General features: G+C 32.5%; 3 protein-coding genes and 2 long non-coding RNA genes across 6 annotated transcripts in view; 2 read left to right on the forward strand and 3 right to left on the reverse strand.

Moving 5' to 3' along the window:
• Positions 1-27,304: 27,304 nt before the first annotated feature.
• On the reverse strand, positions 27,305-48,642 carry LOC143053830 (scoloptoxin SSD14-like). The gene is made up of 16 exons (XM_076226625.1): positions 48,541-48,642; positions 44,566-44,722; positions 43,676-43,778; positions 42,844-42,995; positions 41,003-41,126; positions 40,056-40,123; positions 39,768-39,841; positions 37,534-37,736; positions 35,477-35,564; positions 34,247-34,377; positions 33,406-33,494; positions 33,026-33,178; positions 31,884-31,995; positions 31,014-31,140; positions 30,596-30,706; positions 27,305-28,998 (listed from the first exon to the last, which is right to left on the reverse strand). Exons 1-16 carry the CDS (start codon positions 48,584-48,586, stop codon positions 28,826-28,828), a joined length of 1,911 nt encoding a protein of 636 aa, XP_076082740.1. The 5' UTR covers positions 48,587-48,642; the 3' UTR covers positions 27,305-28,825.
• A 6,236-nt stretch (positions 48,643-54,878) lies between these two features.
• LOC143053948 (ceramide kinase 1-like) lies at positions 54,879-71,853 on the reverse strand. Of its 2 annotated transcripts, none has more exons than XM_076226770.1 (12): positions 71,698-71,853; positions 68,441-68,641; positions 67,938-68,066; positions 67,411-67,474; positions 64,962-65,107; positions 64,213-64,287; positions 63,201-63,347; positions 61,959-62,028; positions 59,970-60,028; positions 58,466-58,665; positions 57,249-57,388; positions 54,879-55,107 (listed from the first exon to the last, which is right to left on the reverse strand). In XM_076226770.1, exons 1-12 carry the CDS (start codon positions 71,786-71,788, stop codon positions 55,017-55,019), a joined length of 1,413 nt encoding a protein of 470 aa, XP_076082885.1. In that variant the 5' UTR covers positions 71,789-71,853; the 3' UTR covers positions 54,879-55,016. The 2 variants fall into 2 exon arrangements, with proteins under 2 accessions (XP_076082885.1, XP_076082884.1); XM_076226769.1 differs by having other exon boundaries at positions 68,441-68,637; positions 71,694-71,853.
• Positions 71,854-77,319: 5,466 nt separating this feature from the next.
• Positions 77,320-80,173, forward strand: LOC143053949 (uncharacterized). The gene is made up of 2 exons (XR_012971515.1): positions 77,320-77,585; positions 78,672-80,173. It is a non-coding gene; the product is annotated as an uncharacterized LOC143053949 (long non-coding RNA).
• A 3,259-nt stretch (positions 80,174-83,432) lies between these two features.
• Positions 83,433-92,800, forward strand: LOC143053950 (zinc finger protein 706-like). The gene is made up of 4 exons (XM_076226771.1): positions 83,433-83,531; positions 87,062-87,197; positions 90,490-90,609; positions 91,988-92,800. The coding sequence occupies exons 2-3, from the start codon at positions 87,063-87,065 to the stop codon at positions 90,583-90,585; spliced, it is 231 nt and encodes a 76-aa protein (XP_076082886.1). The 5' UTR covers positions 83,433-83,531; position 87,062; the 3' UTR covers positions 90,586-90,609; positions 91,988-92,800.
• Positions 92,801-132,792: 39,992 nt separating this feature from the next.
• LOC143053951 (uncharacterized) overlaps positions 132,793-144,179 on the reverse strand; it is a 71,083-nt gene continuing 59,696 nt past the window's right edge. The window contains exons 3-5 of the long non-coding RNA XR_012971516.1: positions 138,384-138,626; positions 136,365-136,535; positions 132,793-133,111 (exon numbers count right to left, since the gene is read on the reverse strand). This is a non-coding gene — a long non-coding RNA (uncharacterized LOC143053951). The remainder of the gene's footprint in view (positions 133,112-136,364; positions 136,536-138,383; positions 138,627-144,179) is intronic.

Genomic DNA, 144,179 nt, shown 5'->3' on the forward strand with positions numbered 1-144,179 from the left:
AATGGGATTTTCCCCATTTCCCATTTCCCAATTCTTTCAAATAAATCGTTAAAAGCTATAAACGATTAATAAAAATTGCAAAATTTAAGCTGTGTCGAACCTATGTCCCTGGACGGAGTCTATAGCAACATGCACTATTCTTTTTTTTTCGGCAGCAATCATCAACCTCTTTTTCCAAATTTAATAACACGTTTTGTTTTAATCATCATGACCATTTAATTGAAACTTTAGCACATGTAACGTCGGAAATTAGCGTCTTTCAGACGTTTGGACAAATTGGCTACCGTTTTGTAATGTGTGGAAGCATTTTATTCCTTTAAGACCCAATATGTAGTTAATAAGAAAAGAATCTTTGCATATTTTACTCTTTGTGTATCTAACGTTTGTTTTGATCAATTATAAAAAATACACGTTAACTGCTTTGAAAAATGAAATATCAACTTGGACAAAATGGCTACCGTTTGAAAACGACTATGTAGAGAAGATTTTATTGAATCAGCAATAAGTTGAACTCACATGAGGCAAATATTTGTACTTTTGTTAGATATTATTATTGTGTTACTCTTTTTATTCATTTTCTGGTATATCTACTTATAAAATTCACTTTCAGTCGTTGAGTTAACGAAAAACGTCGTTGGACATTTTTCTTATTCCAGTTTAATATGCAGCCACCGAGTCAAATGAAATTTGGCAAAATAACGGCTTTAACGCCACAAAGAACCGACACATGTCGTTTTTCCTGCCAAGAATAAAAAAAAATCTGAGCATAAGAAGTAGGATTACTATACATAAGAGTTACACGACCGGGAACGTATTAATCATAACAAATGGAAGTTTTTAACGACCTTGACTGGCTATACAGCCCTTGCACGGTCGGAATTAATCATAGATGGGATCTATAAAATATATAAGTTTCTCACTGAATGTATCCAAAGAGGGTACCCAAAGATTTTGCGACGATGCAAATATTAAACTTTACAATATAAATAAAAATCTTTAACAAATGAATTCAAATAGCAAAAGCTATGCAACTAACAAATATATACTTATTAAGCTTCATGTAAGTTATTTAACAATGAAATACATTAAATATGAAATTTGGAGTTTTACCAAGGGAGCTAATAATTAATTAATAACACTGTCTGTCACACAGCATTTCGGGGACTCTCCCTCTGGTATCTTTCCTCTCTCTTTTATAGCTGACTATGCGGGGGCTTTTCTGATTATTGGGGGCATTATGATGACCTATAGTTGTTAATTTCTGTGTCATTTAGTCACAGAGTCTTCCTCATCGCTTCCTTCAATCTCATTCTATCACCTATAGTTTCAACACCTAGTCTGATCAAGTCTTGATCAGTAAGGTGCTTAAAAGTGTCATCCTCTTTCCTCTCATCTTTAAACTTTTGAAAGATTTGCAGATTAAGCTCTGCAAGAGCACGTTGTATAGCAGACAGCATGTTGACAGTATGAAAATAAACCCGAAAAAAATGTCCGGCTTCGTATATTTTCGGTTATTTTCGGAAGTCTACCACCACCACATAATGAAAAAAGCACTGAATATAATTGTTTAACCACCTAGTATAATATTTTTTCAACCAAAAATAAAACATTTTGGCCACTGATCATAAAGTTGTTTGTACTGAACATCATATTATTTTTACAGAACATAATGATCAGTGTACAGAACATAATATGTATTTCACTCAACATAATGATAACAGTACTGATTATAAAGTGTGTTTGGCCACTGAATATTTCGGTTTCTGTAGTCAACATAATGAGAAATCTACATAATATAAAAATATGTTGACAGAAGATATTTTCAAAAGTACTGAATATAAAGACAAATCTACTCAATAGAATAATTTACCTACTGAACATAAAGCCAAAACTGCTAAGTATATTGATTAAAGTGCTGAATATAATACCAGATCTGCACAATATAATGATTATTCTACTGATCATTATGATGTTACTGCTCAACATAATTGTTATACTACTGAACATAATGAAAAGGGCACTCATAATCGAGAAAAACCCGTTGAAAATAATTAAATGATCACAGCATATACTAAATATGAACAACGGAAGACAGCTATGGCGTTCCATAGTTATTACGTAATCTAGTTACATACTAACCCTAACCATAGCCTGAATTGAAATCAATACTTTGTCGATTCAACAATAGAAGACTTTGTCACCGTGTAGAACGCCACATGCGGGGTGTCGGCTACATGTATGTTTGACATGGGGTGGCAATTTTGAAGAGACGAAAAAGTAACAAGGTAAGTTCAAGCATCAAAATTTCCTATTTTTAGAAATCTCAGTACCATATAATGTATTGCACGGAAGGAACCGCAACATAATCTATTTCCTGAAACCAGAAGCAGTCGTTTTCAGTGCTCAGTTTTCTCAAACACCTCGCCCTAGTTTTCCGTGATGCAGATTTTGAGCCTTTATATGCAAATTTCGGTATAAAAAACTACTATACACAGCTACCCTCCTTATCATTTATATAGAATTGTATTCCTCTCATTGACTTAAACCAAATACCAGTTTCTTAGTTAAAATTAATTGGTTTTAAAACTGTTATTCATCAAAATATAAAGTGTCGCTCGGGGTGTCAGATTTTGCGTCGCAAGGGGTAGAGGCTTGTTATAAAAAAATTACATATTTGCAAGTAAATTAGACTTCATATGATACATTTTATTTCAAACAATTATACTTTACCATGACAAAACAAGGATTTTTCATTTTGCCTGTTTTTGGTCTTATAAAATATATGCTTTTGATTTCATTCACATCTACTTTACCATGACAAAATAAGGGTTTTTTCATTTTGCCTGTTTTTGGTCTTATAAAACATGTGCTTTTGATTTCATTCATAGTAAAAACTGGCTCAAAATATTTAGTTTTCAAGCTGGTAAACGATTTCTTTTCCTTTTCAGTCACTATATATATCATGGTAAAAAAAGTCAAGGCTATGGCTCAACAAACCAAATTGAAAACATGGTGGAAAATCACAAAATACGTTTATGCATTTACATAATGTCTAAACAACAATTAATCTATTTGGGCGTCGATCAGTTTGTGAAAATAAACTGATACAGTTACTAAATAAAAATTATATAAAATCATTTACGATCTCGAATATTCATTTGCATTTACGAAATTGAAAAAAATATTATGGAAAGATTAAAGATTTATATGTTCATAGCATTTAATTAAGTATATTGCTATTCAACTCAATTTAAATCATTAATGATTTGATAATTAATCGGGTACGCCCTTCTTCATTCATACGTGTAATTTTCATATTCTTACGTCCATTTGTCAATATTTTTGTATTTCAAAGGTATAATATAAAACAAACAACATTACACTTAGACTATTCATGTCCAATTATTTTTCTACTTTGAGGCTTTATTTGCTATGTTTATCAATAAAAATGCACATTACTTAAAAGACTAAAATATGGACCAAATGACATACCTAAGGTTTATGTACCCTTCTGTAGCCATTTTTGTACGAACTTTTCAAACTTCAATTGTATCAAAACAACAGATATAATGAATAATAGAGATAAGCCATTTTGTACATATTCCAAAGGGAAACTTGATGCAAAGCATTAGTTTTTACTGTTCCATTGCATTTAATAGAAAAAGAGGACTTTGTGGCAAATAAATCAAGATTTTTATAGAAAATCCACAGCCTTTATCCTTGTACTCTCATATTTGGCAATTTGATGACTGATAGATATAGGATTATTGCATGCAGTGCTAGCATTGATTTCCTTAAAACAAGTTTATAAATGTAGTTATTGGTTAAGACAAGTATAAATATGGCCAAAATCAAGTACACCTTTTAGGGTGCGCTCGACTTTAGTGACTCAGCACGAGGTGTTTTGGAATTTACAGGTTACTTAGAACTTTTTGTAAAAAATAAACACTAGCACATCATAGAAAATCAAGTGAGTAATTTATGTTTCAAATTTTATAACAAAAATCTCTGTATTAAAGGCTGTGGATTTTCTATAAAAATCTTGATTTATTTGCCACAAAGTCCTCTTTTTCTATCAAATGCAATGAAACAGTAAAAAATAATGCTTTACATCAAGTTTCCCCTTGGAACATGTACTAAATGGCCTATCTCTATTATTTATTATATCTTTAGTTTTGATACAATTGAGGTTTGAAAAATTCGTACAAAAATGGCTACAGAAGGGTTCATAAACCTTAAGTTTGTAATTTGTCATCATAACAGTGTAGGTGTGTTTGAATTAAAAAGTATCAGATAGAGATCGATTTATAAGAAAATTTATTCTTTTTATGACAAGCCTCTACCCCGTGCGACGCAAAATCTGACACCCCGAGCGACACTTTATATTTTGATGAATAACAGTTTTAAAACCAACTGATTTTAACTAAGAAACTGGTATTTGGTATAAGTCAATGAGAGGAAAACAATTCTATATAAATGATACGGAAGGTAGCAGTGTAAAGTAGTTTTTTATACCGAAATTTGCATATAAAGGCTCAAAATCTGCAACACGGAAAACTAGGGCGAGGTGTTTGAGAAAACTGAGCACTTAAGACGACTGCTTCTGGTTTCAGGAAATAGGTTATGTTGCGGTTCCTTCCGTGCAATACATTATATGGTACTGAGAGATCTAAAAATAAGAAATTTTGATGCTTGAACTTACCTTGTTACTTTTTCGTCGCTTCAAAATTGCCACCCCATGTCAAACATAGCCGACACCCCGCATGTGGCGTTCTACACGGTGTTTGTTGTCCTTGGTTTTTAAACAACATCTTATTCAATGCTTATATATATATATTAATAAACATTTAGTTAAAATAACCTAAAATGTTTGCTAGTAAAAGCTGTAAAATTAATATTAACCGAATTAATTCAGCATTTCATTTTGTCGCCATAATGTTCTGCGTCCCGAAACTTAGTACTAGTAAGCTTCTGACTTTCACAAACAAAGTTGTTACGTTTTTTTGTATTGTAATATATGTTAGCTTTAAAATTGACATTCTAAAATTGAATGCTCAGGTTTATAATCTTTTGAAAGTTTGTACCCTTATATGATCTCATATATATCATATGTAAGATTCTCGTTCTAGTTTTTGATACCACACAATTGATTAAAGATCATTTATTAAAAATGTTAAAAATTCTTCTGTCTACCCATCTTCCAGCCATTCCAATCAACTGAAAAATAATAATAAACATTGTAGATACATACATAAACACCATAGATAAGTAAGTAAATAGTAAGTAAGTAGATACTAAGCTCACGATATATATGTTACAGGGAATTTGTAAAAAAGATCTTAATTATTTCAGTGATTTTACAAAATCACTGAAATAATTAAGATCTTTTTTACAGATTCACTGATTAAATTCAGGGAATTTGTAAAATAAATTCCTTCAGTTTTATTAAGAATTTCTGTGAAAAAAATCCTACAACAGTAACACTCAATAAGTTTGAGGTTAATCTAGCCTTTATTTTGATATTAAACGAGCAGTTTGCATGCACTATACAACTAACAAAATCGTTAGTGATCATTTTTAGTCTATCTTTATATTAAGAAAAACACATTTCTAATAACAAGTTATACTTAATTGTAATCAGGGATTTTACAAAATCCCTAGCTCTATTTTCAGTGATTTTGTAAAATCCCTAACAATTTCAGGGATTTTACAAAACCACTGAAACTGTTAGTGATTTTACAAAATCCCTGATTTCACAAATTCCCTGTAACAATAAATGCAATATTAAACAGTTACAAGTGACGTTTGAGCCATATACGTAAATATGTTGCATATTAACCCTAACTCTACCCTTGAAATCATTACTTTGGTCGATTTCAGCAATGAAACACGTTATTGTCCTTTGTTTTTAAACAACATCCAACTCTCATTCTAAAATGTACTCATTTTGAATAGGTGCACACATCAACACATACAATGGTGCCACATGTTGAGCAGGATTTGCGTACACCTCCGGAGTACTTGCGGTCACCCTCGGTTAAGGTCAGATTCGTGTTCCTTCAAAGTATCTAGTGATCTACGTTGTGTTTTGCGGACTTTTGTCTTTTGTTCGTTTTTCGATTTTTTCTCTGCCAGATTTTTTGGGGGGTTTTGCGTTGCCAATTTTTTTTTATGAGTTTGGCTTCCCTTTTGGCATCTCCCACGTCTTTTTTACAATGCTTGTTTTTACAATGTTCCCACACGCTGCACATATACAAACCACAATGATGTTTTAGGACACAGGCTACATGCAGGTATTTTAAAGCTACACAAAATGTTTATACAACCATTATATTAAAGCTACAAAAAGATCTTCTAAAAGCTATATGAATCGAAGTTCTTGTTAAAGCTACACAAGGTGCATATAAAACTACACAAGGTTCTTATGTAAACTAAACGTATCAAAATCAGCAAAGATGTGAGACGGAATGTCAAATAAAAATCGAAGTTAAAAATCATTTAAAATCAGATACCAACAAGTTTTAAAAAGATATATACATGAGCCTTCTCATATGAATTCTGATTATGTGATTACTTGACTGTTTATAGAGTGATTACTTGATTACCAGACCATATAGTTCATGATTATTATATTATTTGATAATCTATGACTTTTTTTAATCATTAATTGATTACCTTGTTCCAAATTGTTTTTAATGATTATGTGATTAAATTGGCAAAACAATTGTGATTATGTGATTACATTGACACCCCCTATGAGGAGCCTCATAAAGTTGGACAAGATATACAGAAAATCACTTCAAGTCAATATAAACCCATACTTGTATCGTAAAAGCCACACAATCCTACACATATAAAGTCCTAAAAGTTCTCATGAACATTTACACAGAGCTCAAAAAGCTACACACACAAACACAAAATAATCTCATAAAATCACACACATAAGCACCTTTAATGCTACTACAATTTTTTAACTAACGTTACATCCCCTTTTTCTTTTACATCTGTTCTAAATACTCACGCGTAATATGTGGCACTGGACCTATAGTTAATACTATTCTTGGATTCATTTATTTTTTTGGACAATAAAATATGTAAATGCTTCGCCTTTCGTCATGTTTATAAAGCTCGTAAAATGCATTATGTTAATTCTTAATTGTACATTTATTATATTTATACTGCAATTAATCTTGTTGCTTTTACTTGTTGTAAATTGTTAACCATTGTCTTTCACAGAAATCAAATGAGCTTAAACGCAGATCCGCGAGGAGGACCCCTCAATGTACTCTTGACATAAACAAAAATTGTGTTCAGAAGACGGTTGAGTGATAAAAAAACTCGTTCAAAACCACTACATACAGTTCCAAGTTAAGAAAGTTAAATGGTCCTGTTTTTGACTTTTTCTTTTATTGTCGTAATCCTCTTATTTAATCCGTGCACTTTCGTTAAATGATTCACCCGCTAACCCCTTATTTCATAATTTATTGACATATAATTAACTGAAAAGATATTTTTCAATATCTTATAAAATGCTTATTTTTTCACAGTTTTTGAATGAAAAAAAGGTACCAATCAGGAATAAATGAACAATCTAGAGAGTTTCGTATCCCGCCAAATTTCAATGGCTTACATCTATAAAAAAACAAGGAAATGAACCTTTATTTTTACTGCTTTTTCAGTTCTCTGAAATCCATATACTACCAATTTATAATTGTCTTTTAAGTGTCAGTCTTTGTTGGAATCAGGCAATATAGAATAATTTCAAAACATGGCAGAAATCAACTAAAACACATCCCAGGGATTTAGTATTTTAACGTTTTGAAGGTACCCTCAACCTGAGTAAGAAATGGCAGGTCCTTAATCCTTTCTACATGTCTGGTAATTCGAGAAATAACTAGAAAAAGGTTTGGTTACAATGATGGCAAATTACGAGATTATCACCCCTCAATTGTTAATTCTATCATTTCAACCAAATTATATCTCAATTACCAGAATAGAAAAAGGAAACGAATGTTCCGTAAAGATCCATTGACCTCTAAACGGATTTTATATTTGTGTTGTTTTGGTTTGCTGTCTCATTCACGTGTACTCAACATTCATTCGAAGTAATAATAAGTATAACTTACGCTGTACTTAATACATGTATCTTCTTTGAACCATCCCCCGAGGTCAGTATAGACCTGCGATTGGTACGATTTGTGAAGTTTTTCACATAGCTTGCAATAATCGGAGACAGATTTCCCAAGTTCATATTTTTTCTTCCATTCAAAATATTGTTGAAAAAGAGTCTCATTAGCACCAACTTTCTCTATATAATTTACAAAATCACTTATGTTTTCGAAGTCAAAGAAATTGATATACGAATTTGGTATTACAGTTGGGTTTATTTGTCCTTTAATCCAGTTAACAATTGGAATAGTATCACTCTCCGCCAAAGTAGACCAGTACTTCTCTGTCACGTAATGCCGACAATGAGAATTTTCAAAAGCTAGTCTAAATTTATATAAATTCAATATTTCTCTTGGATGGCATGGACCACCAAAATTAGTACACTTCCGATCACCACAACGACCAAACAATTCCACATCAATATATTTCATAATCTCTTTTATCAATTTAAATCGTCTACCAGCATCATGACAATTACTTATAGATGCATACATGGTTTTGTTTTTGTTTTTTAAAGACACAAGCGGTGGCGTTGGTGTATTCATGCGTTTAGGCACATAACCTCCATATGCGCCAAGAATAGTAGAATAGTTCCGGTAGGAAATAGTCCAATTGAACATCCCGTTCATCCAATTGTAATTCTTTTTTATCAAGGCAGTAGGTTCAAGAGTATAAAGAATCCATGGCTGTCGACGGATTCTTAGACCCGGCATATCATTTATGTCTATATCAGCGTCATGAAATATAATGGCGTCACTTAGCGGAAGATTGCCTCGGTTATGGGTAGCTGTACAAGCGTAATCACAATTTTTTAAATCATCATTTATTCCTTTAACCCATTTTTTGACTGTTTTGAAAAATGGTGTCCATACTAATATTTTCTTTGTTTTTCTTGTTGTATCGTTAAATATGTCTTCAAATTTATGAACATAATCGTCCTCTTCAACATGTCCTAAATGATACGCCATACGTGGAATCAAAGTAAATTTGAAATCCAAAAAGGCAAACACCATTGTTAGACAAAGTATCGACGAGACAGCAAAGTATAGTGTAAGTCTTGGTCTCTGATATTTCATTTGATAACTGAAGTAACTGCTAGTGTATAGCGTATCGTTGCTAGTGTTAAGCGTATCGTTGCTAGTGTTAAGCGTATCGTTGCTAGTGTTAAGCGTATCGTTGCTAGTGTTTAGCTTATCGTTGCTAGTGTTTAGCGTATCGTTATCTTCTTATGTAATAAATGAAGTAACTGCTGGTATTTAGCTCTTTATACTGATGTCAAGCGCATTGGTATACGTACTGATGTATATGGCGTGTTGATCGTCTACAAAAAATAACAAAATTGTGTTGAATTTGTTTTTCTAAATTAAATAATTTCTGATAAACAGCGTTACGTTAAATATCTGAGAGTAAAAAATAATTTGGGTAACAATTTCGGTATTTTAAAAATATGTACTAAACTGATAGTTCAAGATTTTTCTCTGAGCTTCAAAGATTGACAAGTGCCTCAACTAGAGATCGTTAGTTCATTGTCAAGTATTAAGAAGAGAAATACATATGTGTTACTTTGTACTGATAAAACACCTAATAGTTGTATTGATTTGTGAATGTCCAGTGACAAATATTCCAGGCATATTCAGGACAAGAAAACAATCTGTAAGTTAAGTTCTGACAAATCACTGGCAGCATCGACTTGTATTAAAGTTTATTTCAACTGACAAAAAATACACAAATGAAGATTTTGGTGAAAGAGAAATATATGTACACTTTTTTTTAGCCAAAATTTACTTTCCGTTATTTTGCGTTTATAGCAATTTAGGATTAATTCATTACATATTGAATCTAATTAAAATCCGAGGTATCAGAACATCGGATTTTATAATGAGTTTGTTCCATATTATACTTATTTATGATTTCAGGAGAATTAACGAGGGGTTATTTTGGTACCAAAAAAATCCATGGTTGATTTAACTTGATTGTATAGGGGTCTTCGGTAGCTGGACACCTCTACGAACCAATAATGAACAGTTATATCAGTGTAAACCCCCCCCCCTTAATTCGCTTGCTAGCATTGAATTTTTAAAAGTTATATTATATTAACAAAATTAATTCCTTCAACACATGTGTGGCTTATACTGTTTACAATACCGTGGTGGTAATGTATCAAGTATTATAAAACTCCCAAGGCTTACATTAGGAACTTTTCTTTTCTTTAGTTACCTATTGAGACGGGGAGATGGGTGGGGAACCCCTCCCCTTTTTAAAATGGCTGGATCCACCCCTGATGTGGGTAATAAATAAATCTCTAATTATGAACAAACCTCTTAAATTACAAATTGATCTGATGACACAGAGACATGTCATGCGTGACTTTGTGTAATTTGGATAGCATATAATGCAAATATTATGATTAAAATGACAATACTTTAACATGTAAATTCTGCAAAACATTCAAAGTCAATGAACCATGTCTAAATGTGTTGGGACAACAAATCGCAATGGACATAAGAATTACCAATGCTTATACACGTAAATTGTCTTATTTTTAGTTCCCTTGAAACTTGCTATGGTTCCCTTAATTAACCAGACTTATTATAACATGCCTTAAATCCATCAACAGGTCTCAGCGGGTCATTTAAAACATTGACCATTGAGTTAAGTGCTAAGTCTTTCTTTATATAAATATTAATTGTTATAGTTGTTAGTATTAGTGTTTAACACAAATGTCAGCACACATGACTATGTCATGTCGATAAATTTATTAATGGAGAAAGCCAAAGTACCTGGAGTGACAGGCACGTAGCCAGGAATTTCCGGGGGAGACCTGGAGTGACAGGCCCATAACCAGGAATTTCCGGGGGAGACCTGGAGTGACAGGCCCGTAACCAGGAATTTCCGGAGGAGACCTGGAGTGACAGGCCCGTAGCCAGGAATTTCCGGAGGAGACCTGGAGTGACAGGCCCGTAGCCAGGAATTTCCGGGGGAGACCTGTAGTGACAGGCCCGTAGCCAGGAATTTCCGGAGGAGACCTGGAGTGACAGGCCCGTAGCCAGGAATTTCCGGAGGAGACCTGGAGTGACAGGCCCGTAGCCAGGAATTTCCGGGGGAGACCTGGAGTGACAGGCCCGTAGCCAGGAATTTCCGGAGGAGACCTGGAGTGACAGGCGCGTAGCCAGGAATTTCCGGGGGAGACCTGGAGTGACAGGCCCGTAGCCAGGAATTTCCGGGGGAGACCTGGAGTGACAGGCCCGTAGCCAGGAATTTCCGGGGGAGACCTGGAGTGACAGGCCCGTAGCCAGGAATTTCCGGGGGAGACCTGGAGTGACAGGCCCGTAGCCAGGAATTTCCGGGGGAGACCTGGAGTGACAGGCCCGTAGCCAGGAATTTCCGGGGGAGACCTGGAGTGACAGGCCCGTAGCCAGGAATTTCCGGGGGAGACCTGGAGTGACAGGCCCGTAGCCAGGAATTTCCGGGGGAGGGGCTTCGATACAATCATAATCGACTTTAACGGTTACAATTCAAACAGAAATTCGACTTTAACAGTGATTTTGTATTCAAGGGGGGTTTTGTACGAACTCCTCGACCCCTCCTTTTTTTCCTTTTATTTTTAAAGGTTCAAATCTTTTCAAAAGTATCAACTCCTTCAAAATTTCTAAATAAATGATTTATAATACTAGTGCATGTATAACATGAATGTTTGTTAACTTTAAGTTTTATATGGTTGTAAATATTGTCATGTTTGTATTAGTAACAATCCATGATTAGATTTTTCACCAATAAATAAGTTACTTCGATTTGATTTATAATAAATGAAATCCTTCCTTTATTCAATAAATTGATTTTATTTGTAGTGTTAAAATTTAAACTACTGTAGTGCAGGAAACAGGTAGATATTTCTGAATTTTACGAGTTTGAATTTATAACTTTCAATTTAGAATTTCATTAATTTTATATTTTGAAATATGAATGATCCCCACGACTTTCTTTAACTGGTATCAAGTTGTTTTAATTGTTGATCTATACAGCCTTCAAAGATGAATTGAATCAAATATTTGTGATTTAATCAGCAGTTTTTAAATGATTTTCATCATAATTTGGTAAATCCCTTATATAAGATATTCCAAACTGAAAATAGCCTATTATCGCAGCTCTTCCCTACAAAGAAGGTAGGGAACATCTCCCCCTTTTGAGATATAAAAAGGTTTCGGCCTCCCCTAATAAAAACACAGTCATGTAATCCATAATCTTTTTGGAAGGGTGACCCCATTCTTGAGATTTCAAATGCCATTCCGTACTACGGTATAATTAAAAATACAAATATTTAACATTGACAAATACGTAGTAAAAATATTGTAAAAACTTGTCTTAAAAACAGGAGCCAGAAAAAGGCAAATACGTGTTTACGTTCATCCACGATAACAACTATAATAATATAAAAATGTATAGTTTTAATATATAAATGTATACCATCTTACCTTTATATAAGTAATGGAAATTATATAATGAATTTCAATGTCCACACATGGTTTTAGTTCGATCGATCATTAATTCGTTCTAAATTTTCACCTATTTAAATGCCACTGTTTACAGTAAATCCATTGTGATCGAAAGTTAAATAAAATCATGACCACTGATTATGATTACGTCCCATAGGCGACAGCAATCAAAACAATAACACCAATGAAATTGTAGGATTTGATAACACGAACGCTCGTTCTTAATCTAGAAGAAAGTGATTATCACACTTAATTATATTAATTACATTTACGGTATTTTAATTAGAAAAAAAACTTATGATCTATTTTAAAACCATTAAAGTTTATTTGTGAAATACAATTCTATTTTTCACTTGTATTGTTCAGAAAATATTTTATAGAAAATACTGAATTCTGCGATTAGATTAATAATAATAATCTTGTATTCGTAATCAATATAACTTATAAATATTCAATTCAATCAGTGAAATATTTATAATTTATTCAAACTGGATTTAAGGAAATATGCAATATATATATATATTAAGAAAATATGTGCATGTTTTTGGAAATATCTTATTAGTTTGCAAGGAAAGGGCATTGAATTTGCCCAATACATGTACATTCAACAAAAGATTAAAATTCATACCTTACAATTTAAAAAAAAAGTAAATGAATTATGAAACTTACGAATAAAATAAGGGACATTTACATGTTCTTTAATAGTTATCCCACGATGACGCGGTGTGTCAGTGTAAGATCACTCCGATGGCCGGAGGCCAGAGGGTGATCTAACACTGACACACCAAGTCCGAGTGGGATTACTATTTTACATCCAAGCTGTTTTAGATTCAACATGCCCAACCCAGCACATCTATAAGATCATCAAACTTCGCAAGAAAACCCATACACTAACGGAGGCACAACTAATTATCCAGTATGCAAACCGTCGACCATGCATGCAAAAGACGCCAATAAAGAGTAATAGACACCACACTTCATTTACTGAAAGATGGATACCAACATAGCATTGGCGGATCCAGGGGGTTTCCGGGGGTTGTAATCCCTCTTTTTTTGTGGCCGATCAATGCATTTGAATGGGAACATATAGTTGGAACCCACCCCCTTTTGTTCTGGGTTGGGACCCCTTTTAAAATGACTGGAACCGCCCCTGCATAGGCCCAGCGTATCAGATTCTACATCGTAACTGCAGGATATGGTAAAATACTGTCATTTGTTCATTTGTGTCACAGTGGGAAAATGGACTAAATTTGATTTTAAGACTTTTTGGATACTTTGTATAAGATTTGTAAAATCTCTGTTTTTGTTATATTTGTAATATTTCATTAAGGGAGTGTGTTATTGCAAGTGCAGAGTCAGAGTCGGTGCAGACTTGTTGTTGTACTGTTTATTGTGTGTGTAGTTCCTGGCCAACACATATCACATATACCAGTCACAAGATATACAGTTAATATATGGGTGGTTTGGGAGACAGAGTGTTGTTTGAGATGGTCGTTTCTAAATGATAATCATTAGTGAATCAATCATTACTTCTAATACTCAAGGTTTACTTTCTTCGAATTCCTTTTGATAAGGCCAATAAGAAATTATGTGCACCTTGTTTACCCTGCATTATAATGTGTGAACTATTTATTTCCATTTCCCAAAGAAGAAAATGTTGAAACTTGTAAATATATATCGGTAGCTGATCCAAAATTTCCATAAAAGGGGCACTAACTGTCATTAAAGGTTGCCCGTTTCAGTAATTGATTATTTAAACAACCAAATGTTCCTATAAAAGGGACAGCGGACACTTTCAAGTGACTTTGGGTCCCTGAAGTCGCCAGTTTATATTACTTACGGTTTATTTGTTTTCTCGTTGTTGTTCTGACGTCCGCTGTGTGATTCAGTGTTGTACTTATTTATTTTTACCAGTAAAATTATTGTTGTAGTGACCCAAACATGTGTTATGTCTTGTACTACATGTATTCTTACAAAACATAAACAACAGAAAGTGAACTCAATACATATCACAATGTCAGGTCTACTCGATTATCGCACTCGATTGATTTGGATATCGTTTTATTTGTTCATGAGTGGCTGTTACACCATTTTGAATTTAATTTCAAAGGAATTTAGAAAAACGAAGTTGTTCAAAAGTTCGAATGTTTGTTCACAAGTTCATGCGCCGGAAACACAAACACTTGTTTCTATAAATGTGAGTATACTATCCACACTCCACAGGCACTTGTTTCAGAAAAAATTTATTAATATAACACTTGAAATGTTTTTCTTAGACAAGTGCCTGTGCCACACTCGTACGGAAATTCATATTTACGATTTATTTTTTCTTGGTTTACTTGATATAATACATTGGCAGATCTAAAGGGGATGGGTGTCCGGGGGATTGGACCCCCTTTTTGCCGATCAATGCATTCATTTGAATGGGGATATATAGTTGAAACCTCCCCCTTTGTCCTTGGTTGGGACCCCTTTTTAAAATGGCTGGATCCGCCCCTGATATAATAACAGATTTGTTTCAGTTTCAGTTTCTGACACAGAGTTGTTTGTTTCTGTTTCTGACACAGAGTTGTTTCTGTTTCTGATACAGAGTTCTTTCTGTTTCGGACACAGAGTTGTATAGAGACATGCCTCATCAATTACCAGGAGATAATATCAGATGATGTCTTAGTATGGAGAATTTTCAATTTTCATATAAATGTCTTTTATGTTATGTCTTTATATTGCAATATATTTCCACTTCAATAAATATAGTTTGATTTGCATTTTTTTATTGAGTTAAGGCTTCCAATTGATATTTTATCGTGTGTTTTTCTATGTTGCATCGTTATACTATTGTTTCAGAAAAAGGAGAAGGTTTGGAACCATTGAAACGTTTAATCCAGCTGCAATTGTTTGAACATGTCCTAAGTCAGGAATCTGCATTGGCTGATCCAGGGGGGGGGGGGTTTCCGGGGTTGGAACCCCCTTTTTTGACCGATCAATGCATTTGAATGGGAGCATATAGCTGGAACCCCCTTTACTCTGGGTTGGGAACCCCCTTTTTAAAATGGCTGGATCCGCCCCTGATCTGATGTATAGTGTTTGTCGTCTGTTTATGTTATCGTTTTCGTATAGATTATACCGTTGGTTTTCCTGTTTGAATGGTATTACATTAGTAATTTTTTGGGCCCTTTATAGCTTGCTGTTCGATGTGAGCCAAGGCTCTGTGTTGAAGGCGTACCTTGACCTATAATGGTTTACTTTTGTAAATTGTTACTTGGATGGAGAGTTGTTTCATTGGCACTCATACCACAGCTTCCTACATGTATATCTATTTACTTCTTAAAGTATATCATAAATTATGATTTCGAGTGTAAACAGATATACTTTATTGTTTAGGGCTGAAGCAAGCCTCCGGGTGCGGGAGTTTCTCGCTGCATTGAAAACCCATTGGTGGCCTTCGGCTGCTCTTTGGTCGGGATGTTGTCTTGTTTGACACATTCCCCGTTTCCATTCTCAATTTTATAACACAAAAATAGAAAAGGGGAATACATTTTAATGCTCGTCAACAGCTAATCTTTAGTTATCTCTAGATCTGACTAGAAAATAAATTCTGTTGCTTTAACTCAGTCTAAAGTTACAAAATAACACAAGTGAGTTTTGTTCTTATGTTTTTTTTTCTAAATAAGGGATAGTATGATATATATCTCAATAGTAAAATTGAATTTATTTATTTATATTGATAATTACTGTATCAATCATCCTCCACTAGAAAGGCGGATCCAGGGGACTATAAGGAAACTTTTCTCATTATTGATGGCTGTACATTGACCTATAGTTGTGAATTTCTGTGCCATTTTGGTCTCTTGTGGAGAGTTGTCTCATTGGCAATCATACCACATCTTCTTTTTTTATATATAGATAGAACTATGAAAGACAGAAACACACCAAGATTCCTTAATCATACACATTCTGACAGGCGCCTAGCTACATGTAGCTGGTCGATGGTTCTCACCGGACATTCCGGCTTGCTCGTCAATAAAAACTAGCGGTACAGCCAATGATGTTAAAAGTGGCTTTAATGAGCAATTATTCAATCAACACTAGCCATGCATTGATAAGTGTACTCATACCAAATACAAGGTTTACAAAACGTAGAATAATGTAAAAAAAGGTGCAAAATAAGGGACAAATAGATAAAGAATAGAGATAAAAAGGTCATTTTTTTAAAACAGAATAATGCAGTGGCGGATCCAGAAATTTTCATAAGTGGGACCCACTGACTGACCTAAGAGGGGGCCCGCTCCAGTCACGCTTCAGTGATTCTCTATATAAGCAACCAAATTTTTTCCCAAAAAGGGGGGGGCCCTGCCCCCCCTAAATCCGCCTATGTAATGTGTGTTAAAGAATTAAGAAAAGAGAATGCATATATATACACATTTTTATTAGTGTAAAATAACAAAACCATGAGTTTTACTATCGAAGGTTGGTGGTTTTCTCGGGGCACTCCGGCTTCCTCCACCAATAAAACCGACCGCCCCAAAATAGTCCAAAAATGGCGTATAAAGTGGCGTTAAAACACCAACAATCAACCAATCATGAGATATCAAAGGTATATATCTACAGAGTTTCTTGTGTTAAAGTAATGTATAGAATCAGATATACAAAGGTATACATACATTGATTATCCTAAGTAATAGGGGAAAATAAACATTAAATATCACAAGGTGTACATAAATGTATACTGAGGTTCTTCTGTAATCGATTTCCAAAGAATGAAGTATCCACTGAATTTTCTAAATAAAAGTCTTTACTGAGCTTGATAAACACTTTCTTGTGTAATAGTCTCTATTGAGCATGATATGCACTTTCTTGTGTAATAGTCTCTATTGAGCATGATTAACACTTTCTTGTGTAATAGTCTCTATTGAGCATGATATGCACTTTCTTGTGTAATAGTCTCTATTGAGCATGATATGCACTTTCTTGTGTAATATTGAGCATGATATGCACTTTCTTGTGTAATAGTCTCTATTGAGCATGATATGCACTTTCTTATGTAATAGTCTCTATTGAGCATGATACGTATAACCTCAGTTATAACCTAAGGTATGTCTACACTGAAGTTATTGTAAAATGGTCTACTGAGCATGATACGTATAACCTCAGTTATAACATAAGGTATGTCTACGCTGAAATTATTGTAAAATAGTCTCTATTGAGCATGATACGTATAACCTCAGTTATAACCTAAGGTATGTCTACGTTGAAATTATTGTAAAATAGTCTCTATTGAGCATGATACGTATAACCTCAGTTATAACCTAAGGTATGTCTACACTAAAGTTATTGTGAAATAGTCTACTGAGCATGATACGTATAACCTCAGTTATAACCTAAGGTATGTCTACACTGAATTTATTGTAAAATAGTATCTACTGAGCATGATACGTATAACCTCAGTTATAACCTAAGGTATGTCTACACTGAAGTTATTGTAAAATAGTCTACTGAGCATGATACGTATAACCTCAGTTATAACCTAAGGTATGTCTACACTGAAGTTATTGTAAAATAGTCTCTACTGATCATGATACGTATAACCTCAGTTATAACCTAAGGTATGTCTACACTGAAGTTATTGTAAAATGGTCTACTGAGCATGATACGTATAACCTCAGTTATAACCTAAGGTATGTCTACACTGAAGTTATTGTAGTCTACTGAGCATGATACGTATAACCTCAGTTATAACATAAGGTATGTCTACACTGAAGTTATTGTAAAATAGTCTCTTCTGAGCATGATACGTATAACCTCAGTTATAACCTAAGGTATGTCTACACTGAAGTTATTGTAGTCTACTGAGCATGATACGTATAACCTCAGTTATAACCTAAGGTATGTCTACACTGAAGTTATTGTAAAATAGTCTCTACTGATCATGATACGTATAACCTCAGTTATAACCTAAGGTATGTCTACACTGAAGTTATTGTAAAATAGTCTACTGATCATGATACGTATAACCTCAGTTATAACTTAAGGTATGTCTACACTGAAGTTATTGTAGTCTACTGAGCATGATACGTATAACCTCAGTTATAACATAAGGTATGTCTACACTGAAGTTATTGTAAAATAGTCTCTTCTGAGCATGATACGTATAACCTCAGTTATAGCCTAAAGTATGTCTACACTGAAGTTATTGTAAAATAGTCTCTTCTGAGCATGATACGTATAACCTCAGTTATAACCTAAGGTATGTCTACACTGAAGTTATTGTAGTCTACTGAGCATGGTACGTATAACCTCAGTTATAGCCTAAGGTATGTCTACACTGAAGTTATTGTAAAATAGTCTCTACTGAGCATGATACGTATAACCTCAGTTATAACCTAAGGTATGTCTACACTGAAGTTATTGTAATATAATCTACTCAGCATAATACGTATAACCTCAGTTATAACCTAAGATATGTCTACACTGAAGTTATTGTAGTCTACTGAGCATGATACGTGTAACCTCAGTTATAACCTAAGGTATGTCTACACTGAAGTTATTGTAAAATAGTCTCTACTAAGCATGATACGTATAACCTCAGTTATAACCTTTAAGGTATGTCTACACTGAAGTTATTGTAGTCTACTGAGACTCACTCAGCATGACCTATATCATAGTTTATATGTAGGACTCGATGGAGACGCTAAGTGCAATGGTCAAGCTTGAGTCCGATGGTCCGTTCACATATGTGCTGTAGTCTAGTTGTATGCTTCGTTTGATGACTAGTTTGAAAAATACAGGTTTCACATGTTTTATTTGACCTTGACCTCATTTTCACTGTTTATTGCTCAGTGTAGGTACATTGTATTTGTGGTTTGGTCTAGTTTTCTTAAACTAAAAGCAATAGTCAACTTTATTTGTTGTATGGAAGGATTGTAAGCTGTACATGTCTGTCTGTCATGGTTCATCTGACAGTGACCTCATTTTCAAGCACGAATTCATTGTTTAACACATAACATATTTTCAATAGGATTTCTGTAAATTTGCATATTCGTGGATATTTGATTTCGTGGTTTTGTCAATCTCTGTATGCAAAGCCTATTGAAAATATGTTATGTGTTCAACATTTGAATTCGTGCTTCACCTGTACCCACGAAAATTGGTATCCAACGAATAATAATGAATCCACAGTAATTGAGCATATTAAGATATCCATTGTATTTCCTGATTTATAGTCTTTACTGAACATGAGATATCGACTTTCTTGTGAAATCGTCTACCGAGCCAATATATCTTGAGATACATGTACACTGAAATTCTTGTGAAATAATCCCTACTGATCATGAGATATATTTTACGGTATAACACACCAACTTTCTAGAGCTGTAATAGTATTTACTTGTTTAATTGTTTCATTGTTTAATTCCTCCTTCCGCAATCTTAATTATGTAATGATGGTCATTTTTTATAACAGAATTTTTAGTTTTAAGTAAAGCAAGAGTGCACACACTGAAATTTGTCGCCTTCTTTACTAATCATTGATATTATGTTGTACAGCATACAATATTTCCAAATACCAAATATAGTTGACCTATTGCATATAGTACTTATAAGAATAACAGACCAAAACACTAAAACTTAACTATAACCACTGAACCATGAAAATGAGGTCAAGGCCAGATGATATCTACCACTTTAACATGTACACCTTACAATTTTTCCATCAACCAAATTTACAAGACCTATTACTTATAGTATCTGTGATATGAACTTGACCACCAAAACTTAACGTTGTTCACTGATCAATGAAATGAGGTCATTCAAGGTCAAGTGAAAACTGTCTGACGGGCATGAGGTCTTTGCAAGGTAGGCACATACCAAATACAGTTATCCTATTACTCTCAATAAGTGAGAAATTAACATTACAAAAAAAAAATCCTCAAGTAGTCACTGAACCATGAAAATGAGGTCAAGGAAACTTCGTAACATAAGACATCTATATACAAAGTGCGAAGAACCCAGGTCTTTCACCTTCTAATATATAAAGCTTTTAAGAAGTTAGTTAATGCTGCCACTGGATCACTATCCTTGTGTCGAGCATTCAACTAAAGTCGTAGGCTTGACCAAAACAACTGTGGGAGGAAAACTGGCAATCCTATTTAGTTAAGATCGTAGTCAAAATCACCTTGCAATGAAAAGGTCCAAACTAACAACCTTTGTGGTCACTGTAGATGAAATACTGAAAACACTCTATTACAAGGTCTCCAATATACTTTAAGGCCATACAGTGAATTATAGCTGATAGTTTGTGTGTCATTTGGTCTCTTGGTAATCATACCACATCTTCTTTACATCTATATAACTGTTGGTAATTTGGTATCTTGTAGAGAGTTGTCTCATTGACAATCATACCACATCTTCTTTTTAGTATTGAACTTGTTTTTTTTTTTACAGATTTTCAACAATTGAATTTTCCTTTGTTATACAGATACTTCTTTTAAGTCTGCATTCAAATTTCTCCAAGGTCATTTTATCATGAGCAACATGACAACAATATAATAATGTGAAAAGATACAAAACAAATAACTTGGTAAAGACGTTTATTGACCTAACATATATATGCCTAACATAAAGATAGAGCAATATAAATAATATAAAAGATAAACATAGAATAACAATTTGAGAAATTTAAAATCAGTATAATAATACATCAGAGTGTATAAACTAGTATGATTATACCATTATTTCACCACAGTTTATTGAACAGTTGCAAAGGAATGAACAAAAATTAAATGCCATTTCAAAGTCACAACTGTAAGATGGATATGACAAAATCCATTATGTTAATTGGTAAGACAAGGTCACAACTGTTAATTGGATGTGACAATGTTACAGCTATCAATTGGATATGTCAAGGTCACAACTATCAATAGTATATGACAAGATCACAACAATAAAATGGATATGACAAGGTCAATAATTTTAATTTGGTAGGACAAGGTCACAACTATTAATAGTATATGACAAGGTCACAACTATCAATAGGATGTGACAAGATCACAACTCTTAATTGGATGTTTCAAGGTCACAACTGTAAATCGGATATGACAAGGTCACAAAGGTTTATTTGTATACAAGTTCATAACTTTTAAGTATATATGACAAAGTCACAACTACAAGTTGTAAATTCGCTATGACAAGGTCGGTCATTACTGCTAATTGTTATGACAAGGTCACATGGGTAACAGGGGTTGGACATGAATAAGTCATTACTTTTGATTGGATTGAGAATGTCACAACTATTGAATATGATCAGTACTATATATATACCATGGTTCTTACGAGTTAACATATTTAAACAAACGAATCCGAAGGCACATGGTATATAAAATTTGTAATATAAATTAAATGATTGACAGCTTGAAGACCTTGAACTAATGTTGGAAATTGATTATGTTACAGTTTCATCCAATGAAATAGAAGCTTGCACAAGTAATTTTTGCGCTTCGTGTGTAATCTTCTATGTATTCCATTTATTAGAGTCCCACAATTTTCAGAAAGTAAAACAAATGTCGGATTTTCCTGATTTTTGTTTTGCGCCTCGTGTATGATTGTATTTGCACGTAATTTCATTGTGTCATCAGAAAATAAACAAAAATGTCAGATTCCAGCGAAAAGGATTAAATAATGACGGTATGAATTACGTTTTTTTTTTGTTGGTTTTCAAGATATCAAACAAATACCATATTTTACTTATTGTTCATCTCATTGCAAAATGTATATTTATAAATTTAAAGTTTTCGTTCAAACTGATTTTCTTCCGTTATTTGATTAATTCGATTGTTTATTAAAACACAATTTTGATGATAAATCACTGAACAGATGCGGATCCAGGAATTGTAGATAGTCTACATCCCCTTTTTTATATCGCAAAAAGAATCATTTTTTTTTTACAAATCTTTGTAGCTGATATATATCTATTCCTTTTTCTATAATTAACCCCCCCCCCCTCTTTTTTTTTTGGAATCGTTATTTAATTGAATTTTTGCAAAGAAAATGGTACTACATTGTAATATTGCATTTTATTTTTTTCAGAACTGAAAGAAGAAACTTTTAGTGATTTTTCCAAAATTAAGGGAACTCATAACAATCCTATATAGATTGAAAAAGGTTTCATAAGTTAAGATTTATTGCTTTTTATTATAAAATGAAACAAATGTAGATCTTGACCTTTTACGTTTTTCAGTTTCATAAATATTTCAGTCAATACTTTTCAAAAAAAGGGTGGAGCTTCAGCCATGGAATAACATGAATTTGAATATATTATACCATAGCTAAGGTCCGCCTTCTTTCCTTTGGATTCTAGTTGAGTTGCATATTTAATAAGCAAAGTATGGTACAACATCAAGTTTCAGATAATATACCTTGGTTTTCACTCAACACACTTTTTAAGCAATTTATTTCATTTAAACATCAAAGGAAAAAATCCTATTTATGTTATGGAAGTAGGCCTGATAAAGTCAGTTCATTACAATTTTTTTGAATTGATTTATAACTTAAACATAACAAATACCATTGGTAAACAAGAATGTGTCTCTAGTACATGGATGCCCAATCCGCATTATCATTTTCTATGTTCAGTGGACCGTAAAAATGGGGTAAAATCTCTAATTTGGCATTAAATTAGAAAGATCATATATATAAGAAACATGCGTACTAAGTTTCAACTTCATCAAAAACAACCTCGACCTAAAACTTTAACCTGAAGGGTGACACTCGAACGAATGAACAGACAAACAGATGCACAGACCAGAAAACATAATTCCCATAATGCCCATAAATGGGGCATAAAAATACTTTTCCTTGATTTACCTTCACCTGGAAAGCTCAAAACTAATAAGCTCAATAAATGCAAAATTTTATAGTGAGAAATGAGGAAAGGTATATACTGTAAACTCAGAATTTTAACGCATGAGTTTAATATCTCTAAATCTTTGACACCTAACAATAATGAAAGACTAATAAATATCATGCATATTAATGATTTAGCATAAAATGAAAAGTCAGCAAATATATATAAATGCAAATCATAATAACTGCAATTGTCCCATTTTTCACTTTAATGAATACATCATATTAATTTCTAAATTAAAATCTATTGCACAACATAGGTAATCATCTACTAATATTACAAAATAAACCTTGCAAAAAATTGCCATTTCTTCGCCTCATTTGAGCTATTCAAGTTCAATATCAGGATTTCACACTTGTTGTAAAGTCATTTTTTTTTTACATAAATTCCAATATATAAATGCAATCTTCTCTTTTTCAGCAATTAGGGTCGATTCATGGTACAAAAGAGGGATGAAAGATACCAGAGGAACAGTCAAACTCATATTTCGAAAATAAACTGACAACGCCATGGCTAAAAATGAAAAAGACAACCAGACAAACAATAGTATACATGACACAACATAGAAAACTAAACAATAAGCAACAAGAACCCAACCAAAAACTAGGGGTGATCTCAGGTGCTCTGGAAGGGTACAAATGTATCTATTAAAGAAAATTAAATGATTTATTGCATTATCTATAATGTTTGACAAAGACTAAATATTTGTGTTTTTTAGAATCAATTGATCAAATTAGCCATTTAAGGGGAGATAAATAATTCTTACTGGTCTGATAAGGAAATTGTTTTTTTTAATTGCACCAAGAAAAGAATTTCGTTGAACCAAATTTTTTCTTTTTATTTTCTTAAAACATATAATAAAACCTGTCTTTTCCTAATTTATTTCAAAATTCTATCACTTAGATGTCTTTTTATGCATTAAAATGAGTTTTTTTGTGAACAATCTACAAATGTGGGCATTTTTGAATGACTCTTAGCTTGAAAAATAGTGCGGTGACTTGTACATTTTATTATATTTTTGAAATAAGCATAGTAAAATCATCAATTTGACAAAGTATAAGAAGATTCTATCTGAGGAAATATATAAAAATGATCTACCTTAAGCAAATACAATGCCCATTTTTATTACTGACTATTCAAGGCAAAATTTTACTAGGGAGTGAACAGCACCCCACCACCCGTAATTTTATTTTTCATTTGAAACAGAATTATATTTGCTTCTACCCCTATTACCCACAAATCCTTGTCATTACTTGTACATCCCTCCAATACATTTTCCTAGAATATATAATTATCTTCAGGATGTACTTAGGTGAGGTTAGGTGAAAATTAAGAAATTAAGAAGTTAAAATTGATACTATAAGCTGGTAGAGCATCAATTAAGGATAAAAATAAGCTAAACATATTGAGTTCATGGACCTCCTTTTTGAGATATTTGAGATTTAAAATATGGAGGGAAAAGGCTGATTCGAACTTTTACCTTATATTTGCATTGGTATTATTAGGTCTCAAAACAAAAGAAAGAAAATTAAGAATCTTCTAAAATTTTGGTAAATGACCTTTCATGAGCTATTAAGTCTTATATAAAAAAATAAATGGGTGTTATGGGGCAAAATATTTTACATTGTATTGTATGGAAAAACACCAAGGAGTCCGAATATTTGACACAAATTCCAAAACCTCACCTAAGTACATCTTTAATTATAACAACATATTTCTAGGTTACTGAATCCATTCTATTGCCAGTCTTTTATTAAAATATTACCAATCTCAAGACACTAATTCAAAAAGGGGACTTGTTTAGGAATGATTTAAATACTTGAACTATAAATCTTTTTTTTTTTTATCATCTTCAACTATAAATTTTTTTTTTATCTTTATTATCTTCAACTATAAATCTGATCAGAACATATGATGAAGTTAGGGAGAAATGTGTGTCTTTTGCCATCTTGGATTGTAAAAAAACAGATAATCTAAGGTCCTGATTTTCAAACCAGTTAGCAAAATTTGATGCAGGAATACAGATAGCTAATGTGAATTTACATTAAAAAAACCAAATTTATAAGATTATAACTTATAAATATTAATATTTTAACAAGTGTTGATTATTTCTGCTTGAGTTTTAATATTTTAAAATTGTCATTTTAAGGGGAGGTAACTCTGAAATACCACCTTAAACCATTAAGTTACACACAAAAACATGTCCAAAAGCAGCTGTCTTGGCAGATCAAATATATATGGAATGTTGTCACAAAATAAATATCTATAAATAAATATATATTATACAAATGAGTTAATATCAAAGTATTACAGGTGTGTATAAAATAAAATAATAAATATAAATTACATCACATATTCAAAGAACAAACAAGGGAGATCCATACTTCATTATTCACAGATCTTAAAGATAAATATAATTTTCAAAAAAACTTGAAATCCCCCAAAAGTTTGATTGTGCAATGGAATTGTCAAGTGACCATCCATGACAACAGATCTCAGGGACAGATCATGGATTAGAAAAACGGTGTAACCATCTTTAACGGTATTACACAAAAACATATAATTTTGATTAAGTTTCTTCCATAAAAAATACTTTTTATTCTTTCCAAATTGGACCTTTTATTAAAGGATTGTTATATATTGTAACTTCAGAAATACCTGCATTACAATTGTTGAAGAATGTAGAGTAATGTGAAATTATTTATTGTGATTTCAGAAAAATCTGCTTACATATATATATGCATTAGATACCAGAATGTGAGTTCTCAATCTTGCAATATATGCATTAATAATAATCTTGCTATAATTTCTGAATTTACAATATTTAATTATGAGGAGTTATAAAACTTCTTTTTTTTATTATAAGCAAACCTATTTTTCAATTAAATTATTTTCATATATTACATTACTTTAAGTAATTTAGTAAAAGCCTGGATAAAATACACAAAATTAAAATTGACTAACATATTGCAATGGAATGTAAATCATACACAAATAATTCATGTAAATCTGAAAATCATTTTTAAAAATCTGGCATAAACCTATTTTCTACATCAAATAAATATTTTCATAAATAACCACAATTCAGATCAACAAACATACCACTGTATCCTAGGGTTGACATATGTAAAAGTTAAGCAATTATCCTTATGAAACTAGCAACTGTTTAAAAATCTGTAGAGTCATTTTTATTTAATAACAATTTCATTGATTTCATCGGTAAAAATTCAAAGACAAATTTAAATCTGAATTTCTTTAGGCATGAATGCTATGAAATCAAATATTCCCGAAAAAACACTGTTTTCTCTAATTATTCACAAAAGTATTTAACCACAACAATAAATGAATCTGCATTGTAGATGGTTGTGTTGATTATAAGGTAACTAAATAAACCTCTACAGTACGCTCTTAATACTAAATACTAATTAAACAGAAAATATATCAATAATAGAATAGCGATGCATTAAAAAGTAAAATGATTAAACATACGTCTATCTATGCATAAATAAGTTAAATATTGCACTGTTAATATTAATACCCTTTACCATGTTTACATTGCCATAACTAGGGAATGATCCAGAAATAAATGTGTAAAAATGGTGGCAAGGTCAGTGGTGGATTCAGAACTTTTCATATAAAGGGGGGCCTGCTGATTAACCTAACAGGGGACCCCGCTGCACTAGTCATGCTTCAGTGATTCCCTATATAATCAACAAAATTTTTCCCACGAAATGGGGAGGGGGGGGGGGGGAGCCTGGGCCCCCAGGATCCGCCTATGAATGTGGACATTTGATTTTACTTTATTCTGCCATACATGAGGGTAGGAATGCCCTTTACCATCGATCATCAAACAGTCGTTTTAGGCAACCGTTAGCGTAAAATTGGTTAAAATTTTACAGTGATTAGTCAGATCTCAAATAATTATTGTTACTGTCATTTTTGGAAAAAAATTGACGTGATTTGTCAAATAGTACACATTTGACAAATCACTACCATCAGATTTTATTGTCATGCACCAAAAATTACCATTAATGTAGGTCGGAAAGAATTTTTACCATTATTTGTTTTGAAGGTACCCCCATTACAATCCTCATACATAAAATTCTGGTTTTTTTATGGTGAATCTTTCAAACTAACCACCGTCATTAAGTTGTATACCAAGTGCCCTTTGACTCATTAAAATTATTCATTAGGGCCTGAAATTATATTTGAATTTGAAAGTGACCTTTGACTTCTATAAAATTATTTTTGGAACTTAAATTCCCCTTTGACTTGTATAAAATTATTTCTGGAACACCATTTACATGACTAACAAAAACAAATATATACAAATAATTTACTCATAATTGAGGATAAAATGTTATTAAATTTTTGCTTTAACCAACTTATATATTGATCAAAAATGTAATATTAATGCAACACTAAATTATGTGAAATATAAATATCAAGCCACAGTTGACACGACAAGTTTCACAACATCTATAATGAAATCAGAAATACAGTGCCTGTTCTGATTGTCCATCACAGTTTTCACAATATGTATTACAAAGAACTAATACTGTACACTACAATAAAACCTAGGAGACATGACATCAAATATTTTACAGTACAGTAAAACCTAGGAGACATGACATCAAATATTTTACAGTACAGTAAAACTTTGGAGACTTGACATCAAAATATTTTACAGTACAATAAAACCTAGAGACTAATGCCATCAAATATTTTACAGTACAGTCAAACCTAGGAGACTTGACATTAAATATTTTACAGTACAGTAAAACCTATAAGACTTGACATCAAATATTTTACAGTACAGTAAAACCTAGGAGACATGACATCAGATATTTTACAGTACAGTAAAACCTAGGAGACATGACATCAAATATTTTACAGTACAGTAAAACCTAGGAGACATGACATCAAATATTTTACAGTACAGTAAAACCTAGGAGACTTGACATCAAATATTCTACAGTGCAGTAAAACCTAAGAGACTTGACATCAGATATTTTACAGTTTTACAGTACAGTAAAACCTAAGAGACTTGACATCAAATATTTTACAGTACAGTAAAACCTATAAGACTTGACATCAAATAATTTACAGTACAGTAAAACCTAGGAGACTTGACATCAAATATTTTACAGTACAGTAAAATTTAGGAGACTTGAATATTAACGATTTTACACATCAGTACAGTAAAACCTAGGACACTTGAATACTAAATATTTTACTTTACAGTTAAACCTAAGAGACTTAATTATTATGTATTTGTATTAAAAATAGCTGCTTTCCCTCCTTTTCTGTAGTCTGATACAGCATTAATTCTATTGTTGACTTTCTTTATTCCCTGAACTTCATTTAACCCTTCCGAGGCCTTCACCATCTTATGGCCCATTTTTTCTAACTCGTCTATAACTTTTTGAGGAAATCCCTCTGAAATTATGTCAAAAGTATATCAATTATAGAATGATTGCAAAATAATAGAATAAATTGAAATAATGACAAAGAAAATATAAAATGTAAACCAATTTTTCATTTTGTCATTTTGAAAATTCGATATTGACGGAAATCATTGATAGACTCTATATTTTACAGTTGTTTCTTTTTGCTTGTAAAAGAGCTGTCTACATATTCAATAACATGATTGTTCTATCTGATGGAAATTTGTCTCATTGTATTGTCAATCATACCACATCTTCTTATTTATATAAAGAATTCGGTAAAATATGCAAAAGTATATTTTTATAAATTTGCAATAATTGATCTCAAATTCTTATCCATTCTTCAAAAATTCAATATTAAAAAATGCACACAATAATTTCTGAATTTACAGTATTTTTAAACAATAAAACTACTCATTGTATAGATCATACAAACTTTTAAGTGATGTTTAATTTTACATCTTTTCTTTTTTGCCTATTGACATGAGTGATTATATTTATTTCCTCAGATCTATATTTTTATACGACTGCAAAAATTTAAAAAAAGTTGGTCGTATATTGGTATCACGTTGTTGTCAGCGTCGTCCAAAGACCGATGATTTCCGGATAATAACTTTAGTTTAAGTAAATAGAAATCTATGAAATTTAAACACAAGGCTTATGACCACAAAAGGAAGGTTGGGATTGATTTTGGGAGTTTTGATTCCAGCAATTTAGGAATTAGGGGCCAAAAGGGTCCAGAATTAAACTTTGTTTGATTTCATCAAAAATTAAATTATTGGAGTTCTTTGATATGCCGAATCTAACCATGTATTTAGATTCTTAATTTTTGGTCCTGTTTTAAAATTGGTCTACATTAAGGTCCAAAGGGTCCAAAATTAAAATTAGTTTGATTTTAGCAAACATTGAATAATTGGTGTTCTTTGATATGCTGAATCTGAACATGTACTAAGATTTTTTATTATGGGCCCAGTTTACAAGTTGGTCAAAATCTGGGTTCAAAATTAAACTTTGTTTGATATCAACAAAAATTGAATATATGGGATTCTTTGATATGCTGAATCTAACCATGTATTTAGATTTTTGATATTTGAGCCTCAATATCAAATTGGTCCACATTGAGGTCTAAAGGGTCCTACATTGAACTTCATTTGATTTCATCGAATATTGAATTCTTGGGGTTCTTTGATATACTGAATCTAACCATAGATTTTGTATATTGGACCATAAAAGGTAAATGTCCAATTTAAAAATTTTAAGTTCTAAGATCACATTCATTCTGTGTCAGAAATCTCTATTGTGTCAACTATTTAATAACAATCCAAATTCAGAGCTGTATCAAGCTTGAATGCTGTGTCCATACTTGCCCCAACTGTTCAGGCTTCAACCTCTGCGGTCGTATCAAGCTGCACCCTGCAGAGCATTTTATTGAAAGTTGTGACAAGGTGGTATTATTGAGATTGTTTGTCAAAATATTGCACAATTTTTCCATTATTTACCAACTACTAACTAAGACAAGTATAACACTAAATTACCACAAAACATTTGTCTATGTGAAAACAAGTTCTATTTTCAGTATAAGAACATACCTTCATACTCTACTTCAGAAGGATAAAGCTGAGTGTGGATCCTAGGAGCACTAATAGCATCTGCCATTGTCAATCCAAATGAGACAACATTCAGTAACACCTCTGTGACACCTTTAAATTATTAAAAAAAAACATATATTTATATTTTTCGTAAACTTTTACGTTTTTTTAAAGCTATAATCTTCTTTCCCATCAAATGTTTTGCATAACATAGAAATTAATCGCTTTAGTGATACTATGAACAGTGATTATGCAAGTATTCTGAGGTCATGTTTTTTAATTAATCATTACTATAAAAATATGAATAAAAGTTAAAATATCATATTTACAATATATTAGTACACCTATAATAATAGGAATAACTCTTAGAGACATTTTCGGATATAAATCCTACAAAGAAAGGGGTAGGATAGAATACCTGTTATAATCCTAGATCCATTAGCTCCACCAATCACAAGTCTCATTTTGCAAGGTGAGTCCTGGTTATACAAAATAACTGGTGCCATGTTGGAAAGTGGGCGTTTCCCAGGAGCAATATAATTCAGCTGAAATTAGCAAATGACTTTGTTTTTAATTGTATAAATGGTATGTGTTGTTCAAAAAAATAATATCTACTGTGGATTGATTTATATTTGTTTGTACCATTTTTTGTTGATAGAAGAAACATTGTTTATGGTGGATATTAAATTTCATGGTTTTGCAAAAGTTTGTATTGAACATGTCTGACGGAATCTATATACTACTTTGAATATCTTAATTTGATTTTCCCTGTACCAAGCTTACAGGAATCAATTAACATTGGTACTCCACAAACAATAAGGACTACAAAATACTGTAGAAAATGGACGAATGATAAATATATTAATGAATACATAGATGAGTTACCTTATTGTTGCAAGTATTGAACCAACAATGTTATCAATCAGGTCTATACATAGTTCCAAAAGTACATCCAGACACAAAGGTTAATTACAGGTAACCTAATTCAAATCATTCCTGCTTTCAGCTGATCGTTATTTCCAGTTTTAGCTATTATCACAAAACAAACCTTTCACAGTGACTCTACCAATACAGCCACACTCTCTTTTTTTGTTGTTTTTGTTTTAATTCGACTAGACAAGACCTCTAAATCAAACATGCGAGTCTTTTCCAAAATAAAACATGATATACAAAAAAAAAAATTTATGCAGAATTAAAATATAAGGAAAGTTACAATTAGTCAAAGAAAAATATTATTCAAAATTCATTAGATTTTGAAACAGTAAATTTTCTTCTACACTCCTCCTACCTTATTATTTGCCGTATCAGGATTATCGGGATCAGCAAAATCAGCCATCTGGTTATTCAGTAAAATACCTGTATCTGTCATTATCTTAGATCCAAACCAATAATTCACCGTTCTGTTGAATAAAATATTTCATATTTCCTTACAACAATTAATGGTGTTTCAGTGACTACCAAGTTTTATTAAGGGAGATAACTCTTTTTTTTTTTTTTTACACTGGAATGATATATAGCCATTTTTATTTTTTACTTGTAGCAAGAAAACAAGTTCAGTGATACAATAGTTTCCTTTTATTATCTAAAGCATATAAAAAGTCCTATCTTATCATTGTTATTTCAAAATTCTGTCTCATAGATTTCTTTAATTCACTAAAAATTGTTTTTTCATGAACAATCTATGCCAAATTGTCACTTAAGGATAACTTGCACTTGAAAAATAGCACAGTGACCCATACTTGTTATCATATTTAAAAATTTAGCATGACAGCATATCTTTGCAAGGTATAACAAAATTGTATTTAAGGAAATATATACCCATGAGCCACCTTAAGGTGGATGGGGTGTATTCGACTGTGCATAATTTCATGCATGAATTACAATGCACACAAAAAGTATTTGTGGTAAATTCGATATTATTTTTTTTTTAATATTTTTATTGATTATAGATGTTAAATCATTGTAATTATGTCACTAAAAGAATATTTTCGTTATAATGTGTATCTGTAAACGGCTCAAATGACATTTCATGTATTTTCACAATTTTTCCACCAAAATTTGGGTTTTAAGGCAAAATATTTTTTTTTTCTTTATCGGTGACCTATGTTTTTTATTTGTTAATTCTTTGAAGCTATATTTCAGCTTTTTATTTTACAGTTTTGGACCAATTGTCATAGAACGTTTTTTTTGATATTCTGATAAAAATATGTCAACACCTCTATTTTCCCTATCATTTCATTGAAAAATGGTCCCTTTTACATACCTGTTTAAAAGTAAAATTTTGAGCTTAAATGGTCTGTGACCCCCTATTTTTTTTCGACCAATTTGATTCACTTTATAAAAAGAATAAAATAACAAAAAATACGGCACTTCTGATAGAAACTTTGAATACGCCCGAGCCACCTTAAGTCACATACACCATGAACTTACGTAGTTACAGAGACCATTAACTCTTGAGCATCTATAACTGATATATGTGATGTTCCTTTCTCAGGAGACAAGGCTACCACACCATTGTAATACGAAGGATCAGCATGTGTCTTTTCTGATGTCTTATTCATAATCAATTTAGCCATAGCTTTACTACAAATAAAAAATTGCAATTTGTTACTACACAATTTTTATTCAATGTAGAACTGATGTTTAAGGTTGGATGTGTCATATTGAAGTCTGAATAACATAAAATATACTTTGTGATTTCTACGCTTCATTTATCTCTACATTCAAAACTGCACTAGGTGATTTTGTTGGGAAAGGCCTTTCTTTTTTATTTTCATTTTAGGACAACATTTAATCCATAGTTGACTTACTCTAACATCTTACTAGTGGCATTCAATGCTGATGATTCAAATTTGGGATCAGCAAGTTCTTGTTGTTGAGCAAATCCAAACTTAAATGCCTGCAAAATAAAATTTAATTTCTTAATATATATATAATAAGGAGGTGTGAAAGTATTGTAGAATGATATAATTTATTGAGAAATTAAGTTGTTCAAACTATTAACAAATAGTTTGATTTTTTTATTTTTTTTTTACATGAATCATTGAAATATAATTTTATATAAATTTGAATTGTTAATTTCTTAATTTAGAAGATTAAACTGTTAACGCTGAATAAATAATGCAAAGAAATTCATGGAGTAAATTGTGTTTCTGAAATTTTTTAAATGTTTGCTTACACTTTTTTTGTACAAAACAAAAATAATCATAGGTAAATTTTTTAATTTAATTTAATTTATCAGTTATCAAATATGAAATTCAGTTTCCTTACCAAACTGGATAAATAATAACATATATACTGATTGCAAAATTTATAAAAAATTAGGCAAAGATTAGAAAAGAACATGGTCTATTGTTGAAGACCACATGGTGATTGGTTATATGTCTAAAATAGCGAATATTCAACCAATGATGTGATGTTATTTTCATATACGGGTACAAGCAATAAGATTAGTCATTTTCATTATGAAACGGAAAATTGCCCAACTATCACACAATTTCTGAAATTAATGTGACTAGAATGAAGTTATCCATTATTGAGGGTGGAAACATGGTAAAGGGTTATTTTTGTGCATCGTGTTTTGTTTCGCGTGCAGCCATGAAAAAGGTTTGTTCTTCCATGCAAATACCCCCCTTATTTAAATGTACAAACCTCTAATATTCTGTGTACTGTCTTAGTTTGGTTTTTATCACCTGATTTGAAGTTATACCCCTCCAATATGTTCATAATAGATAATATCACTGGTCCACCCCCTGGAGCTGGTACCGATATCAATGTCTGATCTGTAAAAATCAATTATAAATAGATAAACAGTGCTTTAATTTAGTGTCGAGAGTTATATTGTCAATTTTTGTTTACAATTATTTTTTTTAGGGAATTTCTTTCTTTCTTTCAAAATAAGGAAAAAGACACTTGTGGTGATCTTGCGCTCTTTATCATAGGCAGATTAAGAGTTTCTAATTCATTTAAACTGTAATTTTTCAAATATATAAATAAAAGTTTTCTGGAGGAGTTTCAATTTTTAAGTTATCAATTATTTTGATTACAGCAATTTTTGTTTGTAAATTTCTATTTTTGTTTTGTATAAAATAACATTTTTCTGTGAATCGATTGCCATTTTATGCTCTATAATTTCCTAAAATTCTCAGTTGTTATCATTGCAGTATAAAACTAGAATGGTAAAAGTGACACCACCAAATTTCAATTTGATCTGTGATTTGTGATAATTGACATTCTGGATAAGTTTCATAGCATTTGGTTGAGGCACACTAAAGTAAGAGAACGGAAACTAAAAATTTAGCATTTTTTCAATTTGTAAAGGGGCATAACTCTAGAATGGTAAAAGATGCAGCACCACAATACAACCTTGATCTGTGTTTTGTGGAAATAAAACTTTCTGGATACGTTTTATAACATTTGGAAGAGGCAAACTAAAGTTAGAGAACAGAAACCAATTTTGGGACGTACAGACCAACAAGATGTACAGATGGATAAGGGTATTACATTTGTAAAGGGGTATAATTCTAGAATGATAAAAGTGACGCCACCAAAGTTCAAACTCTATCTGTGTTTAGTGGTAGCAAGCATTGTAAATAAGTTTCACAACATTTGGTTGAGGCAAACTTAAGTGAGAGAACAGAAACCAATTTTTGGACATACAGACGGATGTACAGACAGACAAGGGTAAAACTCAATGTCCCCTCCGCTACGTGAGGGCATAAAAATAACAGCTTGAAAAAGGAATAAAAATGCTTGGTTTTTACAAGTTTTCCTGACAACATCTCTGAACTTTTACCTTTAGATGATTTTACTGAAAATATTGTTTCTGATCTCTTACGTTTAAAAATTGTCCTGACAACATACATATGCCTGACCTCTCACCTTTATACGTTGTCTTGACAACGTCTCTAACAACTACTTCATACTCCTTCAGATCATCTAATGTCAATATGCCTCCTGCATTTGTAACCTAGTGACAGAAACAAAATTAAACACATTAATACCACATGAATACATTTGCATCAAAAAAAATAATCACTAATAGTTTATACAGATCAATGTAACTTTTGAATAGTTACTGTCTTTTAAGTAAAGTAAAACAAGAATGTGTCCAAAGTACATGGATGCCCCACTCGCACTATCATTTTCCATGTTCCATGGACCGTGAAATTGGGTAATAATCTAATTTAGCATTAAAATTAGAAAGATTATACTATAGGGAACATATGTACTAAGTTTCAAGTTGATTGGACTTCAATTTCATCAAAAACTACCTTGACCAAAAACTTTAACCTGAAACTCCCACTTTCATTTTCTATGTTCAGTGGATCGTGAAATTGGGGTCAAAAGTCTAATTTGGCTGTAAAATTAGAAAGATCATATCATAAGCAACAAGTGTACTAAGTTTCAAGTTGATTGGACTTCAGCTTCATCAAAAACTATCTTGACCAAAAACTTTAACCTGAACAGATGCACAGACAAACAGACGGACAAACGAACGGAGCACAGACCAGAAAACATAATGCCCCTCTACTATCATAGGTGGGGCATAAAAATCAGGTTATGATTAGTAAATTATTTCTCTGTCTAGTATTGAGAATTGCTGTTATAAAATAGTTTTAGGAATTGATTTTCAACAGTCAGGGGACTTACTCAAATAAGTGATTTTTAAATCACTTATTTGAGTAGCAAATTCGAGGTTTTGTCACAAATTGGGATTTTGTAGTTTTTTCAAAATTTTAAACACAAAGGTTTAAATAATATCTTTTAATTAGTAAAATTAAAAAAATATGAACTTTTTGCTTCTTTTAAGTAGCAAGGTTTATGCCTTTGATGCTATCATTTAGCTGAAAATTATATTTTAGTTGTAAAAATGCTATAATAATGGCTTAACTTAATGAACTGATACTTTCTTAACAGATTTTTCACAGCAGTGGGAGTATTTTTCCTGTGAAGTTCAAGGTTTCATCTTTCAGATTATGTAATAAAATTCTACTGTTCGCGATAAAAATTTCACTGTTCGGTCGGGTTGAAATTAGTGGGGGTTATTAACAGAATGATACTTAAAGAAGTGATTTTTTGGGAAGGAAATTGACGTCTGATACTTAAACAAGTGATTTTTATGTCATTATCCTAGATTCAGTACAAGGTCATCACCTGAAATGACCTGGTCATCCTAGACAACACAGATGTTGGTTCTGATAAGTTTAGAAACATAATTAGCCCCTGGATCATTAGTATTCTATATTTAAAGCTACAATAAAATTAAATCACTTCTTCTAGTGATTAATTTGTACTACTTAAATAGGTGATTATTAAAGAAAGACAACTCTAACTTCTAACCTTTATTGAAATAATGTTACTTGAATCAGTGATTTAGAAAATCACTTGTTTAAGAAGGTCCCCTGACTGTTCAAGATCAACAGTTACTATATAAATGATTTTTTTTCAAAAAGAATGATTGATTTATTTTTGTGTTTAAAACTCACTCTCAACACTATTCGGTTTTTCGTGTTTGCCAGTTTGATTAAGAGTAAGAGAAAAGCAAAGATCTTAAGAAAGAAAATCTATAAAAAATGAAAATGAGCCACCATTTCATTGCCTGACTCACATATTTTATTCTTAGTTAACAAAAACATGACTTTTGCTGGTCATTTCTGTTCATAATTACAAGTTCATTATGTTCATAATAATTAATTTACTGTAAATTCACATATTATTGTGAGTTTTTATTGTGATTTTGTCATTTCAGACTAAAATGCGATTCTAATTTTTGCAATATTAAAGAAAAATCCTGTTTAATTAGACAACAAAATTTCAAAATGCGAGTTTAAATTATTGTGATTATAACCCTGTTGCATTTTTCCCAATCATAAAAACATTGCAATAATTTCTGAATTTATAGTACAACCCCCAAAAGTTGTAATCTTTTTACTCACAGCATTAACAATACTCTGTACTAGTTCTCCCTCATAGAATGCATCGCTCCCTTTAGCTGCAATGATGTCTAGGGTATCAGCTAACTTAATGTTTTTGATCTCTGTCCCTTCCTTAACAAACTGACCGTCACTTGTCAGGTAGATGTTACCAAGTTGACCTTGGAAATCACTTACTTTGACCTTTCCTGTTTTAAAATCCTTTGCTGAAAACAAATATAAACATAACCAGATGCTCGGCAGGCCCAGCTTTATATGACCGCAGAGGTCAAAACCCTGAACAGTTGGGGCAAGTATGGACACAACATACAAGCTTGATACAGCTCTGAATTTGGATTGTGAGTAAAAAGTTGACACAGCAAAGGTTTCTGACACAGAATGAATGTGGTCTAATGAACTTTAAATATTTGTTTTGCTTTTGAGCAATACACTATGCTGTTGAATATAAATCCCCCTAAAAAAAAAAAAAATATTTCAAGAAAAATTCTTTTAAATTTCTTAAATCTGAAATGAGAAAAATTTTACCCCCCACCCCTCCCCATTTTCTTTCAACTCCCCCAATCCCTTATTCCAAAAATAATCTCAATTCAAATTTCTAATTAAGTTGGCAACAATAACTACTCATTCAAATACATAATAAAGTATTAAAATATAAAATAACTTACAGTCACGGTTAAAATTAATATTAATTAACAGTAACTTCTAAAAATAAATTTACAGCTACACATCTCAAGACAATTATCACTTCCTTTAACATAATGTTCAAGCAGTGTAAGGGAGGTAATCAAGTTATCAAACTAATATATAACAGTATTCTTTAAATTTTAATTGGGAATTGGATAACCTCCCTTACACTGCTTTTAAATTGTCTAAATTGTCTTTTAACCAGAAAACCCCTTGTTTTCCAACCTTTTTTGCCACTAATTGCTTAATGATTTGATGCAATATCCCCTATAACCATCCCTTTGTAGGATGAAAATTTGTGGTCTAATTTTAGAGAGATTTATACACCTAAACACAAGTTATTGACTGAAAACTACAAAACTGCTTATTTGGGCCCCTTTTTTTTTGCCCCTCACTTATTGAAGCCCCCCTTGGAGCAAGAACCCCAAAACTCAAATTCTAGCCTTTCCTTTGTAGTAAGAAACCTTGTAGTATAATTTCAGAGAGAGCCATATACTTAAACACAAATTATTGTCTGTAAACTATAAAAATGCTTCTTTTTGCCCCTTATTCCTAAATGTTCAAGGATATTAACCACAAACTGACACCAAACCTTCCCTTCATTTTATGGAACCTTGTGGTACAATGTCAGACAGATCCATACAGTTAAACATAAGTTATTGTCCTGAAACTTCAAAAATGCTTGTTTTTTGGCCCCTTTGGCCCTTAATTCCTAGCTATATATAGACTGTTTGCCCCATAACCCTTAAAATAAATCCTAACCTTCTACTTCATGGTATGAACCTTAAACAATTTCAGAGAAATTGAAATACTTATACACAACTTATTGTCCTGAAACTTTGGGCCCCTAATTCCTAAACCAATGGGACCATAACTCCCTTAAATCAATCCCAAACTTCCTTTTGTGGTTATAAACATTATGTTTCTATTCACTTATACAAAAGTTATTATTGGGAAACCATCCGTCTTCAGATGACTTTGATGACGATGACAACAACGACGTTGACGACGTGATACCAATATACGACCACAAAAAATTTTGCGGTTGTATTAAAACAAATCTAAATGCTAAAACAACATTTCAGGCAACAACAGCTGTAAATTGGTACAAAACTGATATTTATTATGGTCTACATGTTTTGTCAACAATCATTGTGTCTATAGACAATTAACAGTTTGAAATAAAATATTGAAGTACAAAACATGCTGTTATGTGGTTAGCATATGTTTTCCATTTTGCAAATTAGGTGACTAATAAGTGTGTGTCGTTGTTTGGCTTTACAATTCAGAGTTTATCATACATGTCATAAGGCATGACTAATGATTGACAATTACTTGCTAAATATCCAGTGTCTAATACTTCATGTATGTTCAGGATGGGAATCATCATGATCACTGGGTATGTTGGGTTGAAGAGTGGCCTCTGTTTGCTTGTTTTGTTTTGTTGGGTTGTTGTCTTATCTATATTTCCCATGCATTATGTTTATTCTTATTAATATAATATATTGTTTTACTGTAGATTAGAAAACCGGTATATATAGAATTATAGTTACCCATTGCCATGGTAACCTTATATCCATTTCTTGCTAAATTTGCTGCTGGTTTTACTACAGAACTCCATGGTAACCTAAAAATAATCTATGTTTTGGGTTTACAAAGGATAATCTTATGACTTATCATAGATTAATTTTTATATTCAATACTGATGGTTTTGCTTGTAGATTTTTTTTAAAAACATTTAGGACTTTTTTTGTAGTCATACTGTACTTCTTTATCTTTGCAATTTCTTTACATTCTTAAAAATTTTAATTTGAACTATACTACAAGCTACATGTACATACTTTCCATATTTTTTGTGTGCCATTTCCATTCCTTTAAGCTCTCCAGGCACAGCAACAGACAGACCTCCCTGCAAATAACAAAATAACACCACATTGTGTGTATAGGGTTTTTCCTATCACCAGTCAGCTTAATAAATCATTCAACACATAATGGTAGAAGGGAATTATGAAAAGAGACCAATAAGTAACAGATATATTGCCTGAAGCAGGAATCTAGGAATCTGATGTTCAGTAGTTGTCGTTTGTTGATGTGGTTCATAAGTGTTTCTCCGTTTTTATAAAGATTAGAATGTTGGTTTTCCCTTTTGAATGGTTTTACTCAAGTCATTTTTGGGGCCCTTTAAAGCTTGCTGTTCGGTGCTGAACACTGTACTTTGACCTATAATGGTTTACTTTAATAAACTGTGACTTGGATGGAGAATTGTCTCATTGGCACTCATACCACATCTTTATTTTTTTTACCTATTAATATTCTTTCTACTGTTGATTTACATTTAACAATTAGATTCAGAGAAGAAAATTAAAATCAAAGAAGAATGACACAAAGCCCCTGATCAAGCTTTACACTTTTTCAAGATAAAAAGGGGCACAACTCTAGAACAGTAAATGACTCACTGCTTAAATTCAAACTATTTCTGCATGTTTTGGTTCTTAGTTTTGTGTATGAGTTTCATAAAATTTGCATGAGACAAACTTTAGTAATAGTGCAGAACCAAAAATAGGAAGAACAGAAGGAGGGAAAGACAGAGAGTCAAAGGTATCAATTAATGTCCTATTTGCCAACACCAAGGGCATAAAAATCCATATCGTTTTCTATAAACTGCATGGAGAACTAAATACTCTCCTACCAAACTATGATCAGTGTATTTACATTTCAAGCCATATCATTACAATCCTATTCAATAATTGCACTTTTTAAATTGCTTGTAGAAAGGGTAAACACATACCTTTGATGCTTTGGATGAATCACCACCAAACATTGTCTTTGTGGCACCTTTAGGAGCAACTTCTCTAAAATCATAGACTTTAGCTGCATTTGTTTTATGATCATGAACCATCATGAAACCTCCACTGGAAATACAAGTAAATCTGATTAAAAATACTTCTATACACAATGCAATGTTATAATCAATTACACACAAGGTGATTTATTTAAACAATCACTACAAAATAAAATTAAAAGGTGGGAAATATTCATTTTGATCATGGAAAATGTAAAGAAGCGTAGCCAGATGTCACCACTGTTTCGGAGTTTGTATTTTGACATAACTTTGTAGGGGAAACAGAAATCATACAGAAAGCACAAAAAAGGGGGGACAGTTGATTATTTAAATAAAATATCTGATATGTTGACAGGATTGTAATTGAATACATATATATACTTACAGTTCAAGATGTTATTTGAAAAGATAGATATGATTATTTTAATCTATTATTTTGTTAAATAACAAATCCAATAATATTCAAGAGTTGAAAAAAGGGGGAGGGAATATTAGGTAAACCTAGGCCACAAATAGCTGATTGGTTAACATTGTCCAAACAATCCATTTAATGAAATTAATTTAATATATAATTTTACCTAAGTTTGTTCAGGAAAAAAGAAACATAATATATTACAAGTATCAAGAATTTATTTGTTTAAATCCAAAAGAGAACTGTTGTCTTTTTGTCTGCATTAAATATAATAAAAATAGTACATTTGGAATGTTCGGTAATATATAATAATGATAAAAATATTAACTTTTAATCTAAAAATCACTTAGTCGGTAGTAATGCCGGTAGTAATTAGCCTCCTAGTAGTTAAATAGCTCTTAAATAAGTTGCTTTTTTAAAAGCCTTTATATTTAAAGTGCATTTTTAATTGTTCCTATATCATTAGGGCCACTGACATAATTAATAAGGGGTCTATTAAGACCAACTAAAGAAGGTGCTACTCAGAGTTTTTTTTACATTCCCTTAATCAATAAGTCGATCTGTTATTAGATTGTATAGTTACTGCTCTAATTACAAATATAAGTTAGTACAACTTTTTTAAATTTCATTAAGACTTATAATACAGTATATTATTATAATTTTAATAATTTTTGCTTTAATATCTTGTACACTATATATTGATTATTCATGTGTCACCTTTGTATTGCAATTTTTGGCAGATCTGATAGCATTCCACAGTGGTTATTAGCAATTTATAAAACCATATAAGGATGTAAAACTTAGCAGTTTTCATCAATATTCATTATTGACAGCTGTTGTTATAGCAGTTCTCATGAATATTCATTATTTGATAGCTGTTATTATAGCAGTTCTCATGAATATTCAGATCTCATTTAAATTTTTCGTCAAAAATAACTGCCAAAGAACTGTGAAGGCTAAATAAACAGCTATGGAATGCTATTGGAATGCCTTTATGCAAATTAATTATTGTCTTATATTTGGTAACTGTGAATGCTAATAAACTGCCAAAGAACTGCTGTCAAGTGGGAACTGTGAATGCTAATAAACTGCCAAAGAACTGCTGTCAAGTGGGAACTGTGAATGCTAATAAACTGCCAAAGAACTGCTGTCAAGTGGGAACTGTGAATGCTAATAAACTGCCAAATAACTGCAGTTCACTTTGACTTGGGAATTGATAACAAAAAACATTTGTATGCATTATAATTTGTATTGAATTTCAACAAAAAGCCTTGGTGTAGTTATATTGATAGTGTAATTTTTCATTGAGTACGTATACTCAGACCTTATAACCAGACAAAGGTCAGGAAACCAGTCTAAATGTTTGATAACTCACCCTCCTATCCCAGAACTCTGTGCATTGACCACACCCACACAAAACATGGTTGAAACAGCAGCATCAACAGCATTGCCTCCCTGTTCTAGTATATTCAACCCCATCACAGAACATTCTGGGACATCTGCTGCTACAGCACCTGAGGCCCCAACCTAAATGTAGGAAAAATATGAATCTAATATAAATTCCAATATATTAATGAAATATGAACATGCATAATGGTAACAGTATCAACACTGAAAAAGTATTTTTCTTTAAATGTTTATCCCAAAGTGTACTTTAATAAACATTAACTGCTACTATATTAACAATCTAACTGTATAGTTATCTTGAGAACTGACCTTTTGTCTAAGTTAAAAAGCAATAATTGCTATTCTTTCAAAATCTTTAACATCAGGCATACATTGTATTTCAAATTAAGCTTTTGATGTGAAAAAATAACCTGTTGTAAACATTAGTACAAATGTACTTTTAGGGTAGACAGGTAAACCGAAGCTAGGTACTTAACCTATTTTTATATACATGTGATGTATGTGTACTGAAATGATATCAATTAGTGTCTGGGAACTCCATATCAATATAGAAACACAGACACAGTCTGTTAAACCCTCAAATGCAGTGAGGTAAACTAAAATGGGAAAGATAACTCTATTTGAGACAGGTTGACCTTGAAAATTCAACTTTCAGATATAATGACAAGTTGCATGATCTGTATTACTTTTCTTACCTGTCTATGACCTAGATAGATGGTCATATGATCTGTATTAACTTTTTTATCTTCCCAAGACCAAGATACAATGTATATGGTCAGGATTAGTGTACGATTTCTTACCTGTCCATGACCTAGATAGATGGTCAGGATCAGTGCTATGGTAACCAGTACAGAGAATCCTATTGCTACTCCAACTATAACTTTTAATCCATGTGATGTTTGTCTACAATAATGATACCATTGAAAATTTCTCAATGTTTGCAGGTGATTTTTGTGAAAAAATCAAACTAAAGTAATTTACAACTTATTACAATGCATGTCAATTTTGTGCATACTTATTATGAGAGCATGGATGGTGGCCCTTCATTTCTTTATTAGTTTTTTAGGTAATTTTCTTGACACTTTCTGCCTATTACAAGTGTCTGCTTTTATATTCTTGATATCTAGCACCCAATTATTCTCTCCTTTTTATTTAATTTGTCCATTTTTCTCTCATTTTTTTTTTCTGCCATTATTCTCTAATCTGTAAACCCCAATATACTATACTTTTCAATTGCAAAGTTGAAATTATTTCCAGAACTACAAATGTATGATTCAGCTCACCCTCAGCATTTTAAAATTACAAAAAGAAATCATGTGTAAACAATCAAGTAAAGATGACCATAATTCCTGCTTTTCTGACACTTCATTGTTGTTTTACATGTTTTATAATTAGAGTTTAAAAGTGTGTGTGACAGTGAGCTAGGAATATCGAACAAAAATTAATATTGTTTTTCACTAATTATTAGTCATAATATTGATTATTGTAAGGATTATTTCTCTTCATCATGTTCATTGTTTTTATTTTTTTTATTTTTTTGTGGCTACATAAATATGTTTCATATTTACAACAACAACTTAACAAAACATCAAATTTAAAGTTTAAAGTTTAAAGATCATATAGAAAATAAAAATGATCCAAAATGTATTGCAGTGGAGAAAAACTATGAGCATGATGAGTAAACACCTACAAATCTTTTCCTGATGCTGATCCTTTCTTGTTATGTGAAAGGGGCGATGACTCTCCTTTTGATTTCTGTAAATCAACACTTCCCCTTGCTTCAATCACATGACCACCTTTACCAATAACTGGTCCTTCATCGGGAGAAATCAAGTCATCTTTGTCATCTGTATAAAAAGTTTAGAAATTTATTAATTTTACTTAAATATTTGTTTTGAAATATATTTGGGTACATATAAATAGTCTGTTTGCCAATTCCCCTATTGACCCCAAAATTAAAGATCCCTTTTTTAGTTGTCTCCCTCAGGAGGGTCAGTGATACATATCTTGACCATGGAGAGCTAGCCTCTCACTACACCTCTAGCCAATGATAATAAAAAAATACATAGCAATATAAACAGTAAAACTCAGTTCAAAAGATGTCTGATGTACATGTACATCAATTATTAGAGGTTTTAAATATAAACAGGAATACAATTTGACAATATTAAATCAGATTTCTCTATATTAAGATATAGAAAGGTATGTATGATCATATATGCATTTACATTAGTGATTTCTTTTACATTTGATAAATTATAACTATACTATGAAGTGTGCTGTCAAATAAAGGGACAAGAGTAACAGATGATGGGTCATATCATAAAATAATTATATTATATAATTTTATTATTACAAATTGCTTATAACTTCATTTGCTTTGATGATTGATATTTTATATATTAATCAATCAAACCAAAATCAGTCATATTATGTACTTTGTTTAACCTATTTTTAATTTACTTTACATTACACATGTTACATGTATGTTTGAAAATTATATTGTAATTATTCTGATCTTTTTGGCGCCATGATCATAATTGGCAAATAAAATAATTCTTTGTTGTTTGTTTGTTTGTATAAATTTATGGTAAAGATCATATTTTCTTACATCATATGAATTCATACTTTGTATGCTTTCTCAATCATTTTGTCAATGGAAATTGTGACATCACAATGCATTCTTTTTAGCACAAAAACCCATAAGACAAGGATACAGATATCTTATACATGTATATGTACAAAATGTATACATATACATGTACATGATATATATATATATATATATATGTAGGACTCGGAACCCCGATGGTACTCCGAACCGTGATGGTCACGCTGAAGTGCGATGGTGTACGCTGAAGTGCATTGGTTAACACGCTGAAGTGCGATGGTAACATTGTGACGTTAACTTGTTGATATCTACGCTGAAGTGCGATGATGGTTACGCTGAAGTGCGATGGCGGCTCTGTCAGAGATGGTCTAACTATAAAGTTGACTTTAATGAAACTGTGTGATGGTTTATTCCAGCTAAATGCGATGGTCTGAAGTAAGAACTCTATTGAATGAGGTGTGGTGTAGTGGTTAGCGTTCTAGCTTCGCATTTGGGAGATCGGTTTCAATTTTTAGTCAGGTCTAATAAAAAATACATACAATTCTAATTTGCTAATCATCCCGCTTAGCACGAGAAGTATGGAGTCAGAAAAAATGGGCTAGATGGCATTAATTTAGTATACGCGATTCGAGTTGGAGGAAATGTCAAGTGCGCCAAAAAAAAAAAAGGTTCAGCGTGTCGGTCTATATAGTGCTACGCAGGGTCCATCTTATTTTATCAAATATAACTTGTTCTCGTCATATCATAGCCGAGAAATTGCTCATAAGACACTCATTCATCCATTTATATAATATCGTAACAGTTTTTAACAAATAAAAGCCATCAAGTACATGTATATATGCTTGACTTATAGCGAAACGTGACGCGAGTTCTGTGAAAACTTTAGAATAAGCTGATTTTCCGCTATTCCACAGACTAACCTGTTGCAGAAGATTTATACTGTAAGAACAATACAATTAGACTTATATGTAGTGCGAGTTTTCTTACAAAGCAGAATTCATCTCAATAATAAAGCAAAATTATATCGACTCGATAAATATGATTGCTTTTAATAAATTTTATTCTATTTAAAAAAAAAAATCACATATAATTTAGTGAAACATACTTGAACCAAAGACCCAGACATTTTATTGGTCGTACAAAATGTGTGCGGCATAACACCGAACGCTAGATAACCAATCTGCAGACCAAGATCATCTTTTAGCCGATTTGTTCCTTTATGATTTGTAGCATGACTTACTATAGTTATTAATTATTTTGTAACCTCAACCTCTAATGCTCAAAACTGTTCTGGACTTGAATTGTTCGTTACTTTGTTTTTTTTTTTTTTATTATTCCTTTGTTCGCAATAAATCTTAATCTAAATAATCTTATCCACCTGCCTGCAAATCCGTGTTGTTTAGAAAACGTCAAAACAACTAAAAGTCCTGCTAAACCATCGCACTTCAGCGAAAGGACCATCGCACTTCGGCATAGACCATCGCACTTCAGCGTGACCATCGCACTTCAGCGTCCCCATCGCACCTCCGAGTCCTACATATATATGTATACATATACATGTATATATACAATCAGCACGTACAGCTTTTAAGGCCCAACTTGTTTTTAACCAGTGCTTTTAACACGTCTCTCACGACATGGAGTCAGTTTCACAAAAAAACTTAAGTAAGTAAGTATACTGAATTCTTCATGACCTGCGACCAATCTTAGACTTAGTCGTAAGTTTTTTTGTGAAACCCACTCTTGCCAGAGTCTTGGATTTTAACTGTACAAATTGTGATTGTGCGATAATGCTCAAGAGGAGCTCTGCACAGTATAGAAAGAAAGAAAAATGTATACATACTTGTAGACGAAGAGGCCCCTAGAGTTATAGACATGATAGAAGCATCATTTGCTTTAATGACTTTAAATGTAATGACTGATATCTAGTCCAAATAATTATGACATGTTGAAAGGCTACTATAATTATTTTTTTTGACGTATACTTTTTGGACCTTTTGGATTATAGCTCTTCATCTTTTATATAAGCTTTGGATTTCAAATATTTTGGCCACGAGCATCACTGAAGAGACATGTATTGTCGAAATGCGCATCTGGTGCAAGAAAATTGGTACCGTTAATTTTATTACTACCACTGGGTCGATGCCTCTGCTGGTGGACTATTAGTCCCCGAGGGTATCACCACCCCAGTAGCCAGTACTTCGGTACTGGCATGAAAATACGGATTTTTTGTGTTATTTAAATTTACTGTTACAAAATGATAGAAATTATTATAAATTAAGGAATGTATCTCCCTCATGCAAAGCTCTGGTTCCTTTCACGGATTTGGCTATACTTTTTGGACCTTTTGGATTATAGCTTTTCATCTTTTATATATAAGCTTTGGATTTCAAATATTTTGGCCACGAGCATCACTGAAGAGACATGTATTGTCGAAATGCGCATCTGGTGCAAGAAAATTGGTACCGTTAATTTTATTTTATATGACCTGTATATATATATATATATATAAGCCTGTGAAATTAATTGTTTCGTTAAAGTTGTGGACATAAATGCTCTTTAAACATTTTAATTTGGGAGCCTCCATGGGGGAAATCCCACGCAAATAGCCAGTCTTCATTGGTCTTCACGATGAACTATTCAATCTACAGGCTCAATTTTTGATTTTTTTTTTTTGTTAGGTTCTGTTGATCTACTGTAATGAATATGGACAACACCAGTTTACTCGGAACTACACATACTTGGGTTTAATATTACATATGTACATTCGGAAGACTACTACGTCATATCATGGAATTCCGGGTTTCCCCATGATATATTTGACAGTCATATTATAGTTGCTATCCTGATCGGACGTCCCCATTTGATGAGCGGCCTGAAAGATAACCATTGACTCAAGCCTAGGATTGTTATATTTAGGTAATATAACACATACACATAACCCTATAAAATCATTACACTACTCGTCTATTTTTTCAATAATTTGTTTGCCTCTGAATGCTCAATGACTTTGGACATTATTTGGATGTTTTGAAATAAAAATAAGAAGAGTACCGTCAACTGTAAATGCATTTCCATCAAAATCTTTTGATAATTCCATTAATTAAGCCGTAAAGTATATGTATAAGCTTATTTTCTTTTTGACAGGTGGTGAGTTATCTCCCTTGCTATGGATTAAACACATCCGGAATTGTATAATGAGACTAGTTACCATCTCCAAGTTTCAGATCAGTAACACGTGAAAAGTACCAAATATCTTGTTATTTTGTAAGGCTTAGAATGATGTAATGTTGGAATTTTCCTTTGTTAAAGCAAAAATGACGCATTTTGCAATGATTATTCAGGAAAAGGGTATCGTAATGTGAATAGAAGAAAAACTAAATGATAGAATTTTAAACCGTGAAATACTGCATGATGAGACCTTATAGTTTTACATGTTATAGCAGTCTCAGTATAAACTTATAAATATTACAGCCTGATGCTTTCAGAATATATAAAGAAAAGTTGCAAGCACCTTACGTTTTTCATGCTATATATTATAAAAATATCAAAATGTTCTATAGATTTCTGTATGAATTGTACAATTTCTGAGTAACTCGATCCCCCCTAGTAGGCAAAAGTAAAAAAAAAAAAAGACCAAGGAAATATATTCTACAGATTCTAAATCGATTTATTATAACTTTAAAGATCATTTATTTGTTCATATAACTTAAAATGTATCTCATTTAATTGAATTAATGCATTGAAATTAGCTGACCGTTAATTAAAAACTGTAGCCTAAGTTTGTTCTGAAGTTACCGGCAAAAAAGTCAAGACGCGGAAGATACAGAAATCTGTCACCTGTAAATAAGAATTCATTTTTGCTTGTAAATAAAGATAAAAAAAATTTTTTTGCTAGCGGCATCGGTCACGAATTAATTATATCTGGTGAATCCATTGTTTCACATATCAATATTGGCATTCTTTTCTTTTTGATAAATGAACCACACGATTAGCATAAACTTTCAAATATGAATTTAAAAGATTGCACGAATGAGACTTAAAAAAGTTGAATAATTGGCTTGCAAGTCAATAATACATTCGCGATGATTTATTTAAGATTATCTCGAAGTAATATAATCAAACTGCTTGACGGCCTAATGTCCCTGATATAGATATTTGAAACAAATGATTTTTAATTTTAGTTTCTTGTGTACGTATAATTCGGAGTTTAGTATGACGTCCATTATCACTAAACTAGTATACATATTTGTTTAGGAGCGAACTGAAGGACGCCTCCGGGTGCGGGAGTTTCTCACTGCATTGAAGACCCATTGCTGGCCTTCGATCGGCTGTTAGCTGTTCTATGGTCGGGTTGTTGTCTCTTTTACACATTCCCCATTTCCATTCTTCTCAACTTTAAAAATCATATCGCATACCTGCCAACTGTCACTATTTGCGGGGAATTTCCCCCATGGAGGCTCCCAAATTGAAATTTTGAAAGAGCAATTTTGTCCACAATTTTAAACAAAACAAGTAATATTACAATGACTTTCGGCTTGTAAAAGTATGGAAAAGCCCCCCAAAAAAAACCATAAAAACTATTTGAAGGCCCCTTGAAGTTTTTGAGGACAATGGCAGCCATCTTGCACGCAAAAACCCCATGTGTGTTTTGAAAAGTTGGCAGGTATGATATCGTAATGTTTTGCCTCGGTCGTAGCTAATCACCCTTAAAATAGTCCTTACTATATCGTTTACATTATACAAGCTGTAATAATGTTTTCAATACATCTTTTAACCGATAACAAACACATACTCTAGTTGTAATGTTATGTAATAAAATATATATCTACAGAAACTACGTATATAGAGTGTGAAAGTAAAGACACAAGAAAACGACGAAAAGACGGACTATTAAATGGGTATATATATTGGTTGTCAAAATTTTGTTCACCGATTTGACTCAAATTCTCATATTTGATTTATAACTTACTAAAACGTATATCTAATCTGTAAAAAGTATAAAATGAACAATTCTTAATGCATGTGCTCTATCATATGCATCAGCATTTCGTGAGTATTAAAGTCTATATGCCATCTTATTGACCATTGATATGACCTCCGAAGACTGCCGACGGTCATATAACCTGATAATAACATAAATATAGATATAAATATAAATAGCGAACTCGTGCATTTGAAATTTAGACTTTTTTGTACCGGTATAAGGATAAGGTATTGTTAGTCCAAATAGTTATGCCGTCGTCACTGCATTTATTGAAAATAGCCTCTCAAACTGCCGTTATCATGATAATTGTTTGAATTAGAATTGTGAAAATAATTAAATGAATTTCAAGATTATATATCCGTTAAAAAATACGTCACTGTTTTTGATGTCCTGGAGTGGGTTGCACAAACGTCTATTAAGTTAATAGACTATTAACTTCTAATAGACTATTAAATATCTAATTGACAATTAGTTAATAGAGTGATTTAATAGCGTTGCACGAATCACTTTTAAGGATACTATTAACTAATAGACAATTAATTAATAACATTTTAATAGTCAATTAAGCTCCATTTAATTCTGCGATTTTCATCATTTTTTCACAACGTCATCATGATTTTCGAGATTTTCATCAATTTTTCATGACGTCGACACGATTTCAGCGATTTTCATCAATTTTTCATGACGTCAACACGATTTAATAATTTTTCAACAGGGTTGTGTTCAACATCAAAGCAGCTAAATAATGCTACGTAGTGCTACGTAGATTTATGACTATTGAACGTGTAGCTAGCCTAGCTGCTATCAATATCTACGTAGCTGCTATAATTATAGGCTAGCTACACGTTCAATAGTCATACATCTACGTAGCCGCTAATATATTGAACGCAACCCTGGGTCTACTTTCAATCGACACCAAAACATGTCCAATTCCCAAATACAAGAAATTGCATATGTTGTATTGAAAAAGATAGAAAGTCTCGAAAAACGAGGGGAATAGGGGAATAAAAAAGCATTAGTCTTAAATTCCATTATGTTACTAATTTAAATATAAGGTTTATTGTCGACGTCTACAAAAGAAAATTGACAACTGCAGCCTGCTATATTTATATCTTCCATTTCGAGAGACTGACTCAATCTAAGTCGATTTTTCACTTCGTTTTTTAACTCGTATAAATTACTATAGTATTTGGCACAATCGTGGTAAAATCAGAAATTTTTAATCACCCATGAGAGAAATATAGCCGTTAATTTATTTCAAACAAGAAACAAGAAATTGCTTGTGTTGTCATTGAAAGGGATTGAAAATTCTCGGAAAAAATACACGAGGGGAGAAATTAAGTATCATAAATCGGGGTAGCCCCATTATTCAGATGTCCCATTAGTCCTGTGCTGGCTGTCATTAATGGAAGATGTTCTTTGTTTTTTGCGGTTTACATGTTGTTCAATTATTTGTGCGTTTCTGTGTGATTAGTGTTTTTGCGTGTGTTTGTGCTGTATTTTTGCCACATATTGTTGTCATTTTAATGTCATTTTTTAACATTGCCATATAAGCGGGAGATTTGGCTAGCAAATACAACAGGTCCAACTCGATATTATACCTTAAAATGTCATGTAACAAGTCTGCTAGGCATATGGCAGATGTTATCAAAAAGTTTGGTTCTATGTATGTTAGCGTATTTTTGTGGCATTTCCGTGTTTCTGTTGTTCCTTTGTTTTCCTTTTACAGTTGATGTGTTTCCCTCGGTTCAAGTTTGTAGTTCGGATTTGTTTTCTTTCAATCTATTTATAACTTTTGACCAGCGGTATACTATATATACATATGTTGCCTTTATTTGACATAATATTTAATGTTTTTTGTTTGTTTGTAAATATGGTTTTGATGCTCACAAAAGAAGACTTGTATTTGTTTTTGGATTTTTTGTCAATTGTTTTTGTTTTATTTACGAAATGAATAATCGAATCCAATTTCTTAAACAGGTATGATACTGTATTTAAACAAATTCTTATAATGAACCCTTAAAGGGGCACAAGATACGAGATATATGAAAAACCTAAATATATTATTTTTTTTGGCTCAATCAGTAATGAAATACAAATAGTGAAATAATAATTCCTTTTAAGTAGCCAATAACGTTCAATTGTGTCAAAATAAGCAATAACACATTGCCTATGCATTATTCACTTGCAAGTGAATAACTCGACCTCATTGAATCCGTATTCATGTGAACTTTAATTTAACCCCTTAGTTTGAGATGGATAACACGTGAATTGTATGTGTAAAGTTATTTAAAGGAAGAGAATGTCAACATTGAAAGTGAAACAAAGGTAAATCATTTGATTGACTGATTTGATCCACAAATAAACATTCATGCAGGTAAAACCATGATGAACATTTATTTTTTATCTGTAATATGAAATTAAATAGACCTAGAATAATATAACAGCACGTGTTTGCTAATCTATTTATATCTATAGTTATGTTTACATCGCTTATATGGTCATCCAATGACTATAGAGGTCAACTCGATAAATAATTAGATGGCGTCTAGACTCAAATACACACGAAACCAACTACGTATTTCCATGCCTGTGCCTTGTTTATTGTTTTATTTAGACTTTTAATAGTTTGGATAAATGTTTTACATTGTTATTAATCAAATATGAGAATTTGATTAGAATCAGTGAATATGAATTTGACAGCTAGTGACCCTTTAAATAAGTATAATTGTTTACGTTAATATCACAGCAAATATATTTCTTTGGTAAGACAAATTCAGTTCTACTTGACAATGATACAGATGGACGGTTTTACACTTGAATCTGATGAATTTTTCATTGAAAAACGTGACGAATTTACTTCTCATTGTCAACTTGCCGTAATTTCTTAACATAGACTTCCTCAAACAGGATTGTGCCCTTACAATAGAAGTGCACACACAGAGACAAACAATCTAAAACCGACTTTTCATAGATGTTTAACCCATCGTCATGTATTGTTGTCCGATACGATAATTTACTAGCAACATGTTGTCATGGCATTATGTAGCAGCATTTATCGTCTGATCTATTTTCATGAACATCTCTCACGTCCAGGTAAGCATACATTTTATTATCACCTGCAGGCATACAAAGCTTATAAGAACTAACCAAAGATACAGGGATTATATTCTAGTAACACAGACTCTCGTTTCAAGTGATAACTGATCAATATTATACCTCAATGTTGACTGTTGTACCCAATTTTCGACAATAGACCTGTTATGTCCACATATTGTTGTGAATATATATTTTAATAGAATGATACACGACTGCCATTCATGTAAGAGGTTTAGCTACCTATATAAAATACCATGTTCAGAATAAGTAAACTCCTTTATCAAGTCAGGATTATGACAGTTGTTTTCATTCGTTTGCTGTGTTTGATGTTTTGATTTTGCAATTCGATAAGGGCCTTTTGTTTTGAAAATTTCTTGAAGTTCAGTATTTTATCAATTTTATTTATTTTCTTTCTTCAACATCGGACTTTTCATTAGAGGTTTTCCAATCAAAACAGTTGACAGACCAAAATCAAGTACGACGTTAAGGAACACAACGGGTACCACATGTAAAATTTTTCCAGTGTACATGCCATCAGCCCCAGTTTTTTGGTTGGACTTGTGTTGCTCAGTCTTTATTTTTCTATGTTGTGTTTTGTATACAGTTGTTACTCTGATGGTCTATATATTACCATGAATTTGTCAGTTTATTTTCATCTTACGAGTTTGTATGTCCCTTTGGTATAATCTTTAATAGCATCTGTTTTAAAAACGGAGAAATCTAACGCATCGAAATCTTGATCTTTCATACATTCGACAACAAAATTTCACCTTATGCATAAAATTACATAATACAATTATAAAAGATACATTTTGTAAACATAAGCCGATCTGTAAAAATGTATGAGAGACGATAAAAACATTTATGTACATTAATAAATATTATATATATGAATGGTAATGACCATAACATACAATGTAGGCTTTAAAAAAAAACGTTTTTGGAAAGTTTATATATTTGTATAATAATAAAATCTGCATACATGTATCAAATTATATAAAAGTTCAGATGAATAACAACATAAAAATGATAGAAAAACTTGAAGGCTTTCTAAATTCTAAACATGTACAAATAATCGAGTTTTGAAACCTAGATATGACTTGAGACATAAAAAAACATTAGTTCATCACTTTTAATTTTGATAAATGCTCGCAAAGTTTTTGGTTTTTGGATTATGCATCAATATACAATTATCCCTTTTGAATAATTATAACAGAACGTTTCAGGCTCATTTAAAACAACGAACATGCTCGTCATTTCCCCATCAATATTCCACAAACTATTACTACACTTTTGTTATTGATAGTCAGTAATCAATGTTTATATATATAAGTCAATCTTCGGGAAGGAGCTTCATCAACCGTTTCGAAATATTTATCGATATCTGACTTATTTTCTACATAAATATATTCTTCTATATACAACATCAATTTGACTATGTTGATCACAGTACAGTGTCCGTTGAAGTAATGTTTGACGTTTGTTTTGTACTTCTAGAATATGACGATACCATTTTAATTGCATTGGGTATCAACCTGAAATATACAATCGAATCAGAAATGCATGTTCTTGTACCTCGAAAGAGGTGAAAATGCAATGGGACAGTAAAAACTCATCAATTGATAAAAACTGACAACATCATGACAAAAAACAGAACATACACAATGAGAAGACAAACTATACCACGAAACACTTGTCATGATAAAACACCAAAATAATGCGCAATACTTACCACTCTAAAACCAGGGGTAATCTCTGATGAAATGTATCAACTGTTATATATGACGAAAAAAACGGCTGGAGGATATGTTTATATATTCTTCCAAAGTTGTTTTGTTTTTTAGTCATAATTTCTTTTTATAAAGTTTGTGTAAATTAACCTTCATTGAGTACCCGCCATAGTTTGGAAGAGCAAATGCTAAACATAACTCACCAGCAGAACGTACAACGAAAACGTGTCTCAGTAAAACAAAATACAACTATCAAAAAACAATTAAATAAACGATATGAAGCTTAGTTAAAAGAAACAATTGATGGGTAACAGGGTGATGACATTTTTGGAAAACAGTTGTGCACTGCATTATTTCACACGACTTATCAGTGGTGGTCGAAACAAAAAAGTTTAAAGGAATTAAAAATCAATTAAATAAGATAAAGAAAATCAGAAAATCGAAAAAAAAAATCATTTGTAATTCTTTCAGACCTCTTGTGAGATGAGAATGTAACTGCACGTCTGGATAGCGGGTCTTTCGTTTCTGTATTCCATTGGCGTTTAGGTAATTTTTCTCAATTTTTAATATGTTCAGACTTTTTTCAATAATTCTCATTTCTTCATATTTTAGCACAGTGACCTCATTCTTCTCTACTGTCTATTTTTTAGTGTTGTCAAATCGTTTCCTTTTGCCTAACCGGTTACTCGGATAATCGTTCGACCGATTATCCAGTTAACCGGTTGTTTAAGTTGAAGGCCTTATCTATACACCCTACACATAGATATACGAAGATGTGGTATGAGTGACAAAGTGAAAACCTTCCGTCCAAGTCATACATTTATGTTTTTATAATACGATAAATTGAAGTTTGTCCTTCGGTATTATAAGGCTTGTCTGTGAAGATTCCTGGCGGAGTTGATTTTTAATCATCAAATACACCAGATCAACTACGGCGTCTGTTCTAACTTCAGATTAAAAAAAAACCCTTCTTGATCTCGTAGAATTTAATATGTCTGAAACCAATGATTCTTTCATTTTCTCTTGTTGTCTCCGAAAATAATGTGGAGTGTTTTTGATTTGAAATAATTAAGCCTGGTACTCGTACTATTAAGTATACATTGATTACAATCACATTGCTTTGCATTGCACAATATTTTAGTTAGCATTTAGATGAAAGTATGACAAAGCCTTGCACGACGTATAATGAAGTAAATCGTAAAATTTAATCGTATTACTGATTTAAAGTTACTGTTAAAAAAAACATGTATACTAATTATGTTTCCTGAAGATCTTGCCCCTAGCGGAGAGCAAGATCTTACTAATTAATTTAACATTTTGGGTTTAACAATAGCAATCAATATATTAGACAATTGATCTGTCAAATTAATTAACACGACGACAATTTTAAAAGAAAACATAAATATTCAACGTTATGATTTCAATACAAATTTATATCAAATCTATCAAAATTCACAAAAAAGTCCTGTTAACCGGTAAGGGTTTTTGGTATTCGGAATTCGTTCGTTCAAACGGTTAACCGCGTTTAACCGGTTAACCATTGACAGCACTACTATTTTTGTATGTTCTTTGATATATTAAATTCACCCCGTATTGGTCGAATATTCACTGTTCTGTATTCCCCTTCCACAACCTCATGAATTGATTGTGCGTATTTATCCTGAAACAGGCATTGCACTAGATTTTCTTTTATATCAGACTGATAAAATTGTAGAACAGTGAAACCTGTTTAAAGAGACCATTTAACGGAGAGCAAAAAAGTGGTCTCTTAAGACAGGTTATCGTTACATACAGGTTCAATTTATATGAAAAAAACTACAGAGGGATCTAGAATTGATGGTCTTTTAACAGGTTTCTGCTTAATTCAGGTGGTCTCTCAAACAGGTTTGATTACTAATATTATATCTTATCCATGCTTAGTGTATTGGCAACTTGTATATACTTACGTTATATAAATTTCTGGTTTTGTCAACTTATAAATCTGTCCATCAAGGTTAATTAAAAGATCCATGTCCGATTCTGACTTAGGGATTCTAATTGTCAATGCTTTGACAACTTTGAAAGACAGGAAATCGCATCTGTCTATCTACAAATTGAAAACAATATGGTACGCTTAATATTGTATAGAATTAAAAATAATTGACGACAGAATTCAGTGTGAAATTTCAAAATGTCTGTTAACATGGTTAATTGCACATAAAATCGTTTTAATGTCATACTACTGAGTATGTTATGGTATAAATGTACCAATTAGCAAAACTGAATATCAAATATCATTAACCCAAACCAACTGTACGATGTACTTACAGAATAAGAACTATTACTTGTTTTTACTTCCGCGACTAATGAGGCAGGATATGTTAAACCTTCCGGAACTTTTGAGATCACTCCCGGATTTGGTGTTGGTCAGTCTTTAGTATGTTGTTATTTGTTTACAGTTGTTTGTCTTTTGGTCGTGTTTCGTTTTTAGCCATGACATTCATACAAAATCATAAGATATGTAAGAAATCAATAAATTCAAACATGTCATTTCTACAAAATGTACAAGCAAAAGGTTTCAAACTTTTTAACTTTTAAAAACACAAAAAGGTTCAAATCGATATACAATGAAATATTTTGTTCGGTGAAAAAAAAAATCAACTGATAATATATGTTAAACGATAACTTTTTTAACAAAATGATACGTTTACAAAAAGTAGCAAGTCTAAGCTAATGACAAAAAATAAAGGCGAAACGGTCCTTTATAGAGCACAAGGGGTGCACATTTTAAGAAATATACAAACAACCCCTCATGTGTTTCTATAGTAGTTTTACACATTTACAATTATGGTATTGGAAATCCAGGTTTAAATATCAGATATGCAGTCAACTATTGCTTTCCAACATATGATAGTAAGTTAGTCTCGATTCAAATAAGCTCGAGATTATCACATTTGCCTGGTGCATTCTGGGTAATATTTTCCAAAGTGTACACAAGCACGTAGTTATTTTATACTTAATAGGGGGTCTACTGACTGCCTAAGAGGTGGCCCACTCCAGTCAGTGCATGATTCCCTTTATAATCAACCAAATTGTTTCCCACAAAAAAGGGGGGCGCCACCTTCCCCCTAAATCCGTTCTTTTTTCCAATGGACATTCAACCAATGACCAGACCTTTACTTACAAATTCTTTAGACGCAGCTTTTCCGAGTTGAATAAAATGTTTTATCATTGCGAATCGTCCTGCAGGTTTATAAATCATTAATCCAAATTCTTTACCAAACTCGAGTTTATTTGATTCGTCATCACTCAGCCCATCGTCGACACCAAATGCAATTTTATCTATTAAAGCCATTACATTCATCAATGTCATGTGTTCGGTTTCTGTGGAATAATAAAAAGTAATTAGACACAATATCGCAGAATGACAACTGCCACAAAAATAGACAAAAATCGTTACCGTCTTACATATAAACATAATAAAACAACAGTCTTAAACACGATAAACAACTACACCAAAACATGAATCTCACAAGCCGACGGCAGTCAATAAATAGCTATCAACGAAACTACTAAACTAGATAAACAAGGACCAAACAAAAATATCCCACCAACAAACCACACAAGTACGGACGCCATCACGAGTTGGTTGACCGTTATGGAATAACTGTTTCACAAATGATATCGAATATGTTCCTTACGTCGTAACTACCATCCCCTTCCCTTTCATGAATGTGACCTACCGAATTAAGACTATTTACCGGATTTGTTATCACATAAACAACACGACGGGTGCCACATGTAAAGCAGGATCTGCTTACCCTTCCGGAGCACCTGAGATCACCCGGCTAGTTTTTTGGTGGGGTTCGTGTTGTTTATTCTTTAGTTTTCTATGTTGTTTCATGTGTACTGTTGTTTGTTTGTCTTTTTCATTTTTAGCCATGGCGTAGTCAGTTTGTTTTAGATTTATGAGTTTGACTGTCCGTTTGGTATCTTTCGTCCCTCTTTAATAAACAACAAACAAAATGTACTACAGCACAAATAAACATGACTCTAAAGACAGAATTTCGTAGAATTGCAACAGCTCAACCTAACATATCGCAGGTCCGTCTTGTATGAACATCCTGATTGCCGCCTTCACGTTTGTTCTTCATATTCATATCAAATAAAATGTTGTATAATTGTCAATGTGATAACAATCTAACAACGTTCAAAAGAGTCCGATTTTAACAAATTAGAACACCATGTGGCCTTCAACATAGAGCAAGACCCATATCGTAATAATTCAAACAAATGAAAACTAACGACTTGATTTGTTACAATATGATAAACGAAAAACTAAATACATGTTTCACAGACAGTAAACAAACGACCACAAATGAAAAGCCATAATATGTGAGGATCAATCTGTCTAATACTTGTTAAGTTTATATGTAAATTTAGTACAGTTATTCTAGCGTAATTTTCCTTACAAAATATCTGAATGTAAACTGCAATAGAGTTAGGTTCCCTGTTAAACACTATCAAATAGTAACGAAAGTCGAAGAAATGACACACAAGTTAAAAAAAAATGTCGAAGTGCGAATCTGGTGCAATACAATTGGAATCGTTAACGTTATTGAATCAAATATTAGTATGTATCGTTGAATGATTATATATATATATATATATATATAAATATGTTTTACCTGTTTCCAAAGCTTGTTCTGGATTTGATGATTTTTGTTTGTCCTCTTTTTTCTTTTGTCTTAAAAGAGAAACATATTCACAACAACATTCTACCATAATTACAGATAACACATCGGCTGCAGTACTTTTTATTTCTTATATTTTTTCAAAGTGAAAAGCCAACAAATGGAAACATCGTTTTCCTAATTTCATCAATTGGAACTGCAATTTAGATTATTCGAAACCCCAACATTTTGAACTCTAATGTTTTTAATGCCACTTGGATATTGAGGAACTATATAAACAGAAGGTATCTTAAAAAAGTCAAACCCATCTATGGTCTAAAAAAAAAGTCAAACCCATCTATGGTCAACTTTGCGTTTAAGGTTATTAATAACAATAGTTCAATAGTTCAACCCACCAATGTATATTTAAAGAAAAGAAAATTAAGAATTTAAATTGGTTATATGTCAAAGACACAAAAATGCGGCTAAAGAAGAGATAACAGCCGATGGCAACATATGCGTTTTCAACGAAGCGAGAAAATCCCACATTCGGAGGTGGTCCTCAGATTACCCCTTAATAAAAGTGTGTACTAGTTCAGTGAAGATTAGTCTTGAATTATCCCAGTAGCAACTACTGAGCCGATGCTAGCCTTTGGACGAGAAGTCCACAAACAGCATGTGTAATTCCAAAGAAAACTTCATTGCAATTGGTATATATAAGATGATACATTTCAATATTAACAACATATTTGTTTTGTTTGTTTGACATTTTTGGCAACGGACAGCTTGTATTTTTATCAAAAGCAACTATGTTCTTCAAGAAAGTTAGTCTCTATATATTATCCAGATGTGTCCTTATAAAAGTGGGGACCAAAAACTAGTTTGTTGTCAATATAACAACCACTTGTTTTGGATGGTTTGATCTATGAAGCACTTCGGTGTTGACATGAATATCAATTATATGATAATTTTAATATAGTTTCTGTTTGCAAAAGTATGACTTATTCCAAATACTAAGGATCTTCTTATCCCATGAATAACAAAACTTAGCCGTATTTGGCACAACCTTTTGGAATTTTGATCAATGCTCTTCAATTTTTTACTTGTTTGGCTTTCTAACTATTATTATCTTAGCTTCACTGATGAGTATTATGTAGACAAAAAGCGCGTCTGGCATATTATATAAATTATAAGCCTGATACCTTTGATAACCATTTACACCACTTGGTCTATGACACTGCTGGTGGCCGTTTCGTTTTCGAGGGTATAACCAGCCCAGTAGTCAGTTATTCGGTGTTAACATGAATATCAACTATATGGTAATTTTTATAAATCTTTTATAATCTTCTGTTTGCAAAAGTATGAAATATTCGAAATACTAAGGATTTTCGTATCCCATACTTAAATAACCTAAGCCGTATTTTATATGTATTTGGCACAAATTTTTTTGGAATTTTCAATGCTCTTCTACTTTGAATTTATTTAGAGTTCTTACTACTAGTAGTTTGATCTGAGCGTCACTGATGAGTCTTATGTAGACGAAATGCGCGTCTGGCGTATTAAATTATAACACCACTGGGTCTATGCCACTGCTGGTGGACGTTTCGTCCCAGAGGGTATAACCAGCCCAGTAGTCAGTAATTCGGCATGAATATCAATTTTATGGTAATTTTTATAATTTTTCTATTTGCAAAAGTATGAATTATTTCAAATACTAAGGATTTTTCTTATCACAAGCAAAAATAACCGTAGCCGTATTTTGCACAACTTTTTGGAATTTTTGGTCATCAATGCTCTTTAACTTTGTACTTGATTGGCTTTCTAACTATTTTGAAAGTCACTGATGCGTCTAATATATACGATACGCGCGTCTGGCGTATTAAATTATAAGCGTGGTACCTTTGATAACTATCTACATATCATTCTTTAAAAAAAAAACAAATTATCTTAAGTATCATATTTAGATATTTGATTTTGCAAATCTGTAAAACAACAATTGCTTACGTATATTCAAAAGTCAACTCAGCATCAAAATTCCTCAATCCCTTGAAAAGGAAAAACCAGATTGGTACAACTGAAAATATTAAAGTATTTCACCCCTTAATACAAGGAAATATTCTGTTTGTTTAAACAATAATCTAATAAAATTATGTAAAGAATTGCATGACTTAATACAATGTCAAAGCAGGTTAATTCGTATTAAATGTCAATTTCAATCAATCTCAAAATGACTTTTAAATAACTTATTATCCTCTTTATTATCTAAATAATATGTATTGACCGGACTCTTAGTAGTACTACTGGACAAGAGGTTGGAAAATTTGTGGGATTATAAAGGCATCTGGTTGTTTTCCTCTTATAGTTGATGTGTTTATTTCGGTTGTAGTTTGGTTCTCGCAAAATCGATTTATGACTATTGCACAGTGGTATATTACTGTTATCTTTATTCACAGTCCTATTTTTTTATACCTTATGGTTGAACTCCGGTTAAACTGTTTAATTTTGACACAACTAAGAGTCGAAACGCTTAAGAGATTTGCCAATTATATATTCACCGACTACCGTTATGACTATATGCTGGCTTTTGATTTTTTTATTATTTGGTCTATTGTCTCATTTATGTATGCACTACATCTCTTTGTTTTTTTATATTTATGAAAACACTTTAAACTATAAGAGGAAAACAACCAGATGCCTTTATGTTTTTGTTATAACATGAGCAACAAGACGGATGCCACACGTGGAGCAGGATCTGCTTACCTTTCCGGAGCACCTGAGATCACCCCTAGTTTTTGGTGGGGTTCGTGTTGCTTATTATTTAGTTTTCTGTGTTGTGTCATGTGTACTATTGTGCCATGTGTACTATTGTTTGTCTTTTTCATTTTTAGCCATGGCATTGTCAGTTTATTTTCGAATTATGAGTTTGGCAGTCCCTCTGGTATCTTTCGTCCCTATTTTAAAACGTTTACGTTTGTTCGTCCAAAGTGCTATTCTTGGTATAGCTTCATCCATGACGTTCACATGAGAGCACAATTTGCTCTTTGTTCTTCAACTTCGTACTTTATTTGGCCTTTTTACTTTTTTTTGTTCGAGCGTCACGGATAAGTCTTTTGTGCAGTCTTTCGTTTCCGTGAAGTGTGATGTTTTTTGTCCTTTTATTTCCTTTTTGGCAATGCCTATTTTTATTTAGACTTATGGTTTTTGATTGTTCCCTTGTATCACCTTTTTTATTACTATTCAACTTACCTAAATATCTCAGTTTTTTCAACCATCGTTGAGAATCCACCGAATGAATCAGATCTGCAAACAATCCATATGCTGCCATCATAAAAGAGTATGCCACCAGCTTGTTTTCACAAAAATTACCAAATACTGGGTAATCTTTTATACCACCTTCAAAACAAAATATAAATTACACTTTTTTATTAAAGTTAAGGATATGGTATCTCACAAATTTCCATTTTTTGAGTGTCTTTATCTTGTGTACTATTACTTGTCTGTCTGTCTTTTCTTTTTTAACCGTGATGTTGTCAGTTTATTTTTATCTATGAGTTTGAATGTACCTCTGGTAATTTTCGCCCATCTTTTATCAGGCTTATGTTAAAGTACAAATAAGAATTTTGTGGGATCCAGAATCTGCTAGACTAAGTAGAAATTGAGATATCCAGATTTGAACAAAGAGAATCCTTTAAGTTCTACACAAGATGGATATAACACACAAGAAACAGATATATTTTGTTGTTATTTACTATTAGCAAATGACATTGCCATCTCTTCCTATCTTTAAGTGTGGAGATATTTACGTACGTCATGCTTCTTTCAGCTCAATTCTCCCTTAGATTGTGATCTCGTTGTAGCATACTGTTCTTACGTAAGGTTTGGTGGAGGTTCGATATACGACTGGTCATACAAATGACAACTTTCTTAAACGATCCTGGATGTGTACCAAACTTGGACAGACGGATACTAATGATCATAAGATAGTGTCAAAATTTATTTCCTGTTTTTCCCTTTATAACATATGAATGGACTTACTTTTTTTTCCATTTTACATTACATAAGGTCTGCAGTTAAAGTTTTAGATTCATAAAGTAAGAAAAAAGTGGGTTCCGCGAAACCTTACGAATTTGTAAGAAATCAATACTGTAAATTTGTAGCATTTACCTCACGAATTATGATGAAAGGGCATACTTCTAAGTAAACAGAGAGTAGTCTGTGTATTTCTTCCAGTGCGATGAAAATGTACATGTTTACTCACCCTTAACTAAATGTAGAGTTGACGTGACGACATCGACACAACCATACAAAATGTTGGCCATTCCATTACCAGTACCTAGTGAATATAAAAGTTGAGTCAATCAGCAATTCTCGGGTAAATCCGCTACTCTCCTTCTTTATCTTAGCTGGAGGAACAGACTCGGTCGAGTTAAGACGAGTGAGGCATTCTGGTATATTTTTTTAGAAAAAATCGACAGATTGTGATAGAAGGTTAAAAGGATTTGATTCACAACAAAAAAAACTTAAACTCTGCTGCATTTAGATATGCTTTGTATTTTAGTTGAACTACTGTTTTAAATCGAGAGCAACTGATCTGAATCTTAGTATATACACAAAACGCACAGTTGGCGTAACAATGATATGTTAGATGAGTTATTCTTATTATAAAGGGGTATTTTGTGAATTTTATTAACAGCTTATCGACTGTTTGTGAGAGTTCAAACTTTACATTGTGCTTATACACTATAACAATTTGGTAAAATTGAATATCGTTTGAAGTTGCCTGTATTTCATTGTTAGTAGATAAATGCCAAAAAATCATCGACGACCCTATGTTATCATGAGTGTAGGTGAAATAGTTCATCGAACTACATATTATATATATATATATATATATATATATATGTCAGAATATGGACGATAGTGATGAATGACAAAAGCGGTCACCATTTGAAAAATTGCTAAACAAATACAATTATCCAACTTCATGTATCTTTCTATATTTAATACCTGCTGGTATAAACGATATCGGGATGTCAAGTTGATCTAAAGCAGCGTGATGATCATTCACATCAATATTTCTTTCAGCTTGTTTCTTTAGTAACAGACCATTTACCAGATCGTTCAATGTTCCATCTCCTCCCATTATAACTAACCTAACAAAGGAAACAGTTCAGCCTATATTACCCCTTGTTTTTGGTGGGGTTTGTGTTGTTTATTATTTAGTTTTCTATGTTATATCATGTGTAATATTGTTTGTCTGTTTGTCTTTTTCATTTTTAGCCATGGCGTTGTCAGTTTATTGTCGATTTATGAGGTTGACTGTCACTCTGGTATCTTTCGTTCCTCTTTTATGTAGATAAGATAGAAAGATAGGAGATGGTGTGGATTACCAATCCATTGAAGCAATTATTTCATCACAGTCATAATGCATGAGTGAATTTGAGGAATTACATGTCACCGAACGTCTTCGACACAAGGTTTAGGATTAGAAAGTTACATATGAGGAGAAATTCAGCATTCAGTATGTGTGCTTATATTTTTTCTGTTGAAGAAAATTAATGTTTAAAATTATTACAAAAAAGGCAAATGATAGAGAATGTACATTTTTTACATTTTATCACGGAATACAAAAACTTTTCTTTTATCAATTTCTTTTGCTTCTCAGTTTCAAAATAATTAACTTTTCAAAACACTAGTTTATATTGATAGTGGATTGCTAAAGGAATCAAAAGAGCAAAAAACATATATATAGCTTTATTACTGACAAGTATAAGTTCTCAAAAACTGTTAAAAATAATTAAAATTTCATTAGACTTTTACAGATGGCTTATCATAACATATGTAAAAGATTCATAAGAAGAAAAATTGGGGTTAATAGGCAAATTTTTTAAGGCATTCAATTGGATAAAACCAGAGGATTCCGAAAATCTGACAAAAATCCCAAAACATGACAAGCGAACTGCCTTAAATAAGTTTAAGACCAAATCAGGAGTTGAAGAGCATTGACGACCATTAAAATGATCTCTTCAATAACCTATCTGGCCTTCAATACTCTTCTACTTATTACAATTGTACTTTATTTTGATTAAAGAGTAACTGGCTGATGAGTCTTTTGTAGACGGAACGAGCGTCTGGTGTACATAAATGTAATCCTTGTATCTATGGTGAGTTTATTTACGAAAGGTGTTTCTAATAAGGTATGAAAACCTATGTTTTGTGCCAACATAGAAGTGCTAATCCTGGGTAAAAACCTCTCCGAGCAGTGAAATCGATCCAGTGGTTGTAAAACAAGCTAACAGGACCAGGACCTGCTTACCCTTCTAGGGCATCTAGCTGATATCATCTCCAGTTTTAGTGAGGTTCGTGTTGCCCAGTCTTAAGTTTTCTATGTTGTGTTGTGTGTACATATGTACTATTGTTTGTCTGTTGGTATTTTTCTTTTTTAGCCATGACATTGTCAGTTTATTTTCGACTGATGAGTTTTTAATTCCTTTTGGTATCTTTCGTCTCTTTTTTTTTCTTACAAAAATACAAGGCGTATGCACGACATATGCGAGTTTAGTCTTCAATGACTCGTCATGATCAACGAAGCTTGAATCAAAAATGTTAAAGCTCAAATAAAGTACGTAGTTGAAGATTTTTGAGGACCCAAAATGCTTTGCCAACTACAGCTTATAGGTAATCTATTTTTGGAGTACGAAATCCTTAGTATTTCGTACAATTCAAAGTTTTGTAACTATGATCATATTTCATGTCCGGGCAAAAGTGCTGACTCAGTATTGACCTGGTGATACCCTCAGAGGCGATGCATATTAGTAATATGTTATACTTATTGACAGTGTGAATGGAATAGTAAGTTTATTGTCCCCGAGTTGAAACTATTGCCCGGAGTCGTAGCCGAGGTCAATAGTTGTATCCGAGGGGACAATAAACTTACTATTCCACGAATAATCAGTCAGCAAGTGTTTTATTATACCGAAAGAGACAACAGACAATAAATATCGGTGATAAATCAACAATCGTAATAAAAAAAAAGCATTAACACAACCGTACTTTTTCACGTTAACTTCATAAAATCTGAATTTTGAGGCTACGTCCCGCACTGTCATCCTTTGATACATCAGGTAAACGCGACATCGTCACTCCCGTGCTATTCTCAACATTATCCAATCCCGTAGCTTCATCTGAAATTCCGCGAAATAAACTGACGCTCGCGCTCGAATAATTTAATCGAGGTCCAATCTTTGAAAACTATTGACCGGTCAAATAGGTCAACGCTTGCATTTTTCAAAACAGTCATTACATTGTGTACTTATTTTATATAGAAAAGGATAAAGTGTGGTATGATAAAAATGTTATATATCTAAGGAGTAACCATTGCATGATACTTTCTCCTTTAGTAGAGGTAACTATTGAAGGATTTCTATCAAATCAAAAACAAATTAATGATACATACACGTCATATTTGCTGAAGTCAAATGAAGCTGGCAATTCTTTTGCGTGGTCTGGTGTCGCAGAAACTAGATAAAAAATTATGATTAAATAAATCTTTAATATTCGCGCTTAAATTTTTTCGATTCATAATATTTTTTATCATTCCGAAAACATCTATAAAAGAGTATTGTAGTCTTGCATCCAAACATGCAGTGTACCAATCAATTCAAATATGTTTATCACAAATAATTATGTTTCTTATTATTTTCAGTTTGTCAGAAATATTTTCCATATTTTACGGAAATAATGATTAATAATCCTTTTATTCTAGATGTTTTATCTTCAATATATAAAGTATATCGGTGTATACTACGAATTAAACACCTGTTTTAATATTTTTTTCAACGAATTCACTGTGTTTTCTGTAAGTTATAAATTGTTATGATAACAATTATTTGAGGAGTTTCAGTAGCTTAATGAACAATTATATTTAACAAAGTCACTTTATAGCTTTCCGGAATTGATAGTGATAACAAAAATCCAACTTACCTATTAGTTCGTATTTAATGCTGGCAAGTTTCAAAATAGGTTCGACTTCTTTTGTAAAAATTGACTCCGAATTACCAGAACCTCCAATAGGATTTAGGAAAATAACCACTGATTTTGGTCTTTCTTTCACTAAAATACAAAAAAAAAAAAGACTGAAATTTCCAAAACCTTTTGCCGCTTCGAATCTTTCTGAAATATATGCAATGAGGTCGATGTTTCGATTCCGTACCTGGTAAAAGACAATAATCTCTTCAGTTGGTAGGTTATGTTTGTAATTTTGTTGTTGACTTTCTGTCTTTTTTATGAGTATCTCAATTTATTCGGCCTGGTCTTCCTGACAACGTGTAATGTATCACATTAAAAATACCGCTTGGTCAGTATTCTCAGTGGTCAATGTGACCATTGCAAAATTAACTAGCATCGTTTTGTTCAATATGTATAACAAAAATGTGTTCCGGCCTGATTTCGCTGATTGACACACGTTAAAAAAAATGTCCACAAACCTGCACTAAGGTTTCGTTTTATTTCTGATTGCATCTGTTTGATGTCTGAACTTCCAGCACTGATCTGTAAAGTTTTCATTTCCAGTGTGTTAAAACCTCCTGAAGGTCTGATGTAATATAAGTTTGAATCTGATGTCTGCTCGTCAGTTTCCCCCGTCGATGGGTCATCCATATCAATAATATCTGCATATTGTATCCTAGCTAAAATACAGAGTAAAGTAATTCAAACGTTAGATATCATAGGCGGACAGAAGAAACAAATCGTCTATCAAACATAAATAGTCAACCTTTCCATGGATAGCAACAAATGCCTGTTTGAGGGGGTAGGGAGCCGAACTTGATAGATATCCTACCAACAAAATAGAGAATGGAAATGGGGAATATGTCAAGGAGACATCATCCGACCAAAGTGCGGATAATAGATGACGGACACCAATGGGTATTAAACGCAACGAGAAGATCTCGCCCTCGGAGGTGGTTTTCAGCTGACCCCCTACATAAAAGTATGTACTTGTTTTGTGAAAATTGACATCACAGTAAATTCCAAAACATATAATGCTCTCAAATTAAAAATCATACAAGACTCACTAAGACCAGAGGCTCCTGTTTTGGGACAGGCGCAAAAATGCGCGATGGATTAAACTCGTTATGTGAGATTTCAACCCTCCCCTATACCTCTACCCAATGTAAAATAAAGAAACATAAAGCAATACGCACGGCCTGATTGACCGGTAAAACACATCATACGTTTTAGCTCGATATAAATTTGAAAGATATTTGTACAGTGATGGAAAATTGTGTATATATATACACATGGAAAAAAGTATTGCAACAACTTGATTTTTGAAAGCATTAAAAATCAGCCTCTTATTTTTTGGATAGGATTGTATTGTTTGCAATGGGTTTCCTTCTGACCAACCTTCATTATGCTTTATTTTCCCTAGCAGATGTTATTGGGGGGTCTTCTTGATCTCGGAAGGTCTTTAACATCGTTTGTTGCCTGATTTTTATTCTCAAAACGACTTATAGTGGAATAGTGATGACCAACAATACGTGCAATTGTCGCAGCGACATACCTGCTTCTCTCAATCTGATAATCTGCAATCTTGCCAGAGGCGGATTTAGAGGGGGGCACAGGGGGCCCGCCCCCCCCCCCTTTTTGGGAAAAAATTTGGTTGCTTGGAATCACTGAAACGTGACTGGAGCGGGACCCTCTTAGGTCAGTCAGTGGGCCCCACTTATGAAAATTTCTTGCTGCAGTTAAGAGTTTTGGAGGACCCATTAAAAGGTGTCAATCACATAACTTTATAAACTTGATTATTTAAAGTTTTGAAAACAATGAGGATAAAAACATCTGGGCTGAGTTCAATATCATAGCAGCTACGTAGTGCTACGTAGATTCTGACTATTGAACGTGTAGCTATAGACTAGTTATTACATATATTGCTAGCAGCTACGTAGCCGCTACGATATTGAACTCATCCCTGTTTAATTGGTAACGGGTACAGTAGCTGCATGTGCAGATAAGAACTTGTCGAGTCGGTATTTATCGATTAAACTCAGGTGAAATTTACATAATGTTTAACTAGTTCTATTTCAACTCTGATGGCAAAAAAATAAAAAGTGTTTTTTATTTAAATTTCAATTCGGTGTTGCAATACTTTTTTCCATGTGTATATATTGTTTTTCAGACATATAAGATCTTATTTTCCCGTTTATGAATGAAATATTTGCCACTGGATGTAAAGAAACTAACCGTGATCGAATCAAACAGATCCATTAAATTGTTCTTGGAGAAAAACACATATATATATATATATTAAAAAAAAAAAAAAAAAATATTCATCATGTTCATCAGTTTGGTTTACTCCTGGTTTGCCCACTTTTAATTTTACCAATTATCTATTAGTAAAGAAAACAAAAAAAAGACAATTAAAAGTGGGCAAACCAGGATGACACCCATCAGTTTATGTCATTATTTTTTTTTACTTCGTCACTGTTCATTTGCCACAATCTAAATAGAATCCAGATGAATTGTAACTCGAATACTCGTCGAATACATAACGAAATAATCATGATAATGACGAGATGCTTTTAAAACATTTTTATTTTAATTAGACTATTTTTGTTGTACTGACTTTTAATTATAATTTATGTCTTCAAATAGATTAAATGATACCTTTTTATTTCTTTATTTCATTCGAGTTTTTTTTAGCTCACCTTTCCAAAAGGAAATGTGAGCTTTTGCCATCACTTGGCGTCCGTCGTCGTCCGTCCGTCCGTCGTCGTCGTCCGCGTCGTAAACTATTTCAAAGATCTTCTCCTCTGAAACTACTGAACCAATTCAAACCAAACTTCATCTGATTGATTCCTAGGGTATCTAAAATAAAGTTTGTGTTTTAATTCCCATTTCATCAAAAAACATGGCCGCCATGGCTAAAAATAGAACATAGGGGGTAAAATGCAGTTTTTAGCTTATAACTCAAAAACCAAAGCATTTAGAGCAAATCTCAGAGGGGTAAAATTGTTTATCAGGTCAAGATCTATCTGCCCGGAAATTTTCAGATGAATCGGACAACCCGTTGTTGGGTTGCCGCCCCTGAATTGGTAATTTTAAGGAAATTTTGCTGTTTTTGGTTATTATCTTGAATATTATTATAGATGTAGATAAACTGTAAACAGCAATAATGTAATGCTTGAGGTATACAATGTTTTTTTATACTTTCATCATAAATTATATTATGAACACGAGACAAACGAGACATTTCAGTGTGTCCACTCTTGTTTTTACTTTTGAAGAAGATATGACAGAATCGAAGAACCATTTATATAAATTGAAAACCCAAAATAATCATTGAAGGAAGATTTAAGCAAAAAATTTAAGGTGAGCGATTCAGGCTCTTGAGAGCCTCTTGTTTTTTTCGCATTTTTTTTTTTTTATAATTTTTTTTTTATCAAACAAAATGGTTGGAAGAAGAAAAACGGTCATTTGCAAATCATTTTGAAGTAAAATTTATAACAACAAATTTAAATGGCTATTTATTAACATAATTACACATAAAGGTCTACTAAAGCACTAACCTTTTATCATAAAAATAAATTGAAAAAGATAACGACACTATCTTACCGTACACTGTGAACGTTTATTTCTCCCTTATGAATGGCCCCTCTGAACTGACATTAGATCCAAATACTGACCTGATAAAACGAGATGACAACGGACGATCATGCAACACACATGCCACATTCCTACTTACTTTCGATATCTCCTTGTGTGATGGTCAAACACTGATCTATAAACAATACTGTAGCTTCTATTCCATCAGATTTTACCTTAAATTGTGACATTTTACTGATGATTGATTTTGTTTACTATCTCTAAATTGTGTAATGTATTTGAGAATCCGGTTATTTGGGGTGCTTGAAGGGTATTTACTGGAATTGACGGTTGCTCATTACTATATATCAAAAATCGTTATTTACAATCATCATTTCATTTATAATTGCCATACATATATATATAGTACATGTAAATGCTATAGTTTTGTGAACTCTTCTATATGTTCTTAACGTCATGCTATACGAATTCTTTAAGAGATTTAATCATGTTAATTGTTAACACACGTTAAAATTCACGATGAAAAGGATGACAAAATATTATAAACATTATTCCTTTATAAATCTATTATATATCATTCTATTAATTGAAGTATATGATATGATATGAGATCAGTATACAGGGGCGGATCCAGCTATTTTGTAAAGGAAGCCCCAACCCGGGATAAAAAAGGGGGGTGTGTTTCCAACTATATGTCCCCATTCAAATGTATTGGTCGTCTAAAAAAGGGTGTTCCAACCCCCGGAAACCCCCTCTTGATACGCAACATCGTGAATACAACGCAAGATTTTTACATACGTTACGACACTCATGAACTCTCTCTCTAAGTTCAGTATACGTATTTTTGTGATTTTACTTTTTTCAAGTCTCAGTCTAGTCTAGACTATATCAGACTTTTGGAACATAGAACCCTCCCCCTCCCTATTTTTTAAAATATCTTTTTAAATTTTCGTTAAAATTTCAAACCTTTCCCCCATTTTTTGCGTGTTGTTGTCTTGTTTATTCTATCTTTTAATTACTATCATAGTTTATACTTCTATACTCCCTCGGAATCTGAAATTGAATAAATACGTTGCAGCGCCAATATATGGCATCAGTGGCAACGGGAGAGAGGCGCTGAACAATTAGTCCAATGTTGTGAGAGCAACCGAAGTTTTAAAGCTTTCAATTGTCTTAGCACACACGAGATTGTCTGGTAGTCTATTCCATTCGGGTATGGTTCTTACAAAGAATGACTGTGTTTTTGTAGATTTGCTAGGTGGAATTTTGAAACACCGGCTGTTGGGTCCGTGTAACACTTATCAATTCAAAGTTTTAAAAAGTTTTGAAATTTAAGATTTTTGGAATTTTTATCAAAGTTTTAAAATATCAAAATTTCAAATTGTGTAAAAGTTTTGAAATTTTGAAATTTTAACCAAATCATTAAAATATTAAAATTCTAAATATCGTTTATAAATTTTATAGTTTAGGAATTTGATCAAACTTTAAAATACTAAACCTAACGTGCAATTTTGATTATTTCACTTTTTGAAAGTTTGATTTTTTAAATTTTTGATTAAAATAGAAAAGGGGCGAAAAGAGGGGTACCTGTAAACACTGATGTAAACACGGCTCTGATAACAATCATTCTTAGATAACTACTAACAACTTTGTATATAGAAAACTTCTCACCAATGAGAGATGTCTCATGGTGACAGTATGTAAATATGTTATAAATATAATTGCCCTTTTTTCAATGACATTGACGCGTTAAATTGCTCCTTTTCTGACTAGCACCCTGCCCTTTCAAATGAGGCAAAATTTGTTTGGTTATTTACTAATGAAAATGTGTCTGTACTTAAAAATTTAGGGAGCTATATTATTACATGTCTAGATGTTAATTAATGTATGTAATAACAATGATAATGTAATGATTTTAAGGTTCTGATCCTGCCTGGAACTAAATGTATTTGATTTTTATAGAATGAAGATAATAACACCTGTCTGAACTTTTTTTTAATGTTTCATTTTATTATTTGAAAATGTTTTTCTGTTACAAATCATGATGTATTGTTCTATGTGTACATGTTATGCTGCCCATCAAGGGCTCTTGATTGGAATAATAAAATATTCTTATTCTTTCAATTTAAATATTTATTGCCGTATAATCTATATAATATGGTGGCCGGATGCGGCCATTTCGCGTTTTCGCGTTCTCTCCTGTCACTTTCACGCGAAATCGAGAAATCGGGAAATCGGGAAATCGAGAAATCGAGAAATCGAGAGATCGAGAAATCTATTTCATTTCCCGTTTTCGCGTTTTCGCGTTTTTCCTTTCTCGATTTCTCGATTTCCCGATTTCCCGATTTCTCGATTTCTCGATTTCTCGATTTCTCGATTTCGCTTTCTCGATTTCGCTTTCTCGATTTCTCGATTTCCCGTGAAAGTGAAAGGAGAAAACGCGAAAAGGCGAAGTGGTGGCCAGATCATAATACACAGTTAGAACCAACTTCCAAGCAAGGACCGAAGCTCATAAACTCGGCAATCAATTAAACGCAGGACTTCGGGAATGTCCGGAGAGCCGACAACCTTGCTTTGGAAGTTGAGTTAGAACGCGTCTATCCTGGTTCCCGGTACAACGTTCCAGGTATTAGCCTGGGATCCGGCCCAATCTAGCTGCGCGTCGTAAGTATACTGACAAGATTAGCCAGGACCCCAGGCTATCCAGGTATTAGCTTTTAGCATACTATATTGGTATATGTGTAACATACTTAATATTGCGATCGGGAACCAGTCTAGAACGCGTCAAAGCGGAAATTCATTATATAAATAGATAAGACCGTTGGTTTTCCCGTTTGAATGATTAACACTAGTAATTTTTGGGGCACTTTATAGCTTGCTGTTCGGTGTGAGCCAACGCTCCGTGTTGAAGGCCTTACCTTAACCCATAATGGTTTACTTATATAAATTGTTATTTGGATGTCGAGTGTCTCATTGGCACGCATACCACATCTTCCTTTATCTATTAAACATACCAAAATACATCTATAAGGGCTACTTTGCCCGAGCCAGCTGAATCCTGAGTTTCTTTGAAATTTGTATGTAAAGAACCTATTTTGAATTATCGATTTTTGGTTGTCAGTGACAAATATTTCATGAATGATAGCAATAAATACACCAGGGAGGATTTGTGTTTGTTATTCATTTGATGAAGACATTATCTTTCAATTAGTTTAATTGAGGTCTGGAGCTGGCTTTATATATATGGCAGTCCTTAAAAGTTTGTTAATTTATTAACATTGTCATTTTGATTACTTTCTTATGTTTCCTATTCTTACATAGGACTTGGATTTCTTTTAAAGTGTGTTTAATTAACTGTGTGAATGTTAGTTCATTCTACATTTTCTAGAGGTAGAAGGGGGGTTGTGATCTCACGAAACATGTGCATTTGTGGGCCTGCATCTGTCCCAATTCAGGAGCCTCTGGCCTTTTTGATGCCGGTTTAAATAGGTGCCGTGTGTATATGTTTCCCTCTTTTCGCCCCTTTTCTATTTTTGATATTTTAATCAAAAATTTAAAATATCAAACTTTCAAAAAGTGAAATAATCAAAATTGCACGTTAGGTTTAGTATTTTAAAAGTTTGATCAAATTTTTAAACTATCAAATTTAAAAACGATATTTAGAATTTTGATATTTTAATTATTTGGTTAAACTTTCTAAATTTCAAAACTTTTACGCAATTTGAAATTTTGATATTTTAAAACTTTGATAAAAATTCAAAAAATCTAAAATTTCAAAACGTTTTAAAAATTTGAATTGATAAGTGTTACACGGACCCTGTTGTTTTGAGCAAGTTTGTCTACAATGTTTGTTGTTTTATAAAGCCACTAAATTTTTTTGATTTAATTTGTCGTTTTAGTTTAAACAATATTTTATTCAAAAAGTGCATGAAATATAATTATACAATATAAATATTGTCGTTTTGCTCTCTTTTTGACTACTACTGAATCTTGTGGTATAGCTGTCCTGATACCAACTCCCCGGCCACCTTGTAGAGAAAAGTGAGTCTACTGTGACGACGTCTGTTTTCCAGTGTTGGAAGTTTTAGTTCATTCATAAGTCTCCTTATACTACCTTCCTCTCTGCTTGTATAATCCCCACTAATAAAACGCACTGCTTGTCTCTGTTCTCGTTCAAGTGCATTTATGTCCTTGATTAAGTAAGGGTTCATGACTATATGGACGCATATTGTAAAAGTGACCGGATAAGTCCTATATACGCCTGTTTCCTGCAATCCTAAGGACAGTGTCGGAGGTTTCGTCGCAAGAAGCCTAAAGTGGAGTTGGCTTTTTTCACGGTTTTGGCGATGTGGGCGCCACACCTCAGATCATCTGAGATAATTACACCAAGATACGGATTTTGTTGTACTTGTTGCAGGATGTGATTGTCCAGTTTATAAAAATGAGATGATTTCTTGTTGACACTCATCACGTTACATTTTTTGGCATTAAATCTCAAACCCCATTTCTTGGCCCGTTCTTCCAACGATACAAGGTCGTTGTGTAGTAGTTGGTGGTCCTGTTGTGTTTGGACCTTCAGATATAGGAGGTAATCCTCTGCGAATAGTCTGACTTGAGATTTGACAGTTTCGGGTAAGTCATTAATGTGACATAGGAACAGCAGCGATCCTAATACCGTGCCTTGAAGTTTTCCTGATGCTTCACCTACCGAGTCAGAATTTTCGCCATCTAGACTACCAAGACTCTCATAGATCGTTTTGTCAAGAACATGTTGAGCCAATCTAGTATTGGACCATCAATACCGTAACTTTCAAGTTTGGCTAACAGTCTTTTGTCATGCGGGACGGTATCAAGGGCTTTAGAGAAATCTAGCATTACTATATCAGTCTGCATGCCTTTGTCATGAAGTTGGAATAAATCGTTCATCGTTGTTAGAAGCTGTATTTCTCCTGAACGGAAGCCATGCTGGAGAGATGTGAGTATGTTGTTCCTTTCAAGGTGTGTCAGGATGTGTTTATATATATAATACATTGTATGCTCAAGCAGCTTGCAGGTAACGCAGGTAAGAGAAACAGGTCTATATATATGTTCCAGACCGTATGAGTATTTGGACCGTACGCGTACGGTCTGGACCGTATGCGTACTTTTTCAAAATACGTATACGGTCGGACCGTACGCGTACGGTCTGACTAATATTAAGAAGTTGGTCAAGTTTATTAGATACAAATGTATATAACAGATCAACATAACTTATATCTCAAATTAATATATAGAGTTCAATAGTAATTGAAATAAAAACTTAATATTTTAACTATTTAAAAAAAATCACGCTTATTAAAATCTGTTAATCTCCTGTATTTAGCATGTCAGTAATTCATTAATTGCAGCCCAGTATGCTCATTGAAATTGAAGTTATCGGAAGTAAACATAATGTGGGAGGACAATTGTTATAGAATATTTAGGAACTTTACAAAAAAAAATGCATATGCAAAGGAACATGCATGAACAAAACATGTTAATGTAAAAAAAAATATGACGTTCCTTGTGGTAGCAAGACTAGTGTCACCTTGGGCCAGAGTAACAAAATAGGATTCAGATATACAATTAAACAAATATTTAATGTCAATTGTTCGTTTATTCACTTCATCTATCTATTTGTAATAATAACAATTTGTATAACTAAAAATAAAGATTTTGATAAATGTTTGTTTAAAGTTTAACCCATATGATCTCAAAACATGTCTGGTCAGCTGGACCGTACACTGAAAAAAATACCTAGTAAATATTACTAGTTTGGCTAGTACTTCATTAAAAGTCCCTAGTAGATTATCAAACAACTAATTAGACTAGTATGTTTACTATCTTGGATGCATCGTATTACCAGGAACCAGCTGTGCAACTGATAACAGGATTTCCCGCCGGACGATATCATATTCGCGTGGCCAAGTTCTGTTGTACATGAAGTGATGGCCGCAATCAAACGAATAAAGAACCTGAGTGATTTTTTGCCTGATTCATTGAAAATCTGTAAGTATTTTAACTAATTTGTGTTTTATTTTATCGTCTTAACTTGTTTACACAAAAAAGAACCACATCATCTCGCCTTTCACGTAAAATAAAATGTACTACAGAAGATGGTCAAGATAACCTTGTGACACGTGGAACAAATTTTATCTATTTAAGTTAAGATTTACAAGATGCAGATTTCGTTATTCTAATATTAACACCTTTTCTTCTTTTTTAATACGAAAACTAATTAATAATCCTTCTATTTCACCACAGAAAACCGTAACTTAAATCCGAAACGTTTTATGATTATATAATTAAAGTGCGCCTCGTTATGAAATATTAATATGGCTGCGCCCATGTAGAGAAAAAATATGAACCTGCCAAAACTAACACAGTCAATACATGGTATATCTTCAATATTTTCACATCAAATATGAAATTGAGAAACATTTGAAAGCACCACAGAATGTACTTGATGACATACATGCACCATGTAGGTGTACACTTACATCTTGACTCTGAGTCAGTGCACAAATGCATTCAATTTCAAACAAGTAATAGCTTTTCTAAAAAGCTAGCCGTCTCTTAGCTTCAGGATGAAAGTAGAAAGTGTTAAAATTCATAAAGGCTAATACAATTTTTCCTAATTTACTAATGTTTTTTTGGGATAATTTACCAACACTGGATTAGAAAGGGTGATGCCTTAACTGTTTTTTTTAATTAAATATGAAAATATTTATAAAAGTATATTTTAAACTGGCTCTGGGATAATTATTGTTTTTGCCAGTATTTTAACTCTATGTATAGCAGTATAATTGTAGATTTAATATTAATGCATACATATTACACTTGTTAATGTCTTACTTGAAATACTTGTATGCAATTGCATTAAAAAGCTACAAAAAAAGCACATAAATGTTCAGTGTGTATCTATATATGTCTGACATGATGACTCACCTATCACACATAAGAAACAAAGTGAAATATAGTTTTTTTAAATACAATGTATAAGTAGAAATTGACAGTAGAGTTCTAGTTAATCTATATTAATTAATATTGACAACACTACATGTAGTTTTATTATGGATTTTTGTATAATTTCAGGTTCTGAAAAAATCACAGGGGATGATAAATTTCTAAATTTAGACAAGAACGATCGACCACCAACATGCTACACTTACTGGAACTTGAAAAACCTGCAATTCACAAGAACAAGCCAAAGACTAGTATTACCGTACAAAGTGGTTGAGGGTATGGTCCCAGCTATCCAAACCTGACAAATTATTGGTAACAAGCGATCTTTACCAAAAAGGAACATCAAGCCGACATGCTTTGCAGACTTTGAAAGTGATAATTTATAAATTTGGTTAAGGCTATAGTATTGAAACAACAAACTGTGAAAACGAGCAATTTAAAAACACATTCTTCGTCAAAACTGTGATTCATTGAAAGAAGACGTAGTGTGCGCCAAGTCAGTTGAGAGCTTCAAAACAAGCTCACCAAGGCCGTCAATAGGAGTCCGCTCTCCCGTCAAGTTCAAGCCAGAATTGGGACCTTCGATGTAACAATGCAGATACATATAGCATGAAAACTTTTATATAATGAACATTTATATTTATATCTATTGATGTTTCAGTACAAGTATGATTATTTGTTTTTGTTGAGATCTATGACATACATGTATAGTATAAACAATTTTGAGAAAGTGTTATCTGTATATCTGTATACATGACAGTTCTGTGAAAATGTTAACCAACTTTTGTGTCAACTTATTCATTCATCTAAAAACTGAAACAAGCCAATATTAGAATTCAATAGATTAAGACTATACGATCAGTTTTGACCTAGGCCTGTTCAAGTTTATTAAGGTCAAAATAAGATAAAACAAAGTTTCGTAAATATAAAATATCAATGTAGGAGCAAACGGTGAAATTGATTTAGATCCTAGTGCAATATGAGATGGGTGACATGTATTTAGATCCTGGTGCTCTAGAGGGGTGACATTGAGTTGGATCTGTTTGCTCAAACTAAACTTTACAGTGCTTTAAAAAATGATAAGTGATCATGCTTTATAAAGTTACAAACTGTTAGGTACAATCTGTATACTTACTTCCTGACAATTTTATTTTTACTTCTAAGTGTTTTAAAATGTAAACTTTGAAGTAGGAAGACATAAAATAACTGATAAGTCTTACTTTGTTCTTTTTTGTAGAATAAATATTCGAGGGAGAGTTTATTCCTTTTTGGTTTTGCAGGGAGAGCTGATTGATTTAAACAGGGGCCGTGCAATAACTAGATGGGTTATAATTTATTAAACTGACGTTTTAAATTTTTTTCATCGAAATAACTTTAGAATTGTAAACTGAATATTCTAAATACATGTATGAAATATTGTTAATATTGATTAGGGTACAGCTTATTAATGGTTTTGAAACATGAATTTAAATGGTTACTTTGAAGTAAATTGAGAACATGTTACCTATTTGTTTTTTGTTGGTTGGACACCTTTTTCTATACTTGAAATTAACTACTTTGTATTGTCTACTCAAATGTATTTTACAGTTCTGATGTTATGCATCTTATGTAAATAAAATATGTAGGATTTATCTTTAAAATTATTTTGCTGAACCTCACACACTGACAAATTTAGTTAGGTAACTGTAAAGCTTTCAGGCCTAACATGTCGAAATTTAAGTGAGAATGTGTGAAAGAGAAAACAACAAGAACAAAGAGTGAAAAGAAAAAGTTTTGTCTTTATTGACATTGAAGGTCAATTATCACTACAGATGCAACAAATATTTATCTGCATTCATTGGCAACCAAAGTATACATTGTAAGTCAATTCATATTGAGGATATTGTGACCTATTGCTGATGTTTTTGCTAGTCTTTTCAGGTCATTGTTGTATATTTGTCTTTCACAATTATTGCTATTGTCGTTGTGTTTCTTGAATTTTCATGGGAAAAATTTAATTGATTATACCGTGAAAAATTTAACTATGACTTGAGTGAGCCCCCTTTTATGGCAGTCCCCCTTATTAAAACAATTGGATTTATCATTTTGAACTTTGTACCAGTACAATAGAGAAATAGCTATAAGAAATTGCACTGCTATGAAACTATGCATACAAATCAAAATAAAAAAGAATCCTTAATCCAGTAACATTGCTACATGTAGGTACGAAAAAGTACCACAGGAGGGTGACCTGGTACAAGTACTTATAGCTAGTAAAGTTACTAGCTGAAGGAGGTATTCCTACTAGGAAATGTTTGTAGAGTTACTTGAAGCTAGTAGAATCACTAGTCTTACCATGTATTTGCCACTAGGAGGATCTAGTTATGTTACTAAAAGGTAGTAAAATTACTTACTCAGACTAGTAAAGTCACCAAGTAGTCTAGCAAAATTACTAGGGACTCCTAGTGTAATTACTAAGTAGCCTAGTAAATTTACTTTGATGGCCTAGTATAGTTACTAAGTAGGCTAGTAAATATACTTCTGGCCTAGTAATCTCATGGACAGTAAGTTTACTAGTTTACCTAGTAGAGATTACTAGGTATTTTTTTCAGTGTACGCGTACGGTCCAAATACTCATATGGTCTGGAACATATATATATATAGTTCTATGGTGTGTTTACATTTCCTTTTTTAAATACAGTACGTAGTTTTACTTTTGTCCAAATAATTTCACATTCAGTGACAAGTTCGACTTTTTCATCTGATACCAAGTTTGATTTAATACCTGTAAATACGCCTCCTCCAATGGAGTCTCGGTCATTACGGTGACATATGTAGTTCTGTGGGAAAATTTCACAAGATTTTATATAGTTTTTCTCTGGGTCCCTACCCTGTTTTATGCCTTTTAGCCATGATTCAGTGCCTCTCCCTCTATTCTTTTTCTAGTTTCTAGTTGAAAGTAAGATAAGGAGTCCGCACATACAACAGATGTCTGATATCGATTTCAATCTGCTACGTTCTTGTCTCTCAAATAGGACCCCAAGAATTATATATATATAAATTAATTATGGTCAATGTGCTACAGAATTAGTGCGGAATGAATAACATATGCCGACGCATGTTTTCGGAATGGCCCGGTATGTTTAATCCGATGTCTGATGTAGAATGAGTGTCACGTTCGCCCTCTGCTGATTCCATGATCCTTGAAACACCTCTTTTAGGTCTGTAGTTTTGTAAAGCAAAATGATTATCCCTATAAAACAAACGCTTCCGTTGGAGTCCAAATTTCTGTCCTTTTAACCGAGTGGACATTCAGAACCCATTGTAATTAAAAAAAATTTTAAATATGGTCTCCTCCTGAATATGCATGATTTTTTTTATCACTGCACGCATACGTCAATCAAGAAACTGACAACCATTCAACTCTCTAGCTCAAATGTAAAGCTAGCGGCACATTGTTCAAGTTGAAAATGATCATACTTATAATAATCTTTGCATTCCTTCACAAATGTTCAATTTTGCATAATAGAAACCATGGTTAAACAAGATACAACGCAAAAAAAATATATATAAAAAAAGTCACTGAAAACAGAAATTAACATTAAACAAAAACTGAATGCATGTCAGATTCATAAAGTGGATTTATTATATTGAAATCGTGCAAACGTTTCTCATGTTTCTATTGCAATCGTTATAGACTCTGCTGGATAGTATGCACAAGATATAGTGTCTGAATGTCTGACCTTGTGTTGATCGGAATTTTTTCTGGTGTGACCAATTATATTTTTTCAGAGAATATCTAAAATCACGGCCTAAACTTGTTAAACGTAGAGCAGATATTAAAATCAAATATACAAGATCATTTTATGCTAGTTAATTGTCATTGGTTATAAAAGGATGATACGGTCTTTGGTGTTGTAACATCCTAAATTTAGTTTAAAATGCTAATGTGCAAAAATATAGATATACACCGATATGAATGGCGCAAATTACAAATAAAATGCATACATTAAATCTATAAACAGCACAAAAATGGCGTCAGTCGCCACAAAATTTACCAAACCGTTACGATTCTGATGTTGCCAATGGTTCATATAGGATGGTATGTTTAGAAATTAATATTTATTCACTCACAAGGTTTTTGCATCGGAAATGAACAATTTGTTCAGTCTTGTATGTTTTTTTAATTTTTGTTCATTTATATGTTTTGGAGTTAACCATGTCAGAGATATGTCTCTGACCATGTTAACGTACGTAAAAATGCAACGAGTGACTGGGGAAAAAAATGTTCATCCAATTCTTGAACCAATGTATGTACAACCGTTGTTCACCGGATTTTTACGAGAATAGGTATCGCTGAGTTCACTGCATATTGAAAACGTTATCGACGAGTTGTCAGTTTACTGAAGCAAACTAGTCCAAATAATTATGAAGTCTTGGAAGGCTATTTATTTTTTTTGCTTTGACGCCTTCCTGCGTCGATGCAAGGCGTCACAGAAAAAAATAAAATAGCCTTTCAAGATGTCATAATTATTTGGACTAGAGGCAATTTCAGTAAAAGGTTTTTTTAATAAAGTTTGACTAATTATAGAACTTTTTATTTGCTTTCCTTTAACATGATTAATTTATGTTTTTTTTTTACATTGAATTTTCGGAATATCAGTACTGATGATGAAAGTGTTTAATAACCTTGACTGACATGACACAGAGGCGTATTTAGGGGGTTTGGGGGCAGGGGGTCAGCCCCCCCCCCCCCTTTTTGGGAAAAAATTTGGTTGCTTATATAGGGAATCACTGTAGCGTGACTGGAGCGGGTCCCCTCTTAGGCAAGTCAGTGGGCCCCCACTTATGAAAATTTATGGATTCGCCTCAGTAGACAGCCCTCGCACGGTCATAATGTTTGTACTGGTACAGTGGCATCGTCTTCTATAGTGAGGTATTTAGACATACCTGTGTCAAGTCTCTTTACTTCCGGTTGTGCAAACAAAAACGGTGTGTTAGTTCGATCAGGTAAAAATGTTAATAAAACGATAGGTTGAGCCAATTAATTTCTGGTTTGAACACAAAGTATCTTTAAATGTATGAAGATTTGTGTTTTTCTATTTAAAAGGCTCCTTAAAATACGCTAGATCGATAAAAATTATATTGTTTATAGGTGATGGCAAAATTTTAAATGACGTCGTCTCGGAAAATAAATCATTTTCCAAATTTGTGTATTAAATCTTAGTTTATCTTTTTTAATATATCTGAAACCATCTGGAAAACTATTTTTAGAATTGAAGATTCGAATATTATGCGAACTTTTAGTCTTGACATCAGTGTCTAATTTTACAGACGTAACATGTACAATATGCCCTGAGGCTAGTCAGTCTTTGTAATGTTCATTGTACCGAATCATGTTTTATTGTAAACATATGGAGAATTGTTTTTGGAACATGTAAATTCATAGGTTATGATGACACTTCAATTGAATTGATAAACTTGAACATAAAATGTTCCGTCGGTACTTTTTATCTCCCGAAGAACACTAGTTTAAATATTTATGAAGTCTTCTCTTGAAAGGCTATTTTGGTTTTTTTACCTTGACGCCTTACTTCAGGGTCAAAGGAAATAAAAATGGAATTGCCTTTTTAGACGTCATAATTTTTGAACTAGAATTCGAAGAACACCACTAACATGACTTACAATGAATTACATGACTTATGCTTTTAAATAGCGTTTGTACATTAAATTGGTTTCTGTTAAATTCTCCAATTCCAAACATTCACAACTCTTTTGTTAAAAGTTCAATTAATGTGACAAAAAGTTAGTGTCACACATTGTAAAGGTAAGAGAATACTTGTTCTTAAAAGTACATGAAGTACAAAAATTTTACCAAAACAGATACTTCATTTACTTCAGATTAAAAAAAAAATTAAAATGTGCTCTATTTATAATAACATGAATAATAAATTATTCTAATATGACGTCCTTAATACGCTTTGTAAACAAAGCCGTGTTCTAATGAGCACAAAATATGTTTGACACATGCGCACAAATTTACTGTTTATATTAAAGTTATTTCCATCGTCATCCTATAAAATATATACATTCAAGTAGCTTACATAAACTGTTATAATATATGTTATATCAAACAACATCAGGGTTGGCAAAGTGTTACCCGCCCGGGAATTCCCGGGTGGGAAAACCCGGGTTTTCCCGGGCTGGGCAATACTCCCAGAAATGGGTAATACTGGGCATTACTGGGCAATATGGTTTTTTAAGCTTATTTTAACACAAAATAGTTCAGACTTGGTGTAGTTTCATAGTATTACAGCTAAATATATACTTTTTATATAGATAACCATTGAGTCCTTTCTAGAAGAATGAACAATTCAATTTCATTTAGTCATGTTAGTTCTTCATTAATGTAAGCACAATGCAAGATTTGCACATTTAAGGATACCCTGTTAATTACCAAGCATTGTTTTGATAATCAAATCTTTAATGAAAATGCATTTTTTTAAGTGAATTGTTATTTTAATTGTAATACATTCATATTGCTAAATAAACAACCTAAGGGGTCATGCCATTAAAATTTATAGAATTGAAAGGGCTGATTATTGTTACTTAAACAAATCTGTGTTGTAATCTGAATAATTACTTATTAATTAGTGACAGTACATATACATAAATTTAAATGTATTTTTTTCTTACTTCTTAATAAGAGTTGTACTTATTTGAAAAAAAATGATTTTTTTGCTTTATATTTACAGTCTGACCAATCTAGACAACTATAACAAGTTATATATATTTTAAATGTATTACATTTGTGTTTGATCACTGAATCCTCTATGAAATTTAGACCAGTATTTTATATTACCCAGTATTGCCCAGTATTACCCACTAAAACCCAGTAAAACCAGGGTTTTCCCAGTATTTCCCACTGGGCTAGGCAATACTCATAAAACCCGGGTTTTTGCCAACCCTGATACAACATATATTTACCCTTGTCATATTTTTTAAACTTATCATATTCCTCGGGGAGGAAACAGGAACAGCTAAACATTTTTACGGTATTTTCGTACGCTTCGACCTGTAAAAATACTGTATTTGTCCTATTAGAATCGAAATAATTCCTTCATGTCATGCTCTATGCTCAATTTAACGTGGGTAGGCATTATATTTGACCACATCTTACACCTCGCTAACGCTCAGTGTAAAATATCGACAAATATAATGCCTACCCATGTTAAAATGAGCATAGAGCATGACATGAAGGAATTATTTCTTAAATATAGTGACAGTTACTCAGAAATTCTAAGCTTTTGTCAAAATTAAAAGAAACTCAGTTTTGAATATGTTGAACAATTACTTGTGACATTTACAAATGTGTGATGATCAGGTAGGTGATTCAGGTTATCAAGAAAATAGGGGGGATGTCATGTATATATATGTCGTGTACAAGTTGCGATTTTGTACAGGTTATAACATGTACAAAAATGTTGTACATGTTATAAATTGTATAATGCAAAAATACAAGTTATAACATGTACAAAAGTACCTCATACATGTTATAACTTGTACAAAATATTGCTTAAAAATGGTTTTTACTTGTACATAATTTAAGATAAATCTTAATGAAGTAAAATATACATTTAAATTCACAAATGCATAAAGAACAACAATAAATAGGCCATAATCTGTCTTTTTCTGTAGAGGACAACGATCACAAAGTTGAAATATATGTTTCATAACTTATGTTGGCAAAACGTGTTTTCATGCAATTGTATGTTTTATGTAGTCCATCATGGCTTAAATAAGTGTGACACTACATTTTGTATTTACTAAACGCTTGCATTTCCTCAATGACAATTACATTAGATACTAGTACATTTTTTAACTAAATTCTTCCAAAAAATTTAAGAACAATGCCTAATAATTTTGGGTAATACTCCCCCCTCTCGTTTTATAGCATGCAAAGACAATGTCTTATATGCTTACTCTGTCAAAGCAAGAGAGAGCTGAAATAGTTTTCATCGGACTACACTTCATTATCAATATCTTTGGATCTACTCTTCAACATTTTTGGCCTTCAGCATGACTTATGTAAATTTATAACTCATTTTTTTTTTTATAAACTATAAGATCATTGCATGAGGAGAATGTCATTTTGATGTTTTAAATATATATCCTCTACTTTCAAAGCATTTATTTGTGGCCTTTGGATGTTGTCTGCTCCATGGGCGGGTTGTTTTCTTTTAGACACATACCCCGTTTCCATTCCCAATTTTATTTGTAGACACATCTATCGGGGCGCCATCATTAAACAGGTCATGGAGATCCCTGTAATAGATGAGCAGAGAACTTTGTCTTTTGAAATTTCCTCATTCAATATAATTTTCATGATATGGTCATTGAGATAAATGGTGGTATAATATTGTCAGTGACATGGTTTTTGATTGAACTTATTTTTTGGACAAATTTTTTTTTTCTTTTAGATCAAATTTTAAATAAACATGATAAAAATGCCTAATTCTTTTCTTATTGAACATTTTTAGTATGGCTCGTGGTCAACAAAAAATCCAGTCTCAGATGAAAAATGCTGAAAAGCAGGCCAAGCTGAAGAAGATGGCTGGAACTGACACAAAGAAGGCTGCTGCAGCTGCTTTAACACATAAATGTACTGTGTGTATGGTATGTACATGTACACCATAACCTAACTACAATGTTTATACATGTAGATATAAGAAGATGTGGTATCAGTGCTAATGAGACACCTCTCCATCTTGGTCACAATTTATAAAAGTAGACCATTTTAGGTCAACTTACAGTCTTCAACACAGAGCCTTGGCTCATACTGAATAAACTTATGTACAATTTTTAGATAAATTTTTATACGACCGCTCGTCGTATATTGCTATCACGTTGGCGTCGTCGTCTGCGTCGTCGTCGTCGTCCGAATACTTTTAGTTTTCGCACTCTAACTTTAGTAAAAGTGAATAGAAATCAATGAAATTTTAACACAAGGTTTATGACCACAAAAGGAAGGTTGGGATTGATTTTGGGAGTTTTGGTCCCAACATTTTAGGAATTAGGGGCCAAAAAGGGCCCAAATAAGCATTTTCTTGGTTTTCGCACTATAACTTTAGTTTAAGTTAATAGAAATCTATGAAATTTTGACACAAAGTTTATGACCACAAAAGAAAGGTTGGGATTGATTTTGGGAGTTGAGGTCCCAACAGTTTAGGAATTAGGGGCCAAAAAGGGACCCAAATAAGCATTTTTCTTGGTTTTCGCACCATAACTTTAGTATAAGTAAATAGAAATGTATGAAATTTAAACACAAGGTTTATGACCATAAAAGGAAGTTTGGTATTGATTTTGGGAGTTTTGGTCCCAACAGTTTAGGAATAAAGGGCCCAAAGGGTCCAAAATTAAACTTTGTTTGATTTCATCAAAAATTGAATAATTGGGGTTCTTTGATATGCCGAATCTAACTGTGTATGTAGATTCTTAATTTTTGGTCCCGTTTTCAAATTGGTCTACATTAAGGTCCAAAGGGTCCAAAATTAAACTTAGTTTGATTTGAACAAAAATTGAATCCTTGGGGTTCTTTGATATGCTGAATCTAAAAATGTACTTAGATTTTTGATTATTGGCCCAGTTTTCAAGTTGGTCCAAATCGGGGTCCAAAATTAAACTTTGTTTGATTTCATCAAAAATTGAATAATTGGGGTTCTTTGATATGCCAAATCTAACTGTGTATGTAGATTCTTAATTGTTGGTCCCGTTTTAAAATTGGTCTACATTAAATTCCAAAGGGTCCAAAATTAAACTAAGTTTGATTTGAACAAAAATTGAATTCTTGGGCCTCTTTGATATGCTGAATCTAAACATGTACTTAGATTTTTGATTATGGGCCCAGTTTTCAAGTTGGTCCAAATCAGGATCCAAAATTATTATATTAAGTATTGTGCAATAGCAAGAAATTTTCAATTGCACAGTATTCAGCAATAGCAAGAAATCTTCAATTGCACAGTATTGTGCAATAGCAAGAAATCTTCAATTGCACAGTATTGTGCAATAGCAAATATTTTCAATTGCACAGTATTGCACAATAGCAAGAAATATCTAATTGCACAATATTGTGCAATAGCAAGAAATTCCAATTGGATTTCAATTGGAGTTATCTTTCTTTGTCCAGAATAGTAGTTGAATCAACTTAAATCATTGTTTTATACAATATACAATGTATATTCACTTTTACTACCAACTGATAGATTAAAACAATCTTTACCATTCAGTAATAACAAGCACTTTTTTTACATTTTAATATTTTATGATGTATTTAAATGAGTAGTTATTGTTGCAAACTTCATTAGAAATTTGAATTGAGATCAGTTTTGAAATAAGGGAAAGGGGGATGTGAAAAAAAAAATTGGGGGGTCAATTTTTTTCATTTCAAATTTCATAAATAAAAAGAAAATTTGTTCAAACATTTTTTTGAGAGGATTAATATTCAACAGCATAGTGAATTGCTCAAAGGCAAATTTTTTTGTTTAAGTTCATTAGACCACATTCATTCTGTGTCAGAAACCTATGCTGTGTCAACTATTTAATCACAATCCAAATTTAGAGCTGAATCCAGCTTGAATGATGTGTCCATACTTGCCCCAACCGATCAGGGTTCAACCTCTGCGGTCGTATAATGCTGCGCCCTGCGAAGCAACTGGTTATTAAATGTGACCATTTCCAAGGTTATCATGGTCAAGGGTTATATGATTACTAAATTATTATGTCTAATTAACTGACTGATATCATGGTATTCACTAGCCAGTAAACACCAAGGTTGTGAGTTCTTACCCTGCTCGTGTGGGTGCACTAGTACTTGTTTCTAATCTTAATTGACTAGGATTGTAAGTTTTCCTATCGAAGGTCTGTGGTTTTCTCTGGCTGCAACGAAATAGACTAAAAGCAGTGCTTAGGCCTAAACTAATATATTGTTTGTTTCCCCAATCCTGACCCTGCCAAGCCATGTGTGGATAGGTAGGTTGGGAAATTATTTTATTTTTTTCAAAAAGCTTGAACAATATCAGATGATCCCGGCAAGCCAGAAAATTGGAAATGAATAAAATAATATTTAACTCAGTTTTGGCAATAAAATTTTATGAGTAGCACTGTTTTTGCAGGGTTGGTCGGGATCGGGGAAACAAACAATATTATATATTAGGCCTTACAGTGCCTTTAAAACACAGAAAATCAATCAAATTTAATATGTCTGAATATTAATACACTGTTTCTTTATAGTGTTTATATGTGGATGTGTCAAAGAGACACCAACTCATCCAAATGGCCTCCAACCTACAGTGAGAAAACCCTGCACCAGCAGGTGGGCTCAAGATAGCCCCTTAACAATAATGTGCAATTGTATACTATTTTAGAGAAATCGGCGGCACGCTAAACTCAAAACATAAAAACAATGTAGCATTATGACCAATGAATAAAACAATGTTCATGCTTGTTGGTTATAAGATGCAAAACAATCATGTGTTTTCCCCTTTAAAGTACATGTACATGTACTACATGTACAATGTATGTACTAGAAATTTGTAAATATTACCATTTCTCTATTAATGATGTACTGTAAATACAGAAATTATTGCGAGATTTTTATTATTGTGAAAAATGCGCAATAATCATGATAATCATGATTATTAAATTTAAACCTCGCATTTTGAATATTTTATATGAATTTAAAAAAAAAGATTTTTCTCGATTACGCCAAGATTTAAATTGCATTAAATGACAAAATCACAGTATTAAATGCATGATAATTTCTGAATTTACAGTTCATATATTTATTCATGTTATTTTAAATGTACTATTTATTTGTAATACTAGATCCTGAAAATTTGTCAGTTGATTTGTTTGAAAAATAATTTAACCTTAAACATACATGTATTATAAAGATTAGTTTATTTTTCAGTCTATGATGCCTGATCCTAAAACATACAAACAACATTTTGAAAGTAAACATCCTAAGGTCGCACTACCAGAAAACTTGAAAGATGTTGCAGCTTAAAAATCTCTACCGATATTCTCTATGGTATGTATATTTTATCTACACCGATATTCTCTACACCACGGTATGTATATTTATCTACCCCGATATTCTCTACGGTATGTATATTTATCTCTACCGACACGTTTCTTTTTTCCAGCACTTTGCAGAACCTATATCTGGCCACACATTTAAAAAAAAATACTTATGTTTCTGCTCACTTTACCTTCACTAATCAGTGGTGGATCCAGAACTTTTTGTAAGGGGGCGGGGGGATGACCAACCTAAGAGGTGGGCCGCTCCAGTTACGCTTCTGTGATTCCCTATATAATCAACCACAATTTTTCCCACAAAAAGGGGGCCCAGGGCCCTCATATGGATCGGCCTATGCTAATTTGAAGTGCCTTAATTCTCTAAATTGTTATTGCCACTTTTGAAAAAGCACTACTCAAGTTAAACAATTCCCTCTGTTAAAACCTGACAAAGACTCTTTAAAATATTAAACTGTTATTATACCTACCTATCCTAATTTTTATATGCAATTTCATTGAAACACATGTATAAATTTTATAAGGCCTGTATAGAAATTTAAAGACTTCTTTTATTGTTGTACTTGCATTTTAGGAATTATTATTAGATCTAGAAAAATAGAATATCTAGAAAAATAAATTGCTGCAAAGTTCGCTAGGAAAGACTTATTGTGAAATTAATTACCACCCAAAATAAGTTGGTTTACAATGTTATGATGTTTGAAATTGATATCAATAAACTCATCATGAATACCAGGGTTAGAATTTTGTATTTATGTCAGACACATGTTTTGTTTACAAAAAACTCATCAGGGATGCTCGAATAATAATTTTTTTTAATAAAAAGGCCAAATAAAGTACAAAGTTGAAGAGCATTGAGGACCAAAATTCCTTAAAGTTTTGCCAAATGCAGCTAAGGTAATTAGTAATATCAAGTAAAAGGAGAATCGGTTATATAATTGTTTCTCAGTCATTTTGTTTTATTCCTCTGTAATTGATATACATGTACACCCTAATAATATTTTAATCAAATATAAGGCCTAAATTAATATATTTTTTGTTTCCCCAATCCCAACCTGGCCAAGTCAGATGTGGGTAGGGAGGTAGGGGGAAATATTTTTGTTTTTTCCAAAAAAACTAGAACAATATTGGTCGATCCATCATGCCTGATATTGTAATTTATAAAATAATATTTGACTTAGTTTTGACAATAAAATTTAATCAGTCGGACCATTTTTGCAAGGTCCATCGGGATTGAGGGAAACAAATAATATTCAATGTTAGGCCTAAGCAAGCCAGATAGTCACTCCTCTAAATTTGAATTTTCAAGGTTTTACGATATTTGAATAGTTTTGTTCTTTCATTTTAACCGATTTTGTTTTTTTATATTTCAGACGATATGCAAACACGGATGTTGGTAAAAGGATACTACCTAAAGACATGATACTTAATTACGTTATGTAAACAGTGACACTTTTCTTTATATTAAATAAATATAAATGTTGGTGTAGGAAAACCCTATTTTTATCATGTTTCCAGTGAAATTTATATCAAAATATTGACACTGATATTTGCCTTTTACATAGTGTATTTAGCAAGACTTTTTACATTGGTGTTAATGAAGTAAATAAAATTTAAAATCTAAAGTGGCAAATTTGTACAAATTGGAATTTTTTGTTTATAAGCATTCAAAGTTTTAAAATTTTATATATTTGGTTGATTTTTAATTTAATTTTGGTATGAAGCTTGTGCCTTAGAAGATGAATTTAAATCTTTGCCATGTTTAGGGAATGACCATTAAACTTTTACATCTTTGGGGGAAGGGTTAAAAAAGAATGTTATTCTAAATTTTATTTTGGTACCACACAGGCCTTCAATAATTACCTTAAACACAGAAACATATCACAATACAGGGTATGCATCAGAAACATACAAAGTATATTGAAAAATTAAGATTAAGTTTTTTGTTCATTATTTTAAGAGATTGTTACATAAAGCATAATTTCAGTGTAAGAAGTCTTGCTCATTATGAATTAAACATTTGCCTAACTTGCTGTATAAGTATTTAATGTATGTTTCCATATATTTTTCTCTATGGTGTTTGTTTATCTTTTTAATTCTGAGAAACTTTAATTTAAATTTATTGAATTACTAAAGATTAAATGAGACAATATCATGAATATGATAAGTTGAGATTTTTTCTCATTTAGAATGATGCTGACACTGATTTGTAAATTGTAAGATTAAATATAACTGGGGTTGATGTATAAAAACAAATGAAAGGCAGTTATTTGATTTAGTTAATGATGTACCAAATATATATTTGTTCTAATTTGTAATAAAGTTTCATGACAAAGAATTAACATCAACTATTAAGAATTTATTTAAGTCACCAAGCTCTCACAAAAATGTTTTTATTTGTCACCAGGATTTTTCTTATTACAGCAAGTAAGGTGACTGCAAGCTAGCATTCAGGTATTTTCTAAGTCTCCAAATGTTTTGTATGATCATGTGATAAGATAAATTGGAAATATAGTCACTTCCACTGAAATGTACAACAAATTTAAAAATACCATTGAAAGTTCTTAATATCCATAAAGAACTGTATATGTATGATTGTACATGTATAATTGTACATGTGTAATTGTGTATTTTGCAACTCCTATATACAGTATGATTGAATGCATTTTTATTGGCCTTCTCTGATTGACAAATGTTCGTCAAGCACCTGGTATGAAAATCTTGTTAAATCTTAAATGGAATGAGGGCCGTGAGTGCAGCAACAAAGATCTGTCAACAAAGTTATGAGCTTTCACTGGTATTTTTAAACATGTTTAAAGTAGGTTTTATATTAACAATTGATATTCATTCCTTTTGACAGTTGTACAGTACATTGTAATACCTGTATTAAATAAAATGTTTTATTGAAGATATTCTCATCAATTCTTCAAAAAGGGAAAAAAGTCACTTAGGTTGAACGAATAGATAGGTTGTTTGATGTTCAATGTCAAATCAAGTTAATGCATTTTCAGGACGAGAACATGTTAACTTGGTATGAGTGTTAACCCTGCTCAATGCTAGACAGACATACTGAGTCCGTACTCTATTTGGCCTTTTAAACAATTTTTTAGTTCAAGCGTCACTGATGAGTCTTTTGTAGACAAAACGCACGTCTGGCATAAATATTTTTTTTTTTATCCTGGTATCTATGATGAGTTTATTTACAACCACTGGTTGACAACATCATGGGCAAAAGAAAAAAAGATAAAGAAAACAAGTACAACAAATCATACCATAGAATTCGAAGGATTTAAAGTGGGCAACATAACAAAAATAGGGTTGAAACACATTTGTTACTTTTTCTGAATTAAAGACTGGGCAACAAGAAACCAAACAAAAAAGTAGGGTAGACACAAGTGTCCTAGAAGGATTTCTTCTGTGTTAACTATTCATGTATAACATTAATGGTATTGATGATATTGCTGAGTATTTGTATACCCAACACATTTCGAGCTTCTTTTTAGCTCACTAGGCCGAAGGGCCTAGTGAGCTTTTCCCATCACTTGGCGTCCGGCGTCTGTCGTCCGGCGTCGTTGTCCGGCGTGGTCCTGCGTCAACTTTTACAAAAATCTTCTCCTCTGAAACTACTGGACCAGTTTAAACCAAACTTGGCCATAATCATCATTGGGGTATCTAGTTAAAAAATGTGTACGGTGACCCGGCCAACCAACCAGAATGGCCGCCATGGCTAAAAATAGAACATAGGGGTAAAATGCAGTTTTTGGCTTATAACTCAAAAACCAAAGCATTTAGAGCAAATCTGACATGAAGTAAAATTGTTTATCAGGTCAAGATCTATCTGCCCTGAAATTTTCAGATGAATCGGATAACTTGTTCTTGGGTTCCTGCCCCGGAATTGGTAATTTTAAGGAAATTTTACTGTTTTTGGTTATTATCTTGAAAATTATTATAGATAGAAATAAACTGTAAACAGCAATAATGTTCAGCAAAGTAAGATTTACAAATAAGTCATCATGACCGAAATGTTCAGTTGACCAATATAGGAGTTATTGCCCTTTATAGTCAATTTTAAACCATTTTTAGCTCACCTGGCCTAAAAGGCCATGTGAGCTTTTCTCATCACTTGGCGTCCGTCGTCGTCGTCGTCTGTCGTCGTTAACAATTTTTCCTCTGAAACTACTGAATGGATTTGAATGAAACTTAAAATGATTGTTTCTTAGATCATCCTGCACAAAGTGTGTGCTTTCAATTTTTGATTCGTCAAAAAACATGGCCGCCGTTACTTAAAATAGAACATAGGGGTCAAATGCAGTTTTTGGCTTATATCTCAAAAACGTAAGCATTTAGAGCAAATCTGACATGGGGTAAAAATGTTCATTAGGTCAAGATCTATCAGCCCAGAAATTTGCAGATGAATCAAACAAACCATTGTTGGGTTGCTGCCACTTAATTGGTAATTTTAAGGAAATTTTGCAGTTTTTGGTCATTATCTTGAATATTATTATTGATGCAGATAAACTGTAAACAGCAAAAATGATCAGCAAAGTAAGATCTACAAATAGGTTAATATGACCAAAATTGTCAATTGACCCCTTAAGGGGTAAATGTCCTTTAATGACAATTTTTCACAATTTTTTCATCATATTTGCTAACTTTAAAAAATCTTCTCCTCTGAAACTACTGAATGGATTTGGATGAAACTTAGCATGATAGTTCCTTAGATTATCCTGCACAAAGTGTGTGCTTCGATTTTTGATCCGTCAAAAAACATGGCCGCCCTTACTTTAAATAGAACATAGGGGTCAAATGCAGTTTTTGGCTTATATCTCAAAAACGAAAGCATTTAGAGCAAATCTGACATGGGGTTTAAATGTTCATTAGGTCAAGATCTATCAGCCGTGAAATTTTCACAATTTGTTCATCATATTTGCTAACTTTAAAAAATCTTCTCCTCTAAAACTACTCAACCAAATTCAACCAAACTTCAACTGAATGATCAGTAGGGTGTATAAAATAAAGTTTGTGTTTTATTTTCTATTTTGTCTAAAAACATGGCCGTCATGGCTAAAAATAGAACACAGGGTAAAATGCAGTTTTTGGCTTATATCTAAAAAACTCCAGCATTTAGAGCAAATAAGACTAGAAGTTAAAATATTTATTAGGTCAAGGTCTACCTGTCCTGAAATTTTCAATTTGCAATTTGCAAAAAAAATAATTTGTTGTGCTACTTCCAAAAAAATAGAAAATATTCTGACCAGAAAAAAAACCATGTCCCCCTACAGGTTAAATGGTCCATGCCTAACTGTTATTAATGAAATCATTTAACTGTTTTGCTGTTATTGGAGCCCCTTGCCCCTTCTCAGCAGTGGAATAAATCCAAATCATGAATGAAGAAATTCGAAAGAATAACAATTTAATAATGTAACAATAACAATTTTATTGTTAAAATTCTTTTATTGTAACTATAATGTAATAAAAATAACGTCCTGCCGCTCTTCTTGTATGCATATTATATTAGAAGGAAACGTGTATACATGGTAGAACTTGTATTTCTCTCCGGCGCTCTCGGATGCGTCCGGGTTGTTTTTAGTGTGACCGACCGGAAACAGTCTTTCCGTAACTTGATGGTAAGAAATATTACTGCATTCAGCCTTTTGAAAATATTTTCCTTAATATTAGTAAAACTGTAAAGTGTACATGTCCAACTGGCAGGTGTCATCTCACCTTGACCTCATTTTCATGGTTCAGTGGTTATAGTTAAGTTTTTGTGTTTTGGTCTGTTTTTCTTATACTATATGCAATAGGTCTACTAAAATTGGTGTATAGAATGATTGTAAGGTGTACATGTCTAGCTGACAGGTGTCATCTAACCTTGACCTCATTTTTATAATTCAGTGGTCAAAGTTAACTTTTTTAGTTTTGGTCTATTTTTTTAATACTTTATGCATTAGGTCAACTATATTTGGTGTATGAAAATATTTTATGATCTATATGTCGGTTACGCAGGTTTTATTTGAACTTGACCTCATTTTCACAGTCCATTGCTAAGTTTTAAGTGTTTGTGTTTTGGTCTCATTTTCTTTATTTATAAACAGTAAGTCATATATATTTGTAATATTGAAGAATTGTTAGCTGTACATGTTTGCCTGGCATGGTTCAATATGTTCAATAAGGCATTGTTTACCAGGTGAGCGATTCAGGCTCTTGAGAGCCTCTTGTTCTTAAATCTTAGTAATCTTTTACAAAAATCTTCTGCTCTGAAACTACTGGGCCAAATTTATCCAAACTTGGCCACAATTATCTTTGGGGTATCTAGTTTAAAAAATGTGTCCGGTGACCCGGCCAACCAACCGAGATGGCCGCCACGGCTAAAAAAAGAACATATATGGGTAAAATGCAGTTTTTGGCTTATAACTTAACAACCAAAGCATTTAGAGCAAATCCGACAGGGGTAAAATTGTTTATCAGGTCAAGATCTATCTACCCTGAAATTTTCAGATGAATATGACAACCTGTTGTTGGGTTGCTGCCCCTGAATTGGTAATTTTAAGGAAATTTTGCTGTTTTTGGTTATTATCTTGTATATTATTATAGATAGAGATAAACTGTAAACAGCCATTATGTTCAGCAAAGCAAGATCTACAAATAAGTCAACATGACCGAATATTGTCAGTTGACCCCTTTAGGAGTTATTGCCCTTTACAGTCAATTTTTAACCATTTTTCGTAAATCTTAGTAATCTTTTACAACTGAAACAACTGGGCCAAATTCATCCAAACTTATCCACAATCATCTGGAAAATTATTATAGATAGAAATAAACTGTAAACAGCAATAATGTTCAGCAAAGTAAGATTTAAAAATAAGTCAACATGACCGAAATGGTCAGTTGACCCATATAGGAGTTATTGCCCTTTATAGTCAATTTTTAACCATTTTTAGCTCACCTGGCCCGAAGGGCCAAGTGAGCTTTTCCCATCACCTGGCGTCCGTCGTCCGTCGTCGTCGTCGTTAACTTTTACAAAAATCGTCTCCTCTGAAACTACTGGACCAAATTAAACCAAACTTGGCCACAATCATCATTGGGGTATCTATGTTATACTTTTCAACTATTTCGACAATGCCTTATTTTCATTTTATGTATTATACATAATTTGTGTTTGCATGGTAGGAATAAATTCTTAAACAAAATGTCAATCTCTTTCTTAGGTGTTTATAACGCACAAAGGTGTATAACATGTATAATATCAATAGTCGAATATTAATAGAAAAGAAACCCGGGTTACATGTATACTAAAAATCGAGAGAAACACATCAACTGTAAGAAGAAAACAACGAAATTAAAAAAACAAAAGCACTGAAGTGCAACAAAAAACTAACCACAATGCAACACACATAGACACGAATTATAAGATAACAACTGCCATTTCCCTGACTTGGTAAAGGACATTTTAAGAAGAAAAAATAATGGGTTGAACCTGGTTTTGTGGCAAGCCAAACCAAACCTCGCGCTTTTATGGCAATGTTTAATATATCACCAAAATTAAAACATTACATGACAGGAATACTGTACAAATAAATGCAAGAACACTCAGGACAAAAACACAAATTATCAATACAATAGTAAATTTCGACAAGCGCAACAGAACAACAAATTGTCCGTTAAACGACTGTATCAGCACCACAAAAGTGACGTCGCGAGAAATTAAAAAAAAAAATGAATATAATTCAAGATTAGGTTTGTAATTATGTTACTAGATGTATATAAATGAATTGGGTGGTCTTTACTTTTACATACGAATAAAAAATAAAAAATAAAAACTACAACCGATAAGACATTGATTAATATCCGATAAGAATAACAAATACAACATCTGTACTGTCCTGACCAGTGAGTGTAACCAAGATTACTGGGTTTACGTAAAGATAAAACAATCAGGAGCTGACTTTTATTTCACTACCAATCCAAATGGTGAAAAACTGAAAATACAAATATAAATACAATTTTACAATGTGTTCAATGATAATTAAAGTCCATCAAAAATACGGATAAACAGTTCGTAGATATACACTGGGGTAAAGCTGATGACCGTAACTGCATTCACGGTCATCCCAAGATGTCGGATGAAAAATTAGGTCAGTTTCTGTATTGTCTGTTAAAGTGTTTCTATATCATTTTCTTTACAAATCATACATTGAAACGATGTAAATTTATAAAAGAATCACTCGAAAATCACTAATTACTTCCGAGAAATGTGCATGAAACGGGAAATTCGATTTGAAAAAATCGTTAAGATGACCGTAAATCATAATCAATATATTTTCAAGATGACCGTAACATAAAACAAGGATGACCGTGATTGGTAAAATGATGACCGTAACTTGTAAAGGATGACCATAATTTGCAAAGACTGACTGTAATTTATATAGGACGACCGTAACTTTTATAGGATGACCATCAATTCTAAGAAATATCCGTATTGTATTCAAAGCTTTTTTGTTGAGTTTGTCGATCTCAATAGGGGCTCGGTTAGCGGATATAAATATGTTTCATAAATTTCTTTTTTTAAACTATAATATAATTGGCCATATTTAGGATTTATAACAATGATAGTAAATTGCATATTTCTCGTAAACAATGAAATATTTATTGATATCGACGTTAAAATTTTAACACAAATTGACAGCGATACGACGAAAATTTGAAGAAACATGAATGTGTCCCTAGTACACGGATGCCTCATCTACACTATCATTTTCTATGTTTAGTGGACTATGAAAATGGGATAAAACTGGAATTTGGCATTAGAATTAAAAAGATCATACCATAGGGAAAATGTGTACTAAGTTTCAATTTTATTTAACTTGAAGCTGGACAAACGGACAAACAAACAGACGAACGGACGAACGTACGCACAGACCAGAAAAACATAATGCCAATAAATGGAGCATTAAAAACATTAATAATACATACGAATATTTGGTAATCGAGCCCATGTGTATGGTTCCAGAGGAAACAGATTAAAATCTTAATTTGTCTTGATATATGCAGGCGGAAACACTTTTGAAATAGAGCAAAAGAATCGAAGCTCTGTGTTTAACGAGAAAGCGATAAATGTTAACTGTAATGTTTGATATAGTAACAAAATTTTAAAAAGTTAATTGGAACAAATAAAACGACAATTTTCTTATTTTAAAAACACCATTTGCATAAGTTTTCAATGTATCTATTACATAGTAATGCAAAACAATAAGATATCAAGTCGACGACATCGGGGCCTTTTATAGCTGACTATGCGGTATGGGCTTTGCTCATGACCTTACGGTTACCTATAGCTATAGTTGTTAATGTTTGTGTCATTTTGGTCTTTTCTGGATAGTTGTCACATTGGCAATAATACCACATCTTCTTTTTTATATATAGTATCTATAAGTTGGATGTAGAAAATGCATATACTCCGATTTTTTTTTATCACGGACGGAGAACATATCAATCTTTTAGTTCAGAAATTTTCGTGTCTGCCCTTCCATTATGTGAATCAAGAAAAAATTCCCCAAAACAGGTAACGATTGTATCGAAAAGAGAAAAATCGAGTGCACCTTTTTATGTTAGGGCATGTTTGGGTGTATATTTTGTCTTTAAAAAGTACAAAGCAAGAGTATTTTATATAGCATCTCGCTTCAGATTCTGTCATTATTATATATCAAAGCTACAAGTTGATTTTATAACGTAAAAAAATGACAGTACGAAAAGATGAAATATATGATTCAAGTGAGATAACTACATGTATCTAATGAATCACAAAAACAGAGTAGGTGTATTCGATTAGCTATTTTTTCTAAAAGTACTTGACGACAGTCTTTTAATTTGGATGATGAAAATGGATATCTTCGAAAAAATATGATTTTCTTGTGTGTGATAACTAGGGTTTATAATCTTCAACCTCTGAAAATGTTAAGTCCACGAAATATTTAATTAGAATTTTTTTAAATGCTTAAGAATTTTCAAAAATTCCATCTGACATTCGAACGGACAATATTTTAAGTTGAATCAATGCAGACAAGATCATTAACTAATGCTCATTAGCTAGTAGATACTTTTGTCTTTTAAAATATAACTGACATATAACGATCGATCGTAATGGTGCTATGTGGATAAATTTATCAGTTTTCAAGAGCAAAATTGGCAGAGCGTCACCCCTACAATAGCTTCCATTTCTACGATTGTGAGAATGAACTGGCGTAATGGGGAGATAATTTTGAAGAAGTAGAATCCTGACTGTATGAATAACATTTCTGTATATATACAAATTGACAACGTTCCGCCTTGTGATACGCTTTTCGTACAATACTATTTTAAGGATCTACTTTGCTGGAGCTCACCTTCACTAGTTTATTCGAATGATATTTTCAAAATATTTCTGTTATTTTATTTGCACGACAAAATGAAAGACGATATAATATCAATGGGTGTACATGCAATTTTTTGGCATTTTTAAAAATGTGTATTTATTATATGTCATTAAAAGGAATCCCAGAAACAAACAAAAAATCTTTTGTCGAGCAGTTGAAGGCTGTGCACCGCATTTTTTCATTATGCTTGTAAGGTGTCATTTTATCGCGCTTTTGTAGCATGTCCTTCCTGTTCATTCACGTCTTTTGTCAAATTCATTTTAAAATTTAAACCCTCTACTGTAAAAAAAAGATACATATGGTAATCTTTGCATTTGAAGCACGTCTTATTTTCTTCTACCTATAGGATAAAACTCTCATATTAATATGCGTATACCAACACGATTAATCATTTGATACAAAAAGATAGTTATATAAATACGGACATTTCTTAGAATTGAGGGTCATCCATTAAAAGTTACGGTCATCATTTACAAATTACGGTCATCTTAAAAGCAGTTACGGTCAACCTTGTTATGAATCGCTGATTCTGTTACGGTCATCTCGATTGTGATTTACGGTCATCTTGGCGATTTTTTCAAATCGAATTTCCCGTTTCATGCACATTTCTCAGAAGTAATTAGTGATTTCCGAGTGATTCTTTTATAAATTTACATCGTTTCAATGTATGATTTGTAAAGAAAATGATATAGAAACACTTTAACAGACAATACAGAAACTGACCTAATTTTTCATCCGACATCTTGGGATGACCGTGAATGCAGTTACGGTCATCAGCTTTACCCCAGTGGATATATAAAGCTGTTAAAGTTCTTTATAATAATAAAAGTATGAATATTCTTGCACACGTCTGTCTTGAATTAAATCGTGTAATCGCAGGTCACAACGTGTCCGATGAATGTTCCTTGTAGTTGTGCACACGAATCGCTGAGCAGTATTACGTCACTCAGAAGAGAGGGGAAAGTAACACGGATTCCTACACTGTCCTGTATAAAACTCCTAAAACTGGCGCACATAAAGCGATGTACGCAATGAAACGTTAACAATATAAAATGATGATCAAATGAAGAATAAATGACGAATGAGTTCCAGAACAACATCATAACTGAATACATGAACGTTTGATGAACAAATACCTTGACACGTCTTGTAGCAATGCAAATTCACTCAGCAAAACAGGCGTTTTCGTGAATAGGCCATGTTTGGAACTTAAAAACCCAGACGACGTACATGGTAAATCAGAATTAAGACGTGGTATAAAACCAGGTTCCATCCACCATTTTCTATATTAAAAAATGTCTGTACCCAGTCAGGAATATGACAGTTGTTCGTATGATGTGTTTGAGCTTTTTATTTTGCAATTTGATAACGAATTTTCCGTTTGTAATATTCCTTTGAGATCGTTATTTTCGTTATTTTATCTTTTGATATATTAAAAAGTAAAATCACAAAAATACTGAACTTAGAGGAAAATCGGAAAGTCCATAATCACATGGCAAAATCAAATAACAAAACGTATCAAAAACGAATGGACAAGAACTGTCATATTCCTGAATTGGTACAGGCTTTTTCAAATGTAGAAAATGGTGGATTAAACCTGGTTCTATAACGCTAACCCTCTCACTTTAATGACAGTCTCATCAAATTCCGTTATATTTACATTGATGCGTTAAATAAACAGACACAATATGTCAAAAGTCAAAATATGGGTACATCAGTCATCATCGTATAACAATTTTAAAAGAACAATTTAACAGAACACAAACACATCTACTATCTACGAACACATTCATTGATTTGAGTGTCTGACTTGTCGTAAATCCCAAACAATTACTGTGTATAGTTATATGTTTGACAGCTGTACAGACATTTGAAAAAAGATGAATTGGAATTAGAAATAGTTATCAAAGGTACCAGGATTATAATTTAGTACGCCAGAAAAAGTTCAAATAATAATTATACATAATCTTAAAACAATTTTTATTTATATAGATAATTAAGGATGTATTATCGTATGTCAGTCGTAGACGTGGCGTACGAATTATAATATATAAAGTCTATCTGTCAGTTCGTCAACTCTTCGTACGCTAACAAACATTAGCTGTACATAACTCATTATCATGCTTCTTTTAAACATGGATTGAAGGAAGACCTTTTTCTTTCTTTTTTTTATATATTTTTGCCTATGTCGTTCCACAGTTGATATTGGACTTAAACTTTTAGAATTTAGACAATTTTTCATATATCCAATATTAACACCACTATGCATGGATCGCTGTACATCATTAATATTGTTGTGAATGATAAAAGCTCCTTCTTGCTATTTTCTTTTTAAATCTGCTTGTTTGTCGTTTCAGAGTTACGCGACATTCATAGATATAGGAAGATGTGGTATGAGTGCCAATGAGACCTTCTCAATCCAAGTCACAATTTATACATTGTAAAAGTAAAGGAAACAGTAAATACTTTGTATCAATTACTTATTTCTTGGCTTTTATGTTGTTTTTTTTTCTTCTAGTTTGTTATTCAGAAGTCAATGGACATTTAACCGTCATAGTTGGCCCAATTTGTTTACGTCTAAGAGTAGCCTTATCTTTTTCCTTCGAATCCATTGTATTTGCTTCAAATTGATGTGGTACCTAACACTACAGGGAGACAACTCTGTAAAATAGGCTAGACTTTTTAATCACGTTGTATTGTTCAGGAAATATTAAGCTTCTCAATGCTCAAACATTAGTGTTTGTTAAACTGCTGTGTATCCAATCATTTTTTTTCCGAGAAAGTGATTGGTTCAATTTTTTTGGATATTTTAATATTTTTTTCAAAGGGTCAAAGTAAATATTTTGTCAAAATTTTTATGAAAATTAAACGAGCCAAATTTATTTTAGTCAAGGTGTTGGGTACCACCTGAAATCCTTCTACATACTTCTTCCTAATTTTGAAACAATATCAAAATGCAGAATTATGGCGTATCATGCTCATTGTCGCAGCTGTTTATTATAAGGAAAGCTTATTATTTATCACCTCACTGGTTTAGGTGTTACATTCCCCTACTTTCATGGAAACGGTGTCATCTGATACGACAGGTGTCCCCTCATAACCAGACATGACAAATATCTCAAACATGACTCATTCAGATCATCATCCTAGTGACAATAGCAATGTTACACATATACAGCCATGTTCAGTTCTCCTTGTTCTCCTTAAAGACATTTTGGTTTTTGATGACACAGTACAACACTGTCGCATTTCGAGATGTGAGACCAAAGGCTGCAAAACTTGTGCAATTTTAATTACAGCAGCTGTCGTCAATGGATTAGAGTGCAACCTTTGCGGATTGGTATACGTCGGTGAAACGAAAGGAAGGCTGAACAAACCTATGTATGGTCATAGATCAGACATTAACCTCAATGCTAACGACATTCTATACCAGCATTTCAATCAGCCCGATCATTCCATCGTTTCTATGACAGTTCGCTTTATCGAAAAGATATACCATAGCTCTAATAATCCTTATCTTTCAACGACTCTCCGTAGACAAAAAGAGGACTACTGGATTAGACAATTGGGAACTGCGACACCTTATGGTTGCAAAGACAAAATTGATGGTATAGGTATTCTATCTAGTCCTTCGTGTAACTCGGTGAATGTGATGAATATTTTCAACTCGACTCCTCGACGTAGACGCAGTCATGGTCATCGTTATACCTCACCTTCTCTGCATGATGTCTCTATTTAATGACTTGCTGACATGTATACAAAAGCCGTTAGGTATTCATCGCATTCGCACGAAACTTTATTCATTACCCCTTTCAAAACTTCATTATCTGTTCAATTTATGTTTGGAATCCACTGTTACAAACCCTCATTCAAACCAAAACCAACTGGAAGCTATAATTTCGGATATTGCAAGTCACAGACTTGTCAGGCCAGTCCGCATTGGAAAAGATGAAAAAGAGAAAAACATCTTTCCTTAATCTTTCCTTTGCCAACAAAGGTCTCGATGGCGTCAGCTTAGGCAATATCCTTCATCACAAATTAGCTCAATCGAAAATACCTCCTTATTTCAAAGACCAGTCTGTACCAATCATTTCTTATACCTATACCAAACCTATTGCAACTATAATTTTCAATTACAAACACGTTTTGCAGGATCTCGATATTGACGACTTCAAGTCTAAACCTCCTGATTGCACTTGTGCTAGTTCCCAATTCACATATAATCCTGCTGGCCACGTTAATACCGTTGACCTCAACATTGTTAATAACACTTCTCTACGAAATATGCTATCGAAAGGTCCGAAATATCGTGAGCCTAAATCCATCAATTGGAAATACAACTTTAAAATTTTGATGGATTCAGTCGAGGATTATGCCAGGCAACGGGCTAAGCGCGAGAAGGAAGACGTAGACACTCTTTCCGAATGGATTAAGGCAGTGAGGTCGTTGATACAAATCAGAATTACGAAATTGAATGGGTCTATCAATGCCCATGCTACGTCAATCTTTAAAGACCCAAATGTTGCAAAACACCTATCCTACCTCCATGACAAATATGTTGTTGTCTCCGCAGATAAAGCCCCAAACAACATCGTTTTTGTGTGTAAAACTCATTACATTAAGTGCTTGATAAACGAATTAGGTATTGACAATTCACTTGGAAACTAAACATATACCCTCACGGCACTTACCAAAGAGGAAATCATGGATAATCATAGGTCTGTTCTATGTTCCTTTGGAATTTCAACCAAAGATGAAGAATTGGATCTTCCATCACTGTATTGGATACCTAAACTACATAAGTGTCCTTACAAACAACGGTATATTGCTGGGTCTTCCAAGTGCTCCACGAAACATTTTTCTAAATTATGAACATCTATTTTATCAGCAATCAAAGACGGGATTCAAAGTTATTGTGAAACTGCCTATTCTAGAGGTGGCGTGCATCAGATGTGGATACTTAAAAATTCCAAAGATCTTTTAGAGTACATACAATCTACTCTCTTGCATATTGTAACAGTATTAAAACATTTGACTTTTCTACTCTTTACACAAATATATTCCACATTCCAAACTAAGAGACAAATTGAAAGAGTTGGTATTGCTTTGCCTCATAAAAAAGAATGGCCAACGTAAATACAAGTATCTTGTCTTAGGGAGGGATACATCCTACTTGGTAAAGGATCACTCTGAAACTGATATTATCAAGATCCTTGATTTCTTGATTGACAACATATTTGTTACGTTCGGAGGACGTGTTTTTCAACAGACTGTCTGAATTCCAATGAGAACAAACTGTGCACCTCGACTTGCCGACTTGTTTCTTTATCATTATGAGGCTGACTTCATTCAGAAACTTCTTAGGAAGAAAGATAAGAAGTTAGCAATATCCTTTAACTCTACTTTCCGCTATATAGATGATGTTCTTTCACTAAATAATTCAAAATTTGGTGACTATGTGGAACGCATCTATCCTATCGAACTAGAGATAAAGGATACTACAGATACAGTTAAGTCGGCCTCATATCTTGACTTACATCTAGAAATTGGCAATGAGGGTCGTGTGAAAACAAAACTTTACGACAAAAGAGATGATTTCAGCTTTACAATTGTGAATTTTCCATTTCTAAGTAGCAACATGCCAGCAGCACCTGCATACGGGGTATATATCTCCAAATTGATACGATATTCCCGTGCTTGCATTTCTTGATAGAGGGTTGCTGCTCACAAGGAAGCTATTAAACCAAGAGTTCCAAATGGTGAAGTTGAAATCATCCCTTCGTAAATTTTACGGACGCCATCACGAGTTGGTGGACCGTTATGGAATAACCGTTTCACAAATGATATCGGATATGTTTTTTACGTCGTAACTACAATCCCCTTCCCTTTCATGACTGTGACCCACCGAATTTGACTATTTACCGGATTTGTTATCACATAAGAAACCCGAATGGTGTCACATGTGAAGCAGAATCTGCTTACCCTTCCGGAGCACCTGATATCACCCCTAGTTTTTCGGTGGGGTTCGTGTTGTTTATTCTTTAGTTTTCTATGTTGTGTCATGTGTACTATTGTTTGTTTATTTGTCTTTTTCATTTTTAGCCATGGCGTTGTCAGTTTATTTTAGATTTATGAGTTTTACAGTCCCTTTGGTATCTTTCTTGCCTCTTTTAAGCAGTCACACAATTTTATATCTGAATTTCAAATAATATGGCAGTCATTGCATGTCACAACAACATCCTATGGTGTTTTGTACTGATAAAACCAAAATACTAGCATCTTTGATTGTACATGAAAGATAATTAGTTCCCAGATCTTTGTGCGTAACAAAATAGGTACTTAAATTCTGTGAAACATGCAAATAAACTCATCATAGATACAAGGACTAAATTTTGTATATACGCCAGACGCTCGTTTCGTCTACAAAAGTCTCATCAGTGACGCTCTAATCTAAAAAAGTTTAAAAGTCCAAATAAAGTACGAAGTTGAAGAGCAATAAGGACCAAAATGTACCGTCCTATTTTCAAATTTGTTATTTTAAATTGTATGTCAAAAAGTGTTCTACATTAATTATTTTGAAATGTCATTCAATACCAAAAATGACCAAAATATTAAACGTGCTTTGAATATTACATCCATGCAAAGGAACTAGTCTGTTTTAATTATGGTATGTTGAAATATTGAACAAGTTGAAGAATTATTACAAACATTTATTTTCCTTCATTTATCTATTACTGTAGAAAAGTTTACAACCATCTTGTGTTTAAAACATGATAATAAGTATTCAATCTCATTTTTTCTTTTTTGTTTTTCGCATACACCATCTACAACGTGGTCTGTTTATATATCCTATCAGATCAACTAAGTCACTCAAAACAATGCATCCCGTGATAGAAACAAGTACAATTATTCCCAGAGTTCCTAAGTGTCGAGAGGACCTTCGATCATCTTCTGCGCATGTATTCCTTCTTCTCGTACTTGACAATTTCGATTTGTCAATTTTTAGTTCTTTTTCTAGTATTTTAATCCTTTCATTTATCAGGAACTGTCTTTCTTCTTTTGAGTAGTTGTGGTTTTGTTGTTGATAATTGTCATTGGCCGATCGCTTGCAGAGACACATATTCATGTTTTCTGAAAGAAAAAAATGCACATTGTTTTATGATTTTGAGTTTTAACAACAATGCATATAGGGCATAAGCCGCGCAAACTAAATATCTGCCAATATGCAATATACATTCATAAAGATTTGCTGTTGAAATTTTTTTCTTTGTTAGAAGACAAATTTAGTTTGTTGATAATTTTCTCTTATCTAGAATTTGCATAAAATACTTTCCATTGGACAATAAACCATCAGTTAATCAAGCAAGCAATCCATTATTTAACAATGGAGCCACCCATTCATTCCAAAATCTGTTTCGGTACTTATACATTATTTCCTTCCAAATATGTGGCTTTGAGCGTCTATGAGAAAGAGGGTCTAGAACAATGCTAAAAAAATATCTATAAAGTGTTATTCTATTTTATTTTGAATTGAAAAAAAAATCATTAAATTAAAACCCCACAAAATTTGCTGTATTCAATGGATACACCTTAACTGTGGTTGAACCTTCTAAACATGAATGAAGAGATATAGGAATCATAAACTCCTTCCTAAATAAAATTTAAAACAAAACAAAACAAATGAGACCTAGTCTGTTTTATGAAAGCTATTTCAGGAATGAGTTTGAATACAACAGGGTCGTACAGTCAGATTTTAAATTAATATTTATAACGCTATGTTATACCTGTTGGTTGGATATCGAAGTTATTGCGGGTATTGGTAGTCATTTGTCGTATTCGATTTGTAATATTGGTTATTTCAGTTGTTGGCTTCAAATTATTTGTATTAACTGTTTTTCCAGGAACTCCATTTTCATAGACCTCTACTTCACACAATGTCAAAGGATAATGGTGATAATCATCTTTTTTATATACTGTCAAATATTTTCCTGGTAGGTGGTCTGTACAGTTTACATACAATTCAGTAGGTGCCTGTCCAATTTGCTCATAGCAAAGACTAAACTCACTATTCCAATCAGATGTATTTTGTATTCGTATTTCAAAGTCGCTGTGTCTTTCATCTGAAATACAATTCATATCATTTGTGATTTATCATGTTTACTTGTTTTTATATCTGAGAGAATTGTGGTACATGATTCATTACATATTGGAACACTTACATAAAAATATTGACAAAATAACCTTTACCTGACTCAAAACCTGAGCGCAGTACTACAGAGAAGTGCTAAAAAGGTAAGTAATGTGTGTCAAAACATAAATAAATAAACTAAAAAATGTATGTACATTTCAAATATTCATGTAATTTATATTATCTAAGCCACGAATATAGGATATCAATAGAGACATACACGCTTTCCTCGATTTAATCAAGGGTTTACAATACAAGTCTGTGGAGTACATGCAGACAACAAACAGGTTGACGAGTATAAACATACACAAAACAACATCAAACAAAGGTTAAAAAAATGGTAAAAAGATGGAAGGTACCAAGGAAGACTATAAAAATAAAAAAATTCAAAGCACAAAGGCAAAATAAACTACGATTAAAAGACAGTAAATAGTCTGCGAAGATAAGAAAATAATAAGCAAAACGAGCCTAATATCAGTTGCTTTGGAAGGGGAAGATGCTCCTTGGTCACTTGCATGAGCCACCTTGCTCAACATGTTGATGATCATCATAGTAAAATCGGAGGAAACAGTATTCAGGAATTGTCATGCACGAACTTAAAAGGAATAAAAGTTTGTTCAACAAAGAAAAAGGTTTTTTAAACTGTTGAACACATTACAAATAAATTATATCAATAGGCTCACGACAGCAATCTGTTCTTGCAAAGATGTGAACGCTTTCGATGGTATACATATTTCCAAAATCTACTGTCCACCATTTAACAGGATCTCTATCAGCAGTGTGCGTACAGTCACCGTTATTTCCATCCTGATTTCTCTTTCCATTATTAGCATTCCTAGGTCCAAATCTTAAAACGTTATTATTCCGTGTTGAAACTTGTGTTGCGTTTTTGTTAACGGCAATGTTCAAAGAATCATTTCCTGAAATTATAGAGCAAGTGCCAACTGTACTTTACATTCAAGATCATACGAATTCTACTAACACTAAGGTTTAAACTCTCTAACTAGATTTATAAGTCCAATTAAAAAGATGCCGGTTAATATTTATACCTATATATTAAAGTAGTGTAATTTTCTATTAGGTACAGCAACCGATAGTAGAGTGTAAAGTGGCAGAATGACTTGTTAGTAAAATTAGTACTGGCGTTCTTTTTCTTTGAGCAGACTTTTCTAATTGTATGTTATTATTATTATTATTGTGCATGTCAATGTGTCAGTACTTTCTTCTACGTATGTGTATACTATTGTGTGTGATCTTTGTGTACGCTTTGATTGTTAAATGGTCGACAATATTCGAAATAAACTATTCATGCCAAATCTGAATGTTTTTCTTGTCCTTTTATTGTTTATACATGAGCTGCATCGGACAGAAAATGCAAATGAGTATTAAACTTTCTGTTAAATAAAGGCAACAGCAGCATACCGCTGTTCAATAGTCATACATCGTTTAAGCGAAGACAAATCCGGTTAACAAACTAAAACCGAAGTAAACCTATCTACTATAAGAGGAAAACAACGGAACAATAGAAACATTGAACTGAAACAAAGCAAACACCAACATAAAAACGAACTATTTGATAACAACTGTCATATTCCTGAATTGGTACAGGATATCTTGAGAAACAATGTTGGGTGGAAACAGATTTTAATTCTATCCAAACTCCCGCTTATATTGCAATGTTAAATTCATCTAATTCGGTTTGAAAAACCTTTATTAAAAGTGTGAAACTGTTGTAAAAGTTGACCCTACAAAACAGACCAAATTCATCTTTTATTTCGTATTTTAAAATTACAAAATCGATCAAAGTCTTATAGAAGTATGTATATAGGTGTATTTGCATAAGAACGATGTCTATCTGACGCAGCTCATATGATGATTGCTTGAATGTTGGTTTTTGTTTTTCCGTATACAAACTTATAGACACAGAACGATCAAAAGATTGACACATTGAATTAATACATGTTTTTAAATAAAACTGTATGTTGCTTTATAGATGGATGTTTGATTTCTGTTTGTCGTTTTGTTCAAAAGTATTGACAGCATACATTACAATTTATTTTAAACGTATAAAAATGTATCAGCCAGCTACTTATTAATGCGTTAAGCTTTCTAATCCCTTAACACTATGTAGTGTAATTGTGGTATTTATATATAACTAGATAGGAAGATTCGGCATATACCTGTATTTTTTTTATTACTGAACAATTACTTCATGTTTATTCTCACTCACTTATGATGTGCACTTTGTTCTACTACTTGCCTCTTTGTATTTTTTTAAGAACCATGGTGTTGTCAGTTTATTTTCGATCTATGAGTTTGACTGTCCCTCTGGTATCTTTCGCCCCTCCTTTGAATTGTATTCCCATTTAATCTTGTGGTGAGATTTTAACAAATAAGCGGTGGTAAAATCCAAAAAAGCATTTACTGGAATGCAATCCCATACACCTTTAAATATCTGATTGAATTGTTATCTAAACGTATTATGAAATTCAAAGGAACACCCTGTGCTTGATTTGTTATAAAATTACATTGTGTTACATTTCAAAAAGGGTGATTTTTAAAAGAAGATTTCCATCTAGTATAAACTTTACAAAACATTAATAAACAACTCTACACATATTTCAGATTATTTATAAAAAGGTTAATTGTTTTTAATATTACCATTTTTGTTGACTGCAGTCAGGTTCATAAGAGGCATGACAGGAATTAAACTAATACGTACATGATAAAAGTAACTTTAAGACTAAAAACTAAATGTTTGGGTCTAGTAAAATACTTAATGAAATGGTCAGACGATATACAAAGCATTGTATGATCAATTAATTTTAGATATTCTCATTGAAGCTTACCCTGTCAACCGGCCTTTTAAAATTAATAAATTTATTTTTGTCCAATCTAATGTGACTGTTACGTTATGTGGAGTTTAATACTTCTTTGCCTTCTTCTACTGCTGTAGTACTAAAAACAAATATGCATGATATTGGCTTCGTAGATATAGACCTAATGCAAACGAATATCAATACTCCTGGTAAACTATTTTGGTATGAGAAAAACTACATACGAAAAGTCTGTAAAATTACAATTGTAAGAACATTACAACACATACCAAAGTTTATCTTTTATTTCGTTTTGTTAGAGTCTGATTCATGTACATGTATACGTCCACTAGCATAAGGTATATTTCTATCCGGGGCAGATTATATATGGATAACTAAATAATGTATTGATAAGATATGTGTAATTCTATGAATTGAGAAGTTATAAGAAATGCCATAATCCCAAATATCTTAATATGCACAGCAATAAAGAGGTCACAAGGAGAAGGTCAATTTATTATTTTCTAATTTAGTTTTCTATGATTAAAATAAGTTTGATATATTTACTTACCAAACACTGATTGCAAAGAATTAATTAGAAGTACGTAAAACACACTATAGAGTATTTCCATTCTAGCTATGAAAAAATACTTTGATAAAGTACATGATTGTAGTGTTACACTTACATATATAGATATTGGACACTTATGTTACGTCATCTACTACAGCCGATGCATGAGTTATGTGTAATTTAGTATTCCAATAACAGGGAGGGATTGCGGAAAGGAATATTAAGTTAGTAAATTGTTTTAAATCCTTCAAGAAGGAAATGCTACTGACATTTTTCTGGTGTTACGTAAGTTAATTGTTTACTCGAAGAAAACATAATAGGGTCGTTTAAATTATTCATAGAAATTTATATTAACAATCTGTAGATAAATATAATTAATCTATTGTGAAATAAGTGGATACAATTTGACTTATTAAAATATCATATTGTTTAAAGATGAAAAAAAATTATAATAAAAAGTGTTTTCCTGTTCAGCATATGTCTCTCCTTTGATGTACAATCACAAAAATACTGCACTCAGAGGAGAATCCAATCGGAAAGTCCATAATAACATGGCAAAATCAAATGACAGAACACATCAAAAACAAATGGACAAGAACTGTCATATTCCTGATTTGGTACAGGCATTTTCAAATGTAGAAAATGGTGGATTAAACCTGGTTTTAAAACGCTAAACCTCTCACTTTAATGACAGACTCATCATATTCCGTTATATTTACAATGACGCGTGAACTAAAGAGACATTATAAATAAAATAGTCAAAATATTGATACAGCAGTCATCATCGTGTAACAATTTTAAAAGGAACAATTTAACAGAACACAAAAAACATCCAACTAAAAACACATTCATTGATTCGCGTGTCTGACGTCAAAAGTTTGCTTCGCTTGAAGAATAATTTTTATGCTGAATTTTGTTATTATGTTAGTTAGTAGAACCACTGATAATTCATTAATGAGAGTAAACATTATATTTGTTAGAATCTATGGATTTTTCACGATGCCTAACATCAAATGTTGTTTTAATAGAACAATGCAAATGTTGAAACTGAATGGTACCTGAAAAAATACAGAGCTCAAAACAATACCAAATGTAACAGACTATTCATCAGTGGTTCTACTAACTAACATAATAACAAAATTCAGCAGGCTTCTATATATTTGTATTCAATACACTATAACATAGAGTAAGACACTCAATCTCGATTGACATTATATTTGCAAATGTTAATACATGAAAACGTGGTTTAATTTACACTGACCCATAACCAACTTTTACATGTAAAAAATGGCAACTGAGAAAGACGACAAAACCTCATTACCATCCATAATCCATGATCTATAATCAATGAACCATGACATAATGTCAAGTTCAGTTGAAGCCTATCCGACTGAAACTTTTTAATACGTCAAGTATAGTTACCAATTCAAATTACTAAATATTAATATAAAAAAGTATATCCTTTTTGTTTTAATTTTGAGTCACTGAACCATGAAAATGAGGACAAATCATCAGAAAAATTTCAAAAGAAGTTCTGAAAGTATCTGTAAAATAGTTAAACTCTCAAGCTCCTTAGCATTCTTAAATACATAGGTTTGTACTCATATTCACGCTTCCCATATATCTAGCAAAGACAGGCGAAAATTACCACAGGAATAAAATAAACAATGATTTGGCAAAAAAAGAAAAACTACCAACAATAGTACATAAAACACAAAAAACTTGGGGTGCTCCGGAAGGGTAAGCAGATCCTACAATCTGCGACATTTATTCACTGTCAGTGTCTGTTAAACAATTGTCAAATTTAAAGATGTCACAGGAAATAACAAAACGTTTTATTTCTTTCATGTTAGGAAAAGATAAACTTACATTAATATATGATAACACTATTGTATATGTAACATGTTGTAAACTTAGTTGATTCCAGTATTTATCGACTGGATTTTCACGTTTCTCATCATTTATACACAACAAAACATAGAATATATATTTATTAAGATATAATAAACTAAGATACATACTACATGATATACATTCAATAAAATAAACCTCATTTGGCGTTTAGCCGTCTCGGTTGTTGTCACAGTGATTGATTAATTCCCAAGCTTGAGAATCATATCAATCGGAAGATCTGAGTTCATGCTTGAACTTCTGATAACGATAGGACACTAACTTTAAGTTCATGCTTGAACTTACTGATGGACCTGTTCTTGTATATGACTACAAGCATGTAGATCAAAAACGTCAGCGATAGAAGTCCATGCATGGACTGACGTCAGGACTAACTTAAAACAGGGATCTGTTGTTAGTTAGTGTCCGGAAACTTCTAGCACGTGTCTCGTCTATTTAGAATTTAACCAAATTACTGCTATAAGTCCCATTAACTGTGACAAGCAACTTATACATCAATAACTCTGCTTCAAATTTGGGGAAATTGAGTTAATAATAGCGAAAAAATGCTGATCTAAAAGATATTATATACCGAGACAGCAAACTTATAGTACATTATAAATTTCTAAATATAATGAAACAATGGTGGCGGTGGGGAAGGTGGCTGTTAGTCTATATAGAATCGACCACTCTACCCCATTGCAAATTAATAATGACATAGGTCACGTGCTATATGACTTCACTCTTCATGCATGAGGCACCATAAGGTGCACGTGAAAAATAGTTTTGTGTGTATAAAACCAATTTATTTAGGTTAACCTATATAAATAACCCTTTATACAAAACAAAATATAGAATATATATTTATTAAGATATAATAAACTAAGATACATACTACATGATATACATACAATAAAATAAACATCATTTGGCGTTTAGCCGTCTCGGTTGTTGTCACAGTGATTGATTAATTCCCAAACTTGAGAATCTTATCAATCGGAAGATCTGAGTTCATGCTTGAACTTCTGATAACGATAGGACACTAACTTTAAGTTCATGCTTGAACTTACTGATGGACCTGTTCTTGTCTATGACTACAAGCATGTAGATCAAAAACGTCAGCGATAGAAGTCCATGCATGGACTGACGTCAGGACTGACTTAAATCAGGGATCTGTTGTTAGTTAGTGTCCGAAAACTTCTAGCAGGTGTCTGGTCTATTTAAAATTTAACCAAATTACTGTTATAAGTCCCATTAACTGTGACAAGCAACTTATACATCAATAACTCTGCATCAAATTTGGGGAAATTGAGTTGATAATAACGAAAATATGCCAAAATACAGTTGATGACTGGTATTTAAAGGAGACAACTGAACCCCAAATGAAGATGGTTATTGTAAATTCAAATTTAACTGAGTGCGTATGGTAATGATAAATTTCGCATTAATAGATGATACTTTATATTCTACAGATTTTCTAAAATCCCAATGATAAATGCACGCATCAATTCTGAATTTACAGTATCTATGAACAAAGATTTGTAAATATATAACTCTGCTGGTGGACTGTTAGTTCCCGAGGGTATCACCAGCCCAGTAGCCAGTACTCCGGTACTGGCATGAAAATACGGATTTTTTTGTGTTATTAAATTTACTGTTACAAAATGTTACAAAATATTATAAATTAAGGAATGTATCTCCCTCATGCAAAGCTCTAATTCCTTTCACGGATTTGGCTATACTTTTTTGGAACTTTTGGATTATAGCTCTACATCTTTTATATAAGCTTTGGATTTTACATATTTTGGCCACGAGCATCACTGAAGAGACATTATTTGTCGAAATGCGCATCTGGTGCAGAAAAATTGGTACCGTTAATTTTATTACTACCACTGGGTCGATGCCTCTGCTGGTGGACTGTTAGTCACCGAGGGTATCACCAGCCCAGTAGCCAGTACTTCAGTACTGGCATGAAAATACGGATTTTTTGTGTTATTAAATTTACTGTTACAAAATGTTAAACAATATTATAAATTAAGGAATGTATCTCCCTCATGTAAAGCCCTTATTCCTTTCACGGATTTGGCTATACTTTTTTGGAACTTTTGGATTATAGCTCTACATCTTTTATATAACCCTTTGATTTTACATAGTTTGGCCACGAGCATCACTGAAGAGACATTATTTGTCGAAATGCGCATCTGGTGCAGAAAAATTGGTACCGTTAATGTTATTACTACCACTGGGTCGATGCCTCTGCTGGTGGACTGTTAGTCCCGAGGGTATCACCAGCCCAGTAGCCAGTAATCCGGTACTGGCATGAAAATACGGATTTTTTTTGTGTTATTAAATTTACTGTTACACAATGTTAAGAAATATTATAAATTAAGGAATGTATCTCCCTCATGCAAAGCTCTAATTCCTTTCACGGATTTGGCTATACTTTTTTGGAACTTTTGGATTATAGCTCTACATCTTTTATATAAGCTTTGGATTTTACATATTTTGGCCACGAGCATAACTGAAGAGACATTATTTGTCGAAATGCACATCTGGTGCAGAAAAATTGGTACCGTTAATGTTGTTAAAATATATATGAATATATGAATTGATATACAAATGAACTTAATATCAGATGCGAATAGATGAATAGCAATTAAAACGTCCATCATTAATCGTTTATCAGTATGTAACGCCGGCGTGCTGGAAAACATTGTAAAATTTTAGTGATAAGCACTAGTGTTCTGATTACCTACTGTCTATCTCAGCGGGTCGTGAGAAGAAATGTTACGACTTGATGAAATCAAATGTTCTGCTTGACCATGTTGACCTTAACATAACTTTCATAAACATGTCAATGAACTCTGATCATAATGTTCTCAGCATCTGCTAATCTATCATGTTCTTTTATCTACATAGTTAATAAGTAAGTTCAAAAATCAACACAAAATCGGGAACTGTCATACTACTATAACTTGGTTTAAATGTTTAACACTTGTCTCATTCATTGAAAATGGTACGTCACTGATAGCGATTATAAACAAATGTATATGTTTAGCCATTAATATGCACATAATAAATGTAGACATAATGAAAACAATGATACGTCAATATATTTACATAATATGGGGATTATTATGCCCCAACACTATCGAAACACACTTTAAACCAATATCAGATTAAACAATGGGGATTATTATGCCCTGAAACACTGATTAAAAACGCAACTGATGTCGTCGTGTTGACCTCATAAAGACGATGAATTGACATGTGGTAATGAAACAGTCTACATATACTCTAAGGCACTAACAATATTAAATCAAGATAAAAACGTATGCGATTGAAATATTCCTATGTACAATAAACACTAAATCTGCACTCGACTAATGCTTGTTGAGCTTGCTGTATCGTTGATAAAGATGTTCTGATATAGCGAGTATAACACTGTGAACTCCACCGTCCGAGTGTCTGAATAAGGTGATCTTCAATTTTTGAACCTGCTGTGGTACTTGCTCCAATGCGAAAGATGTGACCATTATATAAGTCTGAGTTATATCCAAGTACGGCAAGTATATTTTTTAGAGAGGAAATGAAGTAGTTTCGTGTTAAAGCTTTCCTATTTTCCATCACAAAGAAAGCGTCTTGTGATTTACTATCTTTTAATTGCCTTGTACGATAGTTCATGTAACGTTCCAGAGATAAGACTGGACAAACAGAAGCTCCCGACGCAAATAAATGAATATCAACACCTTCACGAAATGGGTCTGTTTTCGAAGCTTTCAAATGAAAGGTAACTTTATCCTGAAGAAACCGGATATCTTCGATACTCACATTGTATTCTGAATCAAACGAATGTAATACTGTAAATTCCCCACATCGAAGAAATCCAAAATATGCCGTGACACACGCTGCTTCCAGAAGAATGTCTACATACGGCGTATAATAACCTTTCCTCAAAAACTGACAAATATCCTTGAGTATCGTGAAGGTAATTGGCAGTCTAGGTTTTGTTGATTTTTTCTCATTTTTATTTATTCCTCTATATAACGCATCGATTCGATAAAGTTTATCAGAACTGTCGCTAAATATTAAAGTCTTCCCATTCTCTAAGTATTTATATCGTATCCCACATATATACATTTTAATAGTAGAACATTTCAAATGCAAGTTTTTAAAACAATGCGTAGCGAAATGAATAAGAGATTCTTCAGTTAACGAAGGCATGTTTGAATTAAGCCAAATCACTCAAGTCATTCGGAAAAAGGTTGCATAGGCAGAAAACCCACACTCATACTGTGTACGTGTTCTAGGAGCTATTGAAGTTTTGAGTAAACAACTTACACTATTAGTCAATTCCACATTACGAGTGAGAAGTGCGGATAAATCATGGCTTGTGCATCTGCTTCCGGCGCTTCTTTCCGGAACGTCTGAAAATCAAATCTGCAATCACATTTTTAACACCAGGGATATGCTTACTTGAAAATGTAAAATTGTTAATTGCAGTTAACCAAGTGAGTTTACGCATTAGTTTCATAATATCTTGCACCTTTGATCGTCCTTTGTTTATAATATTAACAGTAGATTCATTATCACAATGAAAAACTATTCGTGTTCTCGTCCAATGTTTACCCCAAAGTACTGCCGCAACTACAATAGGATACAATTCTCGGAAAGCCATAGACATATCAGAATCAAGTATATTTTGTAACTCTGGTGGCCAAGAACTACAAAACCAATGTCCCTTGAAGTACCCCCCGAAGCCAAGTGTTGAAGCAGCATCTGTATACAATTCGAAATCCGCTGCATTGGTAGTGAAGGTATCGTAGAAAAAGGAGACGCAGTTCCACTGGTTCAGAAAAATATACGACATCTTTAAATCATCTCGACATTCGGCTGACAGTGTAACATAGTAATTGAGATTGTTAACTTTAGTCGATAGGTTAATGAGATAAGTTACAATTTACTGTTACAAAATGATAGAAATTATTATAAATTAAGGAATGTATCTCCCTCATGCAAAGCTCTGATTCCTTTCACGGATTTTGCTTAACTTTTTGGACCTTTTGGATTATAGCTCTTCTTCTTTTATATAAGCTTTGGATTTGAAATATTTTGGCCACGAGCATCACTGAAGAGACATGTATTGTCGAAATGCGCATCTGGTGCAAGAAAATTGGTACCGTTAATTTTATTACTACCACTGGGTCGATGCTTCTGCTGGTGGACTGTTAGTCCCCGAGGGTATCACCACCCCAGTAGCCAGTACTTCGGTACTTCGGTACTGGCATGAAAATACGGATTTTTTGTGTTATTAAAATTTACTGTTACAAAATGATAGAAATTATTATAAATTAAGGAATGTATCTCATTCATGCAAAGCTCTGATTCCTTTCACGGATTTTGCTATACTTTTTGGACCTTTTGGATTATAGCTCTTCATCTTTTATATAAGCTTTGGATTTTACATATTTTGGCCACGAGCATCACTGAAGAGACATGTATTGTCGAAATGCGCATCTGGTGCAAGAAAATTGGTACCGTTAATTTTATTACAAAAGTCCGTCCAGGTATAATAACTCTCGCAGCAAAATTGAAATGTCCCAAGAGTTGTAAATTAAAGTTCTCGTTTTTGAATAGAATGTCGACGTAGAAATGTTCCAATGAAATAAATAATGCGTTCAACTTTATCTTGTGGAAGTCTAGCTTCCATCTTATCTGTATCTAATATAATTCCGAGATACTCTAGTGTGGTATGTGGACCTACAGTCTTTTTCTTAGATAATGGTATATTCAATCTATTAAAAATTAAAGTGATAAGTGCCATAGTTCTGTCTCCTGAAGTGTCTGATGCTTGAACAGTTAAAAAATCATCAAGCAGATGAAGTATAACTGGAATATTGTATCCTGGCTATCCAACAAATTGCCACTGACAAGTTATCAAATATTTTAGGTGATGATCGTGAGCCAAAACAAAGACGCACATAATAGTAATATAAATTTCTCCATTTAATACAGTATAAATGATGCTGATCCCTTTTGATTCCTTGAATGCATCGGCAATGTCCGCCTTATTTAGTATTGATAATCGTCCAAATTCTTTAATTGCGTTGATTGCATCATCTATTTTAACGTATGACAGCGAGCATTGCTCTTTATCGATTAAATCGTTAATACTAAAATGATCTTGACTTTCATGTGGAGACGACAGATCAACTATTAACCTCTTTTTCCCTGAATATTTGCCTTCCACTATACCTATTGGGCTCACACGATACCTATCAAAAGGGAGCTTTTTAAATGGCCCAACAAGATAACCTTTATCGACCTCTTGTTTAATGATAATATCAACGCTGTCTGGATTTCGGAAAGCTGATTGTAGATTTTTACATTCAACTGTTGGTAATTCTGTTTTCGACACCATGGTATCAAAACCGTTTATTATACCGTCTAATAAATATTTTTCAAAATGTCTATCCGGATGTTTTGCTAATTCTTTTTCAAGGTTATTTACATTTATGTGAGAAAGTTGATAATCATCATTCATTTCGAGTCACCTAGATGTTTTTCTGTTCGGCTTATCAGCAGTTCTGTTTTGATTACTAGTACTGGTATCCTTGTTGTTACCACATGTCTTGAAACCGTGACCTCTACTTTTACACTTAAGACACGCATGTGTAAACTTGCATTCTTTCCATTTGCATGCTCCATAATTGAAATTGTTACAAAGGTCATGACCCTCTGCTTGAATGATATTTCTCCCATGCCTATCTTTTGATTTATCTACAACACGACCGTTCGTCGTAGCTTTTGGGGCGCATGGAGGAGTTTCTTGATAAACGTGTTTTTGGCAGAATTTCGTTGCGTGGTAGTAATCTCCACATAGTTCACATTCTCTACTTTGTAACTCATTCATAACTAGATGTAATAGACGGTCGTCTACCTTTCCCCAGTTAATTGCAATATCATGTTCAATGATAGCATTGGCGGATTTAGCCGAAAACAATTTGTGGTATTTATAAAATCTTTGTCCGTAGTTATAGGCTATATCATTTATATCGGCCTCGTATTGATCTAATTCATCTCGCCGTTGAGGATATACTTTACAGATGATATTCCTGAACTTCATGAAGGCCTTATTGAACTCATCAAGGGTCAATGTTTTCTCTAGACGAGGATCCTTAGGAGCAGATAACTCTACAGTTAGCCCTTCAGAAAACTTCAAACAGTGCGTGTTTGGGGAACCTCATTTTTTGGATACAGTAAAAGAGAAAGGTTTATATCCTTTTATAGAAGTAGACACGTATGTTTTCAATGCTTTGCACAAGGAGGCACTGGTCTACTACCAAGAACTCGTTAACATATACAAGCACTCAGATCTGAAAATGCAATGATTTTAACAACGCCAAATGTAAGAACTAACGCATATGGGGAAAGAAGTTTCGACAAAGCAGCAGTCGTTCTGTGGAATGATTTGCCAAATGAACCTGGAAACATCCATTCTGTGAACGTAATGTAAATTTTGAAATTGTTACAAAGTATTTTTGAATTTCTAACTATTTTCTTTTTATACGGTTTAATTGTGGCTTCATTTTTCCATTCCCATTTTATTATATTTTCTTGTTTATCAGTAAATTAAATAGTTTAGTTTTATATGCAATATATTTTAAATCAGATTTTTAAGATTTTATAACATCGTATTTTTGTATTTTCTTTTTTATATGCTAAATGTTTATCATCGGCTTTCATATTTTATTGTAAATACTTGTATATGTGAATTGATATATGTTGTAAAGCGCTTAGGGTAGTTTTCATATTATATAATGCGCTGTTATAAATACTGTATAATAATAACAATAATAAATATTATACCCTGTACCGTAGGAAAAAAACCAAGGAATCCGAACATCTGAGAAAAATTCCTAAACCTGACATAAGTACATCCTTAACTGAATAAAGGCAACAGTAGTTTACCGCTTTTCAATAGTCATAAATCGATTTAGCGAAAACAAATCCGGGTCACGAACATTTTTTCACATTATAAAAGCTTATAATGTATAAAACGTGTACATAAATTCTGTAAAAGGTTCTTAAATGTCACTTGAACTCAATTCGATCAATACAAAATATGAGGTATATATACAAGTCTTATCCCAAAGGATTTATTGTTAAAATATGGCCCACTTTCATATATTCATAGGAAAGAAATTAGTTTTTAACAAATGTAAAATAATATGAAATGATCATATATGTATATATATAATTGTTTTAAAAAAAGTAAACAATTTAAATTCAAAAACTATCAACGAAACACTAGAGTCAAGACGTGATAAATATAACCACAAGGCTAGCTTGTTTTCATTTTCGCATTCGCCTGTTTGTAATATGTCTCATGCAAATACAGAATATATTCCGCGAGATGAGGAGGACAGCTGGTTTCTATATGAAAGCCGATTATCTATTGAAAAAAATGTCAACCAAACGAAGAAAATATGTTGCAAATAAAGCATCATATATCTTGTTTATGTCAGTTTTATAGAATTTTTTGTTTGAAGCAGAAAGGTGCCCGAAGGAAAATAGAACACCTAATTAAACATGTTAAAAGTACCATTTATATACTCCAAACGGGAAGAACAAGAAAAAAATGCAAGGTTTTGGAAGCTATTTCCGTTCTAAATCCATTGCAATATTTTCAAAAAAACTTAACTGAATTAATTAAACAATCTTGCCAAACAAAACAAAATAATCAGCTATGATATAGCAAGCTTATTTAAACAGCTATTATTTCTATCAACACATACGCATCAAACAGTGTATGTACGACAAAAGGTTAAGGTGATAATAAAACAAAATGAATTATCAAGCCGAACTAGTCTTTGGAATCAGAGTTTAAAAGTTAAGCCAATTATAAAGTACGTCAAACTAAGTGAAATGGTAGGATTATTACATAACAGCCAGACTATGTTGTAGAATTGTATTGATAACGTACAGCTAAAACTATTTATGACATTACCTTATAAAAAAATTTAAAATAATTTGCGGAAGCGCAGTATTATTAAAGTACGCCATCAATAGTAATTAAACTGTAGCTGTACAATAAATCAAACATTTCTTTAAAGTCAAAGCTATAAATAAATGCAGATACTGTTAATTGTGCTACGCCAATCCGATTGTATAAAGTAATGCTACTCGCACCAATTCAATCATTCACATCCACATAACAGGTGTTGGAATCAAGGTTATAAAGTGTATAGCCAGACCATATGAAATGCAATTAGAACCCTGCGGAATATAGATGATCAGAATAATACTAAAAGCTTTATAATAAATGGAATCACGAAAAAATGTAGTAATCTATAGTTACTTCTGTGCATATATTTACCTGCAGTCGAAGGTTTCGATAAATGCGAGTAAATTGAATTTAGTTTTGATAATCTATATATATCGATTATAGGACTTGCATATCTACAAAATACCGGATTCGGATTTGTCTGATAGAATTTTTCCCTTAGATTACACTTTAATAAATCATACTGCAAAAATACTTGTGTAACCTTCAACAATACTCAATTCGTGTGCGAAACATATGTATAGAATGCAGTAGCTCTATGTGAATTGAGATTTAAAACAAATAGTGACATAACTAATATTTCGTTTGTAATGCGTAACAAAACGAAAACTGCATTAAGGATTCGAAAATGTAAAAAAATTCAAAAGAAATCAACTTCCACGAAATGTCATGACCGATTTTGGCGTATAAACATCACGGCAAAACATGATATCATACTAAGAAAATGTTTGAAGCTGAATATCATACCAACTGCCTGAGTCTTGACATGGCACATGCCAATTTAAGAATAAAAGGGTGATTTGAACTTTAATGGCTAGCCAAACCTCCTGCTTGGTAATGCTTTAAAAGAGGGACGAAAGATACCTAAAGAGACTTTACAACGTGTCAGAATACAGTACAAACAAACAAAAAACACTTAACACACAAAAATTATTTTAAATTAGTTATATAATAATGACTTCATTGATTTCGTCAAATTTGAGCATTATGAAAACATGAAAATGTAGAAGATTTGTTAAAGCCTACAACAATTATAGTGCTAATAGATATACGAAGAAGTTGTATTAGTGCCAATGGAACAACTCTCCATTAAAGTCGCAATTTGTTAAGGTAAACCATTACAGGTCAAAATACGGTCTTCAAATCAAAGCCTTGGCTCACACCGTCTTTTCTATATATCTGTACTCGGTTTGGTTCAGAATGAACATTGAAATGCTGACACACCTTAAGGAGAAAGTTTGTATGAACATAACATAAAATAACAATATACGCTGAGGCTAAGGCGCTTTTACGTGTTGAAGTGTTCTTTTATTTGTCTTTGTAAATAAACTCATTAAGGATACCAGGATCAAAATTTTATATTTACGCAAGACGCGCGTTTCGTCTAAAAAAGACTCATAAGTGACGCTCGAATCAAAATATATTTAAAAAGCCAAATAGAGTACAACGTTGAAGAGGAATATGGACCAAAAATTCCAAAAAATAATTTGGCAAATTCAGCTAAGGTAATCTATTTCCGAGGTAGAAAATCCTTAGTTTTTAAAAAATTCAAAGATTTGTTAACAGTTAATCTATAGTTATACCCTCGGAGAAAATAAATCTCCACCAGCAGTGGTATCTACCCAGTGGTTGCAAATAAACTCCTCATAGATACCAGGATCAAAATTTTGTAAATTATTTAATTACAATTGAGTCTTTTTTTTCTTCTTTTTTTGTTGTTGTAATGTGCTTATGTTCCGGACCATATGAGTATTTGGACCATACGCGTATGGTCATGACGATATGCGTATACTCATATGGTCCGACCATACTCATATGGTCCGACCGTACGCGTATGGTCGGACCATATGAGTATAATACTCGTTTGGTTATTAACGGGCCGGACCATATGAGTATTTGGACCATATAGGTATTTTCTTCAAATTACATTATAAATGTTTCAATAATACAAAAACTTTATCTAAAAACAAGTGATGATTACATGACAATATATTAATTTTATAATACAAAAACTACGTAAAAATTAAATATTGATGCCAAAGTTAGTTTTCATCGCTAGTTACATTCTTGCATGTAGGCTTAGGTGACATTCACTTCCACACGGCATCATAGCTTTTTTGCATTTGCAGGAAATTTGTGCACGATCCTTTTCATTTACATATTTTTTTGCGAGTGAAAAGCTACCATTTTTGCAGCTGCGTACAGTGATACCGAGGTCTTTGGCCATTCTGATGTCTACGTTTTTTTTAAGAAGCTAGATCTCAAATATCGTAAAATGACTGCAATACACCATATTCACAAGACAACTTAAATAAACTGTGTTACTTTCCACTGACTTCTTGTGTAACAGTTCATAAAGAAATTTTAGATTTTTTTTTAGTCAGCATATTGCCATTCACTCGTAATAACAAATCGGCAATGACCATCGGTAATGACCATTGGTATAAAATGTGTTTACTATAAATTTGAAAATTAAGGAAAATTAACTATGTGAAACATCTTATTTTTATTTAGCTGATCTTTTTATTATAATATAATAATGAAATTACCTATATGATAGCGTCTTTCTAATGAACGGTCATACCATATGAAGAGTTTAGAAGTATTATAAGTAAACTGTAACAGAGTGTTAACTACCCCGACCATATGAGTATATACCCATATGGTCATGACCATACGCGTATGGTCCAAATACTCACATGGTCCGGAACACTTATACATCCCATCATTCTGTTAGTGTGCTATGGACGTTTTGTTTTTGTTTTTGCTCATATGCTTTGTCTATATGCTTTTGTTTTCTTGCTTTTTATAGTGATTTTAAGATTATAACACGATGTTGACTGATGTACCAATATTTTTTACATTTTTACCTATTAAATCTGTTTGATGTGTTCACACGGTGTTTCAATATAGTATAACAAAAGAAGATGTGGTATGATTGCCAATGAGACAACTATCCACAAAACACCAAAATGACACAGACATTAACAACTATAGGTCACTGTACGGCCTTTAACAATGAGCAAAGCCCATACCGCATAGTCAGCTATAAAAGGCCCCGATAAGACAATATAAAACAATTCAAATAAGAAAACTAACGGCCTTATTTATGTAAAAAAATGAACGAAAATCAAATATTTAACACATTAACAAACGACAACCACTGAATTACAGGCTCCTGACTTTGAACAGGCACATACATAACTAATGTGGCGGGGTTAAACATGTTAGCGGGATCCAAACCCTCCCCCTAACCTAGGACAGTGGTATAACAGTACAACATAAGAACGAACTATAAAAATCAGTTGAAAAAGGCTTAACTCATCAGATGGACAAACATACAAGTGGACGTGATGCAATTGTATGCGACTTTCATACAAGTGCGCGGTTTAACTATAACAAAAGGTTTAATCCACCATTTCTACATAAGAAATGCCTGTACAAAGTCAGGAATATGACAGCTGTTATCTATTTGTTTTATGTTAGAGTTTTGGTGGGCCATTGAGGTGACAGACCACCAATTAATAGGCCCATTCTGTTTAACCAAATTTTGCAATTGTCACAGCTTTCTAAATATTTTACCTTAAGTTCATAGAAACCAGGTATATCCTGAATTGTACATGTACCACCTTTCTACGGAGGGAGTAATTGGTATGTAATTGGTGGTCTGACCTCTTGATTATGGACTTTCGTTTTAAATTTCCTCGGATCTCGGTAATTGTGTTATTTTAGTGTTCAAAAGGACCAGACCAAACTCTTTGTCTATAAATATTGCAAATAACAGAGACAATGTAATAAATTTTATTGAATATAAAACATGACTTGTACAAACTCATAACACATCTATAATTTTATACTTCTTTTTATTATAAGTGACCAAAACTGAGGGCTTCCGTCAATATCATGTATAAAGTATGAAGGAATAAGAAAATAAATTGCTCAACAAAATCTACAATTTCTTGGATGGCAGAGAAAGTTCTTTGAGGGAAATCAGCCGTTATCCATTATGAATAAGAAGTAACATTAGTTGAGATTGTCAAGTCTCATTTAAAGATTTAGAAGATTCAAATGAAGGTTAAAATTTAAAAAAAAAACTAAGCAAATCGCATTGGCACCAAGGCAGCGAGGTCGTTCGATTCGACATTGGCATGATTAAAGCTTTAACAAAATCTGCAATATTGTTTTATTGGAATGAAGTTTTATTTTAATTTTTGATCAAACATTACTAAATATGTATTGATATATATGGACAAAAATGAATACTCATAATATTACATTCTCACGATTTTGATTTTAACATTTTGGCATTGCAACAGTTTATGCGTATCCCGTTTTTCTTTGCACTACATCCGTTGGGTGTGCACTGGTTGATACTTAAGTCTAGGAGTGCAATTCATTTATAAGTAAGAATTGGTTTTGATAATCTTTCAAAAACTAATATTTTTGTTTACTTTTCTTATCATAACTTTGATTAATCAAAATCATTATCATAATACATAAACCATTAAAACTTATACGGCAACTCTTTAAATTGTCCCAAGCGAAATACTATTGGGTTCAACTTAATGATTATGAGTTGAAAGCAAACGACGTAAAATTTCACGATAGGGTATGATTTCAGTTGACTTTAGGTAAAAACTCTACAGAAACACGTATTAATCACCGTCAAAAACAAATTGCTTTCTGAATGTGTAAAAATATTGTCGTTGGCGTATAAAAACGTCTGTTTATAATGTTTTAATATAGCTTAAGTAATTTAGCTTCTTGAAAGTTAAGGAGCATAAATCTCCATGACTTCTTGAGAAATACATTTGAGTCCTGATCTTATAAAGAAATGATTGAAGTTCATTGATTGATTTTCTGCAGATTTCCACTCACTTTAACTCTTTTTAAACCTAAGTAACATCCAAATAACGAGAAACAATTTTTAAAATGCAATGTTAGACATCAATTAACATATTCCTATCAAATATTTATTTAACATACAGATACGCCTTATTTTTCTCGATTCAGATTAGTTTAAATTGATACCTGAATCTTAATTATTTTCATTTCGTCGTAGGTACCTCGTTTTATAACATGTATAATGTTGTAAACTAATGTTGTGTTTTTATGCACGGCATATTTACGAATTTACATGTTAACATCGTTCGCGACCGAGAGTTAAAATCATTCCTCAGTAAAGGACCTAAATATCGTCCCCCGTCAACTGTTAACTGGAATGAGTGTCGTAATATCATCAACGACTCACTCCGCGCCTACTGTTTGAAATGGGTAAAACGGGAAAAAGCTGACAAAAAATCTTTGGACTCTTTTTTTAATTCAGTAATGAAGATAGTTGATATTCGAATACAACATTTTAAAGAACATTTTACCCTCAACAAAAACTATAAAAACCCTATTTCGCGTATCAAAAATAAACTAACAGAACTAGCCAAGGAATTTGTTTTTGTCCCGGCTGATAAAGCTGCTAATAATATCATTATTGTTTGACGTAAATTTTATATAGAGGTTCTGCAAAAGGAAATCACGAATTCACCAACATTCCAACTGACTTCATTTTCAGAAAACGACATCTGTAACAAACATAAACTTTTAGCTACTTCTTTACAAGCAGAACCAAACACAATGAAAGTCCCAACTATGTACTGGCTTCCGAAGCTGCACAAAAAACCTTACAAATATAGATTTATTTCATCTTCCAGCCATTGTTCAACTACTAAATTGTCTGTTTTACTTACTAGTACACTTGGTACAATAAAAAACCTGATAATAAATTGTTCAAATAAGGCCTTTGAAAATAGTGGAATTAATTATTTTTGGAGTGTCAAAAACTCGTTGGAAGTACTTGATAAATTGCATGCATATATTGGTGATTTTGAATCTGTTCAAAGTTTTGATTTTTCTACCCTATATACCACTTTGCCTCATATTCTTATTAAGAAAAAATTCACATCCCTAATTAACTGGGCATTTAAAAAGTCGGAATGCGAGTACATATGTTCAAACTCTTTTAGATCATTTTTTAGTAGCAATAAACAAAAGAACTATGTCAATTGGACATGCTTTGATACTATTTATGCACTTGAATTTTTACTTGATAACATTTTTGTTCGCTTTGGAGATTCCGTATATCGTCAAGTTATTGGAATTCCAATGGGGACTAACTGTGCACCACTTATTGCGGACCTGTTTTTGTATTGTTATGAGTTACAATTTATGACTAAAATTAGCAAAGACCCATCAAAACAACATTTGATACAAAAATTTAACAATACTTTTAGATATTTGGATGATATATTGGCTCTAAATAATGACGACTTCAGTATGTATACTAAAGAAATTTATCCTGTAGAACTTACTTTAAATAAAGCTAATGATAACAGTGACCACTGCCCTTTCCTCGATCTTGATATCTATATCATAAACGGGAAGCTTAATACAAAAATTTATGATAAAAGAGATGATTTTTCATTTCCTATTGTTAATTATCCATTTTTAGATGGTGACGTTCCCTTGTCACCATCTTATGGTGTTTATATATCTCAACTTGTACGATTCGCTCGTGTATGTAACAATGTATTAGATTTTAGCGAGAGAAATTTATGTATTACTGAAAAATTATTACACCAGGGTTTTCGATATCACAAACTGGTCAAAACATTTACTAAATTTTATCACCGGTATAAGGAAATAATTCGTAAATATAACTCAACATGCAGACATCTTATACGTTCAGGTATTTCACATCCAAAATTTTATGGAAATATTCTTTATAAAGCACAAAAATGTCAGTATTCTCCTCAGAAACTAACAAAACCTTTAAATAGACTTATTAAAAGGGGATATAGTTACGATACTATTGTCAGGTCATTAAAAATTGCATATTTTGGCTTTAACATTGATTCACTGATAGGGTCTTTGCATCGGAACTAAACACATTTATTTCTAAAAAAACAGTTGTTGGCATGACACGGGTTATGTTCTTCTCATATATTTTATGATAGTATGATACTAAACCCCTAACGGGAGGGATTGTACCTGATATTCATATGATGAAGACATAATCTTTCAATCAGTTTAATTGAGGTCTGGAGCTGGCATGTCAGTTAACTGCTAGTAGTCTGTTGTTATTTATGTATTATTGTCATTTTATTTATTTTCTTTTGTTACATCTTTTGACATCAGACTCGGACTTCTCTTGAACTGAATTTTAATGTGCGTATTGTTATTGTTTTACTTTTCTACATTGGCTAGAGGTATAGGGGGAGGGTTGAGATCTCATAAACATGTTTAACCCCGCCGCAATTTTGCGCCTGTCCCAAGTCAGGAGCCTCTGGCCTTTGTTAGTCTTGTATGATTTTAAATTTTAGTTTCTTGTGTATAATTCGGAGTTTAGTATGACGTCCATTATCACTGTACTATTATGCATATTTTAGGGGCCAGCTGAAGGACACCTACGAGTGCGGGAATTCTCGCTACATTGAAGACCCATTGGTTGCCTTCGGCTGTTGTTTGCTCTATGGTCGGGTGGTTGTCGCTTTGACATATTCACCATTTCCTTTCTCAATTTTATCTTTTAAATAACCGCAATTTCTTTGTAAAATATGGGCATAATAACAAGTACTCGTTTGCCAGTTTTCATTAATATAAAAAAGAAGATGTGGTATGATTGCCAATGAGACAACTGTTCACAAGAGACCAAAATGACACAGAAATTAACAACTATAGGTCATCGTACAGCCTTTAACAATGAGAAAGGCCCATACTGCATAGTCAGCTATAAAAGGCCCCGATATGACAATGTAAAACAATTCAAACAGGAAACTAATACAGTTTTCAGATAAATATATATGATATACATTGCAACACTGGCACATTTGACAAACTTCGTAAAAAGCTAAAATTTAATATACATAATTACAAATGAACATTAGAACCTATAGTTTTAATGATACACGTGACTAAATATATCTGCACTAACGATAATATATTGTCAATATTTAACACACAAAAAAACCCCACAACAGTTGTATTTCACAAGCGCTCCAAAATGTAACTTTAGTATATGTCTCTGGATAAATATTGAATCAATTTTCACACACTAGATAAAACTGACAACGCTTATATCGAGATATCGAGAAACATATTACGTAGAAGTATAGACAATGTCATAAGGAAACACATGACATTGATCAAATCAACAAAACATCGTGTTGGGGAACAATTAAACTAGGAATCTCAAAATTACCGAGATGAATTCAGATTAACCGTTAGTGACAACAGCTTCTATTTTACTGATGAATAAAGGCAATTGTAGTATACCGCTGTTCAAAACTCAAAAGTCGATGGAGAGAAAACATATCCGGGTTACAAACTAAAACTGAAGGAAACACATCAACTATAAGAGGAAACCAACAGAACAACAGGAACACTGAAGTGCATCCAAAACAAACGCCAATGCAACATACATAAAAACAAACTTTTGATAACAACTGACATATTCCTGACTTGCTATATGACATTTTAAGAAAAGGAATGGTGGGTTGAACCTGGTTTTCTGGATAGCCAAACCTTCAACCTATATGACAATGGTATTAAATATCGCTAAATACTTGTCAATATCAATCGACAATCGTAGCATGAATCAGAGTGATCAATTATGAAAATTAAAAAATTGAAAAAATTGAAAACGACACGTTTAAGGATTTCAATGCGTCCGAAGCGCTTTTCTGGATTTACCTTCATCAGAAACGCTCAAAGCCATACATTTAAAATCCGAGGATGTATAAGTACCGAAACCGTTGCAGAGCTTTATGACAAAAATACCTAAAATTGATAGCCAAATTCATCTAAAATCAACTTTGCCTGAGGGAGTTAAAACCTTAGTTTCCTAATAATTTCAAAATTTTTAAACGGACAATTTTAGAAAAGTTTGTTAAATCATGTCAGTACCGAAGTACTTACTACTGAGCTGACACTAACACTCCTGTATCAATCGATTGATATATTATAATGGTGAGGAGGAGACTTTATTTATTGACGCCTGATAAAAGGTATGAGACATTAAATTAAAATTCATGAATACCTTTAATCTGTACTCCTTCATGTGTCCGAAGGAAAAACCTTGGAGTTATTAGGGACGACATTAAAAGTTCAAGTTAGGATAACAAAAAAATCAAATAGTTTTTTCACTGACTCCTTACAACTAGGAGAGAAGAAAGAAAATGCAAGACAATTACCGATTGATAAATAAAAAAATTGACAGATGCTTGGTATATGATTATCATTTGAAAACATCAGGTTGACTTTAATTACATTTCACAAATAAATTTTCTCTTCCCGTAACAGTACACATCGTATAAGTCTAATGCACCTTTAGACATAACAGCCCCACAATTTGCTACTTTATTAGGATGATTGAAATCAATGTTGTTAGGTTGGCCTGGCTGGAAATTAAAATAACCAGATATCTTTGTTTTGGTGACCCATTTCCATTCTCCTTCCTTTGTCTCGTCGGATGCTCCAACGTAAAGTGAGCGTAAATCGTGATCTAAAATAAAAGAAATGTTTTTATCCCATTCAACATAAATTCTTAGTATATACTGTTAAGCAATGAATGGTCTCTTTTAACAAGGACTCAATAAAACAACTGCTTTTGCCCAATTTCAGCAAAAGCACAATACTATAGTTTTGAACTGAAATCCAATCGAATGCGAATCGAAATTTCTAATCGCGTTCACACATTCCTTAGAAATGCGTTTTCGTAAATGCGAATTAGTAAATTCAATACAATTGGTATTAAATTGTGGTATGGAAACTTTATAAATTAAAATTCGAATAGATTATAATTAATCGATAATAGATATAATTAATAATGCGAATTAAAAGTAAACATCGTTCAGACCGTAAAGCGAAATTGACACGCATGGCAATTCGTATTAAAATGTACAATGAGGCGTATAACGTTTCAAATGCGAATTAAACTAATTCAAATTTGTTAATGCGAATCGAATTCGAATTATGTGTAAACGCAGAATGAAGCTTGCGATATTTTATATCATGGAAGAACATATTTGACTTATAATTCAACATAAAAAAAGATAACAGGAATGAGCATGAATCAGAAAACAACGGAATTAAACAAGTTTATCGAAATAGACAATGTGTTGTCCTTTACTTTGGTCTATCATTGCTGGATCACATTTCTAGATTTTGAGACTTATTTGTAAAATTACTTAAGATGAAAGTTCCGTCAACATTTAAAATCACTATGGTGTTATTCAGGGCTCAATTTAGAACACAAAGGATATTGGGTGAATTTGCATAAATCAGCAATTCCATAAACAGAAGGAAGATAACAATGGCTAAATCAAAATGTGTATGTATAAAAGGACAGACAGCAATAAAACTGTGCGATGTGGTAACAAAGTCGGATACTGTGGATTCATTATTATCCTTCTGGTACCAATTTTCGTGGATTTTTTGTTAACCACAAAAATTGGTACCCACGAAAATAAATAAATCCACAGTAAAAGCTATATGTACAACGTAGTGAGCGTACCTCTGGAACCCATTTACAATCTTTGCATAAATTATAGTCTCAAATCATTAATATAAAATATAAAAATTTTAAACGGATCATTATGTGTAAAAACATATTCATACAAGTTTGGTGTTCAGAATTTATTATTTATGAAATTCAATGTAGATAACAAAAGAATGTTTCAATGCCACAGAACTTAAACTTTGCACCATTTAACTCTCGAGAAAAAAAAACCCACTGGTATCCCTGACGAAAACACATACAGACATAAAATCATAATTACATGTCAGTGCTATTAAACATTTCCTCACTAAATAACTTTATGGAAAAATTATATGGTGAATAATTACAACTAGAGGCTCCCAAGAACCTGTGTCGCTCACCTGTATTTACTGTGGTTTTGTTAATCATTTGTAAAAGGGTCAAAATCATAATCAATAGTTATAGATATCTTGATAAAGACCAAGACCAAGTTTGGTTTAATTTGGCCCAGGAGTTAGAGGCACAAGATTTTTGAAAAAAAATCACAAAAAATGCAGAAAATGCCTTTTATGGACAATAACTCTTATAAGATGTCAATTGACGATTTTGGTAATGGTGACATATTTTGTAAATCTTACTTTGCTGAATATTATTGCTATTAACAGTTTATCTAAAAGTATTTTCAAAATATCAAAAAACAGCAAAATTTTCTTCAAATTACCAAAATCAGAACAGCAGCCCCAAAACGGGTTATCTGATTTGTAATTAGATTATTTAATGGGTAGGTAGTTCGAAACCTGATGAACATTTTTATGTAAAATCAGATTTGCTCTTAATTCTTTAGTTGTGGACGCCACCACGAGTTGGTTGACCGTTATGGATTAACCGTTTCACAAATGATATCGGATATGTACCTTACATCGTAATTACAATCCCCTTCCCTTTCATTAATGTGACCTACCGAATTAGACCATTTACCGGATTTGTAATAACATGAGCAACACGACGGATGCCACATGTTGATCAGGATCTACTTACCCTTCCGGAGCACCTGCGATCACCCCTAGTTTTTGGTGGGGTTCGTTTTGCTTATTCTTTACTTTTTTATGTTGTGTCATGTCTATTTTTTGTCTGTTTGTCTTTTTCATTTTTAGCCATGGCGTTGTCAGTTTATTTTCGTTTTATGGGTTTGACTGTCCCTTTGGTATCTTTCGTTCCTCCTTTTAAGCAAAAAACTGTAGTTTACCTATATATTATATTTCTAGTCATGTAGGCCATGTTGGTCGGATGGTGGGGTATTAGGACACAGTTTTTAAACAAGATACTTTAATAATGAGTTTTGCCAAGTTCGGTAAAATTTTTCTCATAATTTTCAGAGGAGAAGATTTTTGTAAAAGATAACAACAAAGGCCGACACTGAAAATTGTAAAGAATTTACTTTTAAGAGGTTAATTAAAAATTTTGGTCGTGTTGACCTATTATTAGATCCTACTTTGCTGAACATTATTGCTGATTACAGTTTATCTCTATCTATAACAGTATTCAAGATAATAACCCCAAAAAAGAACATTTCATTTTATTCCATGCCAGTTTTCTCTAAATGCTTTAGTTTCAGAGATAAAACCCAAAATCTGCATTTCACACCTATGTTCTACTTTCAACCATTTTGGCCATGTTGGTTGATAGGCGCAGTATCGGACAGATTTTTAAAATAGATACCCTTATCACTAGCCCAGTAGCCAGTACTTCGGTACTGGCATGAAAATACGGATTTTTTGTGTTATTAAAATTTGCTGTTACAAAATATTAGAAATTATTATAAATTAAGGAATGTATCTCCCTCATGCAAAGCTCTGATTCCTTTCACGAATTTGGCTATACTTTTTTGACCTTTTGGATTATAGCTCTTCATCTTTTATATAAGCTTTGGATTTCAAATATTTTGGCCACGAGCATCACTGAAGAGACATATATTGTCGAAATGCGCATCTGGTGCAACAAAATTGGTACCGTTGATTTTATTATGATGATTGTGGCCAAGTGATAAAAAAAATTCCCGTAGTTTCAGAGGAAAAGTGTTTGTAAAAATTTACGACGACGGCCTACACGGACGCTATGTGATGAGAAAATTAAACTTGGCCCTTCGGGCCAGGCGAGGAAAAAATTAGAAAGCTGGGTGGACCTTTAAAAAATTGTATCTGGTAGGTTAGGTTAAAGTACATCATTGTAAAATTACTTGTACCTAAATCAAATGATATAAACAATTATCCAAACTTACAGTAGGTATTTAAGAACTCTTTGGTTTCGTTGACCTTTAGTTCAGAATCTAGGACGAGTAAGTGGCTATTCTTGTTTTCACAATATGTTCTTGCTTCAAACCAGTCCAAATCAATAGCAATAAACAGCATACATAGTCCGTTATAATAAACAAAGTCCCAACCATTACATTCTGTAAAACAAAATATCACATACTCATCAGTACATTACATCCATTGTCATTCCTTTGTATTAAAGGCTTGCCAATAAGTCTATGTAAACAAAGGCAACAGTAGTATACCGCTATTCGAAACTCATAAATTGACTGAGAAAAATAAATCCGGGTTACAAATTAAAACTGAGAGAATCGCATCAAATATAAGAGGAGAACAACGAAACAACAGAAACACAACATTAAAATGTAAAGTTTTGTAAATAAATTTAAACTGTCATGACATGTTTTTGCTATGATGTTATGTGTATAATAGAGATAAATAAAGTTTATGTTTATCATGTGACTATTCCAAACTCATCAAAGAAACCAGGCTTATAATTTTGTACGCAACACGCGCGTTTATTCTTAATACAAATTTACATTGGCACACAAATCAATTAGGAGGTCAAATCAATAAGGAAATTAAATAATATTGAAAACAAAATTGCAATAGATTTATGCCAAATCAGGATAAGTTCATATATGTCTGGTAATAGAAACCCTTACAAATTCGACAACCTCGAGGATTCATAAACAGTAGAATTGTAAACAACAGTTGCATTCGTCCAAATCACTTGTTTTAGGTTTATATTTAGCAAGAACGACCAAAGCTGAAATATTAGAAGTTGACGAATATATAAGACTCAAAACAATTGAAGAGCAATATTTAACTAATAACTAGATTCTGATGGCATCTCTGAGGTCATCAAAGTTGTTAAAAGAAATCATGTTAGAACAATTAACAAATGAAAAATTGATTATATTACATGCCAAAGGCAATCCCATTTTATGAAGAAAAAAAAATAATAAAGAAACTATCGGTTGTAACATGTGTAACATGTCTGTGGATAAAAATAAAGCCAGTGTCATTTTGATCAGGTGAATAAAGAAATAAATTGATGCAAATGGATCAATTTGTATGGATGTCGTTCCCTTTAGTCTATATCTAAGTTCGGTGGATAAATGTAAACTGGCATTCAACATGTTAAATTTTTCTGCTTAATTTTACGTATATAAAAGAGATAGACAAAGCCTTTGTTCATCTTGTTATAAAAAAAACTCATCAAAGATATCAGGCTTATAATTTTGTACACGTCATGCGCGTTTCCTCTCAATAAGAGTTCTCATTGGCGCAAGAATCAATTAGAAGGTCAATTAAATTAGGAAAGCCAGTGTTATTATGATTATAGAAATAAATTGATGCAAATGAATATAATAGAAGCAGAGATCTTGGTTTTTTTTCACTACATTATAGGCAAAAGAATAAAATGATAAAAGATAGTAACCAGCAAACGTGATTATGTCACTGATTTATGGACACATTTTCGATTATCTAATTTTATCAATTGTACACTTTCAGGGATTTTGTTTAGAAATTGACAAAGACGTTGAAGCAGGCATGTTCTATACTTGACGCCATAGAATATAAGGTTCACCAAATAGAGGATTGTTAATATGTATCTTATATTTCCTAAAAATATCGGATGGAGGTCCTAAGACAGTACATAAAGAGGTTTTTAGAACAAATTAAAATTCTTAACATATTATGTAGAAGAAAGCGGATTAAAATGTTAACGAAATAAGCTTTCTTCCTTCAAAATAGCAGGGTGGTTTTTTTTCATACTCATTGAAATGAAAGAAAAAATTAGAAATCATTATTAAGTTGAAGCGTCCGAGTGGAAATTTCACTGTAAACATGTTTGGGATTTTTTCTTTACCAATTTTAAAATACCTGTGACATGACAATAGTTGTAATCATTGGTCGGGTAAAAATCCATTAAAAAAAACTGAAACGATTTGCCGGTTTTATATTCAAAAGATACATACCGTCTTGTGGTTGTTTGATAAATGTCCGTACAGTTGAAATCAGTTTTGAGTTTGGTGTTAACGTGGATAATCCGAAACATGTGTTTTCGTAAATGAAAACAGCTCTACATTTAGGGTTTCCTGTACATATTATCGAACATTCCATCAATGAGGCTAATGGCTGTATGAAAAGATAGAATTGTGTGCTCGATGGGTTCCATTGTTTTGAGGGAAACAGTTCCTTAAATATCCATTGAGTATAACCTAAAAATAATATTAGCATTAATAATGTTCGATTTGCAATTGGAATTGATTAAGATAAGAAAAATAGGAAGAAGTGGACCACACAGAAAATCATGTGCTTCAGGTAACATCTCCATCTAAATCAGGGTGTGAAAGTAGAGTTGTTTTATGTTACCGACGCCATAAAAATTAGGGTCGACAGGGATAAACTATGGTCGGTCGGTTTACAGCAAATACGGATTTTGTGACCTCAATGTTATATCAACAAATACATGCAAAAAACATTGCTAGGTCAAAAGATCAGGACATTGTCTTCAGTAAAAAAAAATCATCATAGATACCAGGATTGAAATTTTATATTTGCTTTAGACACGCGTTTCGTCTACAAAAGACTCATCAATGACGCTCGATTCAAAAAATGTATAAAAGTCAAATGAAGTACGAAGATCAAGAGCATTGAGGACCAAAAATTCAAAAAGTTTTGCAAAATACGGCTAAGGTAATCTATTCCTGAGGTAGAAAAGCCTGAGTATTTCAAAAACTTAAAGTTTTGTTTACAGTTAATTATAATTATGAACATTAAGAGACAAGTGTTGACACAATGCGTCAATCATCATATCCTTTTAATTCTAAAAGTATAATGATAAAAATATGCCAACACCATGAATTAAACGATATGACATAAGACACTGAACTTCTCCTTTTCTTTTAATTAGTTTACGAACGATACAAAAGAGAACATATAATCAAAACATTTCATAAACCAGTAACCAGTAACAAATAACTAACAACATCAAACCGTACGAAAGAAGGCATTTAAAAAAATAATTCGGTCAGACTATCGTTACACATTAACAACATGAATAATTTGATATTTTCTTAAAATATTCAATTGACAAAATATTTCTATTTTTTTTTTCTTACGGCTAAGACAATATATTTTATTCATAACCGAAAACGAATCCCTCAGCACAGAAAACGACACAGTAGGTCCCTATCGAAGTCATGATCACTTTGCGGTCAATTCTTTTTAAACGAACATGAATATAAAAAAAATATAATAGCTCAATTTTTTATTTTATTTGCTTGATTTATAGAACAAGCATGGTGTGTTTTATAAGTTCGTCAAGAGAAAGTTAAGTGTGACGACTATAATTCGTCGTTTCATAACCCAAAGGACTATGGGTAATTTCATAGTTCGTACTCCAAAGCGAAATCTTAACTGTTTATAGAAAGTTTTTATCAAAACAGTAAAAACACAAAAGCACTGAACTCTGAGGAAAATTCAAAAAGGAAAGTCCAAAATCAAAAGGCAAAATCAAAAGTCCAAACACATCAAACAAATGGATAACAACTGTCATATTCCTGACTTGGTACAGGCATTTTCTAATGTAGAAAATGGTGGATTGAACCTGATTAATAGCTAGCTTAACCTACTCACTTGTATGACAGTCGCATCAAATTCCATTACAACGATGCGTGAACAAAACAAACATACTCAAAGAGTAAAATGTCAAAAATAGGGGCAAAGCAGTCAACATTGTGTTATCATCTTAATCACTATAAAAACAACAAATGTAACGAAGAAGCACAAAAAGGCATACATCAAATTTAACATCCTGATTTTGCTTATCTTATACGATTTTATTTATCTATGTAAAGTCTACCCGTAAGGGATGGAAGGTTTTCATTGCGCGTTTGAAATTCGCACAGGTAGACATAAAATAATTTTGTCGTTCAAAGTATGACGGCATGCATAAATGAGAGTCAGTAAAGTAGATATAACAAAAAACAGACTTAACAGTAAAAGTAATAATAATAAATAAAATAATTGTGTGGTTCAAAGTATGACGGGATACATAAGTACAGAGTCACGTCAAATGTATATCATAAAAAACAGACTTAACAGAAAAAGTAATATTAATGAATAAAATAGTTTTGTCATTCAAAGTATGACAAGATCCATAAGTAAAAGTAATATTAATAAATGAAATAATTTTGTCGTTCAAAGTATGATGTTATACATAAGCACATAGTCACGTCAAATGAATATCTAAAAAAACTGACTTAACAGTAAAAGTAATATTAATAAAGACAAATAAAAGAATACTATAATACGTTATTAAGATGATAACCAACGTCAGTACGCAAAATCTATACTTCAAGACCATCTTGTATTATTTGTGAAGTTGATACGGAATATTTATCAACAAGTTCTTGGTACCTTCCGATGAACTTTTTTAGAAAAAGGACGAGACGTTCTTTGACATACCACTGGTTCATCAACTTTCTGCTCAGACACTGGTGACGTTTTACAAAGTCTGAATAGGAGCTGCAAGCTCTTGAATACCGAATAAGTTGGGAAATGTATATTCCATATGCAGGTGAAATTGGTATATTACTACTAAGGTGGGGGAAATCGATAATTTCAAAATTAAAATCGTCTCGTTTGTCATAGATTCTGGTACTGAGATGACTGTGTATGTCAAATTCGAGGTATAAGTCTAAAAATGAGGCGGCAGAAGCCGTGTCTGTTGTCTCTTTAACTTCTAGTTCTGATGGGTATATTAATGGAACCCAATCAGAAAAGTTCGGATTGTTAATGGAAAGAACATCATCAATATATCTGAAAGTGAAATTAAATAACCTGGCTTCTTTGATCTTCTTGTTTTTGACAAGTGTCTGAAGGAACTCCGATTCATATGAAAATAAGAAGAGGTCGGCAAGGAGAGGCGCACAGTTCGTTCCCATAGGAATGCCGACAATTTGTTGAAAAAGTCTACCTCCAAATTCAACAAATATGTTGTCAATAAGAAACTCCAGCATACTGATCACTTGTTCCTCTGTGTAGTATGTTTTACCCTTTTGTTCCTTATTAACAAAATATGCCTTATGGTATCCCGAAGTGATAAATTTATAGCGTATGCTACCATTTTTATGATGAAAAGCATTGTGGATTATTTCTTTTAGACGGTTTTTCAATTTCACATGGGGAATGGTTGTTTACAAGGTTGAAAAATCAAAAGTTTTGATAGAACAAATCTCAGAAAACTTCTTCTCGTTTAGCCCATGCTCTGGCGTACTCCTCAATGGAACCCATAATTATTTTGAAGTTATGGTTCCAATTGATGTGTTGCGGTTCTCTAAACTTAGGACCACGAGAAATCACCTTTCGAAGATTTTCATGTTGAATAATGTTTAGATCCCCAGTTATAACATGGCCAGAGGGGCTGTAATTGTAAGGCGAGTGGTAACAGTCACATGTCAGAGTATTGTTTAGGTATTGTTCTAAATCAAGGTCCTGTAATGCTTGTTTATAGTTAAATATTTTGGGTGCAATGGTTTTAGTGTAACTGTAGGATACAATAGGAACAGACTGATTTTGAAAATAAATAGGAATTTTAGATGTTACCTCCTTGTGATGTAGAACGTTGCTGTTGTTTATTACATCAATTCATCTATTGGTAAAGTAAACAGGAAGGAATTTCCTCTTTTCCTCATGTAAAGGTTCCGATCTTACTGGTTTAAAGAGACGGAAAAGAGCTACATCACAAATTATACTGACAAGTCTGTATATTGGAGAAAATGTATTGGTGCCTCCTTTGTCAAGTGCATAATCTCTCATTTTAGAAAATTAACAGGCAGTGAAAAAAGAATAGTTCTAATGTAATGTAACCCTAACGGATGATGTAGATGAGAAAGAAGGTCATTAAAGCTTCCAGAGGCCGATCTAGATTTTTTTACATTGGGCAGATGGTAACGTTTTTGTCCATGACTACGTTGGTTTCGTAAGGTAGTATTAAATAAACTCATTACATTAACATCACTGCAGGCTGGACTTGACAAATTTCCTACTCCTTTGACATTTACATTGCAACCATATGGCATTGCAGTACCTAGTTCCCTTATCCAGAAATTTTCTCTATCTTTTCGGAATGGAGTACTAAGTACAGGGCTTATTTCTCGATGATGCGTACTTTCATAGATAACGAAGGATCATGGTCCGGTTGATTAAATTGGTTATAAAGAACCCTGAATTGCGGATCAAATTACACCGTTTTGGTGCACCCTTTTGAAAATCTAATTAGTTATCAAAGATACCAGGATTATAATTAAGTACGCCAGACGCACTTTTCGTCTACATAAGACTCATCAGTCACGCTCATATCACAATATTTACAAAGCCAAACAAGTACAAAGTTGAATAGCATATAGAATCCAAAATTTCCAAAAGGTGTGCCAAATACGGCTAAGGTAATCCATGCTGGGGATAAGAAAATCCTAAGTTTTTCGAATAATTCAAAGTTTTGTAAAAAAATTTATAAAAATGACCACATTATTGATATTCATGTCAACATCGAAATGTTGACTACTAGGCTGGTGATACCCTCGGGGACGAAACGTCCACCAGAAGTGGTATCGACCCAGTGGTGTGAATAGTTATCAAAGGTACTAAGATTATAATTTAGTACGCCAGACGCGCGTTTCGTCTACAATCAGTGACGCTCATATCAAAATATTTATAAAGCCAAACAAGTACAAAGTTGAAGAGCATTGAGGATCCTTTTTTACAACGATGCGTCAACGAAACAGACATAATCGGTAAAATAGTCAAAATATGGTTACAGCATACACGACTGTGTTACAATCTCAAGACAAACAAACATATACAATAAACACAAAAAGCATCTATTAAATTAAAAAACAGATTCCTTGTTTTGCATGTTGGGCGTCAGAAGTACAAACGTCACAAAAAGAAATTTTGTCGTTCAATGTCTATAGAAAACAATTATAATTTCACATGGAGATTGTGGTATCCAGGGTTATAAAATCAAAAGTTATGTTAGAATTATTTACAGAAACAGACCGAGATTAAAAATTATCCAGCAGTTCTTTAGAATTTTTAAGAATCCATATATGGTTAATACTACTACGCGAATGAAATAATTTTGTCGTTTGTCTTTCAAAGTATTATCAAATTTATAATAAACAATAACATAATGACATATTATAGAACAATAACATAATGCCGCGATCTTTAAAAGTACAGAGTCACGTTATAAGAAACAATTAAGGAAACACAAAAAGTCGCATATACAAAACACACCAGCAAAAATGAAAGATATTACTAACACATTGACGGGATGTATAAGTACCGAGCTACGTCAAATGGATATCATATAAAACAGACCAAACAGTAAAAGTTTTAAATTCATTATATTCAACGCTACTTTAACGCACGAATTTCATGAATTACGATGCATTTTATTTTTCGTCACCATAGTATAATAAATAATAATCAGAGCATGTAATTACGACAACTTATACTTGATAAGATCTGGGCAACGTTTTTTTAAAGATATATAGACAACACGCCCTATTTAATCTTCAAATTGAATTTGAGTGATTGAAATAAATCCTTATAGGCCTTGTTTCATGTTAAAGTTAGCGGGTGTAAATGCAACAAAATAATTGGTACATAACGTGAAATCATATACTAGCGAAACAGATCTTTGAGTTTTGATTACTGAATTATATGAACAGGGTATTTTTGCGTATCATTGATATTATACA

The sequence above is a fragment of the Mytilus galloprovincialis genome, chromosome 12 (assembly GCF_965363235.1).
Source record: "Mytilus galloprovincialis chromosome 12, xbMytGall1.hap1.1, whole genome shotgun sequence".
Taxonomy (NCBI): domain Eukaryota; kingdom Metazoa; phylum Mollusca; class Bivalvia; order Mytilida; family Mytilidae; genus Mytilus; species Mytilus galloprovincialis.

Excerpts from the sequence above, each read along its gene's own strand:
- LOC143053948 (XM_076226770.1), bottom strand. The coding sequence starts at position 71,788 with ATGTCACAATTTAAGGTAAAATCTGATGGAATAGAAGCTACAGTATTG. Across the intron at positions 67,475-67,937 it reads CATTAAATACGAACTAATAG|TTTCTGCGACACCAGACCAC; the intron begins GTAAGTTGGATT and ends TTTTTTATCTAG. Across the intron at positions 55,108-57,248 it reads AAACCAGAAATTTATATAAC|GTTGATACCCAATGCAATTA; the intron begins GTAAGTATATAC and ends TGTATATTTCAG.
- LOC143053830 (XM_076226625.1), bottom strand. The coding sequence starts at position 48,586 with ATGGAATTATCAAAAGATTTTGATGGAAATGCATTTACAGTTGACG. Across the intron at positions 44,723-48,540 it reads AAATGCATTTACAGTTGACG|ATGACAAAGATGACTTGATT; the intron begins GTACTCTTCTTA and ends CTTTTTATACAG. Across the intron at positions 31,141-31,883 it reads CTGATACGGCAAATAATAAG|CTGAATTATATTGCTCCTGG; the intron begins GTAGGAGGAGTG and ends TGCTAATTTCAG.
- LOC143053950 (XM_076226771.1), top strand. The coding sequence starts at position 87,063 with ATGGCTCGTGGTCAACAAAAAATCCAGTCTCAGATGAAAAATGCTGAA. Across the intron at positions 87,198-90,489 it reads ATAAATGTACTGTGTGTATG|TCTATGATGCCTGATCCTAA; the intron begins GTATGTACATGT and ends TTTATTTTTCAG.